Source organism: Herpailurus yagouaroundi, unplaced genomic scaffold (assembly GCF_014898765.1).
Source record: "Herpailurus yagouaroundi ecotype Mexico unplaced genomic scaffold, PumYag 159, whole genome shotgun sequence".
NCBI classification, from domain to species: domain Eukaryota; kingdom Metazoa; phylum Chordata; class Mammalia; order Carnivora; family Felidae; genus Herpailurus; species Herpailurus yagouaroundi.
The window spans coordinates 15,982,637-16,106,765 of record NW_024412400.1 but is presented as its reverse complement, the minus strand read 5'-3'; the positions used below and the strand labels follow the sequence as shown (position 1 = coordinate 16,106,765).

The following is a 124,129-nucleotide window of genomic DNA, read 5'->3' as shown; positions in this document are numbered from 1 at the left end:
TGTGTGTGTGTGTGTGTGTGTGTGTGTGTGTGTGTGTGTGTGTGTGTGATTTACATCTTTTTTCTGACCAGTTTTAGTTTCAACTGGAAAGTTTCAGATCGTCTGGGACACCACCTCATCCCACAGCCTGATTACTATAATGCTTTTTACAATTCTCATGATAAGTGTTTCTTAACATTTTATCATCTTTCCTGGATCCCAGTGAAATAGTCAGCAAATACAATATGAATTAAGGCACCTTTTATAGTTTGGGCTATCATCAGGGTGTATACTGTATATTATAGTTGAGTGCTAAGAACTTGAGCAAGAGTGAAAGTGAGCAAGTGGGCGGGGGGGGGTGCTCTATGTGATCCAGAAAGAGGACACATCAGTTTTGTCACTGACCAGGTCAATGCTTCATGAAGAATAATGTGCTCTGTGTGAGCAGACACTTATTGCTTTCATCGGGAGAAAGACTGGCTTCCCTCTGGGTGCTGGAAATGATAAATAATCTTAGGGTAGGCTGTTTATTACACACTGTTACATTCACAAAGCACTTGGTCAACTCTTCTGGAACAACATCATTGGACCAGCTGTCCATTCTGGTCTTCAAAAGTTTTTTGACACAGGAGGGCATTCTGTTGGCAAAGTCATGAGTGACGCAGTTCATATAGCAGCCTAACATTCAGAATCGGACAGGGGGTCTCCTAGAGAATGTGGTCCTTTCTTACCTCAGTTTCTCAGATCCTCAAGTAGGAATTAGCAATCATATCATTGTGGAGTAGAAAGTTCTGACCCCTTTACAGACCCACAGGTGGGCATCAGATGGAAGTCTGTGCTTCCTCATATTATGTCCAAAATATTTTCTTTATGTGTATGTGTACATTTTAATAGTGAGACTCCATAGCTTTCAATGGAATCTACAAAGGTTCTATGCCCTTTTTGCCCCCACAAAAAATAACACATAGGCAAGTAAAATTGAATTCTCCAAACATGTGAACCATTGGCCTTATTTTTCTTTTTGCTAATGGGCATCACAGACAAGGTGCAAAAGATACATTTTTGTGAACACCATTTTAAAAAATGTTTGTTTATTTATTTTGAGAGAAAGAGAGAGAGTGTGTGTAGCATGAGTGGGGTGAGGGGCAGAGAGAGAGGAGAAAGAGAATCTCAAGTAGGCTCCATACTGACAATGGGGCTGGATCTCATGAGCTGTGAGATCATGACCTGAGCCAAAATCAAGGTTGGACGTTTAACTGACTGCGACAGCCAGGCACCCCGTGAACACCATTTTGAAAAGCACTAGAGATCCCAGGTGTTGTGTGTACAATGTGCTATCCTAGGAGAGAAAACTGTTCCTTGTTACAGAAATAGGATAGCATCCATAAGTGGCAGGACCATGCAGTGAGTGTGCTACTATTCTGGCCAAACGACATTAATCACTAAGTTCATCAAGAATCCAAATCTGTTACAAGTTGTCATGTGTCAATTCAACTTTGTTCATGCCTATATTCCAGAACTTCCGTATCTAACAGAAAGTAGACGTGATTCTCAGCCATTGTCATTAGGTACCTACAAATCAGTGTCTTGTTGGAATCCATCTAGGTTTTACACTGGGAGCTGGAGTTGCAATTGTTAATATAACTACCCACAGTTGACTAGAGTCATCAAAACTGTGAGTATTCTTTTCCTTTTTCTTTCTTTTTTGCCCATTCTGCATTGACTTGTTTTATTATTGATTGTTGAGGTTCTTTACATATTCTGAATATAAGCCTCTTATCAGATATGAATTTCAAAATATGTATTGCAGTCTGTGCTTCGTCCTTTTTTTAAATTTAATTTATTTTTTTAATTTACGTCCAAGTCAGTTAGCATATAGTGCAACAATGATTTCAGGAGTAGATTCCTTAATGCCCTTTACCCATTTAGCCCATCCCCCCTCCCACACCCCCTCCAGTAACCCTCTGTTTGTTCTCCATATTGAAGAGTCTCTTATGTTTTGTTCCCCTCCCTGTTTTAAATGATTTTTGCTTCACTTCCCATATGTTTTGCATCTTAAATCCTCATATGAGTGAAGTTATATGATATTTGCCTTTCTCTGACTGACCGATTTTACTTAGCATAATACCCTCTAGTTCCATCCACGTAGTTGCAAATGGCAAGATTTCATTCTTTTTGATTGATGAGTAATATTCCATTGTATATATATACCACATCTTCTTTATCCATTCATCCATCGATGGGCATTTGGGCTCTTTCCATACTTTACCTATTGTTGATAGTGCTGCTAGAAACATTGGGGTGCATGTGTCCCTTCAAAACAGCACACCTGTATCCCTGGATAAATACCTAGTAGTGCAGTTGCTGGGTCGTAGGATAGTTCTATTTTTAATTTTTTGAGGAACCTCCATACTGTTTTCCAGAGTGGCTGCACAAGTTTGCATTGCAATCAGCAGTGCAAAAGAGATCCTCTTTCTCCACATCCTCGCCAACATCTGTTGTTGCCTGAGTTGTTAATGTTAGCCATTCTGACAGGTGTAGGGTGGTATCTCATTGTGGTTTTGATTTGTATTTCCCTGATGATGAGAGTGATGTTGAGCATTTTTTCATGTGTCGGTTGGCCGTCTGGATGTCTTCCTTGGAGAAGTGTCTATTCATGTCTTTTGCCCATTTCTTCACTGGATTATTTGTTTTTTAGGTGTTGAGCTTGATATTATTTGTTTTTTAGGTGTTGAGTTTGATAAGTTCTTTATAGATTTTGGATGCTAAACCTTTATCTGGTATGTCACTTGCATATATCTTCTCCCATTCTGTGAGTTGCCTTTTAGTTTTGCTGATTGTTTCCCTTAAAACTGTGAGTATTCTTTGAAGAAATATGAGACAAAAACATTTTGGGGTAACTATCTTATCTTATTGATAACAGACCCTGAGATACAGGGTCAAAATTGTTTACTAAAGTTTTTGTTTGTTTGTTTTGTTTGTTTTTTTGAAGTTGCTAAGGAAAGGACCAAATATAACTCCTTCAGGGTGGAGTTAGATTTTGTCCAGCTTGGGGGAAAAGGGTCAAGTTAGACTTTGGTATGATCCAGCCTAACACTTCTATGAATAATTTTATGTTGATACCTCTTTTGAGTTAGTTTGGGTGTTTTAAGAATTTAAAAAAAGACGTATTTAAAAACATGAATAAAATTCAACACAAATGAAAACTGGAGAAAGTCTTATTTTCAGAGATGGCAAAGAAAGGGATTAATATCCTAAATATATAATTAACTCAAGAGTAAATATGAAAAATTTTACCACACTTAAGTGTGCAATAAGACAGTTCACAAAAGAATAAATACAGTTGAATAATAAATATATGAAAAAATTAATTTTACTAAAAATGAAAGAAATTCAAAATAGTTACTTCAATGCCATGATATTTAAAAGTTAAAGGTAGTAATACTAAGTATTGCAAAAGATTTGGAGAAATGGTGCTCTCATAAGTGGCATCAATGGGTAATCTGTCAATAAATCATAAAAGCTTTAAAATGTATGTACCTTTTGAGGAAGAAATTACATTCACAAAAATGTAACCTAAGGAACTGATTAGGAATTTAGTGAAAAAGATATTCTTTACAATAATATTTATAATAACAAATAGTTACGGATCTCTTCAATCTCCAAATATGAGGATTGTTTAGTTGTGATACTATCAAATAATAGAATATTATTATTTTAGAGATTTTTAAAATAAAGAATATTATTATTTAAAAGACTTTAAAGATTTAAATGTGGGATTACATTTATAGCATACGCAGATGTTTTTGCTATTTCAAGAAATAGAAAACAGATATAAATATAAAATATGATCATGTTTTTCCACAAATACGTCTCTCTTTGTATCTATCTACAAAATGGGGAAAAATCTAAAAGGGTATATACCAAATGTTAACAGTGGCTATTTCAAAATAACAGAAATATGAGTTATATCTATATTCAGTTTTTCTTCTGTGTGTTCAATTTTTTCTATAATGAGCATCCATTGTTTGTAAAACAGAAGTAAAAATGAATTTTAGGAATACTGTGTGTATTTTCTTTCATTCTTTTAACGTTGACAAACTATTTAGAGAAGTACTGGGTACGACCATTTAAGTATATTTATGTTGAAGAGAAGAAATACTGAGGTGTTTTCTGATCCTCAACACCATGGAAAGAGAGTTTGATCATTTATAATCAAGCAGAATATATAAGTCAAATTGCAGGAATTTTGTTGAGTAATATGAACATTAAATAAAACTTACTCAGCAAATTGGGAATAACAAAGGAGCCAATCTGAGAAAGTCAGATTTTCCAAGTGCTTCTGGAAGGTGATTTAATGTATATCAGGCTAGTTTCATCAAATAGAAAAGTGTTTTATGGCATATTGTTCCCCCTTTCAGATTAGATTTCTCCCTTACTCGTCATCTTATCCATTGTTATGTGACCAGTTGAACCCTTATATGAAGTAACTAGGCACAGAATTACTACTGTAGCCAAAAAGCAGACAGGACAAAAGTTTTACTTAACCATAGCAACAAGATAAAAACCTCTTCTAATTGTCATAGATTTAAAACCTGCTGCAGAATTTGCTGGGTTGGTATTAGCTGACCTTTAAATAGTTCCATGTAGACTTACCTGAAGTCTGTTGGAAGTATTTTCTTCATAGCAGCCACGTAGCTTTGAAGGGGAAGAAAGGCTTTGATCAATAAGAAGCTTGACAAGTATGGTTTTAAAGGATCCTGACTACTCCAAGTTGTTCAAAGAAAGGTTATTTAGAGTAATCCCAATCCTGCCAAAATTTCAGAGGGTCTCAGGAAAGAATAGCCGTCCAAAAAAGCTTCTTTTCTTGTTTGCCCCTCACCTGATATATTGAAGCAAGATTCTATATGCAGACTGCCGGAGAGTTCTAGGGTTTCCACATCTTACTCTTGGAAACAAATAATAAATTAAGCCTGCGTGGAAGACAGAAATAAGAAAAGGCCTGATAATACCTTACTCAGCTTTTAATCAGTAAAACTAGGATTTTTTCAATAGACAGATAAAATCCTCCCTTAGAAATTTCTATGAAACACTTACTGGATGTCAGGTGTTTGGTTTTTTTTTTTTTTTTTTTTTTCTGTTTATTCTCCATGCCATTAAAATTCAGCAAAAGTTATTTGACAAAACCATAATTATATTAAAATAAGTTAATATTTAAAACCAACATTTACTATGGTCTTATAACAACTTTGTTTTAGAAAATAGGAAGGCAATAAAGATTATCCATCGTCTTCCTGTCCAGAGGTGATAACTTTCAATTTTGTATATATTCTAATCTATATGCCCTTATATACATAACAACAGTTTTGAAAATTTGTATACTTCCTTGTAACTATATTTTCTAACTTTTAAATAAAAGCTATGAATATTTAAACATATCCTGAAATATTCTTTGAGAGAAAAAGAAAACTACATAGTATTTCTTTTTTTTTTTTTTTCAAACTTGTATTGAAAAACCAAGAGGATATGCTATGTCCTTTTTCAGAAGAGTCTCTTATACAAGTGGAGGCTATGGACACCACCTTCTCCCTAAGCTGAGGACATTCTGTTCTCAAACTTGAGTTGCCCAGGATACATCATGGCCCTGACTCGGGTCAAACTGTTGGCACCAGTGTCCTCTCAGGAGTGCTGGATGCTGATGATAAGGTAGGGGAGAAATTTTGTGGTGGATCCTTTGTCCTGAACAGCCTCAGACACCCCTTGGGCTCCTTGATTTTATCAGCTTCATTGAAATATCGCTTATGGCTGCTGAGATGCTCATCCATGGCATCAAGAGAACCCATACCACAATATTTCTTTAGCCGGAATCCATCGGAGAAGAAGTACTCAGCAGGGGCCTCGGTGGTGGCAGCCAGGAGAGAGCCCATCATGACTGTGGAAGCCCCAAGGGCCAAGGCTTTGGCAATATGGCCCACACTTTAGATTCTTCTATCAGTAATGACAGGAACACCAACACACCATGCATATTCTGACACCTTGTACATCGTCTTTGCTTGGGACCACCCACAGCCCAGAACTTCCTGTGTGATGCATATGGAGCCACTGCCCATGCCCATCCACAGGGCATCTATGCCAGCATCAGTGAGGTTCTTGGCCTGCATAGCCATGACCACATTGCCTCCAATAACTTGGAGACTGGTGTATTTCCTTTCATGTACTCGATCATGTTGATCGGAAGATGGAGTTTTCCTGAGAAGAGTCCAAATCACTAAGTCCACAGCATCCTGGTTTAGCAAGCTCAGCTTATACTTGTCATCTTTGTGAATGCCAGTGGCTGCTCCACATAGCAGCTACTTTTTGGCATCTTTGGAGGCCAGTAGGTGATCCCAGTTCTTCTTCAGGTCTGTCTGGGCAATGATAGCTACTAGTTCACCATCTTCATTTACAATAGGTAACTTTCTCTTCTTGCTGTGCTGCAGAATTTTATTTGCTTCCTTCAGTGTGATGCCTGCAGGAGCTACCACCAAGTATTCCTTCTTCATCATGATCTCTTCCCAAAGCCAGTCATGTTCTTCCTCCTTGAGAAGATCACTGCCCACCAAGCAACTCCCCATCCAGCCCATGTGTTGGTGGTTGGGATACCAGAGAAGCCATGCTGGGCTTTGGCTTCAAACACATCCCACATTCTGTCCTCAGGGCTGAGGTCACAGGGTCCATGATGAATCCCTGCTCGTCTTTCTTCACTTTCTGAAGTTTGTTGACTTGGAAATCAGGTGTACAATTGTGGTGGATGAAGCCAATACCACCTGTAAGGCCTATTGTTATGGCCGTGCTAGCCTCTGTGAGTGTGTTCATGGGTAAGGAAACCAGTAGGGTCTTCAGAGTGATTTTTTTTTTATTTTAAAGATTTTTTTTAAATTTAATTTTATTTTTAAGTAAACTTTACACCCAATGTGGGGCTCAAACTCACAACCCCAAGATCAAGAGTTGTACACTCTACTGACAGAGTCAGCCATCCAGGTGCTCCCAGAATGAGGTTTTTGATCAGAGCAGAAGTCCTGCCTACCTGGTCTGCAGTGAAGTCAGTGTGCCCAGCAAGAAGGAGAAAGTCCTTGTGGGTGAGGCCATCCCCACAGTTGAACAGCTGCTCTTCCGTGAGCCTACTGTCTGGGACATAAGATGCTCCCTGCTAATCAGGCAGTGGGCCACGGCCAGTGTGCAGCAAAGCCATGTGTGTCTGAGGACCTGGCTGCAGGGTGGTGTTTCTTAATTTATGCAAATTCTCAGTTCTACAAATATGTGAAGGAGAAATCAGTGACGTAGACAGTATGAGATACAGTGGTTAGTAAGATAGAGTCTCTGATCTCAGTCAGCTTGTATTCTAGTAGTGAAAGGGCCAGAGAGGAGTAAACGGAAATGAAGATGCCTACCATGAGGCACTGTAAGAAGAGAGAAAATCCATGTTCACGGAGTGTCAAGGGATGAGAAAGCGCCTCTGATTTGGAGGGTGCTAAGGGGGTGATGTAATGGTCAGTATGATGACAGAATGCTTCTTACACATGTTGTTATGGTCAAGTTCAAATGAGTTAACACCTATTAACTGCCTGGAATAGTGCCTATCATGTACTAAGTGCTCCTAAGGCTCCAATATTATTAGTTCTGTTGTTATTGTCAATCCTGTAATTATGTGACAACTGAAAGAAACCACTGGCTACAATGCCATTTCTTTGAACTCTTCCAACTTCAACCCCAAATTCAACAGGCCATGCTTTTCTGTAGCAAATGGGCCTCAAGAAACTCAGCTACTGTGTCCATTGACATCAAGAAGTCAAGTTGGCTGTCATCCATTAGGCACCGGTTAACATTTCGCCTCCAATTTTCATTTGCCTAAAATGATCCAAGGAGCCATAAACTTGAAGAGAGTATTTAATTACTTCAATAAAATAGGCCCATGGTCCTCCATGCTGGTTTAATAACTGCATTTTCATGCTTTTAGAATCACTTACAATATGCATTTTAAACCAGTGACACTTATTTCCTTTTATTATTGTTCCCACTCTGTTAATATGTGTTTATCTTATTTCAGTCTCTGTAGCCTTGAAACAAGTGCTTATTAATCAGAAGCCATTTAAATGCTGATATGCCATGTTCTACATTAAGGAAACTAAAAGAGCACCAAGCAGGAAAGTACACATAGGTGCTTCCCCTCTTAATTAAAAGCTGCTTTGTACATATAACTCCTTTCCTGGCATTTTATGTGAAGGTATTCAAATTAGATTCAATGAGGATAGGGTAATTATAAACATAACTAAAGCTTCATAAGGGTCCTATTTTAGGGACTTGACTCAGTGATAGACGACAAGTGAATATATCATGGCTGGGTGACCACTAATGGACTCCTGCAAATTTGTAGAATGAAATCTCTGTGTTTCTCAGGATTTGGAGTGCTAAGGACCCCAAGCACAATCACAACCTTGGAAAACGTCTCCAGGCCATTGTCTTGATTGGCTTTCAGACTTCCTGCAGGCTTTGATGTGCATCTTGGAGATGCACTGTTCATGATCCAACATAAATTCTAAAAACTGCAGTAGATCATGAAGTTAGTGGTAGGGGAAAGGAGCTTCCTGAAGGAGCTGAAACCATCCCCTACCAAGACAAAAATGCGGGAAACAGACCGACAAGAGCTTCTAAATAGTAATGTAAGTTGCCCTGATCTCTAGATAACACATTTGTTTGACAATAAAAATCCTGGCTACAAGAGAAGGAGTCTAGTCATTCTACCATAAGACCCCCCTGGGCCAAATACTTCCATTTCCTTAGCTAGTCTCTTTCATGGCGTACCCCAAAAGGTGTGCTTCTAGAGAGCACCCTAGGAGGCAGACCCTGCATAAGTCTTAGAAGTAGCTTCAGGTAGGGACGCTTGGGTGGCTCAGTTGGTTGGGCATCTGACTTCGACTCAGGTCATGATCTCGTGGTTCGTGGGTTCAAGCCCCACATTGGGCTCTGTGCTGACAGCTCAGAGCCTGGAACCTGCTTCAGATTCTGTGTCTCCTCTCTCTCTCTGCACCTCCTCTGCTTGTCCTCTGTCTCTCTCTCAAGAATAAATAAACATTAAAAAAAAAAAGTAGCTTCAGTAAATCCACCCCTTACACACACACACACACACACACACACACACACACACACACACAGAACATGAGCACAAGCTGTGAGCATCTTGCTAGGTTCTTTGCTGGGCTGAAGTAAATTGGGATGGTAGTGGGCAGCTTAGAGGGAGTGTGAGCATGCCAGGAATTCCTACAGCATCCTAACACAAATCTTCATATTGTTAAAACAGTAGGAGAAGGAAGAATAGACATCTTCTGGTAGAGCTTTCTATTTTAAAAAGCAATTCAGACAGGAAAGGTCACCTGTTCTAAGATGCACAATATTAGTGCCTGAAATGGAAGTTGAACTCAGTTTTCCTCATTTTTTGGTCCTGTATATTTCCATCATATTAGGCTGATTAAAAAACAAATATTACTCAAAGTAGATTCCCCTGAAAATAGCATTCTTCACTTCTCAATAACTGTCCTCACAGTAAAGACCCTCCCTAATGAGAAAGGAACTATAGAAACTTGCAATAAAAACGGACTAGACGGGGCACCTGGGTGGCTCAGTCGGTTAAGCGTCCGATTTCGGCTCAGGTCATGATCTTGCGGTCCGTGAATTCAAGCCCCGCGTCGGGCTCTGTGCAGATAGCTCAGAGCCTGGAGCCTGTTTCAGATTCTGTGTCTCCCTCTCTCTCTGCCCTTTCCCTGCTCATGCTCTGTCTCTCTCTCTCTCTCTGTCTCAGAAATAAATAAACGTTAAAAAAAATTAAAAAAAAAAAACGGACTAGATAAAATGGGAGTACCAGGATCTACTTTAGGAAAATCAGATGCCCATTCTTTATGAGGTCTATGAAGAAGGTACATTTCACTGAATGGAGATGGTGTTCACGGTCAGACCCTTAATGGGGGATCAATAAACAATGCACAACAATGCTGCCTTTGCCTCTTTCTTACTGTAAAAATTTCCTTTGTGCCCATACTAATAGAAATTAAATGTTATATGACCAAATCCAAAAGTAAACAAGGGCTTAGAAAGAATTTTCTTCTATCAGTAAGGGGTCAATGATTGTACTCCATTTCTGGCTGATATACTCAGCAAATACTCCAACCATCATACCTTTGGTATGGTTTAAACATTGATTGTTTTTAAAGATAGTTCAAGAGGGGCACCTGGGTGGCTGAATTGGTTAAGTATCCGACTTCAGCTCAGGTCATGATCTCACGGTCTATGAACTTAAGCCCCGCGTCAGGCTCTGAGCTGTCAGCACAGCTTCGATTCGGCTTCGATTTCTGTGTCTGCTTCGGATTCTGTGTCTCCCTCTCTGCCTGCCCCTCCCCTGCCCACACTTTCTCTCAAAATAAATAAGCCTTAAAAAAAAGATAATTCAAGAAATTCAACAAAATTCAATGCCAAGACATCAAGTAAATCAGTTGCTAGTGAGCCCCATAAATAAGGAATACTCAAAAGAGTTTAGGCAGTTTGCTACTCTGGAGTCTGGTTTGTTTTCTAGACTTTACACCTGTTTAAATATCATGTTTGTTCCCCAGATTTAGAGAGTGTATTATGGTGCTAGGCCCACCAAGATAGCTTAACTACCTAAAAAAATTCAGCAGCATGGATTTGAGGTCATGAACATTAAAATAGCAGGAAGTAGCTTTCTATAAAGTTCAGAATCATAGCAACAAATTTTTCTCTCACATCTTATCAAGTCCCAGGCACCTGCCCATGAAATTGGCAGCAGAAAGATTTTCTGTGCTGCAAATTACAGGTTTCTCGTCATCTTGCCAACTTGCTTTGTCTCCACAACCTGGCAAAATGTGGCTATTGGCAGGAAAATGAATATTTGAAAATGATTACAGCATATAGAGATTTTTGGTTCTATAATGTCTAATTGAGTAATATAAATAACTGTTTTAGCACTAGGGGTATATTTGCTTTCTACTTTATAATAGATGACATGCTCTGTAATTTGAGCCCTTGGGCACTAGTCCCTCAAAGAAAGCATTAGAACAAGGTCCTCAATGAACATTATCTGTAACAAGGATAATTTATCAAAATATTAATGACATCTGTACTTTGGAATTCCATGGTCATAGCCTTCCCTCCAGCTAACCTGAGACCTCCCACTGCCTGCTGCTATAGAGGAATTGGACAGAAAACCAGAATTTTCTAAATATCTTGACCATTTATAAAACCAGATTTTCCATCAAGTGTAAAGAAAGTACCCAGCCATCTATGGCAGCTGTGCCATTGGCTTGTTGCCTACGGTAAGAGAATACGGCAAATAGGAAATCAGAAAGCCAAATCCAGTTATTCTGGTTTGAAAGGTTTGTTAAAGAACGAAAGGCTGTAGGGAAGCAAGATAGGGAGTGGGAAATATAAGCAGCCCAAAGAGACACCAGGGTGTTAGATGAAGGAAACATCCGAAACGGGGCTGTTTTTTAAAATTCACGTTAGGGATTCCAGAAGGTAACAGTCTCATAAGCGGTCATCAAGCCACATCAAGATGAAGTTAAAAACAGTGAAACCGAAGCTTTCCTGAGCTTGGCTTAGCTCTCCTGTGGCCAGTGCTTCTCAAAGGATGACAGCAGCAGCAGCATCACCTGGGAACGCGTTAGAGATGCAAATTCTTGGACCTCACCCTAGACCTGCTGCGTCAGGAACTCTGAGGGTGGGGCCCAGAAGCCTGTGTTCTGACAAGTCCTCCAGAAGTTTCTTGAGGACCACCATCCTATGGCCTGATTGGAGCCTCAGGATTTCCACAGGTCCCCCAAGGCAGACAGTGAAGCTGAAGTCAAGTGTCTCTGCCTTAGGGCCTCCCCAGCTGAGAGTCAAGGGACCTGTAGTGTAGCGCACGTAGGCCAAGGGCTGGATGGAGAATGCGCAGGTGTTCAGAGACCTTTGTGACACCAATTAGAACAGAACCTAGACCCAGCTGAGAGAGATCAACGCACCTACTTTAGGTGCAAATAGCAATAGGTCGGACATCACACAAGCTACCAGACAAAGGGCATCTCCTCAGAAAGATACCTGAACTACAATGCGAGAGCTGCTCCACTCTCCAACTGTAAAGTCCCACTGGAGACACCTCTCCCATGTCACTCCCCAGATGCACAAAGACCATCTTGGAAAAAGGCAATGGAATGGTGAGGAAAGACAAAAGTATATGGCCATCTTGTCTGAAAGACAGTCTTTCCAAAAAGACCGTTTAGAATGTTCAGAGACCTGATTAAGTGTCCAACTTAGAAGGACCGAATGTTTATACTGCAAGGAAACTGTTGAATCGTAAAAATCTGTGACTTCATTAATTGGCAGGTCTGAGTTGTTCCCATTTCTCTGGGGAATAATAGGGCTTATAAGGAAGCTTGGGCCAGTGTTAGAGAATAAGTAAACTGTATGCCTGAAAGCAAGATGCATAAATTTGTAACTATGCTATGCACTTTTGCAGCTTTGTAGTACAATGCTTGCTTTTTGGTACTCAGAATGCTTTCTGGAAATCAAAATATTTCAGTATAGAAAGGACAGAATGAAATAATTTTAAAAAGGGATCTTAAAATTGTGAGGACTGCTCGTGACATTTTTATAGTTTGCCCTTGGCAAATTCTCCTCCATCCTCCCTCTCTTATAGATAAACCATCAAGCAGCTTTGCCAACAGAAGCCTGACTCAGAGCCCTCAGGTGGAGGGAGTTTGGCAACATTAGAATGGTGGGCAGATTGGGAAGGGTCAGGTAGGAATTCCCTATTTGGAGACTCAATTAAGCAGAATGAATATGATGGGCCTAAAATAAATGAATATACAATAAAACAATGGGCAAGAAAACAATAGATTTCTTTGTTACTGGGATTAGTTAGAATGCACTGGGTTTTTCAATTACTTCAATGTCAAGAGCGTGATCTTGGAAAATCACACCAAAGTACCTTAACTGAAAAGTATTAAAAGCTCTTTAGAAATGTTTCCAGGCAGTATGTTTAAATATTTATGAACAATTTCTATAAATGACTGCTGGCCAGTTATAATAATTAGGTGTATTCAGATGATACAATAATCTTCCCTACTCTTGAAAATGTGCTGACTTTGTAATACTTACCCTGAAATGGCCTCTGCTCAGTGTGCTGACCTGTTTGGTTTTTTGTTTTTTTTTTTCTTCTTCTTCTTCTTGCTGGAAAGATTGGGTTTTGTTTTTAGTTAAATTAAAAAAAATTTTTTTAGTTGAAGTATAACTCGTACATAAATTAAATTCACAAATTTAAATGCGTAGCTCAGTAAATGTTTACAAATGTACACGCCCATCTGAACTCCACCCAGGTTGAGATATTTCTAGGCCTCCAGGAGGTCCTTTGTCCTCTTCTAAGGGAATAACTCCACCCTATGCCACCTATTGTTCTCATTTCTATTACAGTTGATGACTTTTTTCTTTTTCTGAACTGAGGTAAATGGAATCAAATAGTAGTGATGTTTTCATGACTGGGTTCCTTCACTCAAAATTATGTCTTGATGATTCATCTACATTGTTGCATTTGACACCAGCCTATCTTTTTTCCTTGCCGTGTGGTATCCCACTGTAGAAGTATACCATAATTTTCTTTTGATGGACATTGGGTCATTCCTAGTTAACTCTTATTAATGAAACTTCCATGAGCATTCTTGTATAGTTCTTTCAATGAACATAAGCATATGTTTCTCTTGGGAATAGACCCAGGAGTGAAGCTACTGGGTCAAAGGATATAGGTTTATTTAGCTTTAGTGGCCACTGCCAGATATTAAAAATGATCGTACTGATTTATGTTCTTATACAAAAGGCTGGCTTTAAAAAAATTTTTTTTAACATTTATTTGTTTTTGAGAGGCACAGAGAGATAGAACACAGCAGGGGAGGAGCAGAGAGAGGGAGACACAGGCTCCAGGCTCTGAGTCTCCAAAGCAGGCTCCAGGCTCTGAGCTGTCAGCACAGAACCTGACACAGGGCTCGAACTCACGGACCGTGAGATCATGACCTGAGCTGAAGTCAGCCACTCAGCTGACTGAGCCACCCAGGCACCCCTAAAAGGCTGGCTTTTTAAATGAGAGAACATGCATTGTATTTCAAGAGGCCTTTCTCAACACTGGCTTCCATGAGATGGTCTGTCTATAGTTACTTAGGCAGGGCATAAGTGCTCTAGAGAGGAAAGAGCACTTCTCACTTGTCTGATTCATTTTCAAATTCAATTTTATACATATATATATATACACACATACACATACACACACACACACACACACACACACACACACACATCACGGAAAGGTCGCGGCTCATACAGGAAGCAATTTAGTATATAAGGCAAGCTTACTTCTCAGAGCTCCCTTAACCCTATATAATACTTTTCTCTTTGAACCTTTATTTTTTTCATATTGAAAAGTATATATGGAAAATGGGGGAGGCTATGCATGTGTTGGGGTGAGAGGTATATGGGAAATCCCTATACCTTCCCCTCAATTTAGCTGTGAACCTAAAAAAAATAAATAAATAAACTAAAAAAAGAAAACCCATATGGACTCACTGCAGAAAATTCAGAAAACACGGGAAAATGCACACGAGAGGATAAAGACCCATACTCTGACGGGCTTTTCTCATTATATGCTTCCAGAACCTATTTACGCATGGGAGAGTTCTAGCTGTATGAAAATCATTTCTTTACAAAGGTTTTGCAACTTGTGTTTCTGTTTTTTGTTTGCTTATTTTGGATTATTTAACTGTATTCATAGACATCTTCACACATCAATAATTATAAATATGCATCATGTTTAATGGCAGCAGGGGATTTTATTGTACATAAATGCCCTAGTTGATTTAACCATTCCCCTGTTGGTGGGTGTTTATATTCACGCTTTCTCTTTTAAAAACAATGATGCAGTAAGCATCTTTATGTACATATCTTGTGCACATGTTAAATTATTTTCCTTAGGATAAATTCCCAGAGTTTAATTTATAAGTTAAAAGTGATTCCTATCTTCAATTTTGATATAGATTAACAAAATGCCTTCCCAAATGCTGTGTCAAGATACTTCTCTAGCAGCATATGAGTGCAATTCCCAAACTCCCATATAGCAGGCTGCAGCATTCTTTTTTTTTTTTTTAAGTTTATTTATTTTTGAGAGAGAGAGGAGGGAGGGGCAGAGAGGCAGAGGAAGAGAGAGAATCCCAAGTAGGCTCTGTGCTGTCAGCACAGAGCCCCATATGGCCTCGAACCCACAAATGATAAGATCATGACCTGATCCAAAATCAAGAATCATATGCTTAACCAACTGAGCCACATAGGTGCCCCTGCAGCATTCTTTTTAATCACAATTTTATTGGCCTTAAATAATGCCCATTTTTATTAATATTTACTTAACTACAAACAAAATTTAACATAGTTCCATAATTCTTTTTTTAAAGAATTTTTTTAAGTTTATTTATTTTGAGAGAGAGACAGAGAGCGTGAGCAGGACATGGGGATAGAGAGAGGGAGAGAGAGAGAATTCCAAGCAGGTTCTGTGCTGTCAGCATGGAGTCTGATGCGCGTCTCAAACCCACCAACTGTGAGATCATGGCCTGAGCCAAAACCAAGAGTCGGATGCTTAATGGTCTGAGCCACCCAGGTGCCCCACAATAGTTACATAATTCTGTTCACCACTTGAAGCTGTCCCTTTGTAAATTACTTGTTTGTTTCATTAGTCCATATTAATTTTGCTGTGTAAAAATTTTTGTATGTAGAAAATCGATTAACATGTCTGCCACATTTGTTTTAAATACTTTCCTTTTTATTTTTAGCAAGTTGGTATTTTCATTATTCAGGTCTTTATATTCTTTCTTCAAATGTTGGATTTTTTTCACATATTCTTCACAATTCTTATTATACTCAATCCTAATATATTTTGCATGATTGCTGCTAATTTGAATTGAATTATTTTGTTGATCGTTATTACTTTATTCATTATGGTACACATTAATTATTTATTAAAATATTGATTATTAGTATATATAAAAGTGATTGATATTAATATTTCTGTTGTTAGCACTCTCCCTAATAGTTATTTTTAATTCACATACATATTCCAGTTGATTCTCTTGGTTTTTTCAGCCAGATAATCAAGTTGTATGCAAATTACGATAATTTTCTTAGTTTTGATATTTATAGCTTTTGTTTCTTCTAATGGAACAATGGGACACCTCTACAGTGTTAGAAAATCATAGTGAAAAAGGAAATCTCTGCCTTTTTAACTGAATTTATTTCACTAATCTTAATGCTGGCATTAGATTTATGATGTTTTTCTAAAAAAATCATATTAGGAGTATCTTATTTCTTCTGATTTTATAAAAAAACTTTTTGTCAGAAATAGGCAATAACTTTTATCAAAAACATATAAACATGTCTTGAGATGGTCATATGAGTCTTCAAGTAAGTGGTAAGGTGATTTGTATTAATAAGACTGAATTGCACTTGCATTCAAAGTATAAACTCTACTTTGTCATGGAGCATTTTTCTTTTTATATACACTGGGATTGATTTGCTACTGTTTGGTTGAATATGTTAGACTTTATATTTATAAGTAAGATTATAGGTCTATATAGTTTGGGGTTTTTTTTGTTTTGTTTTGTTTTTTTGCTTGGTAATCCTCTTAGGTTTTTCAATTGGAGTTATGCTAGCTTGGTAAAATAAATATGGTAGCATCCATTCTTTTCTTTATTCTGTGAAGTATTTTCAATGGCAAATGCCATTTCGATTTTCTCCCCAAATACCTATATTATAGATTTTTATATGCCAGGTACTGTGCTGGATATTGGAGATATATGCATAAGTAATAAAAAATACGATGGCTTTTTGAGAACACATTGTAGTGGAATATGTTCCTTGAAAGTTTGAAAGAATTAGCCTGACTGCATTTTGGGGGAGTGGAGGAGAGCACATGCAGCTTTTGGCCAATTTTCTTATTTCTTCCATTTTGTTGGATATATTCCAGTTTTCCTTTGGCATCCATATTTCCTTGGAAAATTATTCCTCTCAAGGAGAGTTTGGTGTTTTCCTTTACTAGATTAGTCTTCTCCATCTATGGTTATATCTCAGCTCCTAATTTGTATGTTTTCAGCTTTCTCTCTTTTTCTTACCTCTGAATTCAAGTGATGTTAGTGTATGTGTGGGTGTATAATATAATATAAAGCAAGGAACAAATTATCCTCCTATCACCACATAGTCTGTTTTGTCACATTATCAAGAATTTGCCAACTCTGCAAGGGAATACATTGAAGATAATGTGTTTTCTAAAGATCCCTGTGCTGAGGGACCTTGGGCAAAGAACTCAGTTCTTGAGAAGAATGCGAATTTCTTAAGACCGAGAGCCACATTTCTGGAATCTGCCCCAGGACCTGGGACAGTGACTCTTATGTGGCAGGCTTTCAATAACAATTTGTTGAATTGAGTTCTCTGCTGAAGGGCAAAGAGCTTGTTGAGATGATTTCTTGAGGTACATTACAGGTTTAGAAGCTATAATATTAGAACAATTACAGTGATGAGAAAGAAAGTACTGTTAAAGAGTTAAAGACATCATGGAAATATATAGACCAGGTGGGTTTTCCTTCTTATGAATCATCCAGCAACATTATCACTCACTCTTAAATTGATCACTTACTAACTACATCGTTGGAAAAATATTGAATTCTTTTATTCTGAACGTTATAAAGCCAGTTCTTTTAGCCCTCACTTTATAAGGGAAAAATGAAAGAGTTTAACCATGTGACCACAAATAAATAAGTTGTTTCATGCTCACTTTTAAATTAATGAATTTTGTGGTGTACTTTTTTGTTAGCTGGTTTTTCTAAAACCCGGCCTACAGTGGGTATACAGGAGGTAATTCACATGATTTTGAAAAAGAGATAAAGGAAAAAAGATCTTACACTTCAATACAGTCACAGTTCCCTATTAAGTATTAACTTGAGTGCGAACTTGACAAGTTATGAAAGTAAAACATATCTCTGTATTATTTTCTCTTACCAACACACTGATCCGTGACTGTCTTAGTGTTTTTGTTTTCCCTTGTGGAACATTTTCTTCCACAAGAAGGTTTTATTTCCAAGAGGAATGCTTAGTGGCTTTATTTTAGAATTTTCATTTACTTTAGCCACAAATGGTAAATATTTTCTTCCACAATCACCCACAGTGATAACTGTGTATCATCAACACTAGATTTGGGGCAAGCTGGGCCACATCTAATTCTCAGGTAAACAGTCTCTCACTGAAAATTCTGTGGAGATATAATTATATTGAAAAACTACTATTATATTCTTGTAAGGAGTACTGGTCATATTAGGTAATATTTCTTTTTTTTAATGTTTATTTCTTTTTTTAGTGTTTATTTACTTTTGAAGGAGAGAGAGAGAGAGACAGAGTGTGAGTGGGGGAGGTGCAGAGAAAGAGGGAGACACAGAATCCGAAGCAGGCTCCAGGCTCCGGGCTGTCAGCACAGAGCCCAATGCGGGGCTCGAACCCACAAACCACAAGATCATGACCTGAGCTGAAGTCAGACGCTCAACCGACTGAGCCACCCAGGCGTCCGTTAATGTTTATTTTGGACAGAGACAGAGAGAGAGAGAGAGAGAGAGAGAGAGAGAGAGCAGGGGAAGGGCAGAGAGAGAGAGGGAGACAAATAATCTGAAGCAGGCTCCAGGCTCTGAGCTGTCAGCACAGAGCCCGACGCAGGGCTTGAACCCACGAGTTAGGTAATATTCCCTAAGCCTATAGATTTTTGAAGGATCTTACTGATTTGCTATATAGGCAAGTTTGAAAAACAATATCATCCAATTTAAACTTACTGAACTCTCATATTTAATTTTTAAAATTATTGTTCTTTTGATGAATTCTGTTAATAGAGACTGTCACAGTGAAAGGACTTCTCTGCTTTATTTATTTTTTATTTTTTTTTTATTTTTTTTTTCAACGTTTATTTATTTTGGGGACAGAGAGAGACAGAGCATGAACGGGGGAGGGGCAGAGAGAGAGGGAGACACAGAATGGGAAGCAGGCTCCAGGCTCTGAGCCATCAGCCCAGAGCCCGATGCGGGGCTCGAACTCACGGACCGCGAGATCGTGACCTGGCTGAAGTCGGACGCTTAACCGAATGCGCCACCCAGGCGCCCCAGGACTTCTGCTTTAGACCCAAGCCCACTTTACCTTTTAAGATGGCAGGGTGATTGGTGAGCAACCTACTATTGTTTTCATCTAGATATTTCTCTCTCTGAAACTAAGTCAGTTTTCCCTTTGAAATAAAATAAATGCCTGTGATTATCTACATGTCTTAATTTGATTAAACACAATAAAGTCATTCCGCAGAACCTTTTCTAAAGTCCCTTCTGGCAAACGGGGATAAAGAAGAGCATACACTGAATGAGCTCCAGGCAAAAGTGATCATAATGTTACAGGGGAAAGGAGACCATGACTTGAGGTAAGGAACTCATTTGTGATAGCCAACCCATTACCTCACTTCTAATAGGATGGATTCCCAAATGGATTTTTTTTTTTTACAGTGAAAACCCACTTCAGTTCTCAGTATCCCATCCTGAAAAGAAAGGGAGAGGAATGTAATACCTAAGGTTTCTTCCAATTCAGACAGACAGTCGGTGATGCATTAATTTGTTGTTGTTGTTGTTGTTGTTGTTTGAATGCTCATAACTGGTGTTCTGAGTTGGAGTTATTGGGGAAAGAAAGGTAAATTGTAGCCTGAATGACAAGGATATTTGAGGCAAAGAGCACAGGGTTGATGGTGCAGTAGATATGTATCATCCTTCAGCGAGGTTTTGGGCTCTTGCCTTGGTTCAGAATTGATGGGAAGAAATATTTATGGATGGCAGTAAACTGAAGAAGCATAAATCAGAAAAAACTAGTGGACTCCTGATTGTCATTATGTGGAGAAGCATGAAAGGCACTTTAAGTCTGAGGTCTTCCACTCGCTTTCTTTAAATGACAATGCTCTCTGATAGACTTCAGTGATTTTCCTGAATACTGGGGCAAGCAGAATTGTTCATGTGGAATATTATCGCAGAAACCTCCGTCTGAAGCCCCGAGGCTTCCCCCTTTTCCAACTAATCCCCGTTATGACAGCACTTTGGCATGAAAGTGAGTTTTCCATTTCGCTGCTTGCTAAATTGAAGCTATTTGATAAATGGCATGCGTGCCACACAATGGTGTATACCAACGCTGTGATATTTGACAGAGAGCAATTTCAAAGCTTTTGCTTTTGCATTTCATACACTTACAATCCAAGTTACCTTGGGAAGTGGCTGGGGTGTCACGGCATATGCACGCCAACACAAGCTTGAGTGTACATGTCAGATGGGAAAGACGCCTAAGTTCGTATTCTAGTTGCAGACAAAACGAGACAAAGAGGACCCCAATTGTGGATTCATCCACCACGTGATATCAAACTTCACCATGCACTTCGAATTTGGAAATTTTATCAGAAATTAATCTTGCATGCTTTTCAAAAATAGGACGGGTTTTAAGCATCACCCTGACACCTTTTGTAAAATAACGACGGTGTGTATGATAGACAGTTTATACTTTGATCTTGCTTGACTGTTATCTTTCAAAAAATGTAGCTGTTGAAGATCATCAGCTTTGAAAAACGCTGTCAAATTATGTGAGTTTCCACGTTGTGCAATCACATCGTTTTCTTACATTTTTGGTGTATCACTTGTCAAATTTAACCTTCCCTAGTACCTTAGTAAGAGAAAAATACCTAGTTAACTCTTGAAAAAAATTATATTCGGTAAAAGATGATGGAAACCCATAAGTAACGGCTAATTGTCAGTCTCGGTCGCCAAGTCCGTAACGTTGTGTTCATGGGATTTTGCTCGCAAATTGAAAGCGACTGTATCATGTTTTCTTTTCTGTGACTCTTTCCCAATTCAAACAATAAAGAGAACACCAAAAAAGAAAAAAAAAATGTGGTGAGGTTAACAGGAAATGCACACACACACACACACACACACACACACACATACCCCAATTCAGGAATTTGTGGGAACTCCATATTAAAGTAAAGAATCATTCTTTGTGTTCCAGACACAAAATAAGGTAATTTCTTCTGCTGTGTGAATTCTGAGAACACTATTGAATTGGTGGGAAACAGGAAAGCTACTGACCATGATGGAGAACATTAGGAAGGCCTCTACACCTCTGACATTTTTCTCATCCAATGTGGAAGGGATCTCATGTTGTGAAAAGGAAAGTGCGTGGACCCTGAGGCAAAATGCATCTGTGCCCAAAACTACCTCTGCCACTCGAGGGCTGTGTCCTCCCGACTAAACTGCTTTGAGTTTCCTGAACTTCCATTTCCTCCTGTGTAAAATTGCCAAGCGTCTACCCAGTAGATGGAGTTGTTAAGATTAAAACTGATAAGATGTAAATGTTGTGCCAGATTTAGCGAGTCCTCAGTAAATATGATTCCTTTTCTGTATTTTCCAACTACTACTTATAGAAATTCTGCCGACAGAAGTTTTGAAGCCCTGAAAGGTACCTGAAGTCTTCCACTATCAAAAGCTCCTGAAAGGGACAAGGAGTTAACCGTGAAGAAACTTATTCTTCCTTTTTGGCAGCGTGATAGATGATACTTAAATGGGTGGTTTCATGGCAGGAATGAAACCAAGATAACCCTAGCAGCATCTATGGGCCATTTGTTAATAATTTTTCATTATTAAAAAGATACATGTTGGGGTACCTGGGTGGCTCTGTTGGTTAAGCGTCTGACTCCGGCCTAGGCCATGATCTTGCTGTTCCTGAGTTTGAGCCCCGCATCGGGCTCTGTGCTGACAGCTCAGAGCCTGGAGCCTGCTTTGGATTCTGTGTCTCCCCCTCTCTCCGCCCCTCCCCCACTCACCCTCTGTCCCTCTCTCTCCAAAATAAATAAACACTAAAAAAAGATACGTGTTAATTTTAGGAAAAGATATCAAAGTAGAAAGAATTTTGTTTTTCACTTCAGTTTCATGGTCCAAAGACCCACTTCGGCACTTTCTTTATCATGCCATTGGTTTGGTATCTCTTCATTTACATTTTTTCCTGGGAATTATTTATCATTTTTGGAAGTGAGCTCCAAATATAAATAAGATTATTCCCCCTTGGCATACAAGACTTGGGCTCAAATATAAATGTTGTGTGAATAATAGAATGTTAAACCATTGCTCTCCTGAGCTTTGTTTATACTTTGGTTTTCATGCTTATAAAAGATATGAAACTATTGAACAGTTAGACATATTTATCATTAACCTAAGTGTTGGTCCTGCCAGTCACCGAGTATTATCAATAATCAGACTGCAGTACTGCAGAAAGCCAGCATTGCTACCATTAAAGGACCTGTAACTCTTTACAAAGTGGCCTTTAAGGGGCACCTGGGTGGCTCAGTTGGTTAAGCATCCATCTTTGACTGAGGTCATGATCTCACGGCTCGTGAGTTCAAGCCCCTCGTCGGGCTCTGTGCTGACAGCTCAGAGCCTGGAGCCTGCTTCGGATTCTGTGTCTTTGTCTCTCTCTCTGTCCCTCCCCAGCTCGGGCTCTGTCTCTCTCTCTCTCTCAAAAATAAATAAACATTAATTTTTTTTTTAAAGTGGCCTTTAAGTACAGTTTATAGAGAGTTTACAAGGTGGTTATAGTGTTCCATCAGACCTCAAGTTACATTTTGGAAAGAAGTTCTAAAATTGTTAATGTCATCCAGGATTGAGTAATTTTCAGTTTGAATCTTAATTGTTGACTTAGCCTAACCAGCATAAACAATACCATAATTAAACAATAACTCTTTGCATAGTGATTTTGGGGAAATCTATGAATTGCAGATAAATTCCTTCTTGGTTCCTCCCTATGGAACCAAAACGAAAGAGGGAGCAATATGAGTTATATCTTCAGTGGGTTTTTGTTCCTTTTACAGAACAGCCGCACCTGTGTGATTTTGAAAAACTGTCCATTCTCACATGGACCATAGCATTTCTTACTCGTCTCTTCACATTTTTATTAATAACATTTGGTTTTTACATATACGTGCAATTTTTATAGCTCGTTTACTTTCTCTGATGGAAAAGCAGTGTGAGCTCATTGTAGATTATGTGGAAAATACAGATTATGCAGATTTTAAGGAGGTAATCTCAGCACCAGATGTAACAGCTATCATTATGTTAAAATGTTTCCTTTCCTACATTTTTTGCTTTTAGCTGTTGTTCCCATTTGTTTTTACATAGTTGAGTTTATATTAATATACAGCCGTATAATAAGGTATTGTCACTTTGTCCTTGAACACCGATATTTCTCCATCTATTGAAAATGCCTTGAAAACATTATTTTCATTGATGCATATCATAGTATATACATGTATTTAAACATGCTTTTTTAAAAAAAATTAGACTATTTATTCCATTCCTTATCGTCCTATTTTTTTTAACATTGTAAGTAGTATGGCAATAAGCATATGTGCATAAACCTTTTTCCTGAGTTTCAAATTTCTCCCATTTTAATATATTTCTCACAATTACTCAGCTAATGAGCATAGGTATTTTAAGATACATTGGATTATACTTGGTCACTCTCCTGTGAGCATTTTGCAGCCACCTTTTTTTTTTTATTGCCTGGCTGTTTTTGAGACCGGTGGTGTTCCTCTACCCCTTCCTCCGGTAAAGCATCCTTGAATGGATTCAGTGACTTCACCATCAGTTTTCTTGGTTTTTCAATAAAGGGCTAGTGAAGTTCGGAAAGAGCAGGAGGCACATTTGGACATGATATACCCAGAATAGAGAGATAAAAATTAAACATTTAAAAAAAAGGTAAATGAAGTTGTTGATTTCTCACTTAAAAACAGCACCTCATTTGAATCATAAAATAGAATTTTCTAATACTCCAAGGGAATTCTGGTAGTAGGAAAAAACACATTTAGCTTTTTTTTTTTTTTTAAAAAGTTTACGTATTTATTTGGAAAGAAAGCAGGGGAGGGCAGAGAGAGAGGGAGAAAGAATCTCAAGCAGGTTCCTCACTGTCAGTGCAGAGCCTGATGTGGGGCCAGAACTCACAAACCATGAGATGATGGTTTCGACCTGAGCCGAAGTCAACACTTAACCAACTGAGACACCCAGGCACCCCACGCCCCCACACACAAAAAAACCACCACGCTTCAAAGGTCCTTTTAGAGCTCTTTTTCATTCCCTCCCCCAGAATCAGATGTGTTTTTGCTTTCATGTTTCTACTTGTGGCCCGAGTTTGTTCATTTTCGTTGCTGTATAGTATTCTATTCTATGATTATACCACGGCTTATTTATCCATTCTATTATTGGTGGACTTTGGAGTTATTAGGAATTGTGCTGCTATGAACATTTTTGTATATGTCTTTTGGTGAATATATATATATACATATATATATACACACATATATATATGTATATGTATATGTATATGTATATGTATATGTATATGTATATGTATATGTATATGTATATGTATATGTATGTATATGGGGGGAAGCGTATATATTGAAGTCTAACTATTGGATCTTAAGAGATGCATAAATTTGGCTTGAGTAGCTACTTCCAAACACTTGGCAAAGAAGTTGTACCAGTTCTATACACTTCTGCCAACAATGTGTGAAAGTTTCAGTTGTTCTGCATATTCACCAGCCTCTGCTGTTTACCTGTCTTGTAATTTTACCCATCCTGTTGGGTATGTTATGATATTGTACTGTGATTTTATTTTATTTTTTAATTTTTAAATGTTTGTTTGTTTTTGAGAAGAGAGAGAGAGACAGATATGAGCAGGGGGAGGGCAGAGAGACAGGGAGACACAGAATCCGAAGCAGGCTCCAGGCTCTGACCTGTGAGCACAGAGCCCTACACGGGGCTTGAACTCACGAAACATAGATCATGACCTGAGCAGAAGTTGGATGCTGAACCAACTGAGCCACCCAGGCACCCCAATATTGTACCGCGATTTTAACTTGTACTTTCTTAGCGATCAACGAAATGTTTCACCATTACATATATTTACTGGATGCTTGGAAATCTTTTGTAATACGGCTATTGACATCTTTTGATTTTTTTTTTTAGGTATTTAACATTTTCTTACTGATTTGTTGAGGCTTTTTATATACTCTAGAAACAAGTCTTCTTTTGGATATATGTATTGCAGGTATCTTACCTCATGCTGTGTATTGTTCTTCTATATTCATCATGGTGTCTTTTGATAAATAGAAGTTCATCATTTTAATATTGCAACAATTATCAATTTTCCTTCATAGTTAATACTTTTTGTGTCTTAAGAGACCTTTGCTCACCCCAAGTGCATAAAAACATTCTTCTGTGTTTCCTTTTAACAGTTTGTTGTCTCACTTTTTATTTTAAGATCTTCAGTACATGTGGATTTTTAAAGTGATGTGAAGTAGGGGTCCAATTTATTTGTTGCCTGTGATATCTGATTGACCCAGTGCTACTCACTGCACTTCACTATCACCTTTTTCAGTTACCAACTGACCATATATATGGCAGACCTGAGGTGTAGATGAGCACTCTGGCCACAAGGTAGAAGATAGAGTGGGAGAGGGAACAAGAATGGAAATTGGGAGACCAGCGAGGTGGTTTCTTTAATAGTATAGGTAAAGGGGCGCCTGGGTGGCTTAGTCTGTTGAGTGTCTGACTCTTGATATTAGCTCAAGTCATGATCTCACAGTTCATGAGTTCAAGCCCCGTGCGGGGCTCTGTGCTAACAGTGCGGAGTCTGCTTGGGATTCTCTCTCTCCCTCTCTTCTGCCCCTCCCCCCAACTCCCTCTCTCTCTCTCTCTCTTTCTCAGAATAAATAAGTAAACTTTAAAAACAATAGTACAGGTAAAAAATGGTGGCGGCTTGAGTGAGGAAGGTAGCAACAGGGATGCCAAGGAATAGGTTAATTTGACATATGTTTTCAAAGTTGATACATAAGTATCAAATATAGAGTGACACAGAGGGAGGAGTGTGAAAAGGATGGCGATAAAAAATGACTTTCATGTTTCTGGCTGAAACTTCAAGCTAATGATAATGCCATTCATTGAAATGAAAGAAAAGTTTGATTTGAGAGATTTTACAGTGATTTTTCAAGAAATGATATCTTCCAGACTAGAGGGTTCTTGCACCGCACCAGTAATTGATAAAATTATGACCCTTTCATAGTAACCTAAATAAACTCAAGAGAGCATTGAAATGGTTAAATCAAGAACTATTAAACTTATCATTTGTTTTCAAGGATGGTAAAAAAAAAAGAAAGACAAAAATTATTATTATTTGGAAGTAGAAGCCACTTTGTGTACTAGATAGGGATACAATGAGCAAAGACTTCAGACCAAGGACAAACATCAGCTACAGCACAGCTCCGACTCACAAATTCTTTGTGTGTTCGGAAAGCACAGTTCGAAGTCTCTTGGAGTGATGTAATTACAAACTGAAGCATATCCTTCTTCTTCTATGTCAACTGAACCCTGGAGAACTACTCTCCCAAAGTACCCTGCTGCATGTCTCAAGGTCTGCGGAGGCTTTTACATCCATGCTTGAACCAGGGATTATTATAGCAATTTGTTTCCCAGGGGTGTTCTGTGAGGTGAAAAGAACACTTAGAAATGGTAGGCTGAGAGTAATAATAATATTAATAATTGATGCGTCTGCCGTTCATTTAATCTTTGAATCCCACAGCTGAGTTGTCATATCGTATTATCTAAATTTCAAACAGACAACCTTCACACTGATTAGCACATCAAGGTAAAGATGGAACTTGGAAAAAGCTGAGGGGGTTTATTATTCAGTGCCGTGTTCTACAGCAGAACTTCACAGGCCGGCTGAGATTGGGTTCCAGGTGTTCAGATTGGGTTTCCAGCAGCTTTGGGACAGCCAGGTATGGCTTTTCAGGCCGATTATCTCACATCCCGAGATGTGGGGTGGAGCAGTGTCTAATGGCAGACCCCACGGTTCTGCAGCACTGAGCGTCAGTGACCTTCGGGCACGTACAGACGCCCTCGAGGAGATGACCCGCCAATAGCAAGGCACGCTGCTCTCCAGGGACAAGAGGTCTGTCGTGTGGTTGAATGAGTTCTTCTTTCAGGCGTTCAGGGAGAGCAGGAGGCATTCCAATACCAGGGGGTCTGGAGCAAGTGGGGGGGGGGGGGATGAGCAGAAAAGCCTGGATGAGGGATTCTGATGGGCTCCCTGGATCTCTGTCGTTGATTCTTCTGTCAGTTTGTTTTGATGAATGTGCTTAGTGCAGTCCAAGCTAGCTGCCAAGTGACTGCCTTAATAATGTGTGCATTTAGAACGTCATCATCTTCATATACTTGATAAAAGAGTTTTGATCAGAGGCTAAAACCATTTGCATCATCACAACAAAATGACATTACATTTTGTAATGAAAGAAAATGGGGTGTTTGATTGTTTCAATATACCGTCAACTGTTGTCAACTTTGGATGGTTGAAAATGTTTTAATTTTCCTATCATTTATGCAAACAGATTTTGTCTTCAATGTAAACTCAAGAGTTTAAGGAGATTATCAATAGGAAATATTGATAAAAATTGCATATTATTCATTTTTGTCGTAAAATTTGATGGGAAAACTATGTTCATACATGCTGTTATGAGTGAGTTATGTCCCTTAAGAATATATGTTGAAGAGTGGACCCAAGGAACTGGGGCAGTTGCTGTGGCCACCAACCGTGGCTACCAGCTCAAGTGACTATCCTTGCCTTCACAGAGTAAGCCACAGCTCCCAGAGTGCTACCGGGGTGCATCTCCAGCCTATGAGCCTTTAGTCATCCCAGTATCAGTCCTTGTCATGATTAAAATGTGAGCAAAGATAAGGTTTGGCTCTCTGTTCCAAGGATTTTTGAGAATTGATAAATACTCATTTGTCTAGGCTTCGGGCAATCATAATAAATGTCCACCTAAACACCCCCCTTCTGGGAAAAAGAGCCACACATGGAACATTGAATCTATGCAACAGGGAGGTGATTCAACATGGGGAAAGATCTTAGCCTGCTTTTGATTTGACATGAAGAGTAAATGGTCAGTGTCCTGGGAACTGGAGTTAGGTGGGGGAATTCTTTTCACTTTGTCCCTTCACTTTTTTCTTCAGTTATAATATTCAAGGGCTTATTCACTCATTAATCGAGCAATTAACAGTTATTTTATATTATCACCTACTTCCAAGGTTTTCTTCTATTTCCTGATCTCAGAGGGAGTCTTCTTTTCAGTCACTTGGACATTCTTCCGATGAGTCAGTTCATGGCTCACCTTCTCTATCAGGTTTTCTTGTTCCTGTTCCCAACCCACAGAAGGCCCGTGGAACAAAACCAAATGGAAGCTACTTGCAATTCCATTACTGAGCAGACAGGTCCTACTGCATAACAATATTGTCCAAATGGCCCTGGCTACTGCTCTCCACCATCTTTGCTTACAGCTCTCTCATTGGCCCCCTCCCACCAAAACTGCTCTGGACTATCCTGATGCCCAAGCCACTAGATACTTTTTCCTCAGCCTTTAAATATTAGGCGGATATTCCAATAGAAGGCTTTTAATGTTACTTTTGAAGTTCTGAGTTTCTGAGAAAACTTACAGTTAGTGGCCCTATTTCACGTAGAAGACAAAACCCAGCCAGCATAATTTGCTCCGTCTTTCCTTTTCGTTAGCCCATCCTAGATTCACCTATCTCTGCGTCCCTCCTTTTAGCTCACCCAGACACTGGGAAGAGGAAGATTAGCTCTTTCACTTTTGTAAAACGAATCCTTCTGGTGATCTGAATTGCACCCCATCCCACCTCCTCAAGGATCAGGCCTTGACTCAACTCATTCTTTTCTAGCACCTTCTCTCTGTGTGGCCCCTGCCCGTTTGCCTGCAGTCACCTACAGTTCTCCCTCACATAAGAAACACACATTCCTTGTCTTGGAATGCAAACTCTGAACATATCTACCCTGTTTGCTTGTTGCTTTCCCACTTGGCTCACCCACCCACGACCATCATTGCAGAAACTACTTGTTAGAAGGACACCAGAATCACCTTCTAGTCAAATCCAATAATGTCTTGTTTCTTCTTGTTCCTCATTTTCCATGATCTATTGGATTTGACAGACTTTTGTTGATATTGTAGTAAGTAAAGCAGATGTTAACAGTCCTTGGATAATTTGAACAGGGAAAAAAAATAACAGATGAAACATGAGAAGTATCCTCCCATGGACTTTAGTAGGTTAATTAACTACCCTGACTACTCTTGGCATGTATGAAAGGCCAGGTAGGCAATCAGTGTTCTACTATTTGCAGCAATGTAGGATTATGCTCTTGTTTTTGGAAGAGGGAGCCAGTATTTGTATTGTTGTATCAAATTGGGTACCCTACCACAGCACCCTAATGTCATAGAGGGTGACGTCAACGTTGTTCATTTCCTTCTTAAAACTTCTGCTCCCTAGTTACTGAGACTCTAGGTCTCAACCACCTCTCTGGCAGTTTCTCTTGTGTGTGGTCATGTCTCTGACCCTTTTAGTTTGCCATTGAGTTTGGCTTCATGCTTGAAGGCCCTCCAGCTCTCATGTGCAGAAAGAATTGACCAGCAGTTTAGGTCACCATAAAGTCTGGAATTCCAAGAAAATAAATCGTTGGCATTGGGAGTGTCCAAGGAAGAGACACTGGCACTGTATTTTCTTTAGCTAGATGCCTGCTGCGTTGCAGGACCTGTAGGCCCACATCGGTGTTGCTATCAAACCGAGAGCTGGAAAACATGAAGAACCTTATAGAACAAAATGACAAAATACATGTTTTCTATCACTCATCCTCCCGAAAATCCCGCTGAAATAATAAAAGAAATATAAAACTATAAATCAGTCATTAGTAGCACTAAAAAATAAGAAAGAGACTCTCAACAGATTCAAACCCTCAGAGTATTTTTCCTTCAGCTCAAAGCCATAATATAGATTCTCCATGTAAAAAGAGAGATCTACCTGTGGAGAGAGCCAGGGAAATTTGAAAAAGCAAAGCCCGAGCTTTGCCCCCAGGTAACTTCTAGCTCTATGACAAAATAGAACCTTCTCACCCTGAAGGAAGACTGGCTGCTTCTCACTTTCTCCACCGCTACCACCCTGGTCAAAGTCAACTTCCTCCCTGGTCTGAATTTGCAGTTACCTCCTAATCAGTGTCCCCACTTCAATTCATGTTCTTCTAAATTCTGTTCTCCACAGAGCAGCCAGTGAGTCTATTAAACCGTGAATCAAGTCACATCACTCATTTGCTCAAAACCTCACACAGAGTAGATTCCAAAGGTGTGAATCCACAGTGACCCCCAAGTGACCTTCCACAGTGACCCCCAAGACCATGTGCAATCTCATGCCGAACCAGCCGATGGACCGTGTGGTTTTTCACAGAAGGAAAATAGCCGTCCCCTCCGAGCGTTGGTGGAGGTGAAGAGAAGGCAGAGATTGGAGGACTGACAAGAGCAGGATTAAAATAATTGAGTCTAGACTATAAATTGGATTGGGAGAAAGCACACAGGGGTAGTGAGCTGAAGGGATATGGAGTTGCTGGAAATGATGACATGAGTCGGGATGATACACTGCAGCCCTGATGAAGTGAGGAGTGGTGAGCGGTGGGGAAAAGGTAGCTCTGAGCAGAGGTGGCTGGAGTCACGGCAGGAGGAAGTCAGAGTGGGAGGGGCTCAGGCTTGTCCAAGGGCATGGAGGAGTAAGGGTCTGGAAGCATCACTGTGGAAGAGGAGGGGAGCGGCCCCGACTCCAGTATGACTGACACATGAATTTGGAAAGGGGATTCAAAGGAGAAGCATAAAAAGGAAGCCGTGTCTTCAGGGGTTATCCTACTTCCTTGAAAGTAAGGCATTGGAGGGGCTTTTTGAGAAGTGATTGAAGAAACAGAGGATGTTTTTGTGGAACATTAACTATAGCACATGAGATAAAGGACTCTGGAAAGACAGATATATTAAGTGAAAAAACAAGTTTTAGAAAAGTGTATATGATGCCACACTATTTTATGTAAATATAAATATATGCCAAACCCTGTATCAAAATGTGGAAGGATGCAAACACCAAAGCCTTTCGATGGATTTCAGGAAGTTTTCATGGTCAACAGTATGTATTTCTGTATTGGTTTTACTCATAGCAACTATCTTGTATTAAACTTTGTGATCAGAGTAAACAAAACAGAATTAACAACAATAACAACAAAACTTGCCTGAGCAAATCAGTTAAATATGATCGTGCCTCTAACAAGGGCAGGAATGTCATAGAATTGTCACAGAGTTTTATGGAGCAGGTGCTAAGAGAGTTATATTTCTAGGGGCACGCTTGTGTTGTGACTTAAATGTTTGTGATCAAGTTATTCCGTGGGAGTAGGTAAAGTTCAAAGCAGTGATTTTTTTTTTTTTATTTTGAGAGAGAGAGAGAGAGAGAGAGAATGAGAATGAGCGGGGGAGAGGCAGAGAGAGAGAGAGAGAGGGAGAGAGAGAATTCCGAGCAGGCTCTGAGCTGTTAGCACAGAGCCCAATGCTGGGCTCAATCCTATGAGCCGTGAGATCATGACCGGAGCTGAAATTAAGAAGGGTGATGACATCAGTGAACTTTCTGGAATGTCAATTTATCAGTTAAATTACAGTGTTCTGTAATTAGAGAGTTCTGGATTCAAATCTTGGCTCCCTCTCTTACTAGCTTTGTGACTATGGATGTCACTTAACTTTTCTGAGCTACAGTTTCCTCATCTGTAAGATGGAGCTAGTAACACACATCTATAGATTTGTCTTAAGAATTGAATAAGGGTGTAAGTTCCCAGTACAGTGCCCGGTTTAGAGCTAGTCCCCAACAAATTGAGCCTGTTATTAGCCCTTCGTACATGAATTAAATCTGAAAATATCTTCTATATGTCAATTCTTTGTAAATTGTGTTACATGTGCAAAAATTTGACAAAAGTAGAAAAATAAAGCCACAATATGCAAAAAGTTTGTCAAAAAAAATCATCGATCCACCTCATTGATCTCTATTTCCTGAAATTAAAAAGATCTGAAGCTTTACCAAAACATTATGAAATTTGATAAATGTTATTGCAAATACTAATGTTGGTATTTACTAAAAGAAACTTTACCTCTTTATAACTTTTCTTGAACACATACTCCGTGTCATAAAATTTCTTTCTCAAGAGTTTCAAAATGAAACAAGAAGCATTTTCAAACGTCTCATTTCTACTCAAGAGATTTTCCTCAAAACTAGAGGTCATAATTTATTGTTTATGATCCGACAGAAATTAGGAATATTTCAGAACTTTCAGGGCTAGAAGAATGAAATTATGCCCTGAAATCTTCAAATATGTCAAAGGTGGAAACTTGCTCTGCAGATGAGGAAACAAATTCTGAAGAAAATATATCATGACGATTTAGGCAGACCATTTTTCTACTTCCCCATAAGAATGCACACAGTTCTTTATTACTGAACAGTACTGAATATCACTGCATTTAAATTTATGCTTTCAAAAGAATGGTCATAGCAAAATTCAGTTTTGGAATTACTGCTGCAATGGAAAAAGCTATTTCACAAAGGAAATATTTTACAGACAGACAACCCAAATATAAACCCCAAACTGCAATTTTACATGGATGATGTAAAACTCTTATTTTTTAAAAAACCACTTTTATTTTTCATCCTTTAAAACTTTTTAAAAATGTTTATTTATCTATTTTTGAGAGAGAGAGAGGAAGATAGAGAATCCCAAGCAGGCTCCACACCGTCAGCACAGAGCCTGACACGGAGCTTGAACTCATGAACGCTGAGATCATGACCTGAGCCAAAATCAAGAGTCAGATGCTTAATGACTCAGCCACCCAGGCCTACCCCTCTGCCTTTTTTTTTTTTTTTTTTTTTTTTTGATGATCATCTCTAGTATTTACTGGTTCTTATTCAATACGGTTTGGGGCAAAAACAAACAACTTATAGCTGTCTGTTGATATTACTTTGACTTGGCCAATCACTACATCAAGCATAAAGTGCTAATTTCTTTTTATATGCCACCTGTTTCTTAAACAATGCCATAGGGAAGGACAGACATAGATTTTATGCCCTTATCTGTTGAGCAGAAATTTGCCAAAAATATTCATGGAAACTGGACATTTTGTCACATTAGTTAAAAAAAAATAAAGGGGGAGATAAATATGAGGCAAAAACAAGATAAATGTTAATAGTCTATTATAGAAGCTACTTGCATTCTAGAGTTATCTTACATAGCAAAAAGGTTTTCTCTTGATTTTCAGTTAAAATCAGTTGATATTGCCTGAACGCTCTACTGGCTCCAAGGCTCAGCAAGAAAAAGTCCAGTGATTAATTAGTAATGTCTGTCACTGGTACAGATGACAAAGTGGAAACACGTGTGTGGAGACAGACTCGCCCAGAGATTCTCAAAGCGTGGTCTCTGGTGCAGCAACAGCACCTGGAGATTTGCTAGAAATATAAATTATCAAGTCCTGCCCACTCATACTGAACCAGCAACTGTGGGGGGTGGGGCCCAGCAATCTTTTTATAAGCCCTCCAGGCAACTTAAATTTATAAGCTAGGGTTGAAAACCTCTGGGTTGGAATAATGCCAGTCATCAAACTACCTAAATTTATAGAACAATCCTAACCAGCAATTGCTTGTGTGTTTCTTAGCAGACGTTCCTCATTTTATTTGCCATTAAAAAAATTTCATTTCAGGGGCACCTGGGTGGTTTAGTCGGTTGTGCCTTCAACTCTTGATTATGGCTCAGGCCATGATCCCAGGGTCATGGGATCGAGCCCTGCATTGGTCTCTGTAGAGTGTGGAGCCTACTTGGGATTCTCTCTCCCTCTCTCTCTCTCTCTCTCTCTCTCTCTCTGTTCCTCCCCAGCTCACATGCATGCTCTCTCTCTCACTCTTTCTCTAAAATTAAAAAACAATTCATTTTATTGCCTTTCACTTTCCCCATGCCATCTTATTACTTAAATTCTAGTTTTTTAAAGTATTTTTTTAGTTTATTTATTTATTTTTAGAGAGACAGAGACAGTGTGAGTGGGGTGGGGGGGCAGAGAGAGAATCCCAAGGAGGCTCTGTGCACAGAGCCTGACTCCGGGCTTGAACTCACAAAACCGTGAGACCATGACCTGAGCCAAAGCCAAGAGTCAGATGCTTAATGGACTGAGCCACCCATGCACCCCACTTAAATTTTGATCTAAGGCAATTTTAGAATAGAATATATTATGCTAGAATTTGACAACGGTGCCCTGGAGAAGTGTGCTATTTTAGGCTGATAGATGTACTTTATAATAAATTCCAAACAAAGGATAGTTTGCAAAAAAGAAATGTTATTGGAAACTACAGAAACTACCAGGAGTCAGGGGATTATAAAAACAAAGGAAGATCCTGAGATTAGAAGTGAATCAGTAGGAAAGGGTTTCAAAGCAAACCCAGAAAGCAGTTCTGGGTTTTCTGGGTTACATCACTTGGTTATCTATTACCGCATAACGCAGTCCCCCAAACTTAAGGACCTTAAGCAGCAACTGTTTTGCATGCTCATGATTCTGTGGGCAGAAATTGGGACAGAGCACAGCAGGAACGGTTTATCCTTGTTCCGCGTGATATATGCTGGGGTTGGAATATCGAGTATTGTTCCCTGATACATATAACTGGACCCCCAGCCAAGACAGCTTGGCAAGCTGGGACCTCTCCAAGTATCATGATCTCTAGCAGGGGTGAGGGCCACCAAGCGGGAGAAGACAAAACTGCTACTTACAGAACAGGACCCAAAGTGGCTCCAGTAGCAATCTCCCTATATTCTATTCCAGTTCAAGGGGTGAAAGAAATGAACTTCATATTCGGAAGAGGGAAGTGAAAAAGAACGTACTGCCATCTTTAATTCAGTACGCCAACGGTTAAATTCTGTCTTCTGAAAGATCTTAGTATTTTGAAAAAAGAAAGTAGAACTTATTTTACAGAAATTGTTTTATTGCCACATTTCAGGCAATCTATACAGTGAAACTTCAAGGATAATATAATTGGGTCTTTCTCATCTTCAAAGTCCCATGACCTAGTCCTCTGTCTGGCCCAATGTCAGAATTTAATAAATGGATGTTGAGAGAATGAATACATTTTGTAAATAAGGTGTAACAGTGTAGGCTAGGTTATATTGTTGTAACAACCCTAAATCTTACATCCCAGTCTGTCTTGGGTGTGTTAAAGCTCTGCTCTACGTTGTCACCATTCTGGAACCCAGACTAAAGAGACATATACTCTTTGGGCATGGTGGGTTGTGTGGAAGAGGGGAAAGAGAATATGGTAGAAACTCTATGGCTCCTCACACTTCAACTGGAAATGGCATGCGTCTCTACTGCTCACGTTTCTTTGGCCAAGGCAATTCAGTGACTATGCTTGGCATCAATAAAGCATCTTCCACAGGAAGAAACCATGAATATTTTGAGTAATAACATAAGCCCTCATGAAAAAGGTGACTGTGGTAATAGTACATTATTACTGATTTTGTCTTTTCATTTTTTTTTATACAACTTTTCAATGCCCATTTATTTTTGAGAGACAGAGACATGGCACGAGTTGGGGAGGGGCAGAGAGAGAGGGAGACGTAGAATCCGAAACAGGCTCCAGGCTCTGAGCTGTCAGCACAGAGCCCAACGCGGGGCTCAGACTCATGAGTTGCAAGATCATGACCTGAGCCGAAGTCGGACGCTCAGCTGACTGAGCCACCCGGGCACCCCTCTTTTTATTTCCTGAACAATCACAAGATTGCAGAAGTGGTGTCTTTGATGAGGGTTATTCGCATATAGTTTTCATATGGTATTATTCCAGATGCTCTTTCAAAAGAATTAATTAAGCGTGGTTCCTTCCTTGAGAAAGGAACACGTAACCCCCGCAGAACGAGTCTGTTGAGCGAGGTGTCTGGAACAGAGCACCAAGTTGCTAAATTCTTCCTGAAGGAACTCTTCAATCTTTTTGTTGAAGTGCATACAAAATAGAAAATATGTATTACGTCCAATTCAGTAATATGGCTGGCATTGACAGCTGCTTCCCGAAACTCAACTGGTTTGAGGGGACGGACAGGTCTGCAACCGGACTGTAAACAAGTTGGTTTTATTTTCCAGTCGGCTTTGTGCAGTTCTGGCTTCTAGGATTTCCAGCTTAGCTATGAATGAAACCCACGGAAGCCCTGAAGAAATATCCCCCATGCCAGTCAGTGGCTTCGGAAGGAGTGGGGACTGCTGAGGCACGTCGCACGCAATTACCTGAACTTTGCTGAGGCATACCGTGCTCCGTTTTTAAATCCGTGAAGTAAGCCACTATTTGGGGATTTATCTACATGCAGTATTTCTCACCTACACGTTTGAAAAAGAATCGGACTGGCTTCAAAAAATATTTTCAAAGGATTAGATAGCAATGCTTCGGGTAACCCGGAAACGGGGGATATCATTAGTAAATTCCATTCCTTGCAAGAGCGATTTACATTCTTTTTCATTTTCGGCCTTTGGCCCAAAAGGCCACAACGCCCAGAAAGGAAATAGTCTCTCTAATTGCAGATGCCTGTGCCCATCACTTGGCTGCCTGTGTTGCTCTCAAAGGGGGGGGGGGGGGGGGGGCAAGCAGTTCTGCCAGCCAGGGAAGCGATTACGGCTCTGAAGTTGGTTGGCAGGTTAGTTTACAGATTAACATTTTGTGGATGCATATTTATGGTCTAGAATCCCAAGTACTTACTTTATAATAGGATGTGTGAGAGAGAGATGATAAAGTGGCATGACCCGGCACATCATCCCCATGGCAACTGTATCACAAAGAAAAGTTACCGCCGGTGCAAAGGCAAGATGCTTTTCTCCTTGATGCAAAATATTGCCTTCGAAATCTGTAAACTGGGAAGGGGCTCAGAAGAGCTATTTCTCCCTCCAGCTCTTTGTCTTGGTAGCTTTCTTTTCTCTTTTCTTCTTACCTTCTCACCCTCTCTCCGCTTAGCCAAGGAAAAGGGGCGTCTCTTTAAGTTTTCTCATCATTCCTGAACGTAAATCGGCATGAACACACAATTTTTAATGAAGCAGTTTGTCAGAGAGCAAGAAGGCCACCTCAGAACCCTGCGGATATCCTAAATGTTTGGGGTTTTTGTTTCCTCCTTGGTGTCCTGCTCCTCCAAATAATGTGCTCTGACTAAACACACAGAGGTGTTTACCTGACAGTTCACATTCGTCATTTGTCCAGGCAAATTGTTTGGAGTCCTAGAGGGGGAAGCTACCATTCATATTGATGAACACATTTGATGTGGTCCATCGCATGTACCCAGAATGTGGATGGACGAGCCTGATGTTATGATTAGCAGGTGTTGTTTCCCCTCCCCAGTACGAAAGACAAATTTCTTGTCCCCTGGATAACATTGCAAATGATTTCTATGTGGAGAGAGTGCCAGTTTCCCTAAATCAAAGGCCAGGTGTTTCCCCTAAACTTGACCTAACTCTTCCATTAAGTACGGAATGGTTATTTCACTTCTACGTGCCTGAAAGTACCCCCTAATTTCAGATGATGCTTTAAATCTGTGGCCTTTGTCTGTATTGGAGGAGGGGAGAAGGCAAAGTTCCTTTGCTATTGTAACTGTGTAAATGCAATTATATATGTGACTGTATGCATATATAGGCACTTATGTCAGTATTTGTTGATGACCACCAGAAATCTGCTCTTTTCTCTTTGATAAATGCACACTAACAATCAGACAATAATAATGAATTTGCAACATCGCCAAGCACTAAATATTAGGCCAGAAATGGCAGATCGGTGGTACGTCTGTTTGCACATCTCTGAATTCATCATGGACATTGCTAGCCAGTTTATCGTTTTCTCTTACTGAGCACAGACATAGCCTCAGAGTTCTTAATTCAGCTCCCCAACCAGCCACTGCCAATTGATTAGAGCTGACCTGAAGCACGTAGCATTGACTTGTAAAATCTATTTCCTATTCCTAAATAAGGGAATGCATTAACTTAAAAAGGCAGCATAGCATTAAATCAAATGCCTGTCAAAAATGGAACCCAGCTGACACAAATTCAGTTGCATAAACAAAGTCCAAGCCTTTATTACTAGATACAAATTCAGCAATGAATAGAGATGATTCCCACAAGACATGGAAACAGTGTAAATATACATCAATGGATGATTGGATAGATGTAGCGCGATGTACAATGGAGTATTATTTGGCCGTAAAAAAAGAAAGAGATCTTTCCATTTGCAACAACAAGGATAAACCGTGAGAACATTCTGTAAGTGAGATAAGTCAGACAGGGAAAGACAAAAGGCTGAATGATTTGACTCCTAGGTAAAATCGAAAAAGGCCAAACTCCTAGAAATGGAGAATTGATTGGAAGTTGCCAAGGGCCGCGGTGTGGTTGGGGGGAGGATGAGAAGATGTTGGTCTAAGGGTACAAACTTCCAGTTATAAGAGGAATAAGATACAGTATGGCAAACAGAGTTCCCAATACTGTCTTGTATACTTGAAAATTGGCAAGAGAGGAGATCTTAACTGTTCTCCCCATAACAACAACAAAACTGTAATTACGTGAGGTGAAGGATGTGTTAAGTGGTAATTATTCCACGACATATACATGTAGCAAATAATCACACTGTGTGAGTTTAAGGTATACAGTGTGATATATCAATTGTGTCTCAATAAAGTTGGAGGAGAAAAGAAAGGTGAGGGTACTGATTGGGAAGAAATGGGATCCTGAAAATTAGAATAGGAGCATGTAGGAAGATCTTTACAAACCTTGGGATCTTCAACCCCCAAATTATTCTGAGTCTTTTTAGGCAGCAGAAGTATCCCTTCCATCTTATCTGAGGAACTCAACCCTCCTTTGTCTGAAGAATCTATAATGGCCTCTCCTTGTAAGGCACTCCTTCTCCTTCTCAAGAGCAACTCTCATGACCCTCTTTGCTTTCACATATACAATTAGATTTATGTCCCAGCAAGAACGAGGTACAAAGGACGAGGTACAGAAAGTTACCTGTGAGGAAGTCAATATGCACCTAAGAACTACAGGGTTTTTAAAATCAAGATAGACATAAACCTGGAGAATGTTTGTAGGAATGGGATTATAGTGGAAGGGATATAAAATTGAATCAGGCTCAATTTATTATTATGGGCCCACTAAGCAAAGATTCTGGGTTCATTATTTGGGCTCAAAAGGCTAGGGATGGCTCTAACATTTTGGGGGAGTGATTCTCTAAAATGTGGATCCAGTGGTGGTCTGTGCTAAATAAAGTTAGAATGCCAGGACTGCTTTGGTATGCTGTAGGGGAAAATATCCAAAGACAAGGTAATTGGAATGTGAGTGTGGATACGTCTTGTAAGATCTGATCCCTCATTTTTGGAGGGCCTGGATGATATGATTTTCTCACATGACTGTGAGGAATAAATTTGTGAGTATTCCTTGAAAAGTTATTTGGTGACTCTTCTCTGTAGGTCATAAATTACGGTAGGAACCACTCTATTTAACCAGAATCCCTAAATGCAATGGGAATGATGGGATCCTGGGATGTCAAGGGTAAAGTAAAGGCACTAATCACTAAGGACAAGGTGGGTGTGGTCATCATAATGGTAGTGATGTAGTAGCCAAAGTACTACAATGGTAATGGTAGCCAAAGTAGTAATCAGAATATTCTGACTCACAGATCCCTATGTTGTTGACCAGCTGATTGGGATGTTCCTAGAAAAGAAATTGATGGAGGGGGGGGACCCGGGTGGCTCAGTCGGTGGAGTGTCCAACTTTGGCTCAGGTCACGATCTCACAGTGAGTTCAAGCCCCGCGTCCAGCTCTGTGCTGACAGCTCAGAGCCTGGAGCCTGCTTTGGATTCTGTCTCCCTCTCTCTCTGCCCCTCCTCCGCTCATGCTCTGTTCTGTCTCTCAAAAATGAATAAACATTAAAAAAAATTTTTTTAAAGAAAAGAGATGGGACAACTCAAAAGGGTAGGGTTGTAAGAACATTCTATTATATGCAGAATTTTGAGCAGTGTGTCCAGCTTTTATTCATCTTGCTTGGGAGGAGAAATGGCCAGATGTATGAGTCTGGATCAATTCATAGGCTGTGGCTAATGGGTTGGCTCACTGGCCAGGGACTTAGAAGGAACACAATTAGAAAGTTGGTCCCAAGGAGGTCTGAGGAAGAGATATACGGATAGGCTGTGGAGGTAGGCATAGGACATGAAGATATTTGTGTACAATTTGAATGCTTCTGAAAGGGTCACCTCAGCAGAGGAGAATATTAATAATCCAGTGGAGAAGATGACCCATTCTATGGACACCAGTCAGCCCTTCCCCCCCAGCAACCTCTGCCATTGTCCAACGGGCTCATGAGCAAAGTCGCCCTGGTGGAAGAAATGCATGCTGTGTATAGGCTCAGCCACATAGGCTAATCATAGTCAACTTTATACGTCCCTCAGTATTTAAATTGCAGAATACCCAAAGAGAATGAGACTGAACGTCACCTAACAACTTTGCATTTTCTTCCCGGAGAATGGTTTGCAGGATTTTAGCTGTTTGCAGAACATTTGTGTCATGTCTGGCAGACATGTGTTTATTGTCTTTACTTGGGGATTTAAGCAGGGTCTAAGAACACCGGGGGAGGGGGGCGCCTGGGTGGCTCAGTCGGTTAGGCGACCGACTTTGGCTCAAGTCATGATCTCTCGGTTTGTGAGCTCGAGCCCGGCATCGGGCTCTGTGCTGACAGCCCAGAGCCCGGAGCCTGCTTCAGATTCGGTGTCCCCCACTCTCTCTACCCCTCCCCTGCTCACATTTTGTGTCGCTCTGTCTTCCAATAGTAAATAAACGTTAAAAAAAAAAAAAAAAGAACACATGTGTAGGTGCCAAATTGCTAAGGGGGATAGCTTAGCACCGTGATAGCTTTTTCCACATGTAAACTTGCAAAGGTGATAGTTTCCAACGATTCAACTGAATTATTATTTAGATGTCACTCTGAAGAGATTATGCAAATGAAACTAGAGACCCTAATCAGTCGGCTGTAAGTAAGGGAGATGATCCTGGATGATCTTGGTAGCCCTTCAAAGTTACACCGAGGCTTCCTGGGAGAAAGAGAATGACAGCAGAGACACAAATAGAGAGACACCTGTGGATATTTGGCTCATGCCTTTGGGTTCCAGTCTGGCTGTGAACTTCTTTTCCTGAATGCCTGCATCAGAGTCGTTTGGACTTTCAGACTTCTTAGCCAGTCCCCACGATGGCATAAACCAATTCCTTGTAATAAGTAAATATTAAAAATATACATATACGTGGGGCCTCCCCTCTACTTACAAGATGGCATGCCATCTGATTCATGAATCATTTAATAAAGCCAATTAGATTATATACATGATAATCATGTATATACGTGTGTGTGTGTGTGTGTGTGTATGCTACCAGTTCTTCTTCTCTGGTTAAATCCTGACCGACACATGTGCTTTGCAGAGTCCCAATTCTGGCATCACAGAGCAGCATTCAGAAGAGTAGGTCTGAAGCAAAGAGACAATATGGTAATAACCAGCCCATGGTGCTTTACTCAAGAGGGGCAGATAGTTGCTCTATGACCAGAAATGAGAACGGGCGTGGAGGTGTGTGTGTGTGTGTGTGCAGGGCTTCCCCCCCTCAAGAGTCTGGAGGAGAAAGGCCCATCTGGGCAGCTGAAACAGAAGTCCCTCAGCCCAGCCTTCGAGGAGCTGCAGAAGTGACTGAGGGAGGCTGGCCTGGGAGAGAGCGTGCTCCATGGCCAAAAGGCCATGGGGTGGGCAGCTGACCAACAGCAGGCCAGCATTTCCAGGATGGAAATTAGCATCATCCAGGGGAGCAGAGAGACTTTTTTCTCTGTCCTTGTTCAGAGAGAGCCGTAGGGAGACAGCCCTGTGCTGGAGGGATGGGCTCCTTGGCCTTGCAGAGTCCCCCAGGGCAAGCGGTGCCCCATGACCTCTTACTTCTGTCTGTCATGCTGCTGCTGCTGGCAGGGATGGGACGTGTGGTGACAGCCTCTAGGTCAGCTTTCACGGCCAAAGCTCTTCATAAAAGTAGCTCGTCTGAGTCCCAGCCTTACTGGCAGCAACCCTGCAAGAAGAACCATCCCAAAGCAGCACAGGAAACCCGGGTGAAAAAGAAAGAAGTAGGGGAATATTCTGGGATGGCACCATGACTCTAGTATATTCCAGGACTCCCAGAATTATCATAGTCTTATCTGGTTAACCTTGGTATTTTATAAAAAACAAAACACAAAACCAAAACAAAACCACAAAGAGTCTCCACTGCAGTACCTACAAAGCACAGACAGGTAACGCAGGCGCAGAGAGTAGATCAGGTGTGGCCTCTGACACTCCAGGAGACAGGTGGTCCCTCGGAAGGAGCCAACTTCACACAGCTCTCGTTTCCTGATGCCAACGGGGAGCTTGGCCCACTGTTCCCAATCTTCTGGGTTCTTTTAGAGAAACCAAAAAAAAAAAAAATCCAGATTTTGATGAGACATCTTCCAAGTTTTCAATGTACAGCAATTTTTTTCAAGCACTATGTAGGTCAAAGAAAATACATCTGTGTCCTCCTGTTTGCAACTCAGCTCTAATCGTTAGTGAAATTGGAGATAAAGTAGGATTAGCTTAATCTCATTTCCTTCCCTTTCCTTCTCCTCTTCCCTGAGGCTTGTGCCCTCCGAGCCTGTGTGCTATGTAATCCGTCGGTACTTTGTTTCTCCATCTAAGAGCACAGACTGGCCACCTCAAACCATATTACCAAGTAATTGAAAGGAGAAATAGTCCTTCTCAATTTAACAGCTGTGAAAACTCAGGCAAGAAACCACACCGGCTAACAGTGAGACCTGGCACACTGGTTTAAAAGGAGCTAGTGATAAATTCAAATGGAACTTGAAGGTTTACAAAGTATTTCTTGTCTATTTTTTGTGGCTTGTGTTTTGTTCTCAGCCGTATGGTCTGTCCCCCAACAACACCCAGCATCGTGCGGATTGAAATCAACTGTTAAGGGATGCACTCAGACAACTCCTGAAAGCAATTACCTGAAAGTGCTTATTTTGATGTGGCTTCACTGAACGCTAATTAGCAGCCGGTTTACTGAGGGTAGCTGTCCGTTCTCTCTTTTGTCTATGCAACGTGCTGGCTAACCTCCACATTACCAACTTTATCCTCTATGCAGTTAGCACCTTCCCAGATTCTTTCTGCAACTGGATCCTGAATCTATCTGTGGGTTGTAGTGATGCCAAAGGAAAAAAATTAAAGGAATTTTAAGTGGAACCCTCTCAGAGTAGTTAAGTAACAGTCAAGTTACCTGTTATGGGGTTTAGGGCAGGTCATCACCAAATATGCCACTTTGGCATATTGATTATTTTGAATTAAAGTTAATTAAGAAACCGCAGATGCAAGGATACGCTGACTTTCCTTTGTCCCCCTGAAAACAGGAAATACATTTTCCATGTGAAAGTTACTTTCCCTGTACCAGGAGAAAGATCCCCACCACCAGAGATCAGGAATTTTAGGGATGAGAAGGCTGCGTAAACAAAACTTTACTTCTTCACTAATTTATTATTGGGCTAATTATTTAATGAAGCCCAAACCTCTTCCACAGATTTGTTGTTTCTTCATCTAAAAGGTATAAAAGCTGCCTTCTTGGGTCATTTCTTTGAGTCTCGTGTCTCTATGAGTTCCTGTAATACAAGATGAAATTTATTTTCCTCCTGTCAATCTGTCTCACGCCAATTTAATTATTAGACCATCCAAAGAACCTGAAAGGGAAGAAAGGAAAAGTTCTCCTCTTGTACACCTGCTTCCAAAATATTCTTCTCTCCCAGCATGAATTTGAATATTGGCAGATGTTTGGAGGGGGTAAGCTATTTCAGACCAAGGAGCGTACAGAATAAATTTACCTCAGGAAGTGCTGGCAATAGAGAATAGTTCAAGATGGATTTTCTAAAATGCACGGTGAATGAAAATGTCTTGTTTTGGTTTTGTGTCTGAATGTTTCCCCACAACTGAAATTGAACACAAAGGATTTTAAAAAGAAATCTGAACACTTCTCTGTGGGAGATTTTAAAAATGGATCCTTGGCTTTTAGTAAGGAGGAATTAAACACACAGTGCAAGGCTAAAGGTGCAAATTTTACAAGGTAATGAAATTCAAATCCAAGGAGATAAAGTCGAGAAAATGATATCCTCTTTCACCTCTACTAATGCATGAATACCTTGATTACAAGTATCAGTAAATATTTTTCACGAATTATTTTCAAATTATGTTTCTAAGGATGTTGATACTAACAACATGTATAAAATACGACAAGCATTAGGCTTGTCACGAAGGCAAAATAAAACAAAAAAAGAAGATAATGTATCCAGCGAATTCACACAGAAACCATACTCTTCAGGGAAAGAGAGATTTGGGATCTCCAGAAACTTCTGAGTAGTTATGGATTCCCATGTACCAGATATTAGCTGTTTGGTTTTTTTTTTTTCACTTTGTCTTTCCGTTTCAGATTATGTTCAGAGGCTGTCCAAACAGGCTATGTTCAAACACAATATCCAGATCATCTGCTGGTTTTCACAAGTTGCTTGGCCAGCAGAATGGGACCCGCTGCCTCTGCTTTTGGAGATCAGCGTCCACACATCTGCAATGCGCCACAGCCGGTCCCTTATTATACCTTCAGTATTCTGAGTGGTTCCCATCGGAGTCCCCGGTGAAGCTCAGGCTGCTTAAGACATAAGTAAATGAGAAGCAGCATGAATTTTCTTTGTGGGGATGGGAAAGTCAGAAAATTTGAAGCTTGTTCTCTTTCTGTCCACTGATTCACTACACTGCTTTTATTCTTGAATATCTGTCTTTCTGAACCTGTGGGGGAGGTTTAGCATGGATCACCTTGTGGAGAATAAAGCACCTTGTGTACACAGTCAAAAGCTGCACTGTCTGTGGTCCCCAGAGCCTGCGTCTGGACCTCCTCAGCCCCTTGTTCCTTCATGATACCCAGAAGGGGCAAGTGAGGGCCTGCCCAGCAAGAGCACAAACGAGGCGGTAAACAGGTGTTGGAGGGAGCCATGCATGGGGCATTGCCTCCTGCTTCCTTCCTCCTCACTTCAGAAACCAACAACACAGGAAGGCAGTGAGCCCCAGCCTGAGCCTGAAGAAACCCGGCAGCTCTACATTTTGTTCTTCTGGATCCTGGGCTATCCTGTTGGAGGGAGAATGACCATGTGGAGGAGAATCAAGGCACCTTGTTAACAGCTAAGACCAAAGCCAGGGCATGTGAGTGAGGCCATCTTGGCTCTACTAACCTCAGTGATGCCCGGTCAGCATCTGTGTTTTAAGCATCCTGAGGTTAACTGAGAGGAACCTTCTCCTCTAAGCTCTGAGCCCACCTTCTCAAACCACAGAATCATAAGCAACAAAATGATGTTGTCTTGGGCAACTGAGTTTGGAATGATTTGTTATCAGCAGAAGCTGACACATGAAGATAATGGCATTTTCCCAAATTACTAAGGCCTTTTAAAAATCAAACCGAATAGTAAATATTAGAAGCCCCTTTAAACTTTTAAGTGGTTTAAGCTGAAGAGAATTAGTAGTAGTATAACTAATACTTTATATTACACTAGTTTAAGATGTCAAGAATTTGTATATAAAATACTGGCACCCTGAGCAGTACTGAGGGCAGGGAAGGAGAAGGAAACAAGGAGATGAGGTGCATGCTTTAATAATTATAATAGTAGCTGTTATTTTTTGACTATATGCTAAGTGACAGGCACTGTGCTGGTCAATTCACAAGGCCCCAGGGAGGTCCACTACAGTGACCCCATTTTACAATGAGAAAACTGACTCTAGAGTGAGCGCAACACTGAGCTTCGTGCAACAAATAAACGGATGAGTCAGAATTATCCACTTATCTGAAGCCAAAGCTCTTTTCAATGTTGAACGTTGACCATGTTTTTCTGCAACTCCTTCACAAGTGCTTAGTGACACAGCCTCAATTCTGTCAAATCCTTTTGGAAAACGCTACTCAAAGGCCAGATTCAAGGCACGAGGAAAGAGACTCCATTTCTTGGAGGAAAGACTGGTGTGTGTGTGTGTGTGTGTGTGTGTGTGTGTGTGTGTGTGTACAGGGATGGGTGGAACTATTGGTGGTTATCTCTACAAGACAATCTTACACCCTATTTTACACAGGAGGAGACTGAGGCCAAAAGAAGTTGGGCCACTTATTTAATGTCACATAGTCAGTATAAAGCAGAGCTAGAATGAAGATCCAGCTGTGAAAGTCCAAGTTCAAGTGGTAGATAATTGTACAGATATTTTGCAGTCAAAGAGACATCCTGAATAGTCCAGCTGGGGAGGGATTTAGACACTTAGAGAGATCTGCCATATTTTATTGGTTGACAGTGTTGGAAGGGAAAGTGACAGCATTACCCCTCAACAGTGGGCAGTGTTTAAAAGATGACAACATACAGGATTTGGAATAGTAGGTCATGACCCCTGACTCCTGGATTCTGAACAGCACAGCGGCGTGGAAAAGCTCCATCATTGCCAATGTCATTCCAGGGAAGGATTCCATTTAAATAATGTATGTTCTGGCTCCCAGGAATGGACAGTAGTGTTTTATTCATCTATATTTAGAATAGGAATTGTTTCTCAAGGTTTTACACTGTGTTATAATTATTCTATGTGCTGAAAAGAAAATAAGCTTAAAATGTGCTGGGATACAGAATAATATGAGTTCACAGAATATTAGTTTTGTCATCAAGGAGCATTACTCGAATTCTTTATATTACTTTATTTCAAACAGACCAATTATTCCCACTGAAAAAGCAAGTGACCAGAGGAATAAGAGAGGGGGGTCCTTAGCTTTATGGTCAGGAGATTTCAACAGCAGCCAGATGATCCAGGCCAAAGAGATACAGTAGTCAAAGAGATTTTGAGTGGGCACCACAGAATAATCGAAAAGTCATTCTGAGTGCTGGTATTACGACTACCCTGTCACATATGTCAGTATTAGCCAGTGGGCCATCCCAGGATGCCACTAGGGTCACTTCGTTTGAAATTAGGTGTGGACATAACAGACAAGCCCAGTTCCTTCAACTTTAGAAAATTATACTTCCTCTCCTTCCAAATCACTCCTGGCTAAACAGTTATGCTTCTAAAACAGAAGTATGGTTAAATCAGCTATGTATGGGCGAAAGAGCTGCTGTTGCTTTCTTTGGCTCACAACCCCCAGCCACCAAGCTAGGATACTCAGGTGTGTCCTATATGAGTGGGTGTCACTAAAGATGGGTGGAGGGTCAGGGATCCTCTCCCAGCCAGCTGGGGCTGCTGCTGCATTTCTACCGAACCAGCTCATGGAAGGGAAGGTCATGATGTGAGATTGGATTTCAGGACGTCATCGCATGAACAGGAAAGCTCAGCTGACCACTGTAGCTCAGTGTGTGATAGGGACCAGTCTTACAGTACTTTTTCCTTGGCTCCCATCATCAAAAGTAGAGACTGACCGTTTGTGTAGAAAAGTTCCATTCTCTGTTCCCTCTGCACACTGATATCAACTAAAAGAAAGCTCCCCGTGTCTTCCTTTAGTCTCTCAACTCTACCCACAGAATGCTTCTGTACTTCTAACGTGTGGGATTTTTTTTTTTTTCCCATACCCAATTCCCTAATTCTCTACAGACACCAGCTGGGTCCTACTATTCAAGTCTGATGCTATCCACCTGGAGTTAGTGTCAGATCCTACAGGTTAAGGTTGAGGGCTCAGTCCTACGAGCCCTATGTGTCCACACATAGACACCAATCTTAAGTAGTGGGTCCACAGGTTACCCAGAATTTCCATCTGACTTGACTACAAATCAGGAGTTTCCACAGTCTCTTCCTCACTTTCATTATTTTGCCAGAGTGACTCCCAGAACTGGGGAAAACAGTTTACTGACTAGATTACTGGCTTATTATAAAAAGATACAACTCAGGAACATTCAGGTGTTAGAGATGCCAAAAGAAAGATATGTGGGAAAGGGTGTGGGCTACGTGCTTTCTCCAACTTCGCCACCCTCCCAACCCTTTCTCATCTTCACCAACTAGGAAGCACCAGACCCCTTTGAGTAGGAGTTTTTGGAGGATTCATTACATAGGCCCCCGTTGATTATACCACTGGGTGTTGGTGATTGAGCCCAGTCTCCAGCCCTTCTCCCTGAGCCTGGAGGTCTGGAGCGCAGACCTTTACCCTTGACGGTAAAGGGATGGTGTATGGAGAGTAAAGGTTGAAAGTTCCAACCCTCTAATTACTTGGTTGGTTCCCCTGGTAACCTAGCCCCCGGGGTTACCTGAGGTTGAACCAGGAGCCCTCAGCCATCAATCATCTCATTTGTATACAAAAAGAGATTTATCACCCTGAAAATCCCAAGGGTTTTAGGAGCTCTGTGCCAGGAAAGGTGGGGTGCAGAGAACAACTATTTATTTCTAATTAGCAATCCTCTCAATAGTGCATCAACTCTAAAGCTGCCCCATCAAAAGCTGAGGCTTAACTTCCGTGTGGATTAATTACTCCTCAGATTGTTCCATTAAATGAAGGGTATGCCCACTTGCTCAACTGCCTTACTTTTCCTTTGGAAATAGGCTGATAACTACAGCTTTCTGCAACTTAACATTTGTCCATAAACAGGGACAGTGTCTCTTAATGCTTAATGCTAAATTGCTATTCTAAAATCTTGGATATTTTCAGCTATATAGTACTCACTTCCTATTTTTGCCCCCAAGGTCAATGATTGTGTAAGGAACCCTGTACACACACTTCAAACCAACCGTACCCAGAAGTGTGTCCCCGAGGCCCTGAGATCAGGGCCAGGTGCTGTGTCCTAGTGGTCAGTCTCAGACTAGGACAGGGCATCGGTGGCTCGGCGTCGTCATGTGTGGAGTTTTTAGAGGCTGGCCCAGAAGGCAGCTTCCTCAGGGAGGAAACATATCCTCCTAACAAAGCTCCCCTTTATTGAACATTTTCTAGGAGCCATTCTGCCATGCACTTTGCATATGTAATTTTAGTTCATCTTTACAACTTCAGAGAATGGTGCCATCCCCATTGAACAAAGACACTGAAGCTTACTGAGTCTGAGACACTTATTTTCTGTCAAAAAGCTAACAAGTAGAGGAACTGTGATCTAAATCCGGTTATGTCGAATCCCACAGCATTGACCTGTATCATAACGATAATACAACAAAACAACAACAACAACAAAACGGATATTCAGTAGACCCCCCAAACCAGTGTTGAAAGAGCTGAGGATAGGAGGGAGAACCCATCATAGTCCCCCCCCACCCCGTCCCCTCCCCCCCCCAACCCTCACCCCCACCCCCCTTCCCTAAGAAGGCTTAGGGACACAGTTTGGGAGTTAATAAGTCTCAGCAGAACCCACTAGGGCAAAGCAACCCTCCCTGCCAGGAGAGGGCACAGGAGATGTGCGGACAGCTTCTTCTACTGAAGTCTAGATGTTCTCCATCTCCCTTAGAGCCCTGCCACAATTAATCTTTGCTTGAACCCCCCAATCTTCAGTAACCATGAAAAAAATTCAATATATTCTTAGATCCCAGCATCCCACTTCAGCAACCATCAAAAGAAAAACAAAGTGGGAGTTTCTTGCACCATCATACATTTTTGTATTTATATGAATAAAACTTCATAAGTTACACAAAACTTCTGAAAGTAGAGATCGTCGTTGCATTCTTGGAGAAGAGACACTTCACACGATAATTTTGATAAATAATATGTATTCAGCACTTCCATGTGAGGGACTGTGCTAAGTGCCTTAGATTATGTCATGTATTCCTTTGTAAACCCGATGGAGTTACGGCTCAGCCTGAGAAGCTGAAGTTTAGTGTTGGAGCTAAATCTGATGCTGTCACAGAACGCAAAAGGCTTTCCGCTTCGGGTGCATCAGCCAAGAGACCAGACCAAGTGTTTTGCTTTAAGCAAATGGCTTTTGATTACTCATGGCAAGTAAGGAGACAGGAAAATCATTCTCAGGGCTTTGAGAACCAACACAAACTTCAGGGTTGCTTTACACGGTCAGCCAGCAACCTTGTGGTCAGTTTTTCTTATAGTCGGAAGCAGCCGCCGGAACTTCGCAAAACCTGTATAATCATTTAAGCATGACCTAAAAGGCATTTGTTTTCCCCTGCGATTGCCCTGAAACTTTACAATTTTCTTTGTTCCCAGACATCTGCTCTCTTGAGTAGCTTCGGTGGGCTTCCCAGGAACAGGGCAGTTCTCGAGGACTCCTAAAGTTGAAAAATGAACAAGCCTGGAGCAGTTTGTTTGAATTTCTCGCTGTAGTCCTTGCTGACTTTATCCCTAACGAGCGATTCTAATAGCCATCTTTGTATTAGCACTTAAGCTATATTCCTAGTAATGACGTGTATCTCCTTTAGCCTTGGAAGTTGTTGTTTGTATGTTGCTATATAGGTCTATATTAATGGCTCTCAGATATAAGGCTGATCTAAATGTAATGTAGAAATGTAAGTTACTCACCCTCAAAGCATGGCCTGTTTAGGGGCCAAGGTCAGGCTATCCTCAAGTGTGCCACTTTGGCATATTGGCTATTTTAAATAAAAGTTACTTAAGAGACAGCTTGTGTAAGGAGGGCCTCAGATCCTCCTCTGTCCCCTAAGACCAAGGAATAAATCTCGCATGTGAAAGCCAACATCCCTGTACTAGGAGGTAAAGAAACATCCATATTACCAGAGACAGGAAATTTAGAACCAAGGAGGCTATATAAACAACCCTGTCACTTTTTGCTACCACAGACCAAATTCTGTTTAGAATTGCTTACTAATTAAAACTCCCAAACACAAGTTTTCTTTGTCCTGTCAATTGTTCACAAGTTTATTGTCTCTTTATCTGAAAAGTATAAAAACTGCGTGCTTTGGTCATTTTTTTTCTGTTTCAATTTCATTGTTGGGCCTCCTTGCACATATAATAAAACTTTTCTCCTGCTGTTTAATTTAATTCTTAGTCCAACTGGAAGACCTTGAAGGGCAGAGGAAAAACTTTTCCTTCCCCTCACCTGGATACTTCTCCCTTACTGTATTTCCTTCCTTACCAATGGAACTCCGTGTGCCTATAAATCACATGGGTATTTTGTGAAAATGCAGATCCTGATTCAGCAGATCTGGGGTGCAGCCTGAGAGTCTGAATTTCTAATAAGCTCCCAAGTGCTGGCTTCGGGGTCATGTTGTGTGTAGCAAGGATCTCAGGTGTTGCTTCCCAGATTGAGACTCACAGTGTCGAATGAATTCTGGGTGTCCCCGAAGGCATCGCTGCCTTAGCTAGCTGGGCGGGTCCTGAGATGTTGTACCTCACACCTCATCAAGACATGGAGTTGGGGCTGAGAAGGCAGCACTCTCTGCAGGTACTTGTTCCCAGCTGAGGAAAGGGGAGATGTAACTGTCCCCACTCTCCTGGGGCAGCTACAGGTTCGAGCTCACATTTCAGAATGTTTACATCAATCCCCGGCCCCGGGGGTTATTTATGTTCTAGTGAGCTGGTGATTAAGTGCTATCGTAAGATTAAGAGTTCACAGCTGCAAGGCTGGTATTGGTAAATAAAAAATGCCTTATTTTTGTTTTTAGCTTTCCTGGAGGCCAGATGGAGACCAGGTGCTTTACCTTAATGTGAGTGACAGCACAGTTCTGCTCAGTGAATGCTCAGCGAGGAATGACTGCCGGCTTGCCTCGCGTACACAACTGATGGGCTTTGTAAGTTATCCTTGCACTGAATTTGTTTCACGTAAGTATCATTTTCCCAATGACTTTCACCATGACTTCGGATTAAATTTATATTGTTTTGTATTACTGAGTAATGAGCCTGAGCTTATTTTTACTCTTTTTGAGTAATTGAGCAAGCTGTCACCACCTTCCTTGAGAAAATATGTACTCAAGAGGATCAGCGACACAGTATTGCATACATGCAAGCACGCACCGAGCACAGAGCTCTTGGAGAGTTTCCTCACCTGCCAAATGGCAGATTCCTTCCACCTTTATGCATCTGTGATATTATGATTCTTGAGTAACGATTCCTAAACTTTCTTGTACCTAATTTACTTGGAGGTCCTGTTATGCAGATCCTGATTAGTAGGTCTGGGTTAAGACCCAAGATACTGCATTTCTAAGAAGCTTCCAGGTGATGACAGTGATGTTGGTGCATGAACCAAAGCTCTACTAAATAACTTTGATGCTCCTTCTCGCATCAAGGAGCTGACGGTTTCTTTATGCAAGCAAAGATATATACACTTAGGAGGGTTCGTATTTAAAGAAACTTCAATGTACCTTTGAACATTATTTTAAAAAAATCTAACCATAAAGCATTTGTCTACTTTTATGTGTCAAGTTTACCACTGTGCACTTATTATTTTTGGCTAATTTTTTTAATTAAAAACTAACAATTCCAATTGCTGGAAAAGATGTGGAGGAATAAGAGCTCTCGTTCAGTGTTGATGGTACAGCCATTTTGGGAGATAGTTTAGCAGTTTGTTATAATGCTAAACGTGATCTTACTGTATGACTCAGAAATCACCCTCCTAAGTATTTGATAATTTGAAAACTCATACACATATGCAATGTGCATGCAGTGTTTATAGTAACTTTATAATGACTAGAAACTGGAAGCAACCAATGTGTTCTTCAATATGTGAATCTATAAAGAAACCCTGGTGTATCTTTACAATGGAAAACGATTCAACAATAAAAAGCAATGATCTATCTAAACCTCACAATGCATAGGTAATGTTAAACGTGTTACTAAGTTAAAGAAACCAGTCTGAAAAAAAGTGAAATACTATATTGTTATAATAATGTGACATTTTAACAAAAGCAAAACTAAGACGAAGTAAACGTATCAGTAATTGCCAGGGTTCTGGGTGGGAAAAGAATTGCATATGTGAGGCACAAGGGAATTTTTTTAGGCAAATAAAACTGTTTATCATATTACGATTGTAGATACGTGCCACTATGCTTTTGCCAACATCCATAGAACTTTATGGCACAAAGAGTGAACATTGATATATGAAATAAATGGTGATCGTTTAGGAGGTTGAGGGAACCAATTATGGAATGCAGAAAGTTTACAGAAGAATCTGAATAAAGACGATGAGGGGGAAATGTGCTGAACTAAGTCACTCTGGAAACGAGTAGAGACGGTTAAGATTAAAGGCAAAGTGGACTGTATGTAAATGCTGTCCTCTCGTTGATGAAGTTGTTTCCCATGTCTGTACGGGCTAAAAATTACGAAACTGCTATACATGTATACTGGAACTGACGAAATAAATTAATATCAGCTTGTAGGAGCCAGGTTTCTCACTGTTGGAGTGGCAGTTTACAGATAAGCCGGGGAATAAGGTCAAAATGATCCAAGTAGTGATTAGTTAGAGTTTCAGGCATCAGTATGAATTCATGTTTAGGTTAATGCAGATAGAGACATTTTCACATAGAAACATTTACAAATACACGTATATGCAGATTGGTATTTACAAATATACTTTCTTGCCTTGTCAGCTGAAAAGACCCGAAGCAACAAGACCAATGCCATTCACCAATAAAGGGAACCAGGTCTCCTTGGAAAATGGCTGATTCTAGGACCGAGACAGCTAATACACAACATGGCCTAGAGAATCTTGTAGTGCCAGCAAGCAAGGAAGTGCTAAGACAACAACAATAAAAACCTCCAACTATAGGGAGGTATGTCAAAGGGTCACAGGAGCCAACTGAAGGAAATTTCAGTTGCCAAACCTGGAACAATTTGAGCAAATACATAAAGCTGGTTGCTACAGTTAAGGGATTTTTTTTTCCACTCAACACATCTTATCTCAGTATTTTCTGTCTTGTATTAGTTGATTTTTATCATGATCATAATGTACAGTATAATATAAATATCCATGCTTTCATTAAACTTGCAAAATCAAGTATGGTCATTGTAGGGCTGACTTTGATAGACAATTTGCCCTCATATTGAACTCCTATCTTTACAGTCTCTATTCAGTAGGTATTGGTCCTCCAGAGACTGATGCCTGTTGAACATAGACTTGGCTAATCTGTTGGCCAGTCACTCTAGAAGCTGGCTAAGCCAATGGTACTAAACTTCCTGGATGTGGGGGATAATTATGTGACAGGATCTAATTCAGTGGATCCTTGCTGTTATATGTTGCCATCAGTCTTGGGCAGGTGTTCTCACCGAAGCACAGGATACAGGATATTACGGCTCATCCTTTGAAAGTAAGGGTACATGATTATGTAAAACTAATATGCGTGATTTCCCCCCAGCTCCCTATAACCCTTCCTTGCTTCTGTCTAGAAATGCCAATGCTTAAATGAGAAATTTAAACCAAGCAAATGAAACTCTTTGAGGGAAACATCCTTTTTCTTTATGGTGGTGCGCTGAGATCTCCTTAATGTAATAGCTTAAGGAATCAGAAGTAGTAAATCAGATGTTTTTACCACCGCCGAGACATATTTTTTTAACTCCCCATGAATCTCAAGCTAATTTACAAGCTTTGATTGGTTCCGACCTTAAATGAAGCTCAGGTAGGTCAGGTGAATACTCTCACTGGTCCAATTTACTTCCATTACATGCAGGCTACATCCTTCTATTTCGAAAGTGTGTTGATGATGTTTTGTCACTAATGACTGGCCTGTCTGGAGTCTCTGAGGACAACAATGGCTTTTAAAGGGGGTTGTAATTGTTAGACTGTGCCAGTGCTCCTTGTGATCTTGTGATCCTTGTTGTGCACAGCAGTTACCTAATACCCCCAAGGCCCCTAGAGAATTAAACTAAAGCTTTCCGGTGCCATCTGGTATATAATATTTTTAAAAGGAAAAAAATGAACAAAACCTCTGGTATGAAGCTGCAATGTAATTACAGTTTAACCTAAGGAAGGAAGAAATAGGAGCGATAATTTAATCAATAACAAATACATAATAAATGTCTTTGTATACAAAACTCTGCTGGTGAAAGGGACATGTGGCTCTAGCAAAATAGTCTCTGACCTCAGTGAACTCACAATCTAGTGGGAAAAACAGATGCATAAAAGCAAACTATAACACAATGAGGAAAGACGCTCAATTGTGTTTAGATGAAAGGGACTAGGGATAAAGCTAAAGAAGAGGGACTGATTCTTTTGGGATAAAAGATGGAACAGAGAAAGTATTGCCAAGGAGATAATACTAAATTTGGTTCCGAAAGATGAGTAGAAATTTCCTGAAAGAAAAGACCAGGGAAAGATATTCTAGGCAGATAGAAGAGAAAAATCACAGATTTGGCACTGTAAATATGCTTATGTGCTGGGGGAAAGTTGGATAATACCATAGAGCAAGAGCAGTTCTAGTCAAAGTATAGTCCGTGGACCAACAACATCAGCATCAACATCTGGAAACTTAATAGAAATGCTTATCAGATCCTAATCCAGACTGCCTGGATGAAAATTTCTGGAAGTAGGACCCTGCATTCTGGGTTTTCCCCCACATCTCTGAGTGATTCTGACACAAGTTTGAGAAGTACTGAACTATAACACCAACTGATTTTGGAGACCAACTATAATAAAGGGAAGCAAGATAGATTGTAGGAGGGACCAGATCTTGATGAGTCATTGTCCTTAATTAAGCATAACTGAGGCAACTGAAAATATAGTGAATGGAATAAATGCTAGGTTTTACAAGAAAAACACGTTATCCCAAAATAAACATAATCTTGGGTTATGAACATCGCAATGAGGTTCTAAGAACCAAGAACAAACTAGATGTGTCCACTTCCAAAGACCCGAACAGAGCAAGCCCAAGTTAAATATCAAGAGAGAGAGAAATTGTAAAGAGGACTGAATGTCCATCCTGAAAAATTGTGTGAAAGAGATGTGAGTTGAAATGAAAGTACAGTTCACCTTTTCTTGGCCAAGTTCTTTCAAGTATCTCTTTCATTCAACATGTGTTGAACACCTACCATGTGCTAAGTATTTTGACACACACTGGGGACTGTGTGAGCCAAGTGAGACTCATCTCTCCCTCAGGCAGATTAGAATGTATTTATGGCAGATTAGACTGCCATTTATGGAGTCCTTACAAAGTGGTAATCACCATCTAACATTATAGAGAATCTTAACCTGTAAGCAACAATAAGTAACTTACACAAGTTTGTCTGCTTATAAAGCTCACGTTCCTTTTTTAATACCATATTATCTCTTTGCATAAAGTCAGAGGAAATTCATTGGTATTAGTAATGATACTGCTAAATGTATCTCCAGACTGAATAGATCAAAAGCATTGTACTATAAATAGGCCAAGGCCTTTGATGATGGACCTGCCATGTATTTCTGCCAGATTTTAAGTTCATCTTTGCCTCTTCTGGATTTGACTGTCTTATTTGTCTTCTTGTTTGGGTAGCTTGGTTGACCTTCTGCACCATTTTTGGTCTTGATGATTCCTGGGTTGCTCCCATGGTTATGAGTAGTATACTCTGCTCTTCTCTAAAACCTTATTTTGGCATCTTCAATTCCCATCCCCCTGCTTACTTTACCTCCCCCCAGATCATTGTGACGTTTAGACAATAGGTGGCCAAGTTTGAAAAATCAGACCGGAAGTCACAGGCAATCCAACAAATTCAAAGTGACCAAGTAGTCAGTACCACCATATTGGAAAAAATACTGGAGAATATGCTACAAACCTACTAATTGTCAGAATGTGGCCAGTTTTGATTAGGTTCATTACATCACGATGGGACACGCTAAGAAAAGGCTTGGGTCTAGATTCATCCACTGGCATGGGGCAGGTACTGGGGAGAAGAACCAGCGTCAGAATGTGAGAGGCAGTCCCACTGAATGACAGAATGGAGCCATAAAGGGATAGGAGCACGTGGCAGGTGATGAGTCCAGCAGTGATAGGGAGTCCGACATGCAGTATTGGAGTGTCCCAAAAGAAAAGTCAGAATTGTAGGCATTCACTCAACATCAGGGTCTGTGCAGTTGATTAAAATAAAAGAAGGAATCTGATCCTCAGTGAACAAAGTACGGAATGAGTTCTAAAGTATGGAATAGTTACGATGGCAGTGCTTAGTGCTAGGGGAACATGAAACCAGAACACATATCTAGAGGTAAGTGTTGAACATCACCAGGTGGACAACTGGGACCGAGGCCAATTTCCAGGTAGAAAGGCCATGAGCTAATACACAGAGATAGTCTGAACATTTGATGGGAACATTTGGCAGAAGTTGGAGATGTGCCCACTGATAGAGTCTCTAAGGTGCCTGGCATCTCTACCCTTGCATAACCATTTTTAATCACCTCTCTTTCCAAGAGGGAGACAGAGATGCTATAGAGAAAGGGCAACTGGAGCTGGTTAATAATGGTGCAAGAACAGGCAATTTGCCTGTCTCTAAATCTGACGTATTTATTCATTCAGAAATGTATTTATTAGTATGTGCATGAACATACATATTTATTTGGAAAAAGATATTATTTTAATCCACTTAATTGACTTTTTTCTAGTTCCCTATCTGTGTTAGGTGCAAGTCATGTGGGGTTAGTAACTTCCCTGGCCTCGTTTAATCAATGTTTGCTCTCCTGAGCAAACATGCCTTGCCCCAGACCACACTGTAGGGATGACCTGGGATTGACGTGGGAGTGAAGTTCTCTTGCATCTCTTAGTGCAGCCGGCTGAACGAGGCTGAGGAGGTGGCTCCAGTTAACATCACATGGAGCAGAAAAACCACCCAACTGGGACCTGCCTGAAATCCTGACCCACAAAGTTATGAAAAACAGTGCATTGCTGTTTTAAGCCCCTAAGCTTTGGATTGATTTGCTACACAGTCCCCGCTCTACCCCATTAGTCTCAGTCAGAGTACACTCTTGCTTGGGGCCAGAAGGAGGAGCCACCTTGTACAGTGTTGGGGAAAAAGCATTCTAGGAAGGACGAGTACAAATCTTGGCGGCAGAGCGAGGTTTGAAGTGTTCACAGAACTGGAGACCAGAGCACAAGGAGTGAGAAGAAGGTTGAGGTGAAGGGGGAGCAGGAAGCAGGAGTGGATCCCACAGGGCCTTGTAGACTGTGATAAAGGGTTTGGAGTTTCTTGTGTGAGCAGTTGGAAGTCATTGATTGGACTGTGTGTTAAAGATGAACTGGTTTATTTTAAACAGATCTTTCTGGCCACCGTGCGGTGAATGAGCAGTGGTGGGGCAGGCACCGAGGCTGACAGAGCACTTAGGAACCATTGCGGTGGACCAGGTAAGACATGATGGTTGGTTGAACTAAGATGCTGGCTGTGGTCTTGGAGAGAAGTGAACAGATTGGAGATACATTTTGAAGGTAAAATGGTTAGAATTTAGTGATTGATTTGAGGAGGTCGTGAAAAAAATAATCAAGAATAACTCTTGAATTTGGGGTTTGAGCTACCAGGGAGTGCAATTTAATAAATGAAGCAAAGCAGGGTGGAAGGAGGCTTGGGGTGAGGACTGTAGGAAATTATCAAGGGCTCTGGTTTTAGTCATAATAAATTTCAAACAAGTATTGCAAAACCTGGCAGAATGTCAAGGAAGTGGTGAAAGGAAAGATTTGGACTGGATTCTTGGGATTGGATAAGACCTCTTGGGGGAGAGTATTGACAGGGTAATAAGGTGCTGGCTAAACCCTGAGACAAGTTGATTCAGAAAGGTTGAGGTGGCACAGAAGAGCCTGCATAGAACAGTGGAAAGGGACAGCTTCTGAGGGAGAGGAAAATTAGGAGGCTAAATGTAGAGTATTTCAAGACAGAAGGAAGAATGGACTGTGTTGGGTGCTGCTGAGAATCATATAAGACGATGGAGAAGACGTTCATTTGATTTGGCAACATGGAGGATGTCCATACTATTGACAAGAACAGCTCCCTTAGACTGAGGGGGCAGAAGACAGATTTTATTTAACTCAAGAAATTGTGGTATGAAAGGAGAGAAAGGGACTGATGACTACGGAGAAAGGTGGGGTAAAGGAAGGATATTGTGGTTGTTCCTGGTATTACATGTTTGTTTGTTTATCAAAGTAGTTACATTCTTATTTTGAAAAATTTAATAGTATTAATAAACTTAACTTAAAAAAAAAAAAACAAAAAACAACCCAGTAGTGCCCTGATCCCGCCCAAGAGGCAGCCACTTTGAATTCTTTTGGTTGTATTTTCTCGTTGCCTTAAATTTCTAAATAATACATGTGTATTACTATTTCTCAATGTGTTCATACATTTTCTCTGGACCTAGTGCTATAAAAGATTTAAGTTTTTTTCTTTTCCTTTAATGACATATGTTAGAGCAGATGTAGGCAAACTTTTTCTGTTAAAGCACCATATATTTTAGGCTGTGTGGGTCACTTGGTCTCAGTTGGGACTGTTAAACTCTCCTGTTGTGCATGAAAGTGAACACAGCCAATACATAAATGAATGAGCATGGATGAGTTTCAAAAACTATTTATTTACCAAAAGAGGTGAATGGGCCGGCGTCAGTTCACGGGCTAGAGTTTGCCAACTCCTCTTTAGAGTATGATTGTACGCTTACAGTACTGATCCAGGAGCAGGGAGGAGATGGATAATGCAGATCCTAACTAGGCTTCGAAACGTAAAGGCAGCATACCGCTTCATATGATGTCAGAGCTCTCTCCAGTCTTCAAATATCCCCACATCTTTAGCACTGTGGCAGGAAAACAGGAGCTCTCTGGTTTCCTCAAGATGAATGCAAGATTAATGTAGACATTCCTGCCCCACTGGGCGTGGGGCTTAGTAACATACCGTGTTTCCATAGAACTAATTTCTCCATTTGAGGAACGCAACAGGTGAACTCGGCTGTGTATGTGGCTATATTTGTAGACCCTGTCCTTCTCTCACCCAGGCTCAGAAATTAGAGTCGATCACATAGTTAATTAATGTCTGTAAAACCAAAAAGGACACAGGAAGTCCCTCAGGAAACCCCGGCTAAACAAAGATGATAAATCAGGTTCCCTGGACTCCCATCTATGAGCTATGATTATTTCCTAGAAATGGTTCTGGTTTCCCATGTCTCTTATACCCAGTGGTTCAAGAATAGGGTATTGGCCTTGACAAAATGAATAAGCTGTAACGGCCTTAAATATAGTCACTATTAAAAAATCCATGCTTCCTCTGAATGTGGTACTTTTGGTGGCCTTACTTGTTCCTTTTGCTGTAACACAGCAGGGATATGATGGGAGCCCCACATCCCTGGGAGTTCCCATATCCCAGGGATATGATGGGAGCAGTGAAATTGATGGTTCAAGGCTAACTGGTGCCAGTCAAATGTCCACTTTCCAAGCACGGGGGGGAAATCTGGCTTGTTGGTCGATGTATTTTATAGTTTCATTTACAGAATGTACAAATATGCTTATTTAATTAAAAATGATCCAGGCTTAGCCAAAGAAAACATATATTTTCCCCCGACCAAAATGTCCTCTTCCGAGTCTCTAAAAATCAAGTGATAGTTTGTTTAAAAAACAGAGAACATCTGTTTTATTTCGAGATACTGTACTGTCAAATATAGAGCATAGGCCCTCGTGCTGATTCATCTATGATATTTGTGTCTGCGATGGTGTGTGGAAACTTGAAAATTAATCTAATTAGTTAAATTTAACAAGTCCTTCCTGCTTGCTAACCTTTAAAGAAATTCCCATTTAAAAAACTTACTTATTTCAGTTCAAGTTAGTTAACATACAGTGTAGGATTGGTTTCAGGAGTAGAACCCAGTGATTCGTCACTTACATATGACACCCAGTGCTCATCCCAACAAGTGCCCTCCTTAGTGCCCATCACCCTTTAACCCATCCCCCCACTCACCTCCCCTCCAGCAACCCTCGGTTTGTTCTCTGTATTGAAGAGGCTCTCGTGGTTTGTCTCCCTCTCCGTTTTTATCTTCTTTTTCCTTCCCTTCCCCTATGTTCATCTGTTGTGTTTCTTAAGTTCCACAGGTGAATGAAATCGTATGATATTTGTCTTTCTCTGATCGACCTATTTTGCTTAGCATAATATCCCCATTTTTTTTTTTTTAAGAAAAGTCACCATCCAGGGACTGGAAGAGCTGGTTGGATTTGGGATTTTCACATCAGCCAGCAACACGTGTAGGCACAGATATCTGCAATATGACAACAGCCCTCTTTGTTGTAGTTATGGTGGTGAGAATGGCCGAAGTTACAAATTTAACTCGTACTGGTATTTATCCTGGGTGCGCAGGGATTTTCTCGAAAGCAACAGTGCTTTGGGTCTCCAATTGATTGGTGGAGTTTCTGGGGATGAGGCTGATCATGGCATGATGAACTAACAGCAGAATTAAGTTAAACTGATGGGCACTGGAGCCCCGTGGAGGAAAGACAGAAAAGGTGCTGAGAGCAGCCAGGCTGGCGTATTGTCCCAAGCACCCATGCGTTAGAGCTATGTAGTTCTGCCTGTGGTGGGCATTTGTCCAAATGCTCACCTCAGAACACCAGCCCACTGCCTGCTCTGAACCAAGGAAACTGGCCCTTCAGAGAGAACATCAAGTTTACACAGCTCAGTGCTCTCAGCAAATGATGTTTTAATGGTGTTAAGATGGGGGAACGGATTTGGCCGAAAGCACCAATTACTTTCCATTAGACAGAAAGAACATCCCAGCAGTGGAATCTCCTAACCTCTGCATTGCCCCCCGATCTCACTTCCTCAGTGCTCCTCACAACGTCTGGCGCCACGTATCGTCCATTCCCCCCTCTTAGATCTAGGTTTGCTGCTACTCCACAGCCAGCACTTTTGCACAGGCCAGTCCTTGATCAGCTGCCACCCCAGTGGTGCTCTTCCTGTTCTCTGCACCTACTAGACATGCGGGTCCAGCAGCCGGAAGCAAGTTCTGTGAGGAATAGCCACAAGTTCTGGCCATGGAAAGTCCAAGGAAGCCAGAGAGGGCACACGACCTGTCAAATACTTATCTGAGAGGGTCTGGAGATTCTCCGAGCACTGACACAGTCCTCCTTAAAGCGTTAGGCAAAAGACGCCAAAGACACAAAACCTCCAGAACTCCAATTTGTGAAGCCCTCCACTGTGTGTGAGGCACTGTTCTAAGTACTGACCCATTTTATCCTGTTGGATCTCTACCTAAGCATGAACATTACTGTTTCCTCATGTTATAGATGAGGAAAGCTAGGATCAAAGAAATTAACTTGCTCAATGCCAAACGATCCTGGGTCACAAAGCTGGAATTTGAATCCAGGTTTTATTTATTCTACCATCCATGCTCCTAAGCATCAGTATGCCTTCTTCTCAAACCATTCTCGCATTGCTCAAGATTTTCCAAGCATCGTAGGAAATTTGGCACGCCCTGGCCTTTGCTTGGTGAGCCTTCTCTTAAAATCCTCCCTCTTATGTCTATGTGCTGGTAACCTTCTCTTCTTTGCCAAAGCCCTCCCTCCAATGTCAAGTGTGCCCTGATAGTATTTCAATCAGTCTGCACCAGTTTTATGCTTCTGCAACTGTATATCATCCCAATGTGCACAACTCTTCCACATTGTGACCTATATTTTTCCTCATGTTAGATCATACACTTCTTGAGGCCAGGGTCCATGCCTCGTTCATCTTTGTACTCCTGGCAATGAACATGCACCTAGGTAGCAAAGTGCTAAATTAAATGAGCCCGTGTATAGTAAGATGTATCAGCACCCTTCCAGTTGTGTGGCAATCAGAGGGTCAAGCAAATGTTACATTCCCACTGGAGACGGACATGTTTTCACTTGGGGTTATTGACAAAGGCTCTGTGGAAAGTTTGACATTTGACGGTGGTTTTGGTGGCGAGAGGAGGGGAGTGGGAAGATTTTTCAAGTGGAATTGGCAGAGTGAGTAAATTGCTAGAAAATGTAAAACATTAGAGGGGCGCCTGGGTGGCTCAGTCGGTCGGGTATCCAACTCCGGCTCAGGTCATGATCTCATGGTTTGTGAGTTCTTCGAGCCCCGCATCGGGTTCTGTGCTGACAGCTCGGAGCCTGGAGTCTGCTTCCGATTCTGTGTCTCATTCTCTCTCTTCCCCTACCCCACTTGTGCTCAGTTTCTCTCTGTCTCTCAAAAATAAATAAATGTAAAAAGAAAAAAAGAAAACGCCAAACATGAGAAGAAGAGATCTTCTATATGTCTGAACTATAGGAGTGTGTGGAAACAGACCAGGAAAGTGAACATGTTTCAGATCACAGGGAGTTTTGGGTGCTCTGCTAAATGGGATATTTTTTTATTTTTTAGACAGTGAATAGACCCTGAAAGATGCTATTTTTTTTAATGAGTGAATGAATAATAAGTTTTTGTAATAGTACCTGACACATAACAAGTTCACAATAAAGGTTGACTAACATTACTGTTATGATCTTGAGCAAGAAAATGTAAGTACTAGTGACTTTATGAATGATGTGAGGTGAATGGGCAGACTGAGTGGGAGATTGGCTAGAATGCCTATATCAATAGCTATAGGCGAACTCATGTTGGTAGTAGACAACAATGGAGGCAGCTGCTACATCCCCATAGGAAGGAAAACACCCACCACAATTTGAGAATTGCCAGTTGAGCAGAGGAAACAAAGGATGAGGCCAGAGAGCGTGGCCAGCACCATGGACTAGGTTCCCCCAGCCCTAACACGGGCCTGCATGCGTGAAGCTGTGCACTTACCACTTGATTAGTGTTTCGTCCATTCTTCACGCACTTGACTTAGGCTTGAGGATGGATTCCACCAGAGCTGACTTTGAACTAATCCTTTTAGAATCCAGGGGAGTGGGGGCGCCCGAGTGACTCTGTCGGTTAAGTGTCTGATTTCAGCTCAGGTCATCATCTCGAGGCTCATGGGTTCGAGCCCTGCGCTGGGCTCTGTGCTGACAGCTCAGAGCCTGGAGCCTGCTTGGGCTTCTAATGTCTCCCTCTCTCTCTGCCCCTCCCCCACGCACACTCTGTCTCTCTCCCTCAAGAGTAAATAAACATTAAAAAAAAAAATCCAGGGGAGTGTAATCAGAGGCATACCATCTGTCTCATCATCAAGAAAACTTTCTCAACCTGCTAGGGAACTAAAGGACCTGAAGAGCAATTCTGTCAATAACAGCTCCCCACTCTCAACTCCCACAAGCCCCATTCTCGATCCCCCAACCTAAGCCCAGCCTCTGTTCCCCCATGGCCAAACTTCTATCCCTCACCTCTTCACCTCCATTCCAGTTTCAGTGTAGGAAGCCAAAGTAGGCTCCATCAAACTGGAAAACCTGAGTCCTATGCGTTGTGCTTTGCCTAAGAACACTCTTCCCCTGCAGAAGTGATGCTTCTCAGAAGCTTACCAGTATCTTTCTTTCCCCTTTACAGTAGGCTTTGAATTTCTCAGGCTCACTGGTTTGGGAGGGAATGACTTCATCCTCTTTTCCAAGTATGGACCGTGATTGATTTTACCTAATCCTCCTATTCCATCACCTCCTGCAGGTGTTGGTTCAGGGATGAGCACATGATCCAGGCCAATCAGGGGCAACTCTTTTTCTTTTCAGTAGCCTCAAATCAAAGAAAACTGTAGCCCTCTGAATGCCCACAGCCACTGCATGACAACATGAGGAAAGTGATCATTGATGAAGAAGCCTTTAAGGAAAAGACAATTTGGGTGCTTCGTCCATTGCTTAAGTGCTGGACGAGGCCAGGCTTAAAGCCCTTTTTACCATCTCCAGTTATGAGAAACATTAAAGCAAAATAGACAAGGTAACCATCCTCTATCAGTTTAGATACGGGGTTTTGGGGTTTTTTTTTTTTTTTTTTTTTTTTGGTTAGTGGCAACCCCAAACTAACACACCCTGTGATCTTCCTTTGCCTCAACTGCTGGTTCAGATCACCGAAAGTATACTGTTATCTACTCAGCCCTTCCTTACAGCATGAACACACACAGTTGTGACAAGGAAGACATGTTTACAGGCAGCTGGGGCATAGAAAGTTGTGAGTAGGTTACAAATACCGTACAACAACATTATCCTACACAGTTGGCGATAGTGACAATCCTGAGTCATCAACTGCTTTACGGTTAAAGAACAGACAATTTTCTCTTCACACGGAGTAAAACTCAAAGGTTTTCTTAACTACATATAAAATATTTTTCGATTTTTATTGGAAAGTTCTTCTACAATAACGCCGTTTGACATATTTCTCTGGCATATACTTACACAATGTATAACCAATAAACAACTAGGTTAGCCACGAAGTTTTGTTGATCCGTCTACCCAATCATGTGACAAGCTCATGTTCGATAGACAAATACAACTGTATTGTCCAGGGGGTGTATTCAAACTTTGTATTCATCTACCTTCAATTTTAAAGAGCTGAGGTTGGGGCGCCTGGGTGGCTCCATTGGTTGGGCGTCCGACTTCAGCTCAGGTCATGATCTCTCGGTCCGTGAGTTCGAGCCCCGCATCAGGCTCTGTGCTGACAGCTCAGAGCCTGGAGCCTGTTTCGGATTCTGTGTCTCCCTCTCTCTCTGTGACCTTCCCCCATTCATGCTCTGTCTCTCTCTGTCTCAAAAATGAATAAATGTAAAAAAAAAATTAAAAAACAATAAATAAAGAGCTGAGGTTATTCCAAAATTTTGCTTTCTGCTTTACTAGCCATTAAAAACAAAGAAGTAGATAAAGAAATCAACTTTAAACTTATTTTGGAGAAATAATTCACAAAGAGGCCCAGAAATCCTTGTAAGGTGTGGATCCATCCAGCACCGCAATACTGATGACAGGCTAATTTGCCAATATTAACGTGATTTAATTAGATTAAACCTAATAGATGCACTTCCTGAAGAGCGATGATTTCCGGACCAACTTCAGAATGCACAGAATATCCATTTAATCCCTATTTTGATGCAGAAATACTCAACTACACATAAGAAACACTCACCATGACTGAACCCACCAAAAAAATGACAGATTGCAAGAATCCACTCCTGATTAGGGGTCTGAGAGGGTTATTATATTTAACATTATCTAAGTAGAACCTCTTGGTGAAGTAAAAATATATTTCCACATCAACCAGCAAAATTTTGTACCAGGAAGTCTAACAAAAGCAGCCTAGTTTAGGAGCTAAGACATGGGTTTTTAACCTTTTTTTGAGGTATAGACCTCTCACCATTGGGTCACATCAGTGGATCTCTTCTCGGAATGTTTTTAAATTCATAAAATAAAGCACATAGAATCACCAAGGAAATGAATTCTATTGAAAGATAGTCATCCCAACATTTAAAAATTATGATGGGATTATGTTTTCTTCTTTATTCATGAATTAAATAATAAGATCTAGCAGTGGGTCTGATAATTACTATAATTTCAAAGTGATAATGAGCATAAACAGTATCTCATGAGGTTTGTGAAAACTCTGATTTGAGAATGTGAAAATGTGTGTTTTCAGTTGTATCAAGGTTGCAGGTACTGCCAGTACAACTGTGGGCTGTTATCTGTGTTCACAATGTAACAGAATGACTTTGTAGCGGGGAGTGGTCTTTGCGCCAAGTGGCCCGTATTGGCTTCTCAAAGGATACGGCTTCTACTATCATAGATGTGTTTTCCCAGACCATCTTAATTATCACCTACTCCTCATGGGAGTGTAAATTGATGTAAGCACTTTGCAAAACCGTTTGACTTTATCTAACTCAAGTTGCACGATTTCTGTCCTAGCTTGGGCGGCCATAACGAAATACAATATACTGGGTGCCTTAAACAACAGAAATCTGTTTCTCACAATTCTGGAACCTGGGAGTCCAAGATCAGTGTGCTTGCATGGTTGGGTCTGGTGTGGGCCTCTTCCTGGTTTACAGACGATCGTCCTCTTATTGTGCTCTCACCTGGTGAAGAGACTGAGAAAGAGGGAGGGTGAGAGGCGGAAAGAGGGAGGGAGAAGTGTAAGTACAAGCTTTCTGGCATCTCTCCCTATAAAGACATTAATCTCCTCTCACGATGATGAGAGTCCCATCCTCATGACTTCATCTAAACCTGATTGCCTCTCAAAAGTACCGTCTCCAGTTACCATCACATTGGGGGTTAGGGCTTCAACATGAATTCGAAAGTGGGGGCAGGATTCATTTCGTAGCAATTGTATTGCTAAGGTCCAGTGATATTTAAAGTCTTCATCCTCTGATTATTTAGGGTGCCAGTAGGGACTCCGAAGCTTGCCCTCCCCTCCACTTCTCTGGAATATAGCTACCGTACTGGGAATATACCCACTGGGAAGATTACTACATGCAGGTTCTATGTTGGGGAAGATATCTTGGATATGTATGGCTTGGTTATAACAACAGCAACAACACGATAATAATAGCAATCATAACACACGTAATGTGCGCTATATGCCAAGCCCTGTTCTAAGCAGTTTATAATAATAATTCATTTGATCCTTTGAGGTAAAAGTGAAAAAGTACGCCCATTTTACATCTGACAAAACTGGGGCACAAAGATGTTACGTGACTTGCTCAAGGCCTCACAGCCAGTGGTGACTGAGACAGGATCCCTACTCCTAACTAGTACACACTATTGCCTTTGCCAAGGTGCTGATGAATGGACAGGTTAATCCCGATGAGGAATGAATGTGGATTCTGGGAACAGATCTGTGTTCAAATCCCAGCTTCACTGCTTTGTGAGCATGGTGGCATACAGCAATTATTTTTTCTCCGTGGTATTTAATTGTCTCTAATATTGAGAACAAAATAACTACTCACTTAGTTTGAGTTCCCTTGAAAGCAGAGCCCAGATAAGGACTTGAGTGTAGGTGTTTTATCTGGAAGATAATCCAGGAAGCAGCAAGGAAGGAGTGGGGTGAGTAAAACAAAGAACGAGGGAAAGGCAGCAGGGTATGTTGTTAAGTTTGTACTGGGGTCGGTGAGAGCCTGATTCTTCCATGGCCTCCTGGGACAACTCCTGAGAGCATGCCTCTCAGAATTGCTCACCTGAAGGACATGGGACTGGAGCATTTATCTGTTGGTTCTTGGTCTGTTTTGGCTGAGGGTTGCGCTGCAGCATTAGCTTCCCTGCCCTTTGAGGCCTCGCTTGCGATGCTGGGTGAGAACAGCCTCCTTGGCCTCAGAGAAACCCCTGAGCTGGAATGCAGCGTGTGCCGAGGTAGGAGATGGCAATGGAAATGAATCTAAACTGGGCCCACGATGCCCATGGCAGCAGCAACTGAAATAGAAGTTAAGTCAAGGAGATATGCCACTGGGGACCAACCAGCTACACCCGTTTTTTCCAGATTTGATTAAGATTCGAGATGATACCTCCAAGCATCTGGCAGAGTGTCTAACTATAAAGGACAAAGGCTACCGCCTTCCATTCTCAAGGAAACCCATGTTAATTAGCCTATCGCTGCAATTGCCTCTTCTACTACTGCTACCGATTACATTGTGTGTGTGTTTTTTTTAATGTTTATGTATTTATTTTGAGAGAGGGAACACAGGGGAGGGGCAGAGAGAGAGAGGGAGAGAGAGTCGGAAGTAGCCTCCGTGATGTTAGCTCAGAGCCCAACACGGGGCTCACACCCATGAACTGTGAGATCGTGACCTGAGCTGAAACCAAGAGTTAGACACTCAACTGACTGAGCCACCCAGGTGCCCCCACTATTGATTACATTGTGATTGAACAATTGAAAAAAAAGATGAGCTTCGATCTGTAACTCATACCCCATAAAAATTCAAAATTCATTGTAAATCTAAATATAAAACCGCAAACTATAATAGTCAGATAAAAACATAGAAGAAATTGAGCGTTAGCAAATGAAAGAACTTCTGCTTTTTGTAAGTCACTATGAAAAGAACGAGAAGACAAACCACATCAGGGTGGAAATATGTGCAACTCAGATACTTATAAAGGACTTGTATTCAGAATATGTAAGTAACTCAAAACGCAGTAATAAGAAAACCAGCAATAAAACAATAGGCAGAAGATCTGAGTAGACACATTACCAAAGAAGGTGCATAGATGGCAAATGAGCCCGTGAAAATATACTGAACGTCTTAGCCCTTAAGAACATGCAAATTGAACCCACAAAGAGATACTGCTACATAGCCCACTTACAGTAAAACCACTGACCACACCAAGCGTTGGTAATGATGTGGAACATCTGGAACTCTCATACGCTGCTGGTGAGAATGAAAAATGATACAACTGCTTTGGAAAACAATTTGGCAGTTTCTTAAGAAGTTAAATATACGCATACCATATGTCCCAGTCATTCCTCTTTTATGCCAGATAAGTGAACTTATACATCCATACAAAGACTTGTGTATCAATATTCAGTTGATTCAATTGAAGCGTCCATCAGGAGATGAACAGATAAACAATTCGTGTTGTATTAATGCATTGGAAAATACTCAGCCCTAAAAAAAAGGATAAATTATTGACACATGCAACAACATGAATTAACCTTAAAATAATTGTACTGAGTTTAAAAAGCCAGATCAGCGGCACCTGGTTGGCTCAGTCGGTTAAGCGTCCGATTTTGGCTCAGGTCACGATCTTGAGGTTCATGAGTTCAAGGCTCTGTGCTGACAGCTCAGAGCCTGGAGCCTGCTTCAGGTTCTGTGTCTCCCTCTCTCTCAAAAATAAATAAACATAAATATTAAAAAAAAAAAAGCCAGACCAAACAAGAGTACGTACTGTATGAGTCTATTTTTATGCAGTTATCTAAATGCAAAGTAACCTACAGCAATAGAAAGCAGATCATTGGCAGCCTGGGAGTGGAGGTGTGAGAGAGGGATTACAGAAGGGCTTGAGGAAACTTTTGGTGGTGAAGGATCTATTCACTATCTTGATTGTGATGGTGGCTTCACAGGTGCATCCATCCGTGAAAATTGATCAAACTGTACAATCGAAACATATACAATTTATTGCGTGTCAATTAAAGCCATTACAAATATCATCATGATGAAAATTCCCCTGCTTAAGGATGGGGAAATTGCCAGTGCAGCCTCTCTCCCCCAGGCATGGCAGCTCTCAGATGTAGGTTCTACACGACCACGTATTTTATCTGTTCGCAAGGTCGTGGTTAATCTATTCTCTCCAGATTTCTTTTAAAAGCAATGTCATTAAAGACTCTTTAGCTCTGAATCTGTACACGTGTTTATATATGTGCATTTGCCATTGCATTGGGATTAACGCTCTAAAGGTCTCATCTTTGTGGTCATTAATCCCAGGTCCAGATGGCACTGTGTCTGGAGGGAGATTAAATTTCATCATCTGTCTTTAGAAAACTGGACAAATACCTCTACTTGGAGGTGCTGTGTGCCTCACTGGAAAGAAGTGTGCTCACCAGGAAGCTCACTCTTAAAGAGGAATCTACATTTTTAAAATAAAGCAAACACCCAATTTGTGGCAGATGTTTTACATGGCCCCATATCATATCCCACCGTGACCCCAGAGTAGCCATGGTGGAAGGCGCCATGCACTGGCCACTGAAAACATCCCCCCTTCTGGCTCACTTGTTTTTCTGTCTCTGGGTTTTCTCTAGATGCTAGGAAGCCCTCTCAGCCAGTGACCAAGCACCCAGGCTAGAACTGAGCAGGATTTAATGCCCTGTGGGCAACCCTCAATTAATGAAATTGGAATACATGCTACCTATGCTCTGTAGTGCTTCAGAGAGGCACATTCTAGGCAATGCCTCAGGGGTAACCTGGGCATGAACCTCATTGCGTAGTGGTGAACAGCTAAGTTATGCATTTTGACTGCCTCTGATAAGTTCTCTTTTCCCTCTTCTCAGTTCCTCATTCTTGCTTCCGGGAATGACCTCCCAAATAGAGTCAACTTCATCTTAGACCTTGTCTCAAGTTCTGGTTCTCATCATTATCACATCAGCATCTGCACTTTGTGTGCACAAGTTCAACATCTAGCTTCTAGGTTGATCTATAACGCAAGCTGAGCAAAGAGTTTTGGTAGTGAAGTGATGAAAACCTTGATGCCTAAAAAATTGTTGGTATTTTTTCCTTTAATGTCTCAATCCTTCGTAAGTAAAATTGTGACATTTTAGCCACAGGTTAAAAATAGCATGACTTGAGCAAGGAGAATGCGGAAATATTTATATTTAAAATCAGGATCGGTTCTATAAGAGGAACTCCAACCAAGTTGGGACCTTGGGCTCACTATCATTTGGCAATCAACAGCATTATCTGCTTAGAAATCACATTGCAGTGCCCCCAAACGGCATAGTGACATTAGAATCCTCACTACATACTACTGTGTCTGTTTCTGCCCCATGCAAGGACTCTCTGTTCTGCTCAGATTATTCTTGCTGTCATAAGATACATCTCAAAAACTAAAATGTAGATGCCAAGTGTTAGTCTAATCTATTATTCAGGATAGAAAACATTGCTGTCATAATACATTATGACGAACATTAATTATCCTTGACAAAAATGGGCCCATAGAAGGACATTAAACAATGCTACTTCCCTTGGTGCCTAAATGAACCCTTTTACTTGACTGATGAAAAAATTGTTATCCCCCAACAGGATGAGAGTTATCTTTGTCAGCTATCACTACCTAACTGATAGTTCAGATGGAAAGTAAACGTCACCCAGCATGATTAGATCATTATGGTGTGTGACATTTAATTTATAAATATTCCAAGATTTTGCTTATTTAAAAAATATCCTAAGGAAAGTTACACGAACATACATGAAATAAGAGTTCAACTGAGAAAGTTGAACAAAGTAAAAAGTGATTATGTCATTTGAGTCCTGGGGTGTCCTCTAGAATTCCTCTGTTTCCTGACATGGGAAAATTTGTGACGTGCTTGCTAAGAAGTAAAACTTTGTATCCAGTCATGTTTCAAGGCTAAGTATTTCAGGAATACCTGCCCCGGTTCTGAGAGTGTGATCCTGAGACATTAGTCCTGCCTTTCACGCGTGGCCTAAAAGAAAGCAAAGCTCAGTGGTTAAGAGGTAGAGTTTTGAAGTAATGCATGGATTCAACTCCAGGCTCTTCCAGTATAGAATCTTAGGCAAATTACGTAAGTGTCAGAGCTCAATGTTTTTAGATCTAAAATAGGATTTCTAATGCCTCCCTGACAGGGAAATTGGGAGAATTAAGTGGATTAAAGTCTGCACCATTTTTTTAAAAGTTTATTTAGTTTTGAGAGAGACAGACACACAGAGAGAGAGAGAGAGACAGAGTGTGAGTGGGGGAGGGACAGAGAGAGAGGGAGACACAGAATCGGAAGCAGGCTCCAGGCTCAGAGCTGTCAGCACAGAGCCCGATGCGGGGCTCAAACCCCTGAACCGTGAGATCATGACCTGAGCTGAAGTCAGATGCTTAACCGACTGAGCCACCCAGGCGCCCCAAAGTCTGCAACATTCTTAAAAAGTAACTGGCAAATAGTGAAATTCAAAAATTCAGCTGCTGGCATAAAAGAGTGGCCATTTGTAGATCGCCTGTTATAGGTGAATTATGTTCTACCCTTCTCCCAACCCCCCAAATTCATGTACCGAAGCCTTAACCTCAGGAACCTCAGAATGTGAATGCATTTGGAGACGGGCTCTGTGAAGCGGTAATTAAACTAAAAAGAGGCTGTTAGAGTGAGCTGTGGCCCATTGTGACTGATGTTTTTGTAAGTGATCAGGACATGGACACGGAGGGAAAACCATGTGAAGACACGGGGAGAAAGCAGTCATCTGCCAACAGAGAGAGAGGCCTCAGAAACCGACCCTTCTAAACCTTCATCTTGGACTTCTAGCCACCAGACCTGAGAGACAGTACATTTCTGTTGCTAAGTCCCCTAGTCGGTGTTATTTGGCTGTAGTGGGCGGAGCAAACGAAAACACTGCTCAATGACGACAAGCAAGTATAGACCGAGACAAATAAATGAAATGATCGCATTGGACAGCAGGAAGCAAACGAAAGCGATCCTTGGGAAAAGGGGATAGAACGGCTGAGCCCGCTTGTCACCCTGGCTTTCTGCCCAGGGGCAGAAATAGATGATGCCGCTGAGGAAGGGGAAACAGAAGCCGAGCCCAGGGGTCGAAGTTCAGGAGATGGTGATCAAAGTTCAGGGGAGCTGACATGGATAGCAGTTGTCTGAGCAAAGTACCAGAGGGAAGGGATCTGTGTAGAGAAAAGAACTCCTCGAATTTGCATCAGGGGCCCCTCAAGTCTCTGGCTGAAGACAAAATGGTGAACATGTAGGGGAAAATTTCACGCGCCAGAACAACTACTAGAAAAAGAACAAATTTCAAGCAAAGAACAGTTACTAGGCAACTGCAAACTGAGCAATTTCCAGCGCTGGCCAGCCAGAGACATGAGATCTCAGTGAAGGTTCAGGGCATTTAGTAGAGACACCAAGAGGATCCAATGTTAATAATAGGGGTAAAATAGCCCTAGAGAGAGGTTTCCCTAACGAATCACTAAAAACAGAGGCACCTGGGTGGCTCACTCGGTTAAGAGTCTGACTTCGGCTCAGGTCATGACCTCACGGTTCGTGAGTTTGAGCCCCACATCGGGCTCCAGGCTGACAGCTCAGCGCCTGGAGCCTGCTTCCGATTCTGTGTCTCCCTCTCTCTCTGCCACTCCCCCACTCACGCCCTGTCTCTCTCTCTCTCTCTCTCTCAAAAGTAAATAAACATTTAAAAAAAAGATATCATTAAAAACAAACATCAAATAATCAGACTGCTCTCTAAGTAACTTTATTTTCTAAGTGACAGGGGTGGGAGTTGGGGGGAGGGGGGCGGGTAGGAATCTCAGAAAAAGATGGGGGGGCAGGAAATGGACAAACAGAAAAAAAAATAGTAAAATGGTAGATATAAACCCTAATTGTCTACTCTTTGTGTTCATATTTATACAGATATCAATACAAATTATCTAAACAGTCCAAATAAAAGCAGAGATTATCATACAGTGTTAGAAAACAAAACCCAAATCTAGTTTCTATATAAAGCATTTTAACTATATTCACACAAGTAAAAATTGCAAGTAGAAAGTATATATCTTACAAACACAAAGTCTAAAAAAGCTGGAAAGGCTATATTAGTATCACAGAAAGTAGACTCCTAGATAAGGAATATTATCGGAGACTAAGTGGTACTTTTTTTTTTTTTTTTTAATTTTTTTTTTCAACGTTTTTTTTTTTTTGCGACAGAGAGAGACAGAGCATGAACGGGGGAGGGGCAGAGAGAGAGGGAGACACAGAATCGGAAACAGGCTCCAGGCTCTGAGCCATCAGCCCAGAGCCTGACGCGGGGCTCGAACTCATGGACTGCGAGATCGTGACCTGGCTGAAGTCGGACGCTTAACCGACTGCGCCACCCAGGCGCCCCTAAGTGGTACATTTTATACTAATATCTAGGTTAGTCGATAATATTGTGCCAAGATTAATGTCTTTTGATAAATGTATCACAGATGTAAGTTGTTAGCATTGAAGGAAAATAGGTGAAGAATAATGAGTAATACTTAATATAATCTTTGCAACTTTTCTGTAAATCTAAAACTGTTTTAGAAAAAATGTAGATGTATCCAGCTTGAAAAGGGAGATAAAAAGACTATCTTTAGTCACAGATTGACGTGACTGATTTTGAAGGAAATCTTAAAAGGTTCACAAAAAAATAAGTTATGAGAAGCAATATGTGAGTTTAGCAAGTTTGTAGGATCAAGAAAAATATACTAAACTTAAGATATACTAGCAACGAACAAGCTGGCGTTGAAATTTTAAAATACCATTCACAATAGCAGCACCACGTAAAATACTTAGGGATAAATTTGATAAAAGGCATGCAGTGTTGAACACTACCCAACGTTGCTGGAAGAAGGTAGAGACGGGTCGAAATAAATGGAGAGACACATCTTGTTCATGGGTTGGAAGACTTGGTAGATTAAGATGTCCTTTCTTCTCAAATTTATGTAGAGATTCACTGCAGTACCACACACAACTCCGGTAGAGTTTCTCGTGGGAATTGACAAGCTGCCTCACTCAATATGCAGTTGACAATACAAAGGACCGGGGCGCCTAGGTGGCTCAGTCGGTTAAGCGTCCGACTTCGGCTCAGGTCGTGATCTCACGGTCTGTGGGTTCCAGCCCCGCGTCGGGCTCTGTGCTGACAGCTCAGAGCCTGGAGCCTGTTTCAGATTCTGTGTCTCCCTCTTTCTCTGACCCTCCCCTGTTCATGCTCTCTTTCTGTCTCAAAAATAAATAAATGTTTAAAAAAAATAAAAAAAAAAAAAGAAAATACAAAGGACCTAGATTAGTTAAAACAGCTTTGAAAAAACAAAAAAAAAAAAAAAAAAAGAAAAGAAAAGAAAAACAAAGAGAGGCTGGCCTGTATGATTTCAAAATGTATGACATTGCTACAGCAATCAAGACAGTGTAATATTGGCATGAATATTGACCAAAAAATCAATAGAACAAAATATGAAGCCCCAAAGTAGACTTGCACATATATATGGCCTATTGATTTTTGACCAATGTGCAAAGGCAATTCAGAGGAGGAGAAAACTATGTTGTTCAACAAATGGTACCTGAACAATTTAATATGCAAAAATACAAAAACAAAAACTAATATCCAAAAATGCAAAAAGCCTTGGTTCATACTTTAAACCATGCCCCCCAAATAATTCAAATACATGATAAGCTAAATGTAAAACCTCAAACTATAGAACTTATTAAAACAAACCAACCAACCACCGGAAAACTCTCTGTGACTTTATGTTAGGAAAGATTTCTTATATGCATCCAAATCATAATCCATAAGATAAATCATTTATAAAGTAGATTTTATCAAATTTAATAAATCTCTCTCTGAAAGACATTCTTAGGGAATTAAAGGCACGTATCTGCAAATCACCTATTAAAGGACTTTTAACCAGAATATATAAAGAACGCTCAAAACAAAGCAATAAGAAAACAAAACACCCAATCAAAACATGAGCAAAAATTTAAAGGCATCATATGGCAAATAAGTTCCCAAAAGGGGTTTACCATCATTAGTTGTTAGAGAAATACAAATTAAAACAGCAGTGTAATACCACTAATACCTATTAGCGTGTCTAAAATTTAAAAAAAACTGGACCATATTAAGTCTTGATAACAATATGGAGCAACTGGAACTTCCATATATTCCTGATGAGAAGGCAAAATGGCACAATGGCCTTGGACAACAGTTTGGTAATTTCTTAACATGTTAAATGTACACCCATCACATGAGCTAGCCATTCTTCTAGGATTTTGCCCAGGCGAACCGATGGCACATTTACACAAAGCCTTGTTCACAAATGTGCATAGCAGTCTCATTTGTAATAGTAAAAAATTGAAGACACCCCAGAACAGCTGAAAAGAAAAAAAAAAAAATTGTGTTACATCTGTAGAATGGAATGTTACTGTGCAAGAAACAAAAATGAAAACAAAACAAAACAAAATAAAAACCAAAAAGCTGTTTCTTTGGGAAAAAGAAAGGAAAACAAAAAAAGATGAATCTCAAAATAACTGTGTTAAGTGAAAGAAACCAGACCATGAACATATATAGTATATGATCCTCTTTACGTAATATTCTGGAAAATGTGAACTAATCCATAATGCTAAAGTAACTCAGTGGTTACTTAGCGTTAAGGGTTGGTGGGGAGGGGCAGGAGGAAGAATTACAAAAGAAGGCTTTGAGCGAGAAAGACAACTTCATTATATTCCTGGGGGTCATGTTTTCCCCAGTGTGTACGTATGTCAAACTATCAAATTGTATACTTTAAATATTTTTCGTTAGTACGTGTCAAATATGCCTTTAGAAAGCTGTAAAAATGATGCATAAAAGTATTAGCATATTAGCAAACTGTTAAAATGTTTGATTAGCTGGTACTTATTGATGTTTATCAAATTATGCATACCACCTAAAACCACGCACGTTAATAAGTGGCTACATGCCATTTGTATCATCCAAAACCAATCAGTAGTTAGATTGAAAAAAGGCAGGATTCTTGAGCTCAATTCTAGTATTACATTTCCTAACGTAGGGAATGAAAGAAATACATACATTGTGGGAATGGGGGGAGATTCGATTTCTAGAGAGACAAGTTTTCTTTATGGCTTCCCCATTAACTCTGTATTCAGAGAGGAGAAATTTGTCTGGGAAAATTAACATCAGAGCCTCCAAATCCTCTGATCTGACTGTGCTCTTGAGTTTTTGGAGTATTGCACTTGGGTCTGATGATTATGATCATCATTCTCATCCAAATAAAGGGCATTAAGTGCTTGTGTGTGTGGAATAGATACTGAACAGAGAGCATGTTTAGCCCTGTACATGATTATCTCCATCTTCTGTGATTTACTGTTTCTGAGAACATGTCCAGTCAAAATTGAGAAGTCTTGTCAATAACAAACAAACAAACAACATCGCTCAACCACTGTGGCAGTGACCTTTTTTCCTGGCGCCTTTAGGTTAAGGTAGGACATCAGTTTTGAGACAGTTTTGCTGGCTTTTGACAAAATGATGTGTTTATGTGCATTTGATTAGAGAGCCTGTCTTCACTTTAACATTTTTCTTTTTTGCTCAGCCTTTTAGCTCAATGTTCAAATTGTTTTCCCAGTCAGCTTTGTGTTTTCTGTGAATATTGAGACCGGTAGCTGATAAACCGGAGGCAAACCCAAGGATTTTTAGGAAATTTGTAGCTGTAGATGGAACACCTGGAATGCTGGGACCATGTATCTCTGGTGCCTAGCTCGTTTCCTGGCTTATGGTGAGCACTTCATGAATGAGTGAATAAATGAATGGATGGATGGATGAGCAAAACCAATAAGAAAATATATTGATTCTTCAGGAAAATATATTTCTACTCGTGAGATATGTATGTGTATATACATTTATATATTATATTATATTATATTATATTAGTGGTTATTATATAAATTATATTTATAAATAATAAGTATATATATAATATATATAAATTATATTATTATTGTATTAATGTGTGTTTATATATGGGCGGTTTACCATATGTATTAGTTATCTATTGCTGCATAAAAATGTACCCTCAAACTTAGCAGCTTAAAACAACATTATCTCACACAGTTTCTGTGGGTCAGGAATTCAATAATGGCATAAGTGAATTGTATGGCTTGGGAATGCTTATCAAATATATATGCAAGATGTCAGCCAGAGCTGTCATCTTTAAAGCTGGGACTAAAGGATCCATTTCCAAAATAGCTCACTCACATAGATGTGATGTGAGTAATTCTAGTTATTAGTAGGAGGCCTCAGTTCCTCACCATGTTGGCCCCTCCATTCAGCTTCATGAGTTCCCTATGACATGGCATCTGGTTTCTCCCAAGAGTGAGTGAAAACGAGACAACAAGATAGAGGCTACAGTGATTTTTATGACCTAGTGTTATAAGTGGCACTCCATCATTTCTGCGATGTCTTATTTGCTGCCTAGGGCAGCTCTGTTTAGTGTTTTACAGACTATAAAAAGGCACAAAATAGCATAAGGGAAGAGTCCTTGGAGGCTACCCTAGAGTCAGATGACCACATCATTCTTTGGATTCTTCAGAGTATTTCCCCCAGCTATTATAGCATTAACATAAAAATACTCCTTGAACTTTGTAAAAAAAAAAAAAAAAAACATGGCTCATTATCACCATGATTTCGTGCCCTTCAGTACATGGCCAATACAAGGAACCAATACATTTTATTTGAAGGGTAAGAGTCTAAATCGGGTGATGTGACCAACAATTAAGTAATCCCTGTGGCCTGGGAAGTGACCTGATCTGGGTTGCCTGAACTAGTCACTGTGATAAAGGAAATGGGGTTAACTGATTGGGTTAGTCTTACTAATGTCCATATCTGGTTGGGTGTGGGATCACCTTATCCACAAGACAGACACCTGAATGTCAACCAGTGCCCTGTTAGAAAGTGGGAATTAGGGGATAGACATTAACCAGGCAACAAATGAATGTCCACCACTCTCTATCTTGGAGTCTTAGTTAATGACCTTGGTTTTGGAATGGAAAGAAAAAATCAAGATCTCATTCCAGAAGGGCACATGGACTTTCCTTCCAAAGTTCCACCGTCTTAAGGTTACTCAGGTCCAATACCTCTTACTATGTATTTCTTCATCCCAAACTTCAGATTCTTTAGAGAGCAACTCTGGTTGATACAACTTGCATCAGATGTCCAGTCACAATGACAAAAGGGCAGGATCAACTTCATTCCTACCTGCTGAAGCCATTCTTAGAAAAGGCAGCTCCTTGGTTGTTGGAGAGACAACTCCAGCACACTTAGGGCCAGGAAATTAATTATGCCCTGATTGGATTCACCTTTAGCCTCAAGGCTATATTAATAACATTAGAAGCCCTGAGCTCTGGTTACCATGGCTCTCCAATCACCACATATGATTCAAAATGAAAACAATTCTAACCATAATATCAATGAAAAGAAGTCAGTAAAATTGTGTTATTTCCCTTGATCATAGTTGCAATACTTTTTTTCTGAAAGTTGTTTTTTTTTTTTTAAGCATTGTTAGTGCCCTAAGCCCTCAATTAGTGTTCTTTAGTGATCCAACATGGACCACTCTTATGAACTTTACTACAGAATTCAGAATCAAAATCAATGAACATAGCAAATAAATCAGGCAGCAGTAGGCAGGTGCAGGAAATGCAAGAGTGTAGTCTCATTTTCTGTCATTATTAAAGGGGACTATAGCAGACACTGGCAAAGCCCACTCTATAATCTTGGTAGAGCCCGCTGTTCCATATAGCCCAAGGGCTTCCTACCGCCCTGCCAGCAACTCTGTGTCTATGGTGAAGGCTTCCTCTGGCTACAGAAGTTTACTCCACCTAAGCAGTGTCCCCAGGAGTTAATTCCCCTAGAACAATCCTCAGCAATGAGGGATGTGATCAAGGGTAAATACCTCTCCTGTGAAGTTGAAATACTCAACATCATCTTCCAAAGCCTCCCAAAAGGACGGAGTCTCAGGGGACCATGGTGATTTCTTCCCATCTCTGCCTCCTTCCTCCTTTGTCTTTCCAGCGCTCCTAAGGATCATCTTCCAAATACAAATCATTATCTCGGGATTTTGTGGGAACCCCATCAAAGACAGGCAGATCCTAGCACGAGGCCATAACCAAGGGAGTGCTGAGGCCTGACCACTCCAAAGCATAATAGGGTTCGATTTCCTAGATGAATTGGTAAACTCAGTTGGGGATGCAACCATACAGATACAGAAACTAGACTTTCTCTCAGTTCACTGGTGTGATGAGTGTTTTAGAGTTCAGCTTCTCTTAACTAAGTACACGTGACTAATAATTCAATGCCAGAAGTTCACTGGAGAACCTCAGTAAGACTGAGTTTGTTCCAGGAATCAGTATGCTTTTCCCTTCTGTAAGTTGTACTTTCATCGGGGTGCCTGAAACTCAATAAAATAATCAGCAATGTGTCAGGTCGGCACTGATATAGGGCAAAAGGAAATGGATGTTCACAGAGCTATCTATCCAGGCCGTGGTGAGGCCTGATAAACCCCCTCTGCCCCACACTAGAGGCACCCCTGGCTGATGGCCACAATTCCTGTCACCCCCAGGTTTAGGAACTCTCTCTGAAACAATGGTAGACTGTCAAGTTGGCACATTGGAACCAGTTTTCTATCCACATTACCCCTTTCAGCTAAAACATTCCTTCTCCGGATGGAACAAGCAATCTATAGCCATGCCCTGGGACACAGTGTCCCCTTTGTTTTCACTCCTAGAGGACAACCTTTTTTCCACGTACTGAGTGGACCCCTCATTATCTTCCACTAACTATTCTTTTCTAAAATTTCTGTTATTTTTGATTTTTTTTTTTAAATTTTATTTTAGAGAGAGGGAGAAAGAACATGAGCTGGGGAGAGGGGCAGAGGAAGAGAGAAAGAGAATCTTAAGCAGGCTCCACACTCAACACAGAGCCCAACTTGGGGCTTGATCCCATGACCCTGGGATCATGACCAAAGCCAAAATCAAGAGTGAGATGCTCAACAGACTGAGCCACCCAGGCGCCCTGCACAAGCCATTCTTTTAACATTCTTTATACTTTACTCTCTTCTAAAAACGGCTTAAGGTAGCTCACAATAATGCATAAAATAACACATGAGAATACAAATTTTTTAGAAAGGTGATGAAAGTCTAGGGAAAATCTAGGAAAGCGTCACAAAACGAAGTTAGGAATGATACCAAAATCAATATAGCAGGCCATTTTAATTCTAAGTTTAATTCTAATACCATTTAATTCTAATACCATTTAATTCTTTTTTTTTTTTAATTTTTTTTTTCAACGTTTTATTTATTTTTGGGACAGAGAGAGACAGAGCATGAACGGGGGAGGGGCAGAGAGAGAGAGGGAGACACAGAATCGGAAACAGGCTCCAGGCTCTGAGCCATCAGCCCAGAGCCTGACACGGGGCTCAAACTCACGGAGCGCGAGATCGTGACCTGGCTGAAGTCGGATGCTTAACCGACTGCGCCACCCAGGCGCCCCAGAATACCACTTAATTCTAATACCACAAGGGAGTCAGTCTACAAACCTAAGCTCACTAGTGGGAGCCCCAGTATTCACAGCCCCCAGACACCCGTGCTTGTCCTCTGTCTGGGACGCAAGGTCTTTTGCTCGTCCACACAAGAGCCTCCATCAAATTCATAGGAGCATGCATCCAAAGGGCTTGCAAACTTTTGTGCCACCTCAAATCAAAACGGCTGTAGGCAAAGCTGTTTTTCTCGCCTTCCCCACTCCCCTCCTGCCAACAAGAAACAGAGGCAGAGAGGTGCCGGGAAAACAGACTTCAGGCTCTCCTGTGTATTTTCAAAGGCCTCCACCTCTGACAAATAGTAGCTGAAGCTCTATGCCATTTGAAACGAATTCAGCTGAAAATTACGAATGGCTTTGCTGTTATTCAAACTCAAGCAGGTGCCAGCACCTCCTTCCCTCCCCACCACCCCTGCCCCATTTATTTTTGACAATTTCCAGAGTTTTTCTCTTTGATTTCCTTATAATGCAATTCACTAAGAAGGAGAACAGAGAGGTTTTCAAGGGGAATTGGAAGCTTGACAGACTAGGGCCATTGAAACTATTTTAATTAAATCTTCAATTCTTCTGTAGAACATACACACCAGCCACAATAACAAAGAAACAAGAAAAGGGCCTTGGCTTTACTCTCAGCAAAATAGATACAACGAAGTAACGCCATTCTGCCCAATAGAAATCTTCCTTTCTTTATTTCTCAGGCTGTGCTGATATTGGGCACATCCAGGGTATTTTTTGGTTCTGTGGCCCACCACAGAACTGTCCAGGAAGCAGCCTCTTCTCATCTCCGGGGTGTGAGGTCTTTGTAGGCTGCATGCTATCTCCGGCTTTCCTTTGTTGTTAGAAAAGAAAACTGTGTGTCAGAGAGGATAGGACTCTTACCCTGCGGGACAAGCCGAAAGCTTCCTGGGTCCATCTGATTTCTGCCACACAATCTGCTCATGGGATGCGGTCACCTATAGGAGCTACTCTTTGACATTTACCCTTAACCACTGTTCTGGCCAAGTAGCAGTTACTAAAACTGTATTTAATCTCTGAAGTTAAAAAAAAAAAAAGTAGGAAAGTGATTTTTTTTCTGAATGATTTATTTGTTTAAAAAAATTTTAAGTGTCTTTATTTATTCTGAGAGAGACAGAGAGAGTGGGGAAGGGGTAGAGAGAGAAGGAGACAGAGAATCCCGAGCAGACTCCACACTGCCAGGGCAGAGCCCACTGTGGGGCTCGAACCCACGAGACCGCGAGGTCATGACTTGAGCCGAAACCAAGAGTTGGAGGCTCAACCAACTGAGCCACCCAGGTGCCCCTGAGTGATTTATTTTAAGATGTCAACGCCATTCTGAGGGGTTTTGATACATAGAAAGGTATTTCTTTAATAAGGTTCAGTATTCTTCATAATTCTCAGTATCCTACATCTGTTCATTTGTGGTGAGGCCAGTGCATACTGCATAAGACTAATTTGAGAGTTAAAAGAGGAAATAAATGCACAGTAAGTGCTCAGTCATGTTTATTAGTAGCATTTTCTTGCCTTTATAATGATCATATATCAAGCACATAGTCTGTGTCATGTCCTATAATAAATACTTTTTGGTACAATTATCTGTTATTTCCCCGAAGAGCCCCGAAGAATAGTTTCTGTGAAATTTGCCTTTATCTGATTATAGAGTAATAGATACTCTTTGTAGAAAACTTTAAAAATGAAGAAAAGTGTACATAAGAAATTATCTATTTTCCTACCACCCAGAATAAGCACTCTTAATATTTTAGTATGTTTTGCCCCAATTATTTATCCTTATGCATAAAGTGGATGTACTTTATACAAGTGGACTCATCGTGCAAATAAATGTGACTTCCTGTATTCATTTATTTTTTTTTTAAATTTTTAATGTTTATTTATCTTTGAGAGGCAGAGAGAGACAGAGAACCAGCAGGGGAGGAACAGAGAGAGAGAGAGAGAGAGAGAGACACAGAATCCAAAGCAGGCTCCAGGCTCTGAGCTGTCAGCACAGAGCCCGATGCAGGGCTCGAACCCATGAACTGCGAGATCATGACCTGAGGTGAAGTCAGTTGCTTAACCGACTGAGCCACCCAGGTGCCCCTGTATTCATTTAATTTGATAGCAGGAGCTTTGTCCCAGGACATTTAATATTTTTGAATAACAGTGGTTATTGTATGTGCCATCAAAAGAATGCATAATAACTTACTTGATACTCTGCAAGGTAGTGTTGTTGCCCCCAGTTCGCAGCAGGAGGAATTGAAGCTAGGAAAGTTGAGTGATGTGCTGAAGCAGGATAGTTTATGGGGACCAGACCCAGGATTCAAAACCAAGTCTGTCTGGCTGCAAAGCAGAGGCTTGGTGCCCCCCTCTGTATGGCCTTGTTCTCCCCTCGAGGTCACCAACAGACGTTCTGCACATGCCCGTGGCTTCCGTGGCTTCCGGTAGATCTGTCTTGGAGGTGCTCTCTGGCCAGAAGGAGTGGGCTTAGCTACGTAGGGGAGCAAACATATTACAGTGTCTTAAGTGGGGCTCCTGTAACAAAAGACAGATTTACAAGAGAAAAACAAGTCTGTCAACATGTGTATCGCACATGTAACACGCAGGAGAACCCGGGCATGAGTGACACAGAGGTGGCTTAGAACTCTGGGTTACACAGTATCTTCAACAAAGAACAATAAATTTTGCAGGAAAATGACAGGACAAAAGAAAGTGGTTTTTTGGCTTCCAAGGATGGCAAAGTTGTGGGAAAGTAACTATATAGAAAGAAACTAATGGAGTCAGGTTTATTTGTAGATTCCTCTGGTGCCATCTCCTGTAAAACAGAATTTACATCCTGCCTTTAGGCAGAAAAGGAGAAAGGCAGAGGGAGCTTTTCTTCTGATTTTGCTGCTTATTAATTGCTTTCGGCTCAAAATAAGTTTTTGTCAAAGAAGTATATTTCAGGGTGACATATTCTGGTTTCCTGCAGCTACTGCGTGTCACAGCCTGGAAACATCAGGAGTTAAGGCCCCAGGAACAACCCTCCAGGGTAGGATGGGAGTTAGTGACTGAGTCCCTGTGCTTCATCACCCCAGTGGGTCATTCTGAGGAGTGCTGGACATAGTCCTTCAGAGGATCCCCTATGGGACCGGGCCCATGTTGCCCACAGGGTCCTGCCCATGTGTGCATCCTCTATTGGTATCCTTTCCTCCCTGGGTTCCTTCCCCGCTCCCTCGCTGCGCTTTCCAGATAAATCACATGGATAAAAACCCGTGCTTTAGTGCCACCTTCTGTGAACTACCCAAACGAGGACAATCTCAGACGCACCCACATTCTGTGTCACTCAGAGCCCAGCCAAATGCTCCTTCGTCTGCCTTAGCATTATGCTAACCGAGAACTCTCTTCATGGTCATCATACAATTTACAACAGTGAAAAATTTCGTGCCTTTAAGGCTTAAACTGTTAGAAAGTTCTTTCATATGCTATTCCATTTTTTTAGTGTTAGCCTTCATAGAAAACCTACTAGATGAACAAGTCAGATCTAGTTTGGTCCGTTTTAAAGATGAAGTGAAATGGTCCCAGATGGGTTAGTTATATTACTCAGAGTTCCAAAGAGAAATAATGATTATTTCATACGTTTCCTGTTGAATCCCATTACATACAGATTCTCTGCTAAATACTCCTAGACTACTCCATATTTCACAGTCTGGAACAAAAAAGACCTACGATTGATGGATAATTGGAGAAAAGGTAATAATTGGTTCATTAAAAATAAGATGCTTAAAATCCTCCGTACTATTAAGTTTTAATGTTTTCCCATGAATTCACTGAATTAGTAACACAGTTTAAATAACAGTGAGTTTAACCTTATCTGCAACAAGGGATGAATAAAATATGAAAAGTGAAAGGTCAGTTCTAAAAGGCAACTGTCTCACCCTTTTTCTGTACATATTTTTCCTGTCTGACAAAATGTTCTGTTACAGCTAATTGGTCAGCATAAGCAAATCTACAAAAGGAACTTCATGCTGTGTGGAAGATTTTGAACTGATGGCACAAGACGGAGTTGTTTTGGGCAAAAGTCTGGGATTTCAATCTCAATCAAACCACGTAGGAGGCATTTACACATATAAATAACTACACAAGCATATTTCTCATGCACAGACCTCACTAATGTGTCTCTTCTCTCAAGGCTCTTCCACAGACTCTGCAGCCCTGTGTTCCTTTTTCCTTCTGTCTTCAATCTTAAAGAAGCCATCATTCTGCTCTCCCTTATTCAGACCCTAACCTCTTATCCTCAACTACCAACTGGGAGTTTTTATTCAGATGTCCTAGAACGGCTTCGAACCCAATGTCTTTACAAGCCAACTTTTTGGTTCCTTTCCAGCATCACTGTTTATATCCATACTCGCGTTTACCTTAGAAACCTTGCATCTGAGCTCATTCTTCTTCACTGTTCTCCATTCCAGAAGACTAATTCTTATCATTTTTCCATTTAAAATGGGATCCCATGGCCACAAAGTCATGTGAAGACACCTTCCTGAGTGTTCCACCAGCCCATCCCCTCTCTCTGCTGGCACCACGGCTCACAGTGCCAGTGGGGTATTCCTCAGGACCAAATCCCCCCATGGCTCTCTTTACCAAGTGTAATTTTCTCTGTCAGATTCCCACGATGCTTTCTAATATCTCCCCATTTGGGTCCAAATCTATTCTTTGTTATTCTGCTATGTGTACTTTCTATTTTGGTCAGTGTCTAAAATCTGAGAGATCACTGCTCTTTCAAGTCACAATTTGTTTGTCACTGGTTTATAGGTGCACAAAATAGATGTTCTCTGAAGACAGGGTTTAGCTCCTACTCTCTGTTCACAAGCGTGCCTGGTACAGTGTTAAGCACAGTAGAAGCTCAGCAGTTGTTCACTGACTTATTATATTCAATAGATTGGTGTGCCTGAGTGGCTCAGTGAGTTAAACATCCAACTCTTCCTTTTGGCTTAGGTTATGACCTCACTGTCGTGAGATCCAGCCCTGCGTCATGCTCTGCACTGGGTTTGGAGCCTGCCTAAGATTCTCTCTCACTCTCTCTCTCTCTCTCTCTCTCTCTCTCTCTCTCTGTTTCTCTCTCCCTCCCTCCCTCTGTTCCCCTCCCCACTCATGTTCTCTCTCTCTTAAAATCAATCAATCAATCAATCAATCAAATAAAAGCTAGATCATCATTTTTGAGAATAACACATGCCTCAAGGCACATAGGCTAAGAGGGATCCTTGTAGCTCACTCCCCAGGCAGAAATACATTGCCCAGGCCAAAGGTATGGCAACCATAGGGCACAAAGTCCAGGCTGGTCTGGGTTGACACAAGATCTAGTAGGTTAGTTTCCCAGTCTTTGCTCACACCTGAGTTGTCTTCATCAGATGTTGCTAGTAGGACCTTGAAGAAGAGAGGGAAACTCACTGTTTTCTCTAGGGAATGGAGTATTCCTTGAATTTGACCACTTAGAAGCAAAATCTCAACACTAGGGGTGAGTTTGATTTCCAAGTCAGTCGTTCCCGACCCTGGCTATTCATCATAGTCACGGAGTTGCTTTCAAAAATACTGATGCCTGGGCCCAAACTACCACAGATAATGATTTGTAGCTGAGGAGTGGGGCTCAGCCATGTGCATTAAAAAAAAAAAAAAATCTCCCCAGGGAATTCTTATGAATATCCAGGGTTGGAAACCATTATTTTAGATGTAACAATATGGGGTATATGTACGTTTCACTTCCTTTCTGTCTTAGGAATCTCTGATTTGGCTGAATAATCAAGTACTATGTCAAAGAAGGTACTTCTGAGTTAGAAAAACATGACTTGGTGGATGGAGAAAGAATGTTTTCTGTAGCCCATGTCATTAATTTTGATCCTCTGACATAGCAGACCATAATACAGCTATATATTTAAGCTACTTTCCTTCTAAAAGTTAAAGGAAATAGACCTGCTGGCTGACATTGACCTTATGGATTCTGAATGGTCACAGTTTGCAAAACCTATTGCTTCCCATCTCAGAGTCAAGAAGTATTTTTAAATCCAATTAGGAACAACTTCTTCAATCTCTTCAAGTAGCTTCAAATAGGAAATTTGTCAACAAGGGCAAATTGAAAGGAGTCCACTTAAAGGAAATTGACATATTTATAATGAGGGAAGGAGAAATCATCACTTTCTGAAAATAGCAAACTCCATAGTTTGCCTACATAATTCCTGGAAGCTTTGTTCCTTCCACCTGTGTTCCCTTCTGTTTTCCTATTCAGATACTACGTTTGAGTGGCCTGTACAATGTCAGATCACATCACTAGTCCACTCACTCACACAAAGTTACGTGGAAATATTTGGATCCTCCACTGACAGCCTTTATGCATTCTGCCACTACCTTTAGTGTGTTTCCAATTTAAAGCATCACCAAAGGAGAAGTTTTCGTTTTGAAATAGGTGTGATCATTCTTAGAAATAGGAGAAGGTGTTTGTTTTGGAACTTAATGGACTCCATGGCCGGACTTGAAAGTAGACAGCCAGTGACACTCTTGGGAGTGTCTTTTATAGACCACTCTTACCCAATCAATGGAACTTTAGAGCCTTGGTGTCTGTTGATTTAAGGTAGCCTCGTAGGAGGGAAAAGATGTATTTGCTACTTCAAAATAAAGCCCCATGGATCTGAAACTCGGCAGAAGATATTTATTCCTTTGGATTAATTTCTTGCTAAATGTTAGACAGTTAACTTATTCACGGTCATTTACACCATAGCGTGAGCTGGTTCATTAGCCACTTTCTGCTGTGACTGCCGGCTGATGTTTTCATTTGGATCAGGGAGAATAAGACGGATAGTCTCATTTCCGGGATAGAGCAAATTGATGTGAAGACCACTGGCCCCTCAAGGACAGGGCAAGAATTCCACTGTTGGAATTAAAGGGGTCTGTCTGAGCAATGAAGTGTGGGGAAGCCTGGGGTCAAGGAAATTCTTCTTCCAACAGCTCTAAGACATGATCTGAGACACAAATGCATTCACTTAGCTTCTAACTTTCTTTTTTTATTTAATTTTATTTATTTTGAAAGAGAGAGTGGTGGGGGGTGGGAAGGGCAGAGAGAGGAGAGAGAGAATCCCAAGCAAGCTTCATGCTGTCAGCACAGAGCTTGATGTGGGGCTCAATCCCACTAACTGTGAGATCATGATCTGAGCAGAAACCAAGAGTGGGACACTTAACTGACTGAGCCACCCAGGCACCTGCCCCTGATTTTCTCTACCCCACCTAGTCACCAAGTGGAAAAGGAAAATTTGTGAAATCCCAGAAACCACGCCTGGATTTGGGGGATTCTCTGGGTGACTTTTGAACGTCTTTTTGCCCCCATGCTTGATTTTCCTTTTAACTAGTTCTCAACTGTATAATAGTAGTGGAATGGGGAGAGCAACATGTAGAGTGGTTTGTCGTCAGCCTGACCCCTACCTTGGATAGTCCTAGGTAGTATAACGGGTTTAGACAATAAACTCTTCTGACTGGGGGCTTCCTGAAGTTCTGAGTACCTAGAAGTCAGCTAGAAGAATCTGGGAACCTGGAAGGAGATGATGGACAAGTTCAGAAAAGAGAAGTGGGAACATCGTCTGAAGAATTCTCTTTCACCGTGGTGCCATCAAATTCCCTGTTGCCCAAGCTGATCCCTTGCGGGGGGGTGGGGGGTACACCTTAGACTCTTTCTTTGCCTAGTCAGTCAACAAGCACGGTCCAGGCTCCGTGTATATCTTGTCAGTGGCTTCTCTCCTCCCTGGCCCCACAGCATTTCTCCCTCAGACCTTCACTACCTCTCACCTGGGCTGTGGTTGTTTCCTTCTCCCAGCCACCAGTCTCAGCCCCCATAAATCCATAGCCCTCAATATCACCAGAAAGGTGTTCCAAAAGGGTAACTTTGCTTCCCTCAAACCATTAAGAGATGTTCCCATCACCCCAAGATGGCTCCCCTACTTGTGGGACCTTTGCCACTGGCAGCTCTCAGGATGCTTTTAGAAACTCATGGTGACAGCATTCATTACCTGATATCAAATTCCACAGCACCAAACGCATTCCCTTCCCAGCTTCCTCTCCATCTTTCTAAGTGAAAAGTTTGCCATATGTGCTTGATGGTTTTCACACTCCTCGAAAACCTACTGATTTCCCTTTTTAGCCAAGAGACAGTAGGCTCAGAGCCTTTGCAGGCAAAAGTATCTAGCAAGGGTTTATGAAAGTAATTTGTTTTTACTTTACTCGTTTCACCATTATGTTTACAGCAAAAGACATGGATTATTATTTACAATAGTAATAGAGTTTTCTTAGATGGCAGGTTTAGTTAAGTTAAAAAGAACGGGTTGGGGCACCTGGGTGGCTCAGTCGGTTGAGCGTCCAGCTCCGCTCAGGTCACGATGTCGCAGTCTGTGAGTTTGAGCCCCGAGTCAGGCTCTGTGCTGATGGCTCGAAGCCTGGAACCTGCTTCCGATTCTGTGTGTGTGTGTGTCTCTCTCTGCCCCTCCCCCACTCACGCTCTGTCTCTCTCTCTCTCTGTCAAAAATAAATAAACATTTTTAAAAAATTAAAAATAAAAATAAATACAAAGAACGGGTAAATTAAGGAAAACATTAAGAGGTTAAGTGAGAGATATTGCATTATTTAGGTCTGGCAAAAATTGTGCAGGTGACACTGGCTGAAGTTTGGAAAACACTGACCCCACGGGACCTAATCCCTGCTGCTTAACGTGCTGCTCAAGGCCACCACTGTCTGTTCCCATCTCACTTTCCAGTTGCCCTGAGTACCAGCTTGTCCTGGCCTCGCTGTCATCTTGTGGGCTGCGTGGAGTCCTGCCCTCCTGTCAGTCGCTGGGCCGTGGCTGGCATGGGTGCACCGGCCACCTTTCCTTACCTGGCAATGACTCCCACTGTTTCTGAGTCTCAGCTCAGTGTTCTGCCCCTCCAAGTAGTTCTCCTCTCCTGCTCTCTGCCCACTCCTGTCCACGGGGAGGGCTGGCCTTTCTGGATTCATTTATTCACCATCTGTTGTAGGGCAGACCCTCTACCCTTGCCCGGCTGCCAGGAGACATGCAGTCCAGTGGGGCTGAGACCCCCCCCATCCCCTGTAAAAGGATGAGGTGATTGCGACATAGTGTAGTAATTAACAATGTTTGCAGTAGCTAATATTCACTGAGTGCTTTTTATGGGCCAGACATTCCACTTACATATAGTATCCTAAGTATCGTTCGCCATAATAGTATGACAAAGGAAATACTATTAATATCACCATTTTACAGATGAGGAAGCTGAGATTGAATAACTTTCTCAAGACTACAGAACCACAAACAGAGAGTAACTAGCCATGCCAGGGGGCAGTGGCGAGGGATACATTTGGCTCTGTGCTCTTGTTCCAGACACATCTAAACATAAATGCACCTGGTTTGTCACCATGTCTAACATTTGGACACAGAGGGACGTGAAGGTGATGAGAGACCTTGTCTGAAGCAGGACCGAAACTCTTCTTCTGCCTGGTCCCTGGGAGGAAGCCTCTACTGTACTTGCGGGGGACCTAACAGGGCAGGGCACAAAGTAGTGTCCAAGGGGATACCTTAGGGGTCCTGGTGTTAGAAGCACATTACATTTCCCTCAGATTCTTTAACGACTCTGTTAACGCTCCTGCAGTCCCAAAGCTCAAGGCTTTAAAATAGCAGCGTGTTGGGACCCCTGGGTGGCTCAGTCGGTTGAGCATCGATTTCAGCTCAGGTCATGATCTCACAGCTTGTGGTTTGAGCCCCACATCGAGCTCTGTGCTGACAGCTCAGAGCCTGGAGCCTGCTTCAGATTTTGTGTCTCCCTCTCTCTCTGTCCCTCCTCCACTTGCACTCTGTCTCTCAAAAATAAATAAACATTAAAAAAATTTTTTTTAATTTAAAATAGCAGTGTGTTTTCATGCACATTATTTCACTTCTGCTCACATCTACCCTATGAGGTACACTTTCTTAGCCCTATTTTACAGTTAAGAAAATGGAGGTTTGAGCAAGTTGAGCACTTTGTCCAAGGTCACAGAACAGCTTAGTGCTAAGAGCTGGGGTATGAATCTGAACTGTTGGTTATAACTTTATTTTTTTTTTTTTTTTGATGATGATACCATATCTACTCTCGTAGTGAATAGTCAGAATTTTGTTGTTTTGGATTCACAGTACCTCTGAAAATGACATGCCAGCTTCCTGGGGATGATTTCTAGTCAAGGATCATTTGGGAGAGAATAGGATCATTAAAAACAAATCCTAGGCTCGTTATCTCCGTGAACCACAATTTGGAAAGACACGGGCTCTTTGTGGAATGGTTGTATCCAGACTGGCGTCTCTGCAATCGTTAGTATTGCCCACAGGAGCCACAAGAGGCTACTTCCTGGCGTAGCCCTCTGCTTCATGATCCATCAGGCTAGGGTCTAAGGTTCAGCTCCTTACAGGTTTCTCTTCTGCTTCTCCATTCACATCATCAAGTCCAATCCAGACAGCTGGGTCCCTTGCAGTGTCTAGAGGTCGTGCCACTGTCTTCAGACAGTGATGCAGACACTGGGCATCAACCACGGGCAGGAGGCTGCTGGGGCAGAATGCTGCCTCCCTGTGGTGCCTGGTAGGACACAGGAGACAGCGTCTCCCTCCATTTCCCCTGCCCACAACCTCACTCTAAAGAAGAGCTTGCGTTTTTATTAGGTTGAGGGAGCAAATGACCCTCTTTGAACTTGACCCTAGCCCGCTTTGTGTGCACCACATGCCCAAGTGTCGGCCACACTGGATTCCTCCCCATATCCCTGGGAAGTTCGTAACCCTCATGCCATCATAACCTTCACATTTCTTGGCTTAGAATGACCTACTCCATCTTTCTCACATGTGCAACCCCACCCACGTCTGATACTCAAACCAAATAGTCTCTGGGGAAATCCTCACTATGTCCGCCTCTACTCTTCTCTGAAATTCTAGAATGCCTTAGTTCTGACACCACATATCACAGAGGTTACAAGCACTTGCTTTAGCGTCAGACAGATCTAGGCTCACAACCCAGTTCTTCCAATTACTGATAATAACATTGGGGAAGTTATTGACTGCTCTGCATCTGTCTTTACTCACTCTAAAATGGGAATGCTAGTATCTGCTTCCTCAGGAGGCTGGTTTGAAGCTAAACATGGAATGCTACATATATAACATGGTACCACAATGTCGACACAATACCATAACAATTAGTTTTACTTCTCATGCCACAAATAAGGGTTCCCACTCCATACTGCGTAGAGCAGGTACTAGGATACAAGCCATACATTGATTGCAGCCTCGTTCCCCCAGTGGGTCCCGTCTCTGGGCCAACGAAAGCGAGAGAGTGGGGAAGGGGAGAAACAATGAGGACACGGAAATTGAAAGCAGCACACGTTTTTTATTTGCCACTGTCCACCCGGTAGGAGGCTGCCGGAGACGCAACCAAGCACTTGGGCCCCTCCTTCTTGCAGTCAGTTAAGCCAGAACCTCGGGGTGTGGGGGGGGCCCGGGGGGGGCCGGGGGGCCCGCCCCCCCGGGGGGGGGCGCAGGGAGAGATCAGGACAATAGATTCCACCTCAAGGCCTCTGATCCTGTGAAGATCTGAGATGCCTGGCTCTTGCCTCTGCTTCTTGCCAAAAAGTTTGCAACTCTGGCTTTTTCCCGTGGATAGCCATAAAGACTCCTCACCTCGTCTTTAGGAATGCTCTCAAAACCAGCATCTTGGCCTTTCCCTTTCATGGGTCTTGATTTTGATTCCCATGACCCAGCAGTATCACTGGGAAGCATTCTAATGGAAAAGTTTACTACTGCCTCTCTCTGTACATAGAAATAAGTAATGCCTACATAGAACTTGGTACTTATTTGGGCTTGGTACTCTTGGCACTTATTTGGGCTTGGTACTCTTTTGAACACCTTGCAGACATTAACTCATCTGTTTAATTCTTATAATGATCATAGGGAGTAATCTCTAATATCATCCTTGTTTTTATGGGTAAGGAAACTGAGGCACCAAGAGAGTCACTTACCTAAAGTTCCACAACTAGCAAGTGGCAGGAGTGGGATCCAAACCAAAGCCCAATATTGTCACCTCTAAGCCACACCCCCTTAACGGACAGACAGTTGGAAAATCAGTTATACAAGTCAGTTGTGCATTATATGCAGATTACATTATATGCATCTAAAGAATGATGTTAGCTCTTTGAGACTCAGCAGCAGTAACACTTCCCCTTAGAAACTTCTCCATCCTCTCTCCCAAATGGAATGAGGTGCCTCCTTTCTTCTTTCTTTCCTGATTATTCTGGATCCACCTGAACCCTGACCCTCCAGGAGACTGTAGGCTCTGGAGAACAGATGCCTTATTTTACTTATCTTTGCCACCCCGGTGTCTGTCTGACCCAGCAGTATTTGGTCAGTGAATGAATAAGTGATTGAGGATACGTCTGTCTCCTAAATCTGTGAGAATCAATCGATAATATTCTACTTCTGGAAAGCAGGGCCTGTACTCCATATATTTTAATATTCCCCCCAATGCTTACATCTCATAACAAAGGCTATCTACATGCTAGTTGAAAGAGTGAATGAATAACCAACTCTTTTCTAGAACCCCCCGACAAAGTCTGCCCCTTCCTCTGCTCTCACGCTCTCTTGCCCGATGGTTTAGCCCCCACAGGCTTAATTTGTGTAGCTTATTCGTGTTTAAAAATGAAGGTGACACTCTACTATCTTAGAAACACTCTCCACTCCAACTGCTGTTTTTAAAAGGGGCAAGTTCAGTTGCGGTTGCAGCTCTATGCAAGGAGTGGCGGGAGTTTATCATCTGTTGGTGCTGTGGAATATAGCCAACATTTATGGCTCATTTCTCCCTTTCTCTCCCCATCAGCTTTTCTTAGTTTCTGAGCTAGATTATGTCCTGCCATGTTATGAGAAAAACAGCAGTAAATCTGATGGGGACTCTGTGTCCGGGAAGACTGGAAAAGTAAGCCCCTTCCCCTTCCCCCACCCCCTTTCTTTCTGTTTCTTATTAAAAAACAATGCATGTGTGCATGTCCTGAGAAGGGTTAACTACCCTCAACATATCATGTCCAGTGTTTTGAAGGCACTGATGAAAGATGAAAAAATAATGATTTATTTATGCAGTCCTTCTCCCAACCTTTTTCCCGGTCTCTATATTAAGGAGAAGATGCCTAGAAAGACCTCCCCCTACATCCTCCATGCTGAAGTGTAGCTGGTAGGGAGACCATGAGCCAAGGGGGCTGTGGAGTCCTTTGCGAGCGATAACTCAAAACTCTGCTAGACAGTTATGTCCAGCCTCCAAGGTGGCCCATATTAGTCCCTGTCTCCTGGAAGATACACACTTGTATGGTGCCCTCGACATTCTCCTAGGGTTGGTCTCTGTGACCAGTTGCATTTTATGAGAAAAATAATGACATGTCACTTCTGAGATTAGGTTAGATACCTCCTAGGACATGTATCTGGGTATCGTTCCCTCTCGGTCATTCACTCTGGGGATGCCAGCTGTCATATTGTAAGCAGCCCTGTGTGCAGGCCTACGTGGTGAGGAACTGATGCTTCTTGAGGACATCCATGGGAAAAGTTTGGATCTTCTAATCCAACAAAGCCCTGGGATGACTGCACCCCCAAGCAACGTCTTGACTGCAGCATTAAGACAGACCTCAACCAGAACCACTCATCTGAGATGCTCCCTGAGTCTTGACACTCAGACACCGAGTGAGATCATCAGTGTTTGTTATTTTAAATTGCTAAGGTTTGGGGTAATTTGTTGGGCAGAAATAATTAATTGGTATAGCTTTACAGTTAGATCAGGGAATTTAAATCAAACCACCCGGGATTGGCTTTGCCACTTTCTAGCCGTGTGACCTCTGTGGGTTCCTACCCTTCTGAGCCCCCGGTTTCTCATGTAAAAATGTCAACTTCATTTCATGATTCCTGCCTCATAGAGATGGGATTAAATGGCAAAAAATAAAAGCGGTTGGAGAAAACATATTTACCAATGAGGATCCAATGAGCATCCAATGAGCAGTACAGATAAGATGGATGAGGGGGGGGTAAAAATGTTGGCTGTCTGGTGGTCCAGAAGGGGCCCATGGCCTGTCTCATTTGCACATTTCATTAAGTTTTATTTTAATTCCAGTACAGTTAGCATACAGTGTTCTGTTAGTTTCAGGTGCACAATACGGTAATTCAACAATTCTATACATTATTCAGTGCTCACCGTGGGAAGTGTGCTTCTAATCCCTATCACCTATTTCACCCATCTCCCTCTGCTGACCATCAGTATTTTTCTCTATAGTTAAGAGCCTATTTCTTGGCTTCTCTCCCCCCGCCCCACACTTTTCTTTACTCGCTTGTTTTGTTTCTTAAAGTCCACATATGAGTGACATCGTATGGATCTGTTCCTTCTCTGCCTGACTTATTCCACTAAACATCTTACTCTCTAGCCCCACCCATGTGGTTGCCAATTGGCATATTAATATAAATCCCCACAGAGAGATTTTGGGCTTGCCGGAAGGACCTGGAAATATTTTGCGTGATGGTTTGTACCTTGGTGGGATGTCCCTCATAGGTAGACTCAAACAGCATCTTCTCCCCTTGGAAGACATTGCGTTACAGATTTTTGAGACTTCCTATTTTCCTGCTACCTCAACAGATCCACAAACAAACAGGCAGGAAGCATTTGACCCACGTGACCAGGTGCACCAGCGTGGTAAGGCTAGCCCCTGCCAAAGCTCCCCCTTTGGCCCTCCAGTGAAATTCCTCACCTCTCTTGCTTGTTGTGCACCACACCCCGACCTCCAGTAAAGGCACTTGCCCAGAGGTCCTCGCTCTCTCTCGGCTCCCCACCTGCTCGGCGGAGCCTGTTCCCTGCACCCTCCTCCCGTGTGGCCCCTGCGCGGCCCGCCTCGCCTCTCTCTTCTATGACTCGTGAGCATAACAGATCTCTTTCGCGCTCGTACGCCTCTCTGGTGTTATTTTGTGTCTGCACCCGACTGATCATCAAACCCTATGTTCAGCAACATGATCATTCTTTACAATAAGATGGTGTATCCTCAAGGAAATGCCTATTAGAGATGAAGAAATGGTTTCCCGTTTTACAGGTAGAAATACTGAAACTCAGAGCATTGACCCCCTTTGCCACGGGCCCCTGGCTAGACATGCTTGGGATTGGAAACATGTCTTGCTCTCTACCTCCGAGTCTCTCACCTCATCTCCGAGCGGCAAGAACACATCCCAGGGCAGCTGAGACACATCCAATCCCTTCGTGTTGCTCTACTGGAAGGAATGGGACTATGGAGCTGAGCGTAGCACTTGAAGCCCGATGCATGTTAAGTAAAATCCAGGCCAGACGTGTTGCCTGGGAATTCTGCCCAGTGCTCGGCTTCTTGCTCTCCACGTGCAAGGCAGTGTATGCGGAGCTCTAGCTGTGACGAACACCCTAAGTCTAACTGACCCTCAGGCGGTCCAGACGCAGTCTTTGGCCAACGTGGGGCCAGCTCCATCATTCCGGGCTCGCCACTGACCTCCCGATGCCTCCCTCTGTGCCGTTGGGGACCCTGCGGGCCTCCTCTGCGATGGCAGAGGAGGCTGCTGAACCCATCCTGGTTCTACAGCACTGGGGACGCTGCTGACTATCTCCTGTCAGAAGCAGCTGCCTAGAAAGCATGGCTTCCCTATGCAGACAGTGCAGTAGCCCCCACTTTTCTCGAAAGTTCGCGTTATACCACTTCGCTTTTAGAAAAGACCAACGTTAGTACCTGTTTTTTGCCAACAAAAGAAATCTGGAAAGGGTTTTTGCTTTTATGAGAAAAAGGCAGGAAGCGCAAGCAACATTCAGCATTTGTTTGGCAGTGAGCCGCAGCAGCGGCAGTGGCCCCGCCAGTTCCTTCCCCGGGGCACGACGGCACCTTAGCGCCAGGCCACCATAGCTTTGAACTGCGTCTCTGAGCATCTGTGCTTTCTCTCGATTTATCTCGTGCATCCATTAGTAAGATGTGTCCTCAGGTATCAGAAAAGCCTAAGAGGTTATTTGGGGGGAATCTGAAATGCTACAAACTGTTCCATATAAATTAATGGCAGTTGTTTCGCTTTGTGCCATTTGGGCTTCTGAAAGGGTTCACAGGTTCCCTTCTACTTTTGGATGGCAGGAGAAGCCTGGACTGGGCAGGACTTGCCAGCCGGACACTCCCCCTCCGCATGGCGAATGTTCCCGCATGATTACAGCCCTAATGGGAGCTTGAGCGTCTGCAAAATTAGCAGGCTTTGCAGATGATTCTATCGAGCTGCCAGTTCATGGAAACTTTCTGGGCTACTTTCTCAGGTTTCCTGAACTGGGATTCCAGATGAGAGAAACTATGGGATGGCAAGTAGCTTATGTAGATGACGAAAATGATTTCCTCAGCTCCCTGAGGGTCCCTGGTTCGTTCTGAAAATTAAACTGACAAAGATCGATTAGCAAAAAACATATCCATGTCCTTGAATTTTACATGCACACGAGAAACTTCACAAGAGAATGAAGACCCAAAGCAACCAGAGCAGAAAGCTTTTATACTTTTTTAGACAACTGGACAATGAACTTGTGAGGAATTGGCAAGACAGAGGTGTTTGGGCCAGGGGTAGTAAATGGTGAAGAAGTAACCAGAAAGAGAAGAGTGAGTTTCACAAGGTTTGTGCAGATTTCCCAGCCCTTAATTCTCCATCTCTGATGGTAAGAGTGTCTCCCTCCCTCCAGGTTCAGGTCGGGTACCCTTCACATGGGGGATTTATCTCATGCTCTCAGAGATGAAGGGCGAAGCGTTGGGGGGTCACAGTGACCTTTTTGCTCCTGTCATTTTTAAAAAAAGAAAATCCTTCGGCTTAATACTTAATATGCTGAGGTGTCATATTTGGGGGTAGCATGTCCTGAACCTCATAATATACAATAGCATGTTTGGAATGGAGGCCAAGTAAGGTCACTTCTCTTTTTGCTGGACTGAGACACATTCTGCTTCTTCCAAAGGGCCACAGTCATGGAGTGCAAGAGTATGTAGTGAGGTTGGTCTGGCCACCAGGGCAGTGCTTACCAAAGTGTGCTCCTTGGAACCCCAGCATGTCCTACTGTCCTGAGTTATTCCTTCATGGTCTGTACTCTCATTTCTCCAAGGCTTGACCCAGATGGAACCTTCTCAGAGAGATCTTTCCTAACCACGATATCTAAAAATGCAACAATCCACCCAATACTTCCTCTACCTCTCCTTGCTTTCTTTTTCCCCTTAGGACTTACCACCCTCTAACAAACTGTTTACTTATTTTGTTTACACTAGGATGTGTGGCAATAAATTCTGTTTGTTTCATTTACCCTGTGTCCTCAGAGCCTACAATACAGTCTGGCACCTCATATGTACTCCATAAATATTTATTGCATTCGTTAATATTGGCAACATTAAAAGAAGAGACACACACCCTGCTTTGCAATAATGCAATATCCCTAGTATGTTATAGCATTTTAATATTTGCAAAATCTTTCCTATGCCTTGCCCCAGTATGATCCTCACCTTAGGCTGACAGAGCCAGCACTATTATCCTCATCTTGGGAAAGGTCAGGCTCAGAGTGGTAAAGCCATTTCCATAAATTCACACAGCCGAGAAGTGCCATAGCCCCACCTTGAACCAGGCATCCCACTACAATGTGTTTGATTCTTTAGTGCTGTCTTCTTACTGATGTGGCTACTGATTTAGGGGCGACTTAGAGACGAATTCTGAAAACCGAAGGCTTTGATGTTCTCTCAAAGCCCAAACTTTATTCTTTTTCCCCTTGTTTTGGAAGAACAGTACATTCATCAAACGCCAACTGTTCGAGTAGGATCAAGGATCAGAAACTTGTAAGAAGCAAATTCTTGTGAAGCAGTTTCACATTTTGGAAAGCATCCAGGTGAAAGCTGGGGTAGCTTCAGGCTACATGGTGGCTTGGGGGTTCCCTCCTCCCATACCTCATTAGGTTCACATCTTTCTCAGCGCAAGACTGTGGAATGGAATGAGGCAGAGTACTACCGGATGGGGCTCCAGGTGAAATGTCCAGGCCTGTGCCTCCAGAGAATCAAGTGGAAGACTGAATGCATGCAGGGACCTCCAGGAGGATTTTTGTTAATTGGCCAAGGAAGTGCACTGGCCCCAGACAGACATGGGTTCTGATCTCAGCCTTGTCACTTGCCATCTGTGTGACCTTCGGCAGGTTGACTAAGCTCTCTGAGCCTAGGTTCCTTGTGTGAAAATGTGACCAGGCCGCCTGACCTGGTGCTCTACTAACCAGTCATGTGTCCTGGGCAAGATAATTATTGAAATTTGAAGTGGGATTTATGAGCAAACGGCTAAGAATTATCGAGACATCTTTGGTGCAAAAGGGTGATTTTATTAAAGCACAGGGGCAGCACCCGTGGGCAGGAAGAGCTGTATTGGGTTGTGAGGAGCGACTGATTATATACTTTTAAGTTTGTGGAGGGAGGAAAGGTATAGACAATGTAGGTATCCAAGGAATTTCTGGATGCCAAAAAACAGAGTCTCACAGGACCCTGAGGATTTAGCTATTGTCAAGATAAGGTTGCTTTTAGTTTTTAAGGAAATGTAAACATGAAGGCATTAAGGCAGCCATAAACTTCTTGATGAGTGTTCCACACTACAGGTCTCTGGCATCTATCAGTGGGCTGCAGGCTCTAAGGGAATTTAATTTAAACTACATGTTTCTTGCCTTTGTTTCCCTCATCATAATCAATGTTTTATGCCTTGCTTTCATTTATAGATGAGGGTGATATCAACACCCAGACCAGTATGGTGAGGTGAGAATGATATGAGGTAATATGTGGAAAGCACTTAGAGAAATGAATAATCATTGCTAGTAGTACATTATCACACTCGGTTGTTTATCAGCGTCCGGTGTGTGTCGTCTTGTGCCGGCCTCCCCCAGAGGCAGATCCTCTGGCAAGTGTGTGGCACTGGCACCTCCCTCAGGGAGGTGGTCTTAGGAGGTACTGTGGGGACCCAGGAAGTGGGAGAGGGAAGGAAAGGCAGCTCTCAAAGTGCGTGTTAGTGGTCGGGTCACTGCCATGGGCATTGGAGACTCAAGCCTGTGGGGACCTTGGGGAGACAGGGTGAGACATACCTGAAAGCTGTGTCGCCCTCGGCATGTGGGACCGGCCGCCATCTTTTAGTGCTTGAGGGCTGCTTCAGGAGCATTAATTCTGTGTCAGCCCTGAGTTGAGTCCAGTCTGTAGCAGAGCACTCCTATGGCTGGAAGAGTCCAGTGTTGGGCAGAGCATGGAAGGAATTTGTGGTGAGCACTCTCCATGAGTGCCAAGGGGGTAAAGAATGTGGATACAAAATCAAGTGTCAGGCAGAGAACCGGCTCCCGTTAAGTTTTCAATAAAAGCTTCCCTCTACCCTTAACGAGTTTCCTGGCCGAGGTAGATTCCCTTGGAAGACGTGAGAAGAGCTTGAGGGCAAGCAGTTTATCTGGCAGAAGGTACCAGAAAGCAAGGACGGGCCAAGTGGGGAAGTGAGGCAGCCAGTAGAGGGCGCTTTCTCAATCAGGGCCCGGCTGTGAAAAACTTGCCCTTCTGGGAACTCTGGAGACAGTGCAGGGCACCTCAGAATTATCTCTGCACAGGGGTTCAGATGCTGGGTGGTGTTTATCTACCAAGCCCCTGTCAGGCGCGGTGTCTGCTTCTCTCTCCAGTGTGAGGAAGCAACGTTGCCAATATGTCTCTTCGCTGTCATATTTCACTGCCTGGTTACTAATTATTATAGCTCTGGCTTACCAAAGTTAGGAATTAGAGGATAATGATTTTCTTTTAAGTTTTATTTATTTATTTTGAAAGAGAGAGCGTGAGCAGGCGCACAAGCGGGGCAGGGACAGAGAGGGGGAGAGAGAGAATCCCAAGAAGGCTTTATCCTCAGCTTGAAGCCCAACTAGGAGCTGGATCCCAGGACCGTGAGATCATGACCTGAGCCGAAATCATAACCTGCTGAGCCCCCCGGGCACCCTGAGGATGATGCATTTGGTCAGTATTTAGCCACATATCTCCAGTTGTTTCAGAAAGTAATTTGAGCAAGTTCTGGAAAAGGGCAGTGCTCTTGGGCCATACTACCAGAGACTTGTTTTCCAGAGCCTGTCTGCCCCTACACTGACACCTGTGTGACCCACACAGAGTGTTCCCCAGGCTCTCGGGGTGAACAACCTGTCCTCTGTAGGTCTCTCCCACATGTGCTGTTGTAAACATCATCCATGGGGCAAGCACACGTCAGAGACTAGAAGTCCAGTTGCTGATGTCAAACACATTTTCAGGAATGCTGGAGTTGAGCCTCAACTGAGAAGGACTCCAGTGAGTGAAAACTGGGGCTGACATTTCTGGTGAGCTCAGCATAAAACTGGTGGAAGCAAGATATAGGGGCTGCTCTCAGGCTGAGGCACACTCACTGGGGTGGGCGTGGGCAGCTCACAAGGTCAGCTCAACACCGTTATCCTCTGGAAACGCGTTGTCATAGGATGGTCCTGGCTCACCTGGCTTGGAGAGAGCTAGGAGTGACGTCGTCTTCTCAGCATTTACTCTTCCTTCTAAAAGTGCGAATAAATCACAAAGATAATAATATTTCCTGTTCCTAGATACTCTTTTTCTACCCCTGGACCTTGCACTCAAGTCACTCCAGTTTGGAGGCAACTTACAAAGAGTCACAGCACATCCCCCACCACTGTGGTTTGGCCTGTGCCTTCCTCCACCAGGAATGCCTTATCCCCAGAGAATGTTACACCTTAGTTTACCTCCTAATGGTGGAAATGAAAATGAATGAGTGGACGTGGACTTCACTTGGAAGTCCACTGAGCAGTACCTGCCGACCCCTCCCCGCCACCCAGTCCATCAGCGATCCGTGTTGTATCCCATTTCCTCCCTCCTCATCCATAGGGCAGCCGCAGTGGGTGACCTGCCCTTTCAAAACCCTCCCTCTATGGCCACACCCAACACTGGATGGTTCTAAAGGAGAACGTATCCCTCATAACTGCCTCTCAAGACCCTTCCCATCCTTCAGGACCAATCAAATCCTATCATCTCCCCCAAAGGCTTCCCAAATCCTCCACCAGAATCTCTCTTTGCCTATATTCCCTTTGCATTTTATACATAGCCATCATGACAATCTGCTCTAAATTAAAGATATTAATACGATGTTCTTCCAGCCTAGGTGGTAACATTCAACTGAGTATCCATCCTGATGCTGCTTTGGATGCAGTAGTCACTAAATAAATGTCACTTCCTTTGCACTGAGTTCAAATGAATGACAAAAAGGGTAAAAGCCCAGCTTTACAGCTTGGGGAGACACTCCCAGCACGATGCTGTCCTGATGGTGACAATAATGACGATACCAGTGACGTTAACGGCTAGAATAATGGTATCGATCAGAACTGCCGTTCGCTGAGCACATATCATAATGATGGTATACCGGACAGTCTGCTAAACGCTTCATCCTCACATCAATCCTGTGACACAAGACTTATTATCATTCCCATTTTCTAGATGAGGAAGCTGAGGGGGTAGAAAGGTTAAGTAAGTTACTCAAGCTCATACAGATAGCAGGGCAAAGTAAGGACTGAAATTCGAGGCCCTTGCTCTTAGAAAGCCTTGCTCCAAGGAAGATCACTATGATGGTTACACAGAATACACAGAAGATCAGGTGTAGGGAGATGGGAATGGAAGAAAAAAAAAAAAGACTCTTGTGAGAGTTCTGGCAAGAGATGAAAAGATGTAAGTGTGAACAAGTACACAATGGAAACAGAAGATGAATTTGAGACATATTTATCGGGTAACACCGACAGCAGTTGATGCCTAGTTGAATGTAGTGAGTGAGACAGAAGTCGCTGAAGATCACGTCAAAGTTTTTGTTCAAGGCAGTTGGATAGATGTTGATGGTGTCAGCAGGTTTATGGAGAAAGCAAGACTTGGTGAAGAAAAACAGTTGGACGCCTTAGGGTAGGACATGTTGGCGCTGAGGTGCCTGCGAGACATCTGACTTTGTTCCAGTGATAGTAATAGATTAAGGAGCAATTTGAGCGAAACAAGAATTTTGTGTTTGCTCATGTGTGATTTCATCCACGAGAAGCACTCGGCAAATGCAGAAAACCATACCCAGCTGAACCAAGCCACAAAGGGGTGGGACCCCCGCCCCCCACCCACACACACACACACGCCTCACACATCTACCAGCTACCTTGGGCTGAATCGCATGTGTCCAGAGTTACACCTATCCATGTCTAGTGTTACAACTTTCTGAGTCATCTCATGACCCTCCTTCTACCACTTCACAATCACTCACAAAGTGTGATGGTTCCAAAGCATCTTTCTCCAGGCAAACGTCAGGTATTTTTCAATATTTATTGTAGCATTTGTGCTATTGTGTGTGTATTGCTTAACCATTTAACATGTATAAATTGTGACACTGCATGAATTAGGTCGGCATCATTTTCTATGTGTTTTTGACACATATGTGATGAAGTTTTTGACTATTGTTCTCCTAATTCCATTTTTGCCCATAAGCCTTGTTATTTTTATTATATAATTTTGCACAATGTTGCAAAACAGGATTCTTAATCAGAGATTGGCAAACTATGGCCCCTGGGCCAAATCTGGACCATTGCTTTGGTGTGTGTGTGTGTGTGTGTGTGTGTGTGTGTGTGTGTGTGTATGTATGTATAACATTACTGGAACAGAGCCATGTCAGTTTGTTTATTTACTATCTGTGGCTGCTTTTTCTAAAATTTTTTTAACGTTTATTTATTTTTGAGAGACAGAGCATGAGCAGAGGAGGGGCAGAGAGAGAGGGAGACACAATCCGAAGCAGTCTCCAGGCTCTGAGCTGTCAGCACAGAGCCCGTTGCAGGGTTCAAACCCGCAAACCTCAAGATCATGACCTGAGCTGAAGTTGGATGCTTAATCGACTGAGCCACCCAGGCGCCCCATGGCTGCTTTTGAACTACAGTGGCAGAACTGACTATCTGTGACTGAGACCCACCCCATGGCCCACACAGCCTAATACATTTACTATCTGGCCCTTTAAAAACAAATTCTACTGGTGTCTGCCCTAGCTCAAAAGGAACGTGGAGGATAGCAATGAAGGGGTCTAACCAAGGTTAGGAGAGTAAAGCGAAGTGTTCCAGTCCAAGGACAAGGTCAAGATCACTGATTCAATATTGAAACATTTGCAGGAGGATGAAGAAACTCAGAGTGATCAGTGCTATACCCACAATAGACAAGCTAAACATGGGGAAAATATTTTTCAAAAAATGTGATATTAATTGCTTCAAAAAAACCATCAAGATATTCATCATGGGAAAAATTAGTACTTTCTTGGGGCCTCCTAATTTCATAGTGTTTATTATTTTAATTTGAATTGCATATGGTTTGTGGCAGCAACCCTTCCATGCTTAGGGCCTCGAAGTTCTTAATTTAAGGAAGAAGGGTGCCTGCGGGACTGACTTGAGAGACAGGTCAACAAAGGGCTGGCAACTTATTGTGGACGCCCTTCTTGCCGTATTCCCCTTCTCAAACCACCACCTGGCCTTGTTGATGCTGACCTGGCTCTTCCACTTTCCAACAGACCTCTTCAGTGTAAATTCCAGAGCCACCATTTGCTGTTATTTTGGGGAAATCACGTCATCTTTCTCTTCTCCTACTTCTCAGCTACGAATTGAGCAGACACGCTAGTATCTATTTAGTAGATAATCCACAAAATGTTCTTAGAATACTATCTGGTATACATTCAAGCATCGAGAAAAGGTTATTATTTTCTTTAATGTTTATTTATTTTGAAGGAGAGAGAGACAGAGTGTGATTGGGGAGGCGCAGAGAGACACCCACAGAATCCACAGCAGGCTCCAGGCTCTGAGCTGTCAGCACAGAGCCCAACGCAGAGCTCAGAGTCGCAAACCACAAGATCACGACTTGAGCCGAAGTCAGATGCTTAACGCAATGAGCCATCCAGGCGCCCCCCAGAAAAGGTTAGTTATGGTAAGTGCCTATTTAAATCTCCAATATGCTTTCGCCAAAGAATATTCAATAAAAACTGAACGGGACGAGTGGGAATGACATCTTTTCCAATTAGTTTTTCCTCTACCGACCTCAGATCTTTGGAGTGCAACCATACTCTGTGTCCTAATTTGTACAAAGTGTTCCTTCCTTCACTTTTCACGCGAGAATGCAGAGCACTTTTGGAAGTATTTTACTCCGGAAGTGGGGGGACGAGAACTAAACACACATACTGACCAGTGTGGCGGGTTCCAGGCCACACTGCTGTGCTTCATTGAAATCATTATAGCAGGTCCCGTAAGCCAGGTATTTTTCTCCCTTCACGTATGATTAAACCAAGATTTACGATAACTTTTTAAAAAAGCTAGCTCAAGACACATAGTCTATGGCCCTCCTGTGATTCCAAAGGTTATTATCCCGTGTCTCTTTGGCTTTACCAGTGGTTCTCCCAGGGGGAGGGGTGGGGAGGGCAATTTTGCCCCTAGGACACATTTGGCCTTGTGGGGTCTGGAGGGGGATCAGTGGTACCACTGACTTCTCTAGTAGGTAGAGGCCGGGATGCTGGTAGACATCCTAAAAGGCACCGAACAACCCCAAATGATCTGTCCCCACATGTAAATAGTGCTAAGGTTGAGAACCCTGGACTAGACCATGCTGCTTCGGAGGTATTTTTGTCGGTTTAAGGAAAATAAGTGAAAAGAAAATATATGCAAATAACGTCTCTAAAGGACTCGCTGCAGTGGTTTCAGTTGATTATTACTCAACGTTGCTGATAAAATGAATTCCTGTTTTAAATCCTGAAGTTCAACGTTTTCACATCTCTTCTTAACCTCTTCCACTGTTGTCTGAGACTCATTAATATGGCTGTTTGTAAAATGCTTGGAACATTTCAAGGAGAAAAGGAGATGTTTGTTATTCGGCATTGCAAATACCGTGTCCACATTGCCCTACGTTAGCAGAGTTCCCTCCGAAGGGAACTCAAGATGCCAGACATGATTCTCAAGGCCACTATGAATTATCTGTGCCAGGCAGTGATATTTGGAGAAGTGCTTTTGGGTTGTTGTTTTTTTTTAAAACTGTGATTCATGTCTCTTTTGGACTCTGGCAGACATAAAGCAAATGCTCTTGGTGTCTCATCTAAATCTCCCTCGTGGGATAGGGGCACCCCACTCTCAGCCTCTGTGATTGTTGGATGGCCAGGGTGCACAGCTGCCCCCAGGGGGCTCATGCCCCACCCTGTTAAGCACTCCAAGGCCCAAGACTGACCGACAAAGGGTTATGAAAATCGGGTCCCCTTGCCTCAGGAGGATCAACTCCTTGGTACACTTCGTATTCCACATCTGCCCAGGGGATCAGACTGAAGCTAAATTCCAGCCAAAAATGACATCCTTGCTTAGATTTCTTCCCCTAATTTGTCTGGCTTCCTATATTGCCCTTCTCCTGAGAGGAGCACCCAATAAATCACTTACACAGAAATACCCACTGGGGCTCTGGGCCTATGGAACATGACCCAAAACACACGGGGTCAGCAAATTCAAATGGTGATGAGTATTGTAGGTACTTCTCCTATAACATCCTCCTTGCTTTGCTACAGTCCTGTTGTTCTTTAGCCCGGGTGCTGACAGAGACGCGGGGGACTAGTCAGAGCTCAGAAACTGATCAGAGAGAGGAAGCCTACCGATCAAAGGACTGCCTCTCCAAACTCCTCCTTCTCCCTGAGGGGAGCATTTGTTTCTTGGCGGAAACTAGGCTTCAGGGCAATCACGGTTTTGTCTGACACCCAGCTCCCATCAAAATTAGTGGGGAGGGATTCCTACTTCACCATTCCTGTTGAATTCATACATTTAAGATCATCGCACAAAATAGCCCGTGAATCTTTGCATCCCTTAATAAGGCTATCAACGATATCTTATGTGAATAGGTCTTTTTTCTTCCGTGATTCCTGAAGTTCTTGAGAAATAGCTCGACCTATTTATACCAGTCAGTCCACAAAGACAGATTATGGTGACCAAATAGTTAAAGTAACAGTTAAGACAGCTTCCTAAGTATAATTTTCCGAGCAGTCCTTGGTGAATGCAGGCTTGTTTTTTTTCCCCAGTAATGTTAGGTTTTTAAAAATATATACAGCCATCAAATTAAGGGGAAATGTATGATTTTTCTCTCTATTCTGATCACACATTCCTAGAGGGATAGTTTTTGGCTAAGTAAAGACATACATTCATTTATTCATTTCTCAGATGTTGTCTAATGCCTTCTGTGTGCCAGGTGCTGTTCTAGGCACTTGAAGATACAAAGAGGAGCAAAACAGACAAACACTCCTGCCCTCTTGGACCTCACTTGCTAAAGGGGAGACAGAGAGGAAACAGAAGAGACTGAAAAATATACATTGTACAGTGGTGTCGGACGTTGGTAAGTGAAAGGAAGAAATCGATTAGAATAACTCCTCACCTTAGTGAGGAGGATGCTAAGTTAGATATGATTATGATGTGATGTTTCTCTGATCAGATGACAATTTAGTGGAGACCTGAATGAAGCAAGGGAACGAGACCTATGGATATGTTGGGCGGTGTTTTTCAGGCAGGGAGCAGCTAGTGACAGACCCCTAAGAATGGAACACACCTGGAAGTTTCGAGCAATGGCAAGTGCGCTGGCTAGAGCACCGAGAGTGACCTGTCGAGCAGGTGAGGCAGTGAGGCCACAGGATCTTACCAGAGGCGCTCAACAGTTTGGGTGAGTCAGTTCTTCACAGCCCTCCTGTTACGGGGCAATACGTTTCCTCCACCCCCAGGTGCTAAAGGCTAGTAGCTCCCCACTTACTAGGACAAGCCAACATACGTCCCTACTTATTTCCAGTAGCACACTGGGCTGTGTATGGAATTAGTCCCAGTGGAGACTAAGCTTTAGGACAAGAAGTGACACCATCAGGTTTGCTTTGTTAAGGTTACTGTGACTGCCGAGCAGAAAGCAGATTGAACAGGTGGAAGGTTGAAGATAAATCATTGAGAACGCTGTTGAAGTGGACCCGGGGAAAGAGAATGGTGGCAGGTCTGGGAGGTATCAGTGGAGGTGGCCCAAAGCAGTTGCTTTGGGAATATTGTTTGAAAGAGGAGCTGGCAGGATGGGCTGGTGTTGGAAGTAAGATGGGTGAAAGAGGAGAAGTTACGGAAAAGTCGAAGGTTTTCTGTTGTCATTTCTGTTCCCGTTTTGCTTATAAAGAAGTATTAGAAGTAATGTAGCTAGCTATCTTATCTTCTGGTCATTTCTGTGTTTGCATGTGTGTGTGTGTGTGTGTGTGTGTGTGTGTGCGCAAGCCTTATTATTTAAATGATACTTGCACCCCTGGGTTTCTTAGCCTCATCACTACTATGCTGGGGAGCCATTTTGTGCGTTATAGGATGTGTACTAGGATTCCTGTGCCCGATTCACTAGATGTGAGTAGTACTTTCTTCCTAGTGTGAAACCAAAAATGTATCCAAACCTTATTCAGTGTCTCTCAGGGGGGCAAAATTACCACCAGTTGAGTACCACTGGTCTAAAAGACGTAATGAGGCTGTGGTCCTAGCTCTGCCTCTAATTGAGTGACCTTGGGCAAGCCACTAACTGCTCAGGGCTCTGTTTCTTGCTGTGCATTTATCAGGAGTATGAGTAAGATGTCTGTTAACCCAAATTGGTAAGTCTATAAATTGGTTAACCAACTCCTTTCTGGGGAATTAACTTCCACTCAATTTCAAATGAACAGTGTCTCAAAAAATCTTATTAATATAAACATAAAATTAGTTTTTCTTCTGGGAGTGAAAAAATGCCCCCAACAATTATAAGACTGATTTTCTCAATCTAGGCCATAATTTCAACAGGCAAAATTTGCTAATAAGCATTCCCAGATTCTGAAATAGCTTCTGCAATTTTCCTATTTGCAAAGTCAATTGGGGACTTAAAACCACAGCTGTCCATGTGTGGTTTTCTGTGGGCCTTATTGGGCAATTTGGTCCAATAAAGTTTAGCTTTCAGTGGACAATGTTGAATTATGGCAGGCACTGCTAGGGATTATTTTGCTACATCACGTCTTCCCCTCCTTTGCCCAATTAGGGCTGTCAGTAAATAAATGAAATTGTTGGAACAGATGGAAAAATTTAGTACGACCTCTTCTAAATGATCTCATACAACCTCCGTGAATTTTGTGAAACTATTTCCCTTAAATAAGTATATGGTTTTTCTTATCCACCCTAAAATTTGGGATTGAGGAGTGTCCATAATCAAACGGATGGCACTCATTTGCACCAACAGGCTGGGATAGGCTCACCTCTTACCTTTAACTGGTATGGAGTTGGGACCAGATCCTAAGCCTCTTTGCCTTAGGTCTTGGGTTTTGCTCACTACACCTACAGTGACTGCCGTTTTGCCAGATATTGAGGGGGGAGGCCAGCATGCCGATATGCTGTGGGCTGTGAAGGTGTGTTTACAAAATCATGGAAAAACCAGAAAGTCAAACCACATGGCTCTCTATTTGTTGTATGTGTTGTGAGAAGGCTAAAATCTATTCCCCGTGTGCGTCCTCTGTTTGGGTGACCTATATGCAGAGTTTCTACTTTATAGAATCTATGGATGCTTTTTATTAAATGAAAAAGATAAATCAATTTTCTATATTTATCCCTGCCTTCTAGCTTCTCTAAGCTTGGCCACCGCCAGAGCCTTTTAAGGAAAGCAGAGTCAGCTAAATGTGCCTGCCTCTTTCTGGCTTTTCCTGATTTCTAGATGGCCAGGAATTTCTTTCCTGGCCACATTCAGTGGTCAACGTTCAATGCTAAATGGTGGATTAATTTATGGCATTGATTACTATAAATTAATCAGCATATGGAAAAAGTGGTCCCCAGAGGGCTGCATCTGGTGACTTGGACAGGGCCAACCCTGGGATGACTTCCATTATTCCAATGACAATAAGGCAATTAAGCTTTAGAAAGATGGCAAGGATGTGGCCCACCATGAGGAAAAAACCAGATTTATGGAGCATTTTGCCTCTGAAGAGCTCTGTTGAGCACGGCTCTACCTGGAAAAATGGTTGAATAAGAAAACAAAATACATTTATAGCCCGAGGCAGATCATGAGCATACCTCTGGGTCCATTTTGTCTATCTACTGGAGGTTCTAAAATTCTCATTGGCAAGAAGAATTACAAAGAAATGATTACTCCTTTTATTCTTTCATTCAATAAATATGTGAATATTTGCTTTCACGGAGTTTAATGCTGGGCAGAAGGGGGAGTAGAAAGGCCAGTAGGATATAGGGCCTTCTCTTAAGGAATTTATGACGTTGTATCGATCAGACTGCCACAGACAGTTCTAACTCTACTACGTATATATGACAAAATAAAAGGCATGCTGTGGCAGAGAGGTGGTCAAGTATTGTGGAATAACAGGAGAAAACACAATTACTTCTAGTTATAGGGGGAGCTGTATGTAATGATGTATTAATTAGGATGCTTCAAGGAAAGTAACACAATACTCAATGAAAAGGAGCTTAAACTGACACTGGGGATCTGGTTAAAATGCAGATTCTGATTCAGGTTTTCTGGGCTAGTGTCCAAGATTCTGTGGTTACAGCAGAATTCTCTGGTTATAACAGGTTCCAGTTTATATTGAGAGACTTGGTCCACTGACCACCCTTTGAGTAGCAAGAACTTTTAAAACTAGGCTTTGTATTATTTCATATAACAGAAGTTTGGAGACATGTGGTTTCAGGGTGGGTTTAAAAAGCTCAAATGAGGGGCGCCTGGGTGGCGCAGTCGGTTAAGCGTCCGACTTCAGCCAGGTCACGATCTCGCCGTCCGTGAGTTCGAGCCCCGCATCAGGCTCTGGGCTGATGGCTCAGAGCCTGGAGCCTGTTTCCGATTCTGTGTCTCCCTCTCTCTCTGCCCCTCCCCCGTTCATGCTCTGTCTCTCTCTGTCCCAAAAATAAATAAACGTTGAAAAAATAAAAAGCTCAAATGATATCAGTAAAGAACCAGGTTCTTTCCATTCTTCTTCTCTGATCCTTGGCATAATGGCTTCTGTCTTCACACTTTTCTCTCATGGTCTCAGGATGGTTGCCACAGTTCTAGGCATCACACACAGGCATGACAAAGGGCATGATCAGTAGAAGAAGAGGGATATTTGTCCTCTTGTTATTCTTTTTTTTATAGGGAAAAAGGCCTTCACTAAAAAATTCCTGGCACCAAGCTTCCCCTTAGTTTCCAGTGACTGCAGTCATGTGTGATGTTAATCCTTCACTGCAAAGTCTGCTGGGAAAGCAGGTTTTCAGCTCCTACAGTGAGTTATGGGCTCTGTTGTAAGAACGGTGGGGAGGAAAAGTTGGTTGGGCAGCCAACTGCACTTGTCACAGTGGGGCTGGGGTTCTGTTGGCCATAGAAATCTTGATGGGCTAGGGACACCCCACTGAGTTAGCACGTGGAAGGGGAAATTGGAGTCCATCATATAATGTGTCACTTAGATAGCATTAGATGACTTAACTTAGACCTTAGAATTGTCTCCTTCTAGAGGCACATGTCTCCCCATCCACCCTTCTATTGTCTTGATTCTAAACACTGATATTTCTCACCTTGAATATTGTCCTGGAGTCCTAAATGCTCTCCCTATCCCCACCCTTCTACACCGCCCATCCATGCTGCATACAGCGTCAGACTCCTAGCCTGCAAATGTGACTGTGATATACTTTGTTCAAAACTCTTTAGTGGTTCCTGATAAAATATTAACTCCGTAATACAGTCTTCAAGTTTCGTTATAATTTCCTGTCTGCTACTTGTTTGTCCTGCTTCACCTCCCAACACTACCCACTAAAAGTCAGACTTCAGTGCTACAGAGAATAAGAGAATGATTTTGCTGGGACCTGTGATTAAATTCTATAGGTATAAAACCATCTGCTTAAGAATTCCTTTCAATATCTCCACAGATCATGAGAAATGATTACTAGGATTCCCCTGTTATGGAACATGTGCATTTTCTAATCCACCCCCTATGCTAGATGCTTGGTTATCATGGCCATCCTCAAATATGCCAGGAGGCTTTAATGGTGAGAACTCCAGGGGCCTTTCATTCACTGAGGGAGGGGGAGTCATTTGGAGCCAAAGTTCTGATTTCCTTAATATTACCCTTAGTTTGCTTTCCTTTCCGTGATTTATTAAATTTTACCCAAGACTTGAGGACTTTCTGGCTTATTTGACTTTTTGGTATGCGTGATTTATTATTATTAATATCTCTGCCCATCCTCTCATTATTTTTATCACTCTCCCAGATGTAAGTCATAGGCTGCTTACTTTCCCTTCCTGTCCTGCACCTCCCCCAAATCAAACACGGAGCCTGTCGTATCTTAGGTGCTTAGAAAATGCTCTTTCCTTTCTCATCCTAAGACATTTATTGAGCACCTTTTGTCTGGTATGGTGCTAGGGAGTTGAAGATCCAACACATGGTCTCAGCCTTTAGATGGTCACACTTGAGTTCACCGTGCAAATGCTAGTTTGATTATAGCCATATGGCAGTATGTAGGGAGCACTGGAAATGGGAAGGAAATCGTCCTTAGTGAGTTAGGAAAGGTGATTTGGGGAGGATGTTGGGGAGAGACACCTAAAAGGTAAGGAGAACTTGGGGGTATCCTTTCTGGGAAGTATCCCAGTAAGCAGCACAAGAGTGCAGTGAATTTGGGGGAACCATGAACAGCTAAACTTGGCTAGACCCTAGAAGAAGAGGAAATCACAGAGGGGGAGGCTAGTGAAGTAGGCAGACAGATTATAATGAGACTTATAGGGCTGTGTGATAAAGTTCTGGTTTTATTACGAACCACTGAAGAATTCTAAACAAGGCATGTGACCAACACATTGCAGACTAGGGAATCGCTCCTGCTGCTGGGCTGAGAGCAGAGTTGAGGACAGTTAGACCTTTTTGGAGGGTCATAGAGTACCCAGGTGAGATATGATAATGTTCTGAATCAAGCCAGCAGTGGAGGGGCGTTGACAGAGTGGTGTGGACCGTTAGCAAGATATTGAGGGGGTAAACTTAGTTCTATTTGGTGATGCATAGGGAGGCTAAGGGTGACTATGTGGTGAGTAGAGAGAAGAATAGGACTTTGAGCTTCTTTTACGCCCCTTCGCGCCCCTCGCTGAAATTGTTGCATGACTCCTTATGTCCAAAGGTGCGTGCCAGATACACCCAACAACCTATAAATGTAACTCAATCTTAATTCCTGGTACAACTCGCTAGCAGTGCCTCTCGCCGTGTAACTCTTGAGGAATTGAGTACTGTGGCCCAAAGAACTTTGGCCATGTGTGAATATTGCACCTTTCCTCTCGGGTATGATCTCTATTTTTATTGAACAACTGTCAGTAGGCCACGCAGCATTGCCAACAACACACTGAAAATAGAATGAAAGCAATTACCTCAGCAAAGATTAACGCAGAAAGTAAAATTGCACTTATGTAATACTCCTTTCCCAGGCACTGAGACCAGCCTTCCGTTGGTTTGTCTGTATCTGTTTCAGAACGGTAACAGAATGACACCATCCCTGTCCATGCTGGAGGGATCCATTTTCTCCATAATCCCCTCTTCCTGTGATCTCTAAATCTGTTCTCAGAGCAGACTCCAGAAGAGGGCTGCTCCCCAGGGATGATTTCCCATCAAGATGCTACAAACAGATGAGAGATAATATTAGCTAACAACATATCAGCACTCCTCTGGTGTTTGGCAACTACTTGTCAGTAAGCTTCAAGAAGATGCTTGTGTTTTGGAGAATGTCAGTCCTAAGAGGAACTAAGAGTTGCAGAAGAGATGATTTAGGCCAATTCACAAGCCTGGGGAAATAAATGGCTTGCCTGAAGCTTCCTTTGTCCCTTGAATTTAAAGAAAGGATTGAAACCCCAGCCTCTACTCCAACAAGGGCATTTCCCCCACGCCCTTGGCTTCTTACAATGAAACAGGGACCATAGGGAAAGCTTCCTTGTCAAATCCCTAACACCCCCAGTGGGTGGAGAAAACCTTAATACAAAAGAAGAAAATCAACCCCATAATTAGATACAGAACTGACTCCAGACCAGCTAGCAGAAATATTGTGCCGGCTTCCATAAGGAGGAAAGGAAAGTCTGCATCAGCAACTTGAGGCTTACATGTGGGTCTGATGGAACGATCCCATTTCACAAAGCACAAACAATAACAAAAATAGCTATGATGGGAGGCAAAAAGAAACAAGAACAACTAATTGCTAAGGAGGGCTACTTTGGCATCAATTGTTAATGTCACCCAGCTTCACTGCCCCCCCCCCTCCGCCAAACCCCACCACCAAATCTCTGGCATTACAGACTGAGTTGGCTCGTTATACCTATTAAGTTGTACTATTATAAATGTTAACCTTTGACCAAACCTTGTCAAAGCAAATCTCACATCTGAAAAGTAACAGAGAGACAGGATGGTAATGGAGATCGTGGGGGGAAACAGGATGCCTGAGACGCACTGATGATTCTGCCTTATGCACCTAGGTCCCCATGTTAGTTAGTTAGAAAGAGAGAGAGGTTATCTGCCAGACATAGTAAGTGTTATATACACTATCTCAATTGATAGTGTATAATTCTTATAACCACTTTACGAGATGAATATTGTAGTATTGTTCTCCCTTAAGGTAGGGAAACTGAGTCAGAGAAGTTTTGACCCTTCCCAAACTCAGACCTTCCCAAGTTTAGACCCAAGTTTAAAATTTTTTTTTTCAACATTTATTTATTTTTGGGACAGAGAGAGACAGAGCATGAACGGGGGAGGGGCAGAGAGAGAGGGAGACACAGAATCGGAAACAGGCTCCAGGCTCCGAGCCATCAGCCCAGACCCTGACGCGGGGCTCGAACTCACGGACCGCGAGATCGTGACCTGGCTGAAGTCGGACGCTTAACCGACTGCGCCACCCAGGCGCCCCTAGACCCAAGTTTAAAAACTGTTTATTTTAAAGTAGGTTTACATTTGCAAAAGAATTGCCAAGATATACAGACCGGCCATTCCCGTACACCTTTTACCCAGCCTCTCCTAATGTTAACATCTTGCATCACAATGTGGACCTAACTTCAAGAGCTTTGTTCCGATGCAATTCACATACTATATAGTTGACCTATTTAAAGTGTACCTTTCAATGGTTTTTAGTATATTAAGAGATATGGATAACTCTAGTCATGTTTAGAATATTTTTATCACCTCAAAAAGAAACCCCACACCCTTCAGCTATCTCCTCCCTTCCCCACTCCCCTCCACACGCCCAAGCCCTAAGCAATGGCAAATCTATTTTATGCCTCTGCAGAAATCCTAGGCATTGCATATAAATAGAATAATATTAATGTGTGATATTTTGTGACTGTATTGTTTTACTTACCATCACATTTTCAAGATCCAGCTATGCTATAACAGGTCTCAATATTTCATGCCTTTTAATGGCCAAATAATATTCCATAAACATATTTTGTCTATCCATTAATCAGTTGATGCTTATTTGGGTTGTTTCCACATTTGGCTTTTATGAACCATGTGAATATAGCTGATAAAGCTGTTTTGAGAGCATGATTTTAGATCTGTAAGGATCTGGTGAGTGTCCTAATACATCACTCCTGAAACGAACTGACTTATCCATCCAGTTGCTAACTGAAGACCTTCCCACGAAGGCAAGCCTTTAAGCCCACAACAGAGGGTAGTCCAAACATGCATGTCCTATGAACTTGCCCTCTTCAAAAGAGTTGAAGTAATAGATAATGTTCAGTTTCTTCTTTCAAACTCATCGATCAGGTAATCTGACAGTCTCCCTTCAGGATGAGGATAAAGGGGCCAGAGATATGACTTAGCTCCTTAGCTCAGGTGAGCCCAGAAGCAGAACCTTGAGATAAAGGCAAGAGTTTGAGTAGTTTGTTTGGAAGGTTCTGGGAGAGGTGAAGGGAAGTGAGACATGGAAGGAAAGGAAACCAATAAAGGGTATACTTTTAAGCAAATTAGCGTTGTGGGTAATTGGGGCACAGTCACATCGAGGACCTCTTGGAGACAGTGTGGAACATGCCTTGGAGTCAAACCAAAAGAGGACGAAGGTGTAGGGTATTTATCCATCAACTCCCATCAGTCTTGGGGGTAAGGAGTAAGTCCTCTAGCTCTTCCAGGGAAAGACCAGGGGAACAAGAAGAGAGCTTCCATCCTGAAAATGAGACTTTCTGAGTAGATATTGACTGATGAGTACTGGATGCAGCCCTATAGACCTGCACTTACTCGTCTGTAGAGTGAGGACTAATTCCGTGTTCACTAAATCCTTGATCATTAGAGCTGGAGTTATATATGAAGCAATATTCCAGTCCAGCCTTGTCCCCTTTTAGTTTATTGCTCCGGAAGAGATCCCTGCCCTGTATGTTAATATGTGAATGTGGTATGTTAGAGAGAGCACACATTTTGGAGACTGATGCTCCTGGGTTCAAATCCTGACCCCCACCATATAGAATCTACGTGCAAACTGTTTGAACAAACTGTCTCATCTTAGAACAAGTTCTCGGAATCCATAGTCGTTTCCCACCCACAACCTCCGCTCCAAGGTCAGGTAATAAACTAAATGACATGTTTGTTGACACTGAGCACAGTGGCTGATTTGTAGTATGGATTCAATAAGGAGTCATTTTCCATATTTCGAGTAGGACTAAGGAAGATATGCAACAAATAAATGCATTCATTCATTCCACAAATATTTATTAAATAATGTGCAGAATTATCTAGCATGTGCAGAATTCTATTGTAGTCATCAGTGAACAGTGGTAAAGAATCCAGATTTCTCCCTCATGAAGCCTACATTCTAGTAAGTCAAAAACACTGGGACCCTGCTTTTACATGTCAGATCCTATTTTTATTATCTGGAAAAATATGGTTCAATTTATATTAGTCACCGGGCTTTTAACTTCTCAAACTATAAGCCTCATATCGAAGTGTCCCCAAGCGCACTCTCTCCAACCCTTAATCAAACATATTCTGAGAAGCATTTCTCAAATCTTTCTTTGATGTTGTATTAGTTGGACTTTTTTTTTTTTTTTTTTTGGTCCCAAGAGACAGAAACTAAATGTGAACTAGTTTAAGCAAAAAGGTGATTTCTTGAAAAAAGAGGATGAATAAAAGCAGGGGAGAGCAGAGACACGGCTGGACTTCCAAATAGCTTGAACCAGGGACTCAGACCCTACAGGGAATCACTCTGCCTCTCACATTTATCCCTGTGTGGAAGTTTTGTCACTCACAGTATAGTGTGGCTTTCTCTGCATGGGAGATATCATGCCTGCTCATGGCTCCTATGAGTTACACCTTGCGATGTTAGTCATCAGAAAGATGAGCCCGGTCTTCCCAGTTTTCTTGTCCAAAATTCCCAAGAAGAGAATCTGATATTTCCACCTAGGGATAGGAATTCTCTATTGGATCTCTCAGCTACAAGACATTTCCCACAATAATTATAGGGCTAGGGAACTAAGAGTGCAATCCTAGAATCCCATAGGTACCCATATGACCTGTCAAGACACGGAACCCCAAGAAGGCTGATTCTCATATCCTGGGCACCTTTCTGGCAGAAAACATGTATAATAGCGGTTCTGAGAGCTGGAGAAATGAGCAAACAATAGAGCCAGAAGAGGCCACATCTTATTCAGTCCACACAAGGTGTCCATTAGTAGAAATGAGCCAACAATACATTACTTCCTGCAAATTTGTTGAGTATATTCAAAACAAACACATTAAAATGGATTATTCACCATTTATGTGTCAGGGAAGTAATAATAATGTCTTTATTGCACATATTAATGTTCTTGAGTGCTTCCAAAGTACTGTGGAACTTCAAAACATTTTCCAGTTTCAGAGAATTAATTAGCTCCCCTGTGGAGCAGCTCACGAGCAATATTGCCATTTTAGAGATAGAATGATTGAACTGGAAAGGCAAGGGGTGTTGAATTATTCATCTTTTCAATAAGCATGTATAAGCACCCACTCCTTGCATGGCTCGACTGACAGTTGTGGGGGCATAAATTGATTGGAATAAAGTCTCTGCTCTCAAGGAACTTTAGTCCCCTATGATAAGTCTACTAGGAGAGGTGAACTTGTCAACAGCTAGCCTGAATAGGAGTCTACATAAAGCCAAGGTAAGATGGATAAACATGAGAAGATAAAAGAAGCTGACAGAGCTGGAAAGAAAGTTAAATGGCAGAGGCCCATGAAAAAACCATGATAGGGAATTTGGTCTTCACTATGTGGACCAGTCATTAAATACACACACACACACACACACACACACACACACACACACACACACACAAATTACAATGCATTTATACATGGCCAATCCTCTAATTTCTTTATTTTTAATCAATAGTAAACCTATTTCTCCCATCTCCCCCAACCTCTGCCTCTGGCAACCACCAATATGTTCATTGTATTGAAGAATTTTGTTTTTTGGGTTTTTTTGGTGTTTTGTTTTGGTTTGGTTTGGTTTGGTTTAGATTCCACATAGAAGTGAAATCACACAGTATTTGTCTCTCTCTCTCCGGTTTCTTTCACTTAGCATAATGCCCTCAAGGTCCATTCATGTTATTACAAAGGCAGGATTTCCTTCGTTTTTATGGCTGAATAATATTCCATAGTGTCATTTTGTGTGTGTGTGTGTGTGTGTGTGTATTTTTCATTACCCATTCATCCATCAATAGACACTTAGGTTGTTTCCATGTCTTGGCTATTGTAAATAATGCTGCAATGAACATGAGGGTGCAGACATATTTTTGAGATGGTGATTCTGTTTTCTTTGGATAAATACCCAGAAGTGGAATTGCTGGATCATATAATAGTTCTATTTTTAATTTTTTGAGGAATCTCCATATTGTTTCCCATGGTGGGTGCACTACTTTGCATTCCAAATGATCTCAGTAAATGGAAGAAAAACTGATCCATGTACCCAAGTCTTCCAAATGATGAGCTAGATTCACGAGTGTACATTGCCCAGTGACTTCTGGGTTAAAACTTGCAATGCCATTCGAAGACTAGATTGTTTGTATAATATTCAGATTTTCATTATCCAGGCAAGGTCCGATTCCTATAGGGTTCTCTTTGTAAACCCAAATGGCATAAATTGAGGAAATCTATGAGGAACGATGGAGATATGGGAAAGATGCACATGGAAACGCCCATATGGAGAGAAACTGAGGTCTGAGCCTCAGCTCCTGTCGAACGCCAAGAGCCAGCACACGCTGCCAGGCATGTGATGGAACCATTTGGGAAGTGAATCCTCTACTTCTGATTCCAGTGGCCCTAAGCTGACACTGAGTGGGCCAGAAGTGAGCCTTCCTCCCCGAGCCCTGTCCAAATTCCAGATTCAGGCTAATAAAAGATTGTTGTTATTTTAAGCCAAGAAGTTCTGGGGTGATTTGTTATGAAGAGTACTTAACTGGAACACGTTCCACAAAGGATTCATGATATTAACATCTTCTTGCCTTGATTCCATTCATTTAAGTCACCCCGACTATTTAGATTTCAGAAAATCAACTCAAGGGCTCGGAAAAATGCATTTCCATTTCTCTGGAGAGTTCCAAATGGAAAATGCAATTAAAATTTCAAGAGGTTTCCTTTAGTTGCAAAATCACTGGAATATATTGATTTTAAAACAGTTGCTTACCCCTATTTCTAAAGAGAGTTAAACTGAAAACACCAGTAAGTAATGTAATGTTTGTAATATACACAATAAGTTTTACAAAAGCTCCCCCTCTGGGCCAGAGGGGCCGCTGCTGTGATGTGAAGGTCATTGAATGAAGTGGCCCTTCAGTGCTAGGCTTCCTTCTTAATTCACTAATCAAGTTACAAATATAGCTTCTGATACCTCCTCTCTTCTCTTTTTTTATAGGTTGTCAAGACAAGTCAGGGGCAGCAACCAATCAGCTCCTCGTATTAAACAGCATATTTTGCTGAGCTGGATTTGACTCCTGGTTGCTACAAAACAAATCTAAGTTTATATCAGAGGTGACAAACTCCATGCCCTGTCATTTATCCTTTTTATAGCATGGGCGACACCAATGGTCAGCAAGTCTTGTTGATGAGCATGTGAATCAAGTACAGCAGAAAGCATCTCAAGTCTAGAGGTTTCCTCTGTCAATAGGTAGAAATTGTTTGTTTTAATTAAAAGAGAACTAATTTAAAAACAAATTCCTCTGCTTTTGATTACCCTATATATTTTAAAAGATACTTGTAATCCCTGTATGAACAGGGATAACCACTGTTAATACTGGAGTATACATTACTCTAGACACGAGCCTAAACATATGTATATATTCACATTTATACATGCAATGATTGCCAAGAGAAAAACATATTGAGATTTTTACTGTGTAGTAGGCACTTATTTGTGAAATAAGTGTTTTGCAAATTTCAATGAAAACAGAAGACTATGAGGTAATTAACATCAACCAATTATACCTTTAAGGAATTGGAAGTTCAAGTCTAAGATTTCTACATAGCTATCAAGTAGAAATGTATAGCTCCAAACCTACATCTGTTGACTCCAGATATTAATTTTTATTATTGTGTCTCTCATCTTGTGCATCTGATTTTTTTGCATCTAAAATTATAATTATCATTTATAACAATACTCACTTAACTCATTTACAACCACAGTTTAATGTCTGACCAGTATCCATTTATAGATTTAAAAACATTTCACTATTCCAGTCTTGTTAGAAATTTCAATTTGGTTTTGTTTATTTTCAATTTTCCACTAGTGTAAACAACACTGCAATGAATATCCTTGTATATAAATCTTACTGTATATCCAGTATTTATTCCTAATGATGAATTTCTAGAAGTATAGTCTTAGGGACAAGGACCTCCAAAAAGTTTATGCTTTCAAGAGTAACATCATATTTCCCTTCAGAAAAGTTACACCAAATTACATACCTGCCATCCATAAGTCCTATGACTTCATTTAAAAAACAAAAACAAAATAAATAAAACAGAACTTAAACCACAAAAAACCCACAACCTTTCCAATCACAGTTTCATCTTAGAAATAGAAGATAGATCTTAGCAATCATGTTTTCTAATCTCCTACACATTATGGACCTTTTCCTTAGCACATCCCCAATCTAGGTGGTATCCATCCTACAATGCATAGGAAGTGGGGATAGAAAATAAAGAACAATTTTAAATATCCCTAAACTACATAGCACTTTTTTTTTTTTTTACCTCTCAGCAATGAAGTACTCTTCAAACTATTCTAAAATGCATCTACAATAAGAGAGCCTCATTGGAAATGAGGACACCTTGGCAGTCTTTCAACATACTTGACACGGGTCATGAAATAATAAAGAATTTTTTGGTCATTCTCTGCCTGGAATGGGTTTGCTTTAGGTGTGGGCAACTGAGTCCACATCACTTGCTCTATGCAGTTGCCCAACAGCTTGGTTTCCCTTGCTTATGGGAATTGAGCAAACAGACGTAGGCTGGTCAGTGGGAAAAGAAAAGTGTCCAGAAACAAAAAATGAATTAAATACTTTTACATTTCTAGGTCAGAGGAGCTGGGAGTAGAACTTCCCCTTCCCCAAACCCTCCCAAATTTCATCATCCAAGTTCCCTTAATTCTAGACACACTGGGATTTAGCAGTGTTTAAAGGAGAAAACGACTTTCAACAGGCTCAGCTTTCCTTGAGTACCCACTGGACACAAAACAAGTCTGGACGTTGCAGTGGTATCCTAAAAAAGAAGAAAAAAGGAGGTAATACAGGTGAGTGATGCAGTAGAAAACGATAAAAAAAAATCTATACCTTTGTGAATTCTGCAAGGGATTGGCAAATTTGACTGCGATAGCAAAGAGAAGAGGAAAAGTAATTCTGCCTGGAGTGAGGGGTGAGGGCTCGGGTGGAAACAGGGCTGTAAAAGAAGGTGGTATTTGTAGATGCTGGGAAGGCTGGTTCCTCTGGCCCCAATTGCTTGTTTCTTGATTCATTTATTTATTTAGGTGCAGATGTGCTAAATAATTTAAATCATGAACTGAGAACCACTAAAACCAGTAATTTGTGTTAATCTTAGCAAACACACATGAACACACGCACATACACTTTCTTAAGGTCTATATATACTCTGCACGCCGTTTGTTGTTGTTTTTGTTGTTTTGGTTTGGTTTGGTTTGGTTTGGTTTTGGCTGTAGAAAGTCATCCCTGCAACGGGAAGGCAAATTGAATTCTAACACCTTCTTCTGCTTTGGGAAACTGGACTAGTAGGGGGTGGGGGATCAGGGCCCAGGACTCATGGCCAAAACTTTGTGCTTCAGGAACCGCAGGGGATCATTCTGATATTGGAACATAGAGCCTTCGGGGAATAGCTCACTTTATCCCTCTTACCCCGGAACAGCCTACTACACACAGCACTTGGCACCCAGTAGGCCATCATTTGTCGAAGAGCTGTTAGGCATCCGCCTTTTCCCCATTAGAGGACAGTCAACCCATCACCACATTATGCTTCTTATTCTTATTCTTATGCCGGTTTTATTCAGCTCGGATCTCAGTAGTTAGATAAACAGGAGAAAGAATGGGGCCGTAGCTTCCAGAGAGAGGAGCTCTGCACCGGCGGGGTGCGAGGAAGGCAGGCGAGGGAGGCGGAGGGAGCCCATACTCCCACCTCGGCGCCTCTCCTCCCGCAGCAAACGCTCAGCCCCCGCCCTCTCTCTCCGTTCCGGACCCTCCACCCGGCTGGCGAGAGGGCAGCGCGGGAGAGGCGGTGGCAGGGCTCTGACTGTCACGTTCGTTCCCTGCTGCTTTTCCCGTCCCCAGCCTCCTCGCCCCTCCTCCCTCATCCTCAGCCGGGGTTTGGAGGCGATTCCCCTCTAGTGACTGAGACGATCGCATCTGGGCGAGCGGCGCTTCGCCTCCCTCGCGTCTTTGTCTCCTCCTCCTGCAAGGCTCCGGGGCCGGGCGCAGGGTCTGCAGCAGCCGCCGCAGAAGCGGGAGCCAAGCGGTGCTCCGCACGGCCGCCCGGAGCCGCACCCTCGCCCGGTGGAGGCGCCGGAGGACGCCGGCCAGCCACGCACAGCCGGCGTCCCGCGCTCCTGCCGCCGCGCACTAACGCCGCCGCCGCGGCGGGGAACGAGCCCTCCCGGCCGGCCGGGTCCGGGGTGGGCAGCCCGGCTGGCAGCGGGGTGGGAAGAGCGGGCGCTGCAGCTCTGGCAGCTCACACCCCCAGGCATACGCATCCAACGCCTCTTCCCTGCGCCACGAGGATGGAGCAGCCACCCCGGCCCGGGACTGGCGCAAGGTAAGGTGCAGCCGCCTGTTGCTTTTCGCAAAGCGCGGTGTCGTCCCTCTACCCGGGTGCCCTAGGCCGTCCCTTCCCGTAACAAGTAGAGGGGAACTGTCACCCCAGGTCAGAGCCACGTCCAAAGCTCCGGTCCCCTTGGCGCAGACCCTGGGAGAGACCCCTCCTGGCGGGGGGAAGTCGA

The 124,129-nt window shown here is 42.0% G+C and overlaps 1 protein-coding gene, 1 long non-coding RNA gene and 1 pseudogene across 2 annotated transcripts in view; 2 read left to right on the top strand and 1 right to left on the bottom strand.

Annotated features, from left to right (window-relative positions):
• Window positions 1–5,520: 5,520 nt before the first annotated feature.
• Window positions 5,521–97,201, bottom strand: LOC121034166 (inosine-5'-monophosphate dehydrogenase 2-like; annotated as a pseudogene).
• A 10,713-nt stretch (window positions 97,202–107,914) lies between these two features.
• Window positions 107,915–120,942, top strand: LOC121033315 (uncharacterized). The gene is made up of 3 exons (XR_005791824.1): window positions 107,915–108,053; window positions 108,222–108,374; window positions 120,548–120,942. It is a non-coding gene; the product is annotated as an uncharacterized LOC121033315 (long non-coding RNA).
• Window positions 120,943–123,838: 2,896 nt separating this feature from the next.
• Window positions 123,839–124,129, top strand: part of LRRC3B (leucine rich repeat containing 3B) — a 90,209-nt gene continuing 89,918 nt past the window's right edge. The window contains exon 1 of the mRNA XM_040480027.1: window positions 123,839–123,945. The gene's annotated coding sequence lies outside the window, so the exon portion shown is untranslated. The remainder of the gene's footprint in view (window positions 123,946–124,129) is intronic.